The 142,812-nt window shown below is 42.9% G+C and overlaps 4 protein-coding genes, 1 long non-coding RNA gene and 1 pseudogene across 15 annotated transcripts; 4 read left to right on the top strand and 2 right to left on the bottom strand.

The window, feature by feature from the left end:
- The first annotated feature begins 30,794 nt into the window (after positions 1–30,794).
- Positions 30,795–30,916, top strand: LOC121829895 (small nucleolar RNA SNORA70; annotated as a pseudogene).
- Positions 30,917–36,681: 5,765 nt separating this feature from the next.
- Commd3 (COMM domain containing 3) lies at positions 36,682–40,457 on the top strand. 2 transcript variants are annotated; one of them, XM_015997433.3, is made up of 8 exons: positions 36,682–36,872; positions 38,175–38,286; positions 38,397–38,460; positions 38,557–38,591; positions 38,920–38,980; positions 39,065–39,121; positions 39,210–39,269; positions 40,058–40,457. In XM_015997433.3, exons 1-8 carry the CDS (start codon positions 36,734–36,736, stop codon positions 40,106–40,108), a joined length of 579 nt encoding a protein of 192 aa, XP_015852919.1. In that variant the 5' UTR covers positions 36,682–36,733; the 3' UTR covers positions 40,109–40,457. The 2 variants fall into 2 exon arrangements, with proteins under 2 accessions (XP_015852919.1, XP_006978786.1); XM_006978724.4 differs by having other exon boundaries at positions 36,686–36,872; positions 40,125–40,457.
- Positions 40,458–41,606: 1,149 nt separating this feature from the next.
- Bmi1 (BMI1 proto-oncogene, polycomb ring finger) lies at positions 41,607–51,154 on the top strand. Of its 5 annotated transcripts, none has more exons than XM_076572625.1 (11): positions 41,607–41,748; positions 46,160–46,290; positions 46,603–46,699; positions 47,270–47,325; positions 47,414–47,464; positions 47,611–47,719; positions 47,800–47,839; positions 48,128–48,226; positions 48,455–48,535; positions 48,623–48,761; positions 48,844–51,154. In XM_076572625.1, exons 2-11 carry the CDS (start codon positions 46,179–46,181, stop codon positions 48,849–48,851), a joined length of 792 nt encoding a protein of 263 aa, XP_076428740.1. In that variant the 5' UTR covers positions 41,607–41,748; positions 46,160–46,178; the 3' UTR covers positions 48,852–51,154. The 5 variants fall into 5 exon arrangements, with proteins under 5 accessions (XP_076428740.1, XP_076428739.1, XP_076428741.1 ...); XM_076572626.1 differs by lacking the exon at positions 41,607–41,748 and adding an exon at positions 41,925–42,113; XM_076572624.1 differs by having other exon boundaries at positions 48,623–51,154.
- A 12,420-nt stretch (positions 51,155–63,574) lies between these two features.
- On the top strand, positions 63,575–120,641 carry Spag6 (sperm associated antigen 6). 3 transcript variants are annotated; one of them, XM_042278046.2, is made up of 11 exons: positions 63,575–63,732; positions 63,807–63,902; positions 82,148–82,314; positions 86,442–86,625; positions 100,149–100,354; positions 101,202–101,375; positions 102,515–102,667; positions 105,057–105,248; positions 111,031–111,147; positions 114,604–114,749; positions 120,170–120,641. In XM_042278046.2, the coding sequence occupies exons 1-11, from the start codon at positions 63,708–63,710 to the stop codon at positions 120,237–120,239; spliced, it is 1,530 nt and encodes a 509-aa protein (XP_042133980.1). In that variant the 5' UTR covers positions 63,575–63,707; the 3' UTR covers positions 120,240–120,641. The 3 variants fall into 3 exon arrangements, with proteins under 3 accessions (XP_042133980.1, XP_076428735.1, XP_042133981.1); XM_042278047.2 differs by lacking the exon at positions 63,575–63,732 and having other exon boundaries at positions 63,892–64,395; XM_076572620.1 differs by lacking the exons at positions 82,148–82,314; positions 86,442–86,625.
- Positions 91,755–101,316, bottom strand: LOC121829505 (uncharacterized). Its single transcript, XR_006072405.2, has 3 exons — positions 101,183–101,316; positions 100,124–100,337; positions 91,755–99,336 (listed from the first exon to the last, which is right to left on the bottom strand). It is a non-coding gene; the product is annotated as an uncharacterized LOC121829505 (long non-coding RNA).
- A 1,440-nt stretch (positions 120,642–122,081) lies between the features above and the next one.
- LOC102918263 (uncharacterized) lies at positions 122,082–142,415 on the bottom strand. 4 transcript variants are annotated; one of them, XM_076572621.1, is made up of 4 exons: positions 141,079–142,415; positions 132,983–133,214; positions 131,842–131,905; positions 122,082–131,218 (listed from the first exon to the last, which is right to left on the bottom strand). In XM_076572621.1, exon 1 carries the CDS (start codon positions 141,998–142,000, stop codon positions 141,500–141,502), a length of 501 nt encoding a protein of 166 aa, XP_076428736.1. In that variant the 5' UTR covers positions 142,001–142,415; the 3' UTR covers positions 122,082–131,218; positions 131,842–131,905; positions 132,983–133,214; positions 141,079–141,499. The 4 variants fall into 4 exon arrangements, with proteins under 4 accessions (XP_076428736.1, XP_076428737.1, XP_042133979.2 ...); XM_076572622.1 differs by lacking the exon at positions 132,983–133,214 and adding an exon at positions 132,790–132,909; XM_042278045.2 differs by lacking the exon at positions 132,983–133,214.
- Positions 142,416–142,812: the final 397 nt, after the last annotated feature.

The following is a 142,812-nucleotide window of genomic DNA, read 5'->3' as shown; positions in this document are numbered from 1 at the left end:
ATCAGCCCGCCCCTCACTGAAACTGACCAAGTGCACTTTCTCCTCAAGCTTATTTACTTAACAAAACATCAATATCTAATTAATCAGGCCGAGACTTTAATTTGCATACTCGAAAGCAACATTTTTTTTTTGATCATTAAAAGACAAAACACTTGACATCTACAATGGGCTACAAAGACATCCCCCAAAGGTCAATTAGTTCTGCAACTGGTTATCTAAATATTTAATAGCACCAAGACATGGTATTGAGTGGGCTCTAGCTTGTAAAAAGACTACCTCTTTACATACCATGGCAAGCTTGTGAAAAACAAACACAATGTTGCCTCAGGAGAGTGATTGTTTAAAACAAGATCTTTGCTGTAGTCAGAAGCTGTAATGTCACGATGGTTCATTGTCTCAATGCTTGGTCCCCTGACGGTGGCCCTGTTTTAGGAAGTTGTAGAGGCTTAGGAGGTTGGACTGAGCTGAAGGAAGTAGGTCACTAGGATCAGGTTTGTGGAGTTATAATAACGTTGGCTACTTCCTGTCTTGTTCTCTGCTTCCTGGTTAGCAAGCAACTGGCCTTGTCACACACTTCCACTGCATCATGCTGTCTCCCCAAGACCATGAATTACACCCTCTGAGACGGTGAGACAAGCTACACCTTTTCTCCCTTAACTGTCTCTGTTGGGCTATTTCTCACATCATGGAGAACGTAACTAAGACTTTCCATGACTCTCCCAAGAAGAACGGTGGTGTTCCAGTGTTTTTCCCTCCTACGCTTTTCTTGGCCTCCCTTTATTGCTGAACTCTACTGTTGATGGGCCCCAGAGCTTAGCCTTGGTGTCTGCTTCTTACCTATATTGTTCTCATAAAATCTCTGTGCTTTAAGAAATGTCTTTACGCTGACAAGTCCTAACTTCCTATCTTTAACTCACCCTTGAACTACAGCCTCACGTGCCCTCTTTCCTGCCCTGGACATTCCCCCATGAACACCTAATAGGTATCAAACTTAATGTGTCTTGAGCAGAACTTCTGACTGTGACTCCCACAGCCTTCTACATCTCAACAACTGGCAATTCTATCCTTCTAAAAAGCCCTGGTTAAAAAAAACATCGATGTAACCCATGGCTTTCTCTTTTCCCTCCCAGACCGCTAACTAAACTGGAGGAATCTTACTTGTGTGGCTTTCAAATCCTCAATCACTTCTGTCATGGTGCATGTGGCTCTCCCCAGGTTCCTACATCTCCTGGCTGGTTTCCTTTCATTCCCAACCCACTCATCTCATGTCTATTTGGAATATAACAGCCAGGATGTGCCTTTACAAAAAATCTCCTCAGCTCAGCCTCCCTCAGAATATTCTCATTTTGCAGAGTCAAAGTCTTTCATATTTCAGCGCTTGTCCTGATCATTCTCGGCTCGACACTTCCTTTGCTCCAGCCACCTGACTAGTTTTCCATATTTCCAACCACCGTACTCCCAAACCAGCAAAAGCACCTCAAGATCTTTACCTCTCTCAGTTCTACCAAGAATACTTTCTCAGATGGGCACGGTGGTGCATGCACTCAGGAGGCAGTGGCAGGTGGATCTCCAAATTCAAGGCCAGCTTGGACTACAAAGCAAGTTCCAGGACAGCCAAGGCTACACAGAGAAACCCTGTCTTGACAAAAACCAAAACCAAAAACAACAACAAAAAGAATACTTTCTCTAGACATGCTCATAGATAGCATCAAGTCCTAGGTTTAAAGTCACTTGTCACCTTGTCAGTCAATCTTCATGTGCGTGCGTACATGTGTGCGTGAGTGAGTGCATTCGTGCATGCATGCATGTGTGAGTACCTGCATGAGTGCATGCATGCCTGCGGGCACATGCATGCATGTGGAGGATAGAGGACATCTTTCATGGGTTGGTCCTTGCTTTCCACTTTGTTGAGGCACATCTTTTGTTATTGCTGTTGCACTGAATTCTCTTAGCTATCTGGCCTATCTTGCCTTTCCCTGTAGGGATTACAGATACTCTGCATCACATGTGCAGAGCCTTCCATGTGAACCAGGGATCGAACTCAGGCTTTCAGACTCCAGGAGTATCTTGGTGAGGGTTTCTGTTGCTGTGATGAACCATGACCAACTTGGGAAGGAAAGGGCTTATTTCAGCTTATACTTCCATCATTGAGGAAAGTCAGGCCAGGAACTCAAACAGGACTTCACCCCAGCATCCCACATAGTACCTGCACCTTGGCATTCAGAAAATACTTCCTGAATTTAGTTGACTTTCCTTAGAGAGTGTAGGCTAAACCATCAGTTCAAACCCTGGCTGTTCTGCTTTCTAGTTGTGAAACTAAGGGAAGGTGTTTATTATCTCTGTGCCTAGCGTCTTCCTAAGATAGGACTATTACATAATAGAGTTTTATATTGGGGTCCTGTGGTGGTTGCTCTCCCTTTTAAAAATTATTTATTCATTTATCTTTTTACGTATGTATGCATAAGTGTGTGCAAGCATGAGTACATGTGTGTACCTGTACCTACGGAGGCCAGAAGACAACCTCAGGCGTGATCCTCAGGAATGTCATCCAATTTCTTTGAGGTAGGATCTTTTATTGCTCTGGAGCTCATCTGTTAGGCTGACCAGTGAGCCCCACGGTCCAGCAGGGATGACAAACACAGGCCCGTACTCATATGCACACCCCCCCACACAGATAAAAACACATACACATTATTAAGGTAGATATGTCTTTTTAAAAAGAAAGAAAGCTTGCCTAGCATGTAGGAGGCCCTTGGTTCCATCCCCAGACTGAAGGAAAAAAATGTTAACAAGAAGTTATTTTTCCCAGACATTATATAACACTCTAGAAATGTTATATAATGGTGTTTTTTCCCTTCTAGAGGTATAAAAATGCTTCCTTTTTTTAAAAAAAATACTGTATAATTCACAAGGAGCTTTTTTGTTGTCAACTTGTTTACAATATTGACCACATTAAAGACACTAGGACAAACATGGCCACTTCATTGAGAAGAGAAGTAAGATTCAAAGAGATTAATGATTTATTTGAGAATTCTCTGTGTCTGTTCTATTCTTTTTCAAGAAGGATTAAAATTACGTTTATTTATTTGTTTGTCTGTTTGTGTGTACAAGTGTGGGGATAGCACATGTGTGGCGATCAGAAAACAGCATAAGGGAGTCTGTTCACTCCCTCTACTGTTAGGGTCTGCAGATCACTGCACAAAGACCACCACTCATATATGCAATTAACAAGAGCATTTATTTCTTGAGACAAAATTCCCCCATGCAGGGTTCAGCCATTAAGGAAAAATGACGATGACCTTGAGAGGAACGTACAAACTCCTTTTAAGCACAGCTAGGGGAATTCTGGGGGGCGCGTGTCGTGTCAGTGGGTTCAAACCTAGTGGCAATGAGTCGACGGGATTGATTGGGAGTCTGGGGGGCTTTCCAGCTTCGGGGGTGACTGTCTTTGGTCACCATGAGGTAGCAGGTCATGCTTATCCATGGGAGGGCCAGCCTAGCCCAGGAAACTGAAACTGAGGTCTGGTTTTTTGGCCAGGCTACTTGGGCCCTACTATGAGGTCAGCCCTGCTATAAGAGGGGACAGCCGCTTCACTACCATGTGGGTTACAGGATTGAACTCAGGTCATTATGCTTGGTGGCAAGCACCTTTACCTGCTAAGCCATATTGCCTGCCTGCCTTCTTCTTCCCTCCTTCACTCACTCCTTCCCCGCTCCCCACACTTTCTCAGTGCTGGCAATTGCTTCCAGAGCCTCACACATGCTGAATACTGTAGTCCCTGCCTCTCATACAACCCAGCTCCTGTCTGAGGTCCCATAACTAGCTATTGGTAACTCTAAGGCCAGAAAATGTATTTTTCTAATAACTAAGTCATGAAGGCATTTACTACAGACTTCTATTGATACCCACCACATTTAATGAATGGGTTTAAATTCCTTATAGTGTTTAACAGATATGACTTGTGCTGAGCACATGTTTTCTATTTGCTTAAGGTAAACAATAAGTTTTATTCTTTTGTTCTAACTTATCAAATTAGTCACATGAGTAAAGATGATTCATATCATTTGGCAGACAATAAACCAACGTTGTGGCTGAGGATGTAGCTCAGATAGAGTTCTTGCCTAGCACGTTGTGAGCTCCATCCTCTGCACCGTATAAGCAGGGCATGGTGGTGCACCCCTGGAGTCCCAGCACTTGGGAGGTAAAGGCAGAAAGATCAGAAGTTCAAAGTCATCCTCAGCTAAATAGTTCAAGTCCAGCCTGAGATGTGTGAGACTCTGGAAGAAGAAAGGGGGTGGGGGTGAAGAGAGGGAGGAGGAGGGGGGAGGGAGAGGGGGATGAGAAAAGGGGGAGGGGAAGAAGAAATCTAATCTTTAGATCTTGTTAGCCATAGCTATTTAAGTACTTTTTAAAGATACACAAGTTAATGTAATGGGTCTGTGGTTTCCACTGACGCTTGTATTTATCCTTTGTCCTTCTAAAAGAAAGACACCTTATCCATCTCCCGGGAGTTCTGCAAGATTAATGAATAAAGAGCTTCATAACTTATTTTCTTCTGAACCAGAGAATAAATCATCAGACTATAAGATCTCGTTCTTCCTTCTGTATGTGAGATTCCAGTCTTTCTCCTCCTGCATTTCAAGCATCGGAGAAATTTGACCTTACACTGTCTTTTCCAGAAGTTTGAAACCTTATACTTGAGCTGCATGTGAAACCGGTCTGTGGTCCCAGATACCTGGGAGTTGGAATGATTGCCCGAGTCCAGGAATTTAGGGACAGCCTGAGCAATATATTGAGGCTCTGTCTCAAAACAGAAACCCATGTGCCTCAGTGCTCAATTACTCTCTTCTAACATTTTGTAGATTTAATGAAATACAAGAAGTAGATAATCTCTACATTCAAGGATCTTATTTTTGCGATTGAGCTAGCAAAAAATTCAGCGGTTTCCAAAGAATTGACTTTTTTCTTATTTATTCAGTCACTCTAAGATCACTCGTAGTTTCTCTGAATCCCAGAAAACCTGTTTTCCTAAGACTTGAGGAAGTGTCAGATTTGGGGGCTCTGGCTACATGCACATAGTTCACTTGCCTAGAGTACACAATGCTCTGGATTTGACCCCCTGTAGCCCTCTCCGTCCTCACCCCAAAAATTTTTCCTGGAAAAAAAAAAGATTCATCCCTTTGACTCTTGGGGTCATTTAAGGGAGGGAGTTGCAGCCTTCCTGGCTCAGTCATCTGGGAAGGTGGAAATGACCTTGCAGTCAGGGTTCCTGACAATGCTTTTCTTCACAGCTGCCCAAAGGAAATCATTCTACTTCCGTCCAGGGATCTCCCATCTTCTCTCCACCCTCCACTACTGCTTTCTCTATTTTCTCTGTCAAGCGCATACGGTGAAAACTGTGCAGCTATGACGGCGCCCAGTGCCCAGATCCAGTGAGTATGTGTCTGCACAGCGGGGCCAAGAACACCCCGCCATGACTGCCCGGGCTGCTGGAGGAAATTGTTACTTTTCTGGCACTGACACACTAAGGCAGGAGTCCAAACTTGTGGATGGGCAGCCAGCCACGCTGAGCAGATGGGCACAGGGAAGGTGGCCAAGGAACCGTGTATGCCCATCCAGCATAGGTGTTCAGGACAGGAGTTCCAGCTGAGCCTGAGAGCCAGACTCCAGCTCAGGCTAATGGCTTGTCAGCCTCTGCCTTGTCTCCTGCCGACGGATTGGGCTTCCAGGGAATGGGCAGATTTCGATAGAATCTTAAATTTACCTTTTTTTTTTGTAACAAACAAACAAAACATGAGGATTATGTAAAGTAGACGTTTGGCAGCAAGTGCTTTGGTGGTGTTGTCTGAGTAGAAACCTATTTCAGCGGCTCTCTGTGACTGTTAAAGCTTCACTTAAAGAGATAGGTGGGGTCCTTTCACAACTTAGCCCTGTCTTGCTTCTCACTAAAACCCTTAGGTGCACTCAACTCTGTGCTTTAGTCATTTCCATTTTTTTCTTTTCTTTCTTTACTTTCCTGTTTTTTTTGTTGTTGTTGTTCATTTTGTGTGTGTGGGTGTGTGTTTAAGACAGAGTCTCGTTATGTAGCCTTGGCTGTCCTGGATCTCACTCTGTAGATCAGGCTTGCCTCGAACCCAGAGATCCACCTGCCTCTGCCTCCCAAGTGCTGGGAGTAAAGGTATATGCCATCACATCCCATCTTCCACTTTTATTCTTAAGAAACAGGTCGATTAAAGTAAAATTCCTAACTTTAACAATCTGTTCAATCTAGAAAATGCCTCATCTGCTTTACATTTTTTTTTTTCGTTTATAACAGATAATCCAGAAAGGTACTCAATGGGTGCCTTGAAGTTTTCCTTCAAAACTTCCTGCAGATCAGTGTCCAGGCTAAAAGCTGCTGTGCAAGCCCATAGACCTGAGTTCAGTCCACAGGGCAGACTTTAAAAAGCTCACATCTGTAACCCCAGCACTCCTACAAGATGGGAGGCAGAGGCAGGGAAATCCCCCAGACTGAGGGTCAGCTCTCCTTGAGTATGCAGAAAGCAAGTGAGACCTTCCCTCTGCAGACACAAGAAGAAAACTTACATGCAAGCATTTCTGTAGTGTGCTGAATAGAGTCCTTTGAGCATAGACCCAGGAGAGCTCCACCTGGGTCACAGGGTCGTTCTGTTTTTAGTTTTCTTGAGGAACCACCACACTGATTTCCATGGGCCAAACAAGTTTCTATTCCCACCAGCAGGGTAGAAGGGCTCCTCTTTCCCTAATATCTGACCAACATTTGTTGTTTTTCTTGATGGTAGTCATTCTGACTGAGGCGAGATGGAGTCTCAAAATTGTTTTAATTTACATCTCTCTGATGACTAAGGATCTTGAGCACCTTTCAAACATGTATTGATTTGTGCTTCTTCTTTTGAGAACTTCTTTTGAGTTCATGAGTCCGATTATTAATGGGATTTGTGTGCTTAATTTCTAGTTTTCTATATATGTAGTCTATGTCTTAGTCAGGGTTACTATTGCTGTGATGAGACACCATGACCAAAAGCAGCTTGGGGAGGAAAGGGTCTATTTGACTTACATATCCTGAGTTACCATCCATTGAGGGAAACCATGGTAGGAACTCAAACAGGGCAGAATCCTTGAGGCAGGAGATGATGCGGAGGCCGTGAAGGAACATTTGTTCTTCATGGCTTGCTCAGTCTGCTTTCTTATGGAATCCAGAACTACCAGCCCAGGGATAGTACCACCCACAAGAGGCTGGGCTCTCCCCTATCAATTATTAATTAAGAGAATGCTCTATAGGCTTGCATGCAGCCTGATCTTATGGAAGCATTTTCTCAGTTGAGGTTCCCTCCCCTCAAATGACTCCAGCCTGCGTCAAGTGGTCATCAAACAAGCCATCACAGACTACATATTAATTCCTTATCAGATATGTAGTTGGTAAATATTTTTTGCCCATTCTGTGGTTGTCTCTTTATTGTGGCTAATTGTTTCTTTTGCTGTGCGAAAGCAATTTTAGTTTTACATGATCCCATTTGTCAATTCTTGGAATTGTTTCTTGTGCTATTAGAGTCCTTTTCAGAAAGTCCCTGCCTATGTCTGCATTGAAGTGTTTCCCCTGTGTGTTCCTCTAGCAGTTTCAAGGTGTCAGGTCTTACTGTTAAGGTCTTTGGTACATTTTGGGTTGACTTTTATGAAGGGTGAGAGGTAGACTAGAGAGACAGGCCTCTGAGCATGCCTGTGGGAAAGTATCTTGATTACGTTCATTAAGTGGGAAGACCTAAGCCAGATGTAGTGGCTCATGCCTTCCATTCCAGCACTCAGGAGGCAGAGGCAGGATGATCTCTGTAAGTTCAAGTCCAGCCTGGTCTTCAGATTGAGTTCCAGGATAGCCAAGACTATGCAGAGAAACCCTGTCTCAAAAAAACTGAAAGGGAAAAAAAATATTCAGAGCTAAGGTGCACAAATAAGAGAAAACGTGTGGCATTGTCTTTCTGAGTCTGAGTTATCTCACTTCATCCCATCCACTTATCTCCAAATTTCATTACTTCATTTTTCTTTATGGCTGAATAGTATCCCATTGTATATAGGTACTAAATTTTCGTTATTCATTCATCTCTTGAAGACAAGTAAGTTTCTGTTTCCTAGCTGTTGTGAATAGAGTGGCTGGGCAAGTGTCTGTAGAGGAGGATGTGGACTACTTTCGGCACATGACAAGGAGTGGTATAGCTGGGTCCTGGGGTGGATTTATTTTTAGCTTTTTGAGAATTTTCCACACTTACTTCCAGAGTGGCTGCACCAATTTGCCATCCCACAAATGTAATTTCTAACTGCACTATAAATACTTACCTTTTTATCCACAGATAAATGTTGCTCTCTCCCCTCGTCAAAGCCGCTTATTTTTGCAGCAGACAGAGACCATTACAGAATGCCACATCTGGCCAAAATGAAGAGAACAACAGACTGTGGGCTGTCCAGTTCCCGTGATACATCTACAACACAATCCCTATACCTAAAACCCCGAGAACATTGCAGAAGAGGAAGGTGGAAAGACTCTAAAAGCCGGAGGACCAGAATGTCTGCTGTGAGGTTCTTACACATGTGAAAGGGAAGGTGTAGTCATGAAATCTCAACAATATGGCTCCCTACGCAAGACCTGAACCATGACCACACCAGTTGACATGGCAGTGTGAAGGGGAGAGATCTCATGGGCCCCACTCCTATATTAAGAGCTACAGATAATTAATGACTGCCAAGAGAGAGAATCAGTCTTTCCAGGGGTGAGCCCCAATTGGTTAGCCAATATCAAGTAGTCCACACTAAAAACATGCGTATGAGAAACATTAAATGTACCCATCAGACTGTATTTATTTATTCCTATATGTAACAGTAATAATTAAAGAAACAAAGAGGTCAGGGTGTTGTTCGGAAGGAGGAACAAGACAGGGTATTTTTTTTGCCTCTATATGAATTCTAGGATTTTTTTCCTAGTCATGTAGAGATTATATCTGGGATTTTTGTTATTGTTGTTGTTGCTGTTGTTTGAGACAGGGCTTCTTTGTGTAGGCCTGGCTGTCCTCCTAATACTCACTCTGTAGACCAGGCTGGCCCCAAATTCACACAGATCTGCCTGCTTCTGCCTCCCGAGGACTGGGATCAAAAGGTGTATGCCACCACACTCAGCATATATCTGGGACTTTTATGGGGATTGCATTGAATCTGTAGATTTTCTCTTGGTAAGATACAAATTTTATATTAATTCTTCCAGCCCATCAGTGTATGAAGTCTTTTAATTTTTAGTATCTTCTTCACAGGATTCTAGAGATTTTTAAATGTCTTCCCTGGTTTCTTCAATGACCCAGTGGTCCTTCTGGAGTGTCGTGTTCGGTCTCCAAGTATAGTTTCTCTTGCACTCATTTCTAGTTTTATTCCACGATAATCTGGCTAGACAAAAGAAATTGGTTTTTTTTTTTTTTGGTTTTTTGAGACAGGGTTTCTCAGTGTAGCTTTGCGCCTTCCCTGGAAATCACTTGGTAGCCCAGGCTGGCCTCGAACTCACAGAGATCCGCCTGGCTCTGCCTCCCGAGAGCTGGGATTAAAGGCGTGCGCCACCACTGCCCGGCAGAAGAAATTGTTTTAATTATTGTATTTTTTATTTGCTAAGACTTGCTTTGTAACCCAGGCTGTAGTCTGTTTTAGAGAAAGCTCCAAAAAAATGTGTATTCTGTTTCCCCTGGATGGAATATTCTGCAGGTACGTGGTAGCTCCGTATGGATTTCTATGGTGCCTTTGTACCTCGGCTGGTGTGGGTACCTCCTTCAGTTTTATTTGGTGATCCTCTTATTGAGCAGTCTTCTCCCAGGTGCAGGCTCTCCTGCTCCACTCAGTGAGGAAAACAGTCTTAGCCAGTGTTCTATGGCTGTGAAGAGACACCACGACCACAGCGACTGTTATAAAAGAAAGCATTTAACTGGTGGCAGCTTACAGGTCCATTGCCATCACGGCAGGGAGCATGGCGGCGTGCAGCCAGACACGGTTCTGGAGAAGGAGCTGAGAGTCCTACATCCAGATCGGCAGGCAGCAGGAAGTGAGGCCCTGGGCCTGGCCTGGGCTTTTGAAACCCCAAAGCCCGCCCCCAGTGACACACTTCCTCTAACAAGGCCACATCTCCTCAGTCCTTCTCAAGTAGCACCACTTCCTGATGACCAAGCATCCAAATCTATGAACCTATGGGGGCCATTCTTGTTCAAACCACCACACAAGTCATTATAATAGAAACACCCACTTGAACAAAACAGAATTACACTTAAAATTAGTGAAGGCTCATGAATCCATCACTAATGACTATAACCCAGTTAAGGGAAATGTGCTATGAGTTAAAATTCTTCAGAATAAATGTGGAAATAATAAATGAATCAGATAAAAGGAGGCAGGAAAAGGAGAAAATAGAGGAGAGGCAAGATTAAATACATTAAAGAAATGGAGGAGTGGAGGAGAATGCTATAGACGAGAAAGAGAAGAGAGAGTGTTTGTTTGTTTGTTTGTTTGTTTTGTTTTTTTGAGACAGGGTTTCTCTGTGTAGTTTTGGTGCTTGTCCTGGATCTCACTCTGTAGACCAGGCTGGCCTTGAACTCACAGAGATCCACCTGGCCCTGTCCCCCCACCCCCACCCCCAGTGCTGGGATTAAAGGCATGTGCCACCATCGCCTGTTGAAAGAGTATTTTTTTAAGGAAAAAATAAAAAAGTTTTTCTGACAATAAGAAAGTCTGAATACAAACAGATAAAAATAGAAAGAAGATTTAAAAACAGGAGTGTTTTTAAAACAACAACAAAATACTACTAAAAGTATAGTAAGGATATTTTTAAAAAGAGAAATAAAGGGGATGCAAATGAAGAATAATAAAATAGTAATTTGAAGATATAAATAAAGTTAGATGTATGCATATAGGTGAATAAAATGAAAATATATTTAAAGACACTAACTATTAAGTCAAAATACTGACAGTAGCAAGAGAAGGAAGGAGGAAGGAGGGAGGGAGGAGGGAGGGAGGAGGGAGGGAGGAGGGAGGAAGGAAGGGAACAGAAGGGTGTGTCTTTCCTATGGCGTCTCTTTGGGGCTCCTGTGGTGTGTCTTTCCTAGGCTCACACTGGTTTGGAGCCTGTATTGGAGTGTCTGATGTGTCTGATGTCTGCCGAGGCTGTCTCCACTTCAGTAGCTTCCCTGCCTTGAGTACCAGGAGCTCTGCTGGCCATGCTTAGCTTTACAGATCCTCTCACCCCACCCCCACCCCCACCTCCCCTTCTCTCACCCCCCAGAGCTCTCTCTCACCCCCCAGAGCTCTCTCTCACCCCCCAGAGCTCTCTCTCACCCCCGAGAGCTCTCTCTCACCCCCCAGAGTTCTCTCACCTCCCCAGAGCTCTATCACCCCCCAGAGCTCTATCACCCCCCCAGAGCTCTCTCACCCCCCAGAGCTCTCTCACCTCCCCAGAGCTCTCTCACCTCCCCAGAGCTCTCTCACCTCCCCAGAGCTCTATCACCCCCCAGAGCTCTATCACCCCCCAGAGCTCTATCACCCCCCAGAGCTCTATCACCCCCCAGAGCTCTATCACCCCCCAGAGCTCTATCACCCCCCCAGCTCTCTCATTTTCCCATAGTTCTCTCTCTCTCTCCTCCCCAGATCTTGTTCCTTAGGGAGGCTGATGTTTTTACTGTAGACATCTCCCAAGCGCTTCTCTGTTTTAGAATAACCACAGCACCAGTATCTCTGGGCAAAGGACTGTCTTTTTGTCCTTTCAAGGCCCCTCAGCTATGGATGATATTGTGGAGGGGTCCACCGTGGTGGAGAGGTAGTCTCTTCCCACTGAGTGCAGGCGTCCACCGTCCACTCCAAGGTTATTCTTGGTTGATGAGGCCTGGTCCCAGCCCCGGAAGCGTGTGCTTCCGTTCCTTAATTAGTACTTTCTAACCTGTATCAAACGTCCCCTCACCTGCGTTTTCAGTCTTTCAGCGTTAGGCCTTCCAGGTACTGCCTGCCAAAGCTGTTCCTTACCTTAGGGCCATGGCAGATTAAATCTGGGCCATTCTCTGGCCCCAGAGTAACTCGGTTTTGAACAGGTTCTCGCCCAAGATTGCCGAAGGCCTCTGCCCTGTGAGTCACACAGAGTGACAAGCAGGACTCCTCTCCACTGCTGGCCTGTCCTCTGGAGGACTTCATCCCCTCACCCAAACCCACAACTAGTTCCGAGGCTTGTCAGGGCTGTGGGCTGGTTCTGAAGGCAGGATTCCCTATCTCTAGTCACTAGGGCTGTTTGGGTTACCTTCTGGAAGCTTCTTCGGATTCCCCTCTATGCTGGGGGGTGCAGCTGCTGGAGTTGTGTTTAGGTTTCTTCTCTCCTGTGTGTACCTGGCCTTGACGTATTCACAGAAATCCCACCTGTGGAATTCTCCCTCTCTCTCTCTCTGGAATACAGTCTATGTCTTCTTTTTCTGGCCCATTTCACCGTGTCACATGGAGACAACTTCTTGTCTCCCAACTTTTTACACAGAAGTTTGGAATTATTTTCTTAATTTCTTTATTGGTCTGTTCATTGTTGGTTTATGGAAAATCAGCTTCAACGAGGTGTGGTAGCCTGCACTTGGAATCCTAGCCAGTCACGAGGCCGAGGCAGAGGATGGCTTGAGCTCAGGAGCTCAGGACAAGCTTGGGCAACATAGCAGGACCCCATTTAAAAAAAAAAAAAACAAAAAACACAAAACTGTTTTTGTTGAGTGTTAACCTTTGACTTTGCAGCTTTGGGAATTCGCTTGTTGTCTTTAGTGCTTGTTTTTGCGACCTGAGAACATCTCTGCCTCTGATGTCTTCTGTCATTATAAATGCTTTTGCTTTTTTCTTTTCCAAATTAGATACCCTTGTTGCCTTTTCCTGCCTAATTGCTCTATCGAGAGCCTGAAGCACATTGTTGACTAACAGAGGTTGTAATGAATACCCTTATCTCATTATTAATCTGGGGGACATTTTTCCATCTCTCACCATTGGGTACAATGTTAGTTGTAAGTCTGTCACAAACAAGTTTCTCCTCCTTTGCACTGCTGGTGATTGACCCTAGGGCCTTGTGCACGCCAGGCAGATGGTCTACCGAGGACGCCCTGTAAGTGTGCCCTTCAGCACAGTGAGGAGGTTCCCTCCATGACTACATTTTTGTTGTTTCAATTCTCTGGGTAGCCCTGGCTGTCCTGAAACTCTCTCTGTAGACCAGGCTGGTTTCGAACTCAGAGATCCACCTGCCTCTACCTCTGCCTCCTGAGTGCTGGGATTAAAGGCGTGCGCCACTGCTGCCCGGCTAGTCCTACTTTTCTAACTTGACAGACTTCCTTCCTTTTTCTTTTTCTGTTTTATAAAAGGATTCTGTCAAATGTCTTTTCTCTCTCTTTCTCTTTCTTTCTTCCTTCTTTCCTTTCTTTTTTCTTTTCTCTTCTTTCTTTCCTCCTTCCTTCCTTCCTTCCTTCCTTCCTTCCTTCCTTCCTTCCTTCCTTCCTTCCTTCCTTCCTTCCTTCCTTTCTTTCTTTCTTTCTTTCTTTCTTTCTTTCTTTCTTTCTTTCTTTCTTTCTTTCAATTAACCCAATTGAAACACTTGTGTGTTTTTGTTTTCCTTCATCCTGTGGTATAGTATGCTGATTATCTTGGGTTTCAACCACTTTTGCATCCCCAGTTAAACCTACATGCCAGGTATGGTGGCACATTCTTGGAATTCCAGCACTCAGGAGCCTGAGATGGTAGGATTGAGAGTCTGATGCGTGCTCTAGCTAACTGGTGAGACCCTAACCAAAAACAAAGAGAAAATAATCCACTCGGTCAGTGTATAATTCTCCTACCATGATGTTCGGTTTGGATGGATATTAATTGGCCAAGGGTTTTTGTTTGAACAGCCATAAGGAATATTGTCTGTAGACTCTTCCCTTGCGGTCTGCCTGTCTTTAGCAGCAGAGTACCGGCCACACAGAGTGACTTAGGGTTTCCTTCTCTTCTGTTCTCTGCCAGAGCCTAAAGCGGGTTGGTGCTAATTCTTTAAGTGTTTGGTAAAAGTAATATGGTTCAGTTTGAGTTTTCTATTGTTCAGCTGAGTTAGGCATCTTTTCACAGGCTTGTCGGACAATTTACATTGCCTTTGAGAAAGTCTGTTCCAATGCCAATTGTCATTGTTTCTTTCCTTGACTTACAGAAGTTTTTATGTGTTCTGGAGGCTGCCTTTGTCAGGGACAGTATGTCAGCTCTTCCTCCTCCTGTAGATTCTCTCTCTCTCTCTCAAGCCCTGACCATCGCCACCGCTTTTTTCTCCAGGGTTTTGTTTATGTATGCCAAGCTGGCCTGAATTCCTGATTCTCCTGCATCAGCCTCTTAAGCACTGAGGTTATAAGTAGGTACCCCTATTACATAACTCCTTTTAATTCTCTTAAGGGCTCCTTTTTTATTTATTTATTTATTTTTATTTTTTATGTGCATTGGTGTTTTGCCATGGATGTCAGATCCCCCGGAACTGGAGTTATAGACAGTTGTTGTTGTACCTGTTTCTTGAAACCCCCAGAGACCACCAAGGAGCCGGTTTCTGATGCAAGCACATAAGGGTCCTTTCATTCAGGTTCAACCTGGGCCACCGCACAGCAGATGGCAAGATGTGGCCGCGGCCACGAGCCCAGGTGTAGAGGGTTTTTATAGTGAAAAACCACAAGCGGGAATTGGCAACTTGGGATTGGGTAGAAGGGGCAAGGTGATTTTTTGAAATTATTGGTCTAGATTTTGGGTGCAAAACCACATTTGAAACCATTGGGTTAGACTTTTGGCGGGGAACCACAACCTGCTGAACAGGATTATCTGGACTGCTCAGCAAGATTATTTAGATATCTTCAAGGGCCTAAACTGCAGACAGGATGTCTGCAGGAGGATACTACTCTGTATCCGTTCCAGTTGTCATGGCAAATTCCTGAGGTCCTTCCTGGAACTGAGTACAGCAGGTAGTCTGAGATGGTGGTCCTTTCCCTATGGTAGAGCCTGTAAAGTCAAGTCTAGTCCTTCACATTGTGAGCTGCCATGTGGTTGCTGGGAATTGAACCCAGGTTCTCTGGAAGAGCAGCCCGTGCTCTTAACCACTGAGCCATCTCTCTAGCCCTTAAGAGCTTCTTTTGATGAACAGACTTTTTAATTTAATATAGCCCTGGCACACCCTCTCTTTGTGGTCTTGTGTGGTTGCCTGTTTGTACGGTGAGCCAATCATCTTTGCTCATGGTAATGTCAAAAAGATTTCCTCTGTGTTTTTCCTTAGCAAGCACTATTGTTTTACATGCAGGCTATCTGGAACTTATTTTGTATAAGGGATGAGGTACAGTTTTTTTCCTCTGGCAATATCTAATTGATCCAGCACCAATATTTTCCTCATTGCCCTCCACTGTCACCCATAGTGTAAATCAGATAACCATGCCCACAGTCCCACTGTTGTGTTTCTCTTCTGTCTGCACAGAAGGTCGCCTACCTGCACACAGGAATTACACTGTCCCCACCACCCCAGCAGCCCTAGCGCCTGGCAGTGAATGTCCTCCAACTGTATTCTTCAAAGTTGTCTTAAATCTTTCTTATTTATTTTACTTCATGCGTATGAATGTTTTGCCTACACATATATGCGTGCACCATATGCATGCTTGGTACTCATGGTGGTCAGAAAATGGCATCGGATCCTCTGGAACCGGAGCTACAGATGGTTATGAGCTATTGCGTGGGTGCTGGGAATCAAACCTGGGTCGTCTGCAAGAGCAACAAGAGTTCTTCTCTGTCCCTCCAAGGTTTTGTAACGCATCCTCCATCCTTTGCAAGTCTGCCTTTTTGGAATCGGCTTTCTGTGTCTACAGAGAAGAAAAAGAAACTTGCTGGAATGTTTAACTGGGAGTATCTTATTCCAATGGGCTCTAGAAGTTGAAGGTTAAAAAAAAAAAGTACCTCTAGAACTTAGAGACATGATCAGAAGAAAGAATATTTATCCAGGGGACACTTCATCAGTGCCTAGTGTTTGCCACATTTTCTGCTAGGATGCTGTAACTTGGAAGGGGGCACAGTGGTAAACAAGACGTGCTTGGCACTGAAGGAGCTGGGTGCACCGTTCACCTGGGAGGCTGATGCAGGAGGGCTGGACATTCAAAACCACACAGCCAGGCCCTAGCAAAGAAAAGGGACCAGAACCCAAGAGGCAGCTTCACTGTTCTCTGAATTTGACACTGAGAATTTCTAGAGTTGAGGCAGTGTCCATGGGCTCCGCTTAACAGTGACAGTTTTTCAGTGGGTGATATTAGGCACCCCCTGAGGTACTGTATGGCCCTTTGTCCATGTCCTGCTGATGACACCAGGTACTTTTAAAGCTCTTAGTAGATTTTGCTTAGGAAATAGAAGATACAAGACTACTGGGTTCTCAGCCTGTGCCATTGAGCACTTTAAAGATTACTGTATTTAATTGACATAATAACCCTACCCAACAAGGAAATACATATTATGCCCATTATTTTTTACAAATTAGGAAATTGAGGCTTAATGAGGTTAAGTAATCTGGCTTAAGATCTTATAATTATTTAGCATTGTTAAACACTGAAAGTCAACAGTATAAATAAAAAAAAAAAAAGATTCAGAGCTGTAATTTAACATCAGCAGTTTAAGAAAGTTATCTCACTGTCCTCTGACATGAATATTATTGGCTACTAGAGGAAAATAAGTTTACTACCAAATAAAAGTTAAGGAAAAATTCTCTTTGAAAAAAAATATTTACAATTTATGTGGATGTGTTAGTATGTGCACGTGAGTCTAGTTGCCCAAGGAAGCCAGAAGAGGGCACTGGATCTTCTGGCCCTGGAGTTACAGATGGTGGTAAGATACCACATGAGGCCTGGCAACTGAACTAGAGTCCTCTGCCAGGGCAGTGCGTGCTCGGAATCACTGAGCTGCCTCTCCAGCCCCTAAGAAAAAATTAAGAAAACCTCAATCATCTCTCACCACTACCTTAGCCGCTGTGAGGATTCCAGAAGCTCCATGTAGGCAGGACCTTTAAGGACTCACGTGCCATGGGAATGGTGGATGGAGCTCTTTCTTCGGCTTCTGAATCTCCAAGTGAAGATCTATGAAGGCAAACAACACCAAGCAGAAGAGGAGAGTCAGCACGTCTCCGTTTACCTAGCGCTCCATGACACAACTGAGGACCAATCTGTTTCCCTCCAAAGTCCGGCAAGAGCGTCACATCACTTCCTAATGTTCCTTTTCCCCAGTTCTCATTTCCGCACCATTTGATACAAATTAACCTGGTGACTAATTTTATGTAAGCCCACAGATCCCTGAATATCAGAACGAGGAGGGTTAGAACTGGAAGCACGCCTGCCCTCCCTTGACCTCAGGAAGCCCCTGGGACTCCTCTGCCCTCTCACAGCTTTGCCGTTTCTAGAACATCACACAAACGGAATCATACACTCTGGGTCTGGTTTCTTTCCCCTCACATAACAATGTAGAGATCTGCCATTGCTGATGTGTCAACAATTCCTTCCCTCCCCTTACTACTGATCCACATACAGGATATACCATTTTGTGTCTCATTCACCACGGACTTTTTGACAATTATGAATAAAGCCTGTATAAAGATGTGTGGGCTGACTTTATATAGACATATGGTTTAATTTTGCCAGAATAAATTTGAAGATGTGGAATTGCTGACATAGAATGCAAATAAGGAAATCTCAAGCTGTTAGCCGTAGTAGCCACAACCACAGTGCGCTTCCACCAGGACTGTCTGGGAGGACATTAGAGTCTGTTTCATAAAAACAGGAAACGTGTTGCACACATTACTCCATTTGTAATGAGATAGATATCCTTTCAATAATACATTTAAAAAATCTTGCCGAGCGGTGGTGGCGCACGCCTTTAATCCCAGCACTCGGGAGGCAGAGGCAGGCGGATCTCTTTGAGTTCGAGGCCAGCCTGGGCTACCAAGTGAGTTCCAGGAAAGGCGCAAAGCTACACAAGAGAAACCCTGTCTCGAAAAACCAAAAACCAAAAAAAAAAAAAAAATCTCTGTGAGAAGCCTTAGTTCAAAGGAAGGAATGGTTCTGCCTTTTTTCAGGGGGTAGGGTATATTAGTTACTTTTCTCACCACTGTGATACAATACTTAACAAAAGGAATTTAAGGAAGAGAGGGTTTGCTCTGGCTCACAGTTTGGGGGTGTAGTCCATCATGGTGGGGAAATCACCGTGGAAAGAGTGGGAGGTAGTGTTCCCCAAAGAAGGAATCGGGTCATAGGAAGGAATGACCAGACCAGGGAGAGACGGGAAAACATCAGAGAAAAAACAAATCTTGCATCTACATGTTGAGCATTTGGGAATGGCGATGGAATCATCTGGGCTCCAGAGGGCTTGGGTACCTCCATCCCTTCAGCCCCACTGCCCTTAGCACACGCAGCAGCCTCTTGCTTGAACCAACTCCAATCCATGCACGTAGCTTTTCCTGGGGAATGGCGCTGGCATCTACAACATCGGGGGTCTCCACTGCAGCTCAGGCTTCACCTCCACAGAGTCGCATGGTCCTGCCACACGCTGCCTGTCCTCAGCAGCTCGCTGGAACTGAAATGCAAGATTCCGTGACTCCTTCAGTCTTGCATCTTTCATGTCCCCCAAACTAATACCATGTGGCATGTGGACAAGGCTGCCAGCTTGAGATGGCACCGCCCTGCCTGAGGTCACAAGCACAAGAAACACTTCCCGGGGGGCTTGCTTTCCAGGAGTGTTTCCTTCAGCACTCCCAATTCACGCTCTGTCCTTTGAAACGAATTTTCATTTTCACAGGTTGGACTCTTTGGTGGGTAGGGTATTGTCTTCCAGGTGCTTTCCTATTGTCCCAGTGCAGAACAGGTTTCTCTTTAATGACCAGAGAGCAGGGTTGTTTGTTTGTTTGTTTTTTGCACATTCTCCAGCCAGAATACTGTTTCCTCAAGTAACAGATGAATACTCTCTTAATCTCAGCTTCTTTTTTTCTTTTTGGCATTATCAAATCATTGATTTTTTTATTAAGTAAATTTAAAATTTTATTTAATTAATTTATTTTACATCGCAACTGTAGTTTCCTTTCCCCACTTCCCCTCCTTGCCCCCCCCCCATCTACTCCTCTGTTTCTGTTCAGAAAGGTATCAACAAAACATGGTGTATCAAGTTGCCTTAGGACTAAGCACCGTCCCTTGTATTAAGACTGGGCAAGACCAATGTGAGGAATAGGCTCCCGAGAGCCAGCCAAAGTGTTAGGGACAGCCTCTGCTCCCACTGTTAGCAGTCCCACAAATAGATCAAGCTATACAACTGTTACATAGATGTATAGTGTTGGTTTAAATATTAAGGCAACTCCACGAAGTTAAAAGGGAGGTTTATTTTGTGGGGTAACTTACAAGTGAAGGGTAGGTAACAGGGTCTGAGAAGGGTGAAGCTCAGTCCAGCGGTGTTCTCTGGAGAACTCTGCTCGGTCTAGGTCTAGCGTCCAGGATCCAGGAACCAAGAGAGCTCCCCGCTCCGGATCTCAGGTCTTCAGGGGGTCCTCTCCCGGCTCCGCCTTGTAGGCGTGACCATCATGGAAGCCTCAAAGGGGGTGGTATTTCCAGGTCAAAGCTGGACCACCTACCCACTACAGTAGAGAGAGGGCTTAGGTCAGTCCATGCATGTTCCCTGGTTGTAGTTCAGACTCAGTGAGCTCCTATGAGCCAGATTAGTTTGATTCTGTGGGTTTTCTAGTGATGTCCTTGACCACTCTGGCTCCTACAATCCTCTCTTCAGCAGGTCAATCTCAGTTTCTTATTTGTGAAAAAGAAGTAAGTCAGCCTGAAAGAATTGCTGTGAGGATGCATGCCTCAAACATCAAGCACATGGTGCCCAGTAGATACAGCCCCTCCTAGTCATCTCATGACGCAAGCTTATTTAAAGTCCTAGAGTCAGTTATATGGCATTTCTCTTTGTTTTTCAGGTTATCTGATTTTGTTAAGATTATTATAGCCAGATGTGGCGGTGCAGGCCTTAATCCTAGCACTCGGGAGGCAGAGGCAAATATATCTCTGTGAGTTTGAGGCCAGCCTCTACATAGTGAGTTTCAGGACAACGAGAACTGCATCATGACACCCTATCTCAACACTGCCCCACCGAAGGATTACTATGGCTTGCTATTCTCCCTCCTCAGGTTTTCTCACACGTAATACAAACCAGCAAGGGCTAGATTGAGTATATATGGATACTTTTTTCTTTGAGACTGGTTGGTCTAAAACTCAGTATGTAAACCTAGACTGGTCTTGAACTCATGGTAATTCCCTCCTTCAGTTTCCTAAGGATTGGGATTGTAATACCCTCTAATGTTATTTATTAGAGTAAGCCAATCTCCTTACTTTATAAAAATAAAACATTTAGAACCAAACACAATATGGTTAGTATTTATATTTATGACCCTACACTTGAAAATGGGCATATGATTGAAGCAACATGAACAAGTATGTCCACTTTTGCTATTCCTACTCAACATTCATACTGAAGATCCTTGCAAGCGTATTGACGCACGAGCAGTAGATAAAAGACTTAGAGGTTGGAAAGAAAGGAATAAAACTACCTCTTTATAAAAGACAGAATTATCTACACAGAAAAATCTTAGGGGCTATAAAAACTACTGGAAGTAGTGAATGAGTTCTCAGGAAGTTATAAGTTCATACAAAGCCAGATAGTGAGGTTTATAGCTATAATCACATGAATCAGGAGACTCAGGCATGCTGCAAGTTCAAAACCAACCTGGGCTATGTATTGAGCTCCAGTCTAGCCTAGGCTATGAGATTCAGTTTTAAAACAAACCTATATGTAAGACAGAAATCTCTGTAGGCTTTTGTTGTTGTTTATAAATTAACAAGGCTACTCTACATTAGTGTGGAAAAATCAAATAAAAGAAGTTATCAAAACAACTTAAAAAAGGTTTAGATGATTCACACTCCCTATTTTAAGACTTAATAAATTTATAATAACCAATACTAAATAATATTAGCAAAAGGCTAGGTATATAAATCAACAAAATAGAAGATCCAAAAGTAGGCCCAATAGGTCAACTGACTTTTGAAAAAAGTATAATAATAATTTAGTGTAGATCAGTCTTAAAAGGTGACAAAATTGGGGCCAGAAAAAAATGGCTCAGTGGTTGTCTTAGTCAGCATTTTATTGCTGTGAAGGGACACCATGACCATAGCAACTCTTATAAAAAAGTATTTAACTGGGGCTTGCTTACAGTTTCAGAGGCTAAGTCTACTATTGTAGTGGTAGGGAGCATGGCAGCGTGTAGACAGACAAGGTGCTGGAGAAGGAGATAGAGCTCTACATCTGGATCTGCAGACAGAGAGAAAAACACTGGGCCTGGATTCGACCTCAAAGCCCATCTCCAGTGACACACTTCCTCCATCAAGGTTACCTCTCTTAATAGTGCTATTCCCTGGGGACCAAGCATTCAAACCGATGAGGCTAAGGGGACCATTCCTATTCAAACCACCACATTCGTTAGAAAAGCACTGGCTGCTTTTGCAGAGGATGCAGGTTTAGCTTCCACATGGCAGCTCACAACCATCTATAACTCTAGTTCCCAGGGAGCTGGCATCTTCTACTGGCCTCAAGGGGCACCAGACATGAGCGTGATGCACATACATGCAGGCAAAATACTCACATGTATAAAAAAATATAAATAAATCTTTTTAAAAAGATGAATAACTGAATATCCATATGGAACAAATAATAATAACAAAACACAACTTAATTCATCTTCTGCCATATATAAAAGTTGACTTAAAATTAATCACAAAGGTGAATATAAAATAAAGAAAAGGTAGATAACTTCAAGAATAAAACAAAGGAGAAATTCTTCATGACTTGGTTAGAAGATACTTTTTAGATGCAATTTCAAAAGTGCAAGCCATCATGATAACTGGGCTTACACAATTAAAATGTATTTTATTTGGAAGACACAATAGAGGAATGTGAAAATGCATGCCATGAGATGTCCACAATAAGATTTGCAAAACCTCTAATGAAGGCTGTGTCTGCCGAATCTATAAAGAGCACCCAGACCTCAGTGACACAAACAACCTGATGGGAAGACCAAAGGTCTGAATACACGTTCGCTAATAAAGACTGCATTACAAACAACACAGAAAAGGAGCTCACTATTAGTCACTGGGGAAATGCACATTAAAAGCCTGGTATTAGGACATGGCTATTAAAACAGACAACATCGCATGGTTCTGTCTAGAAGAGAAGGGAAGAGGCAAGAAGTCTTAAAATCACACATGGAAGGGTGTGTGAAGCAGCTGAACTTCCATTTACTACACCACACAATATTGGGGGGGGGGGAATGCTGTGTGGCCTGGCTACTTATGGGAAATAGTCTGACAATTCTTTATAAAGTTAGGTGTGCCCATATTATATACACCAGCAATCACACACCTCAGAATTTATTCCAAAACAATAAAAATATGCTTCCCCACAAAACAAAAACATGCCTCCCAACAAACTAAAAATATCAAATAACAACAAATTCAGCCCACACATCGTTATATAGTTTTTATTCATACTTTTCAGAAAATCGGAAGCAATCCATGTGTTCATCAGTGGCAAATGGAAACTCGAGGTGGTATATCCTGTATATGGGACAGCAGCGAGGGGAAGCAGGGAACCGTCCATGCGCCAGTAGTGGTAAATCCTCAAGTTGCTATGCGAGGGTCAGTCATGACGCATGCAAAAGGGGGCTTGGAAATGTGTTCGAGTGTGGTGTGGCGACACGGCTGCTCTCGTTGGCCAGTGCTCGGGGGAACCGTTCACACTGTGGAGTCGTGCATGGAGCTTGAGCCCAGTGCTCGGGGGAACGGTTCACACTGTGGAGTCATGGAGCTTGAGCCCAGTGCTCGGGGGAACCGTTCACACTGTGGGGTCATAGGGCTTGAGCCCAGTGCTCGGTGAACTGTTCACACTGTGGGGTCATAGGGCTTGAGCCCAGTGCTCGGTGAACTGTTCACACTATGGAGTCATGGAGCTTGAGCCCAGTGCTCTGTGAACCGTTCACACTGTGGAGTCATGGAGCTTGAGCCCAGTGCTTGGGGGAACCGTTCACACCGTGGAGTCATGGAGCTTGAGCCCAGTGCTGGGTGAACAGTTCACACTGTGGAGTCATGGAGCTTGAGCCCAGTGCTCGGTGAACGGTTCACACTGTGGGGTCATGGAGCTTGAGCCCAGTGCTCTGTGAACCGTTCACACTGTGGAGTCATGGAGCTTGAGCCCAGTGCTCTGTGAACCGTTCACACTGTGGAGTCATGGAGCTTGAGCCCCTACATTCCAAATGCTGTGTCCTTCAGTCCACAGTGAATGAGAGATCTCACTGCTGTTAGACATGGTTTCTTTTCTCAGTGCCTTATGGAACGTGTGGCTCTTTGTTGAAGATATTTCAAACAGATTAGAAAGGATCACAAATTACAGATCATTCATTCACTCTCTGAAATAAGACAAGAGACCATCCTAAGGAGAATATGTATGTGTCTTGATTTTGCTTCCCCAGACTTAAAAAAAAAAAAAAGCACATTTATTTATGTCTTGCGTGTGCACGTGCACTCGCTTGCACACTCGCTTGCACATGTGCAGGTTAGTCAACTTGTTCTTCCAATCATGTCGGTTCCAGGAACGGAACTCGAGCTGCCAGGCTTGGCAACAAACACCTTTACCCTCTGATTCCTCTCACCTGCTCTCCCCGAGACTTTCTCGGGGAACACTAACCAAAGCAATTGTTTCAAGAAACCTAGAAGGGATAGAGAGATGGTTCTGTGGTTAAAAGCACATACTGCTCTTGCAGAGGACCCAAGTTCCGTTCTCAGGATCTATCATGGGACAGCTCATAACTACCTGTAACTTCAGGGAGATCCAATGCCTCTGGCCTTCACACACAGGTGGATCTCTGTGAGTTCGGGGCCAGTCTGGTCTACAGAGTGAGTTCTGGGACAGCCAGAGCTGTTACACAGAGAAACTCTGTCTTGAAAAACCAAACAAAATCAAACCAAAACAAAACTCTAAAAGATTCACTTTTGAGTCCCTGAATCCAGTGCCAGGCAGCCCCTAAGATTTTTATTTTAGTTTCTAAGTAGGCACTTGGGGTCCACAAATGGTTAATCACATGTGCAACAGCCATAAACTTAACTGAGAAGCAATCTGTGTCAGTAAAATCAAAATTCCCGATTACAGAACTCTTGCATTTGGTTGAAACGGCATGTATAAAACACACGCATTTTCTCTGAATGCTTTTCAACGGCCTCTGGAAATGATGTCTTTGTCATCGCCACGGTACACTTGAGAAAATGAGACTTAGAGAGAATATCTGTAGCCCAAGGTCATAAAAGAGGAAGCAGGTGGGAAGGGGGCTTGACCCCGATTTCCTCCATTCCTCATTCTCTCCCACCTCCATTCAGTTAGCAAATTCTTACTGGCTATCTATTATATTCCAGGCACTTCCCTAATAAAAGGGCTCTTTATAAGAACAGCAAAGTGAAAAGTATCCACCTATGCCTTTTTTTATAATCCATTTTATAAATCCCCAGAACTTCAGTGGATGCTGAGAAGGCTCTATAGCTTATCTGTGTAACTTTTTGGTGATCTTCACTATTATAAAGATAAAAATTAACTTTTAAAGAAAAGTTAGGGAAATCTTCTGTTAAAAAATGTGATTATACCTTTGGATGAATGCTGTCTAAAAAGGTTCTAAATATTCCTTTTCAATCAATCTTGCTATAACTGATTATGCTATTAGAAAACAATGAGGTTTTAATTAGAACTGAAAATAAACTCTAATAACTAAAAGTTGCCACTTTATATTTCCCTTAATAATAAATCATATAATTATTTGAGCATCTTTAACAAAAATGAGGTAACTTTTCACTCAGAGAATGGTGAGCTATTATAATGCATACAGTTGTATTGGCTACCGTGACGGCTGTTCCTGGTGGTCAGCTTGACGATATTTGGCATGAACTACAGTCCAGAAATGGAGGGCACATCTGTGAGAGTTTCTGCTTCGTTTGAAGTGGGTGGATCCACTTCTAGTCTGGACCTTTGAGGTGGGATGACACGGGCTTTCGACCTGGATCTGGGGGCAGATGACGCACCTTTAATCTGGGCTACACTTTCTGCTCGAAGTCTGTATCAGGATGTGGAAGGAGGGTTTTGCTCTTTGCCTGCTTGTTCTCACCTCGTTAGCACCTCCATTCCTTCACTGAGGTAAGAGCCCACTTCTTCAGGATTCCAACATGGACAGAAGACCAGATGAGACATCCAGCCTTGTGGGACTGAACAACTACTAGATTCTTGGACTTTCTTTTTCTTTCTTTCTTTCTTTCTTTCTTTCTTTCTTTCTTTCTTTCTTTCTTTCTTTCTTTCTTTCTTTCTTTCTTTCTTTCTTTCTTTCTTTCTTTCTTTTTTTGGTTTTTCGAGACAGGGTTTCTCTGTGTAGCTTTGCGCCTTTCCTGAACTCCCTCTGTAGTCCAGGCTGGCCTCGAACTCACAGAGATCCGCCTGCCTCTGCCTCCCCAGTGCCAGGATTAAAGATGTGTGCCACCACTGCCCGGCTGATTCTTGAACTTTCTGTTCACAGCCTGCCATTGTTGGATTAATTGGCCTGCAGTCTATAAGTCATTCCAATAAATTCTATATATAGAATATATAGATTCTATATATAGACTTATATAGGTTATATATCCTATGTAGAGAGACTTTATATAGGATATATAGTCTATATATAGAACATATGTTATTTATATATATATATATATATATATATATATATATATATAGAGAGAGAGAGAGAGAGAGAGAGAGAGAGAGAGAGATTGAGAGAGGGAGAGGGAGAGGGAGAGAGGGAGATTCATCTAAGTTCTGTGATGCTCAAGAATCCTAACACAGCTATTCTCTTGTTACCATGTTTTATATAGGTAGAATGAAGATTTAAAGATTTTTGCATATCTCAATCCCCAGGACCCATTTGGCAGAAGCAGAGAACCCACACCAGTGAGTTGTATCTCCACATGACATGCTGGGCCCACATACAAATAAATAAAAAAGCAAATGTGATTTAATAATGATGGCAGACATGGAGGCTCAGCAATACAACCTTACAGCCTGACTTCCAGGACCAGAACCAGACGAAAGTGGAGTGAGAGAACCACCTTTACCAAGCTGTTCCCAGACCTCCACATTGGCACTGAGCACACCAATGCCCACACAGAGATCATCTACGCTCTTATGCACTAAAAATAAATAAATATTTAATTAAAAATTGTCATAAGCAAAACTGTATGAAATTCTGATGCCAGTTCTACAGAACAGCTTTCTTTCTTTCTTTCTTTCTTTCTTTCTTTCTTTCTTTCTTTCTTTCTTTCTTTCTTTCTTTCTTTCTTTCTTCCTTCCTTCCTTCCTTCCTTCCTTCCTTCCTTTCTTTCTTTCTTTTTCTCTCTCTTTCCTTTCTTTTCTTCTTTCTCTCTCTTTCTTATGAATTTTCTTTCTTTTATTGTTTCCTTTCATTAGAAATATATATTTTTCCTCGCCTGATTACAGTGTCCCCTACCTCTACTCTTCCCAGTTCCTCCCCACCTCCCCTCCCTTCTAGATCTATTCCTTTTCTGTCTCTCGTTAGAAAACACACAGGCTTCAAAGGGATAATAATAAAATAAAATACAGTCAGATAAAACAAAAACTAGCACATTGGAATCGAACAAAACAAATAAACAGAAGGAAGAGAGGTCAAGAGAAGGCACAAGAAACAAGAGACCTGCATGTTCGCACTCGGGAATTTCATAAAAACACTGAACTGGAAGCCATTCGTACACGCAGGGACTCGGTGCAGACCCGGGCAGGCAATGTGCATGCTGCCGCCGTCTGTGAGTTCATGTGAGCTTTGATCACGTTGATTTAGGAGGCTTGTCTTCTTGGTGTCCTCCATCCCTTCTGGTTCTTACACTCTTTCTGCCTCCTCTTCCGCAGGGTTCCCTGATCCCTGAGAGGAAGGATTTGATGGAGACACCCTTTTAGGGCTGAGTTGGAACAGCTTTCTTAAATTAAAAAAAAAATAATTAATAAATAAAATTATTTTTTGAGACAGGGTTTCTCTGCATAGCCCTGGCTGACCTAGAACTCGATCTGTAGATCAGGCTGGACTTGAACTCAGAGATCCACATGTCTCTGCCTCCCTGGAGTGCTGGGATTAAATGCCTGTTACCACCACCCCCGGCTTAAAATTTTTATTTATTTAGATGGATCTCATGTAGCCCAGGCTAACTTCAAATTCTCTACGTAGTTGAGAATGACCCTGAGCACCTGGCCTTCCTGCGTCCATCTCCGCATGCTGAGCTTACAGGAGTGGATCACCGTATCTGCTTTGGGAGATGCTGGAGATGAAACCTGGAGCTTTGCACACGCATAGCAAACACTCAGCCAACTGCGCTACATACTTGGCTTTCTTTGCCGGTGCAGAGACTCCGCTCAGGGGGTTGTTATGCAAAGCACACACTCCACTGAGCTGTACTCATAGCCCTGGTGGATTTTTGTTTTTTCTTTCTTTTTAAAGATTTATTTATTTTTACTTTTTTTTTTTTTAATGTGTATGGATGTCTTGTGTGCTCCATGTGCATGCACTGCCCACATAGGCCAGAAGAGGGTGTGGGATCCCCTGCAACTGGGGTTCAGAAGGTTGTGAGCCACCATGTTGGGGCTGGGAATCAAACCGTTGGTCCTTTGAGAGAGGCCGCGGGTGCTCTTAAAACTGCTGTGCCTTCTTTCCCACCCACGGAGACGTTTACTAAAAACTGCCTTAGGAATCATATTGATACTGTATGTTTAAATCTGACCAAGACTGAATACTATTTTCTAGAATTCTAATAAAGGGAACTAAGAAAAGGCTTGAGCAAATACAATTAACTTGTCTTTAAAGCATTTACGTCAACGGACAGACACTTGCTGGCTGAGGTAAATATTTGAGTCTGTTACTTATGAGACATGCTGCCCCCCTCCATGTGACAGGATGTTTGCTTTCGAAATGACTACTTTCCTATAGTTGCTCTTGATTTTAATTTAACAGACTATTATTATGACTCAGCTTAAACATTAAATGCCACTGTCTCTATAAACAGACAAATATTGATCATAGCAACTTAGAAATAAAAAAATAAAAAATGAATTGCAAATTAATTAAAAAGTATCAGTTTGAAGATTCTCTTTAATCATTGGTTAAAATATCTCACAAAAGATGTATCCTTATATTTTTATTTACATCCATTTTGTTACCAAAACCATCTAAGGTAATTTTCAAAAACTATAACAATGTATGTAGAATATATTTTTCATATCATTATTACTAATAAATAAAAAATCAATATTTCCCAATATTTCTAGTGCATATTGCTAAAAGAAAGACTTAATTAAATTTTTTCTTAGATTCATCTATTTTATGTTATATTTGAGTATTCTGCCTGTATGTGTATATGTGTACCCCATGCATGCCTGATGCCTAAGGTAGTCAGAAGAGGGCATTGGATCTTCTGGAATCCGAGTTATGGGTGGTTGGGATCCACCGTGTGAGTGCTGGAAATTGAACAGATATTAACTGCTGAGCCATCCCTCCAGCCCAAGAAGGACAGGTCTGCAAAGGAGAATGTATATTGTCTAAAGTAATTTATGGAACAAAACCTGTCACTTTCCTTGGTGCCTGTGGTCTTAGGAAACTGTTCTTCATTTTTATCCACAAATACATGTATGACACTATTATTGTTTTAGAAAAATAACAATTTTCTTCTACTATTTAAGAAATACGCCGGGCGGTGGTGGCGCACGCCTTTAATCCCAGCACTCGGGAGGCAGAGGCAGGCGGATCTCTGTGAGTTCGAGGCCAGCCTGGTCTACCAAGCGAGTTCCAGGAGAGGCGCAAAGCTACACAAGAGAAACCCTGTCTCGAAAAACCAAAAAAAAAAAAAAAAAAAAAAAAAAAAAAAAAAAAAAAAAGAAATACATATTTATATATTATACTTGGGCCTATATATGTCATATATTATATAGCATTGGTATATATTTACCTATTATACTCGGGCTTCATTTAAAATTCTCTGTCTTGAGTTAAGGAAAGTTTATGAGGGCCAGGCATGATGGCGCACGCCTTTAATCCCAGTACTTGAGAGGCAGAGGCAGGCGGATCTCTGAGTTTGAGGCTAGCCTGGTCTACAGAGTGAATTCCAGCACAGCTGGGGCTACCCAGAGAAATTCTGTCTCATAAATAAAAATAAATGAAAATAAAAAATTAAGAACATTTCACTGTTTTTTTTTTAAAAAGCAAAGAAAAGCTTATTTCATTTTCTGGCTGTTGAGAAAGCAAGTACCACAAAAACAGATACATCTTTCCTACTGTTTCTTCCCGTGCATTCAGTTTTTTCTCTTTGTTTCATTAGTTTATTAAGGTTTAGAATAGTATGTTGTAATTTCTTCAAATGTTACATTCTAAATTAGAATTGTTTTCTTTGTGCTTCTGGGGATTTATCCAGAGCCGTGTGTTTGCTAAGCAAGCATAGTCCCAAGCCCAGGCTAGAGCACAGGCCTCTGTGCAAGTATTCTCTGTACAAGCATTTTCTGTGCAAGCATTTTCTGTGCAAGTATTTTCTGTGCAAGTATTTTCAGTGCAATTCAGAGTGTCTGGGATCTCTCCTCCCCCCCATACATTTCCACCCATCTGTATTATTATTATTCTCTGAATTTTTTATTTCTTGACCTGGATTTTATAGAGAACTATAAATAAGATTTAAATTATTATTTTATGATGATTTTAAGGTACTCCAAATGATAAAGACCTATTTCTACACACACACACACACACACACACACACACACACACACACACACACACACACAAGCCTGTGGAGTTGAGTAATTACGTAAATACTGCTAATAGAGGTCCAGGTTTCTCATTTCACGGACTAAATTGACTATATAATACAATTCCCCGTTTCACCCTGTTAACAGTTAACAATATTTTCTTGGTATTTTATTACATTAAAAAGATTTTATGGGCCCGGGGATGTAGCCCAGTGGCAGAGAACTTAGCCTGCAGTTCCTCAGTTTGAACCCCAGCTCCAGGCAGGAGAAGAAAAAAGAAAAGGAAAAAATTTTGTAAAATTTGCCTCAACCCAATCCCTTTCCTTAAAATGTGGGTGAGAATGCTTGCAGAGAGCCTTCTAGCCTGGGCTTGGGACTATGCTTGCTTAGCAAACACACGGCCTGGATAAATCCCCAGAAGCACAAAGAAAACAATTCTCATTTAGAATGTAACATTTGAAGAAATTACAACATACTATTCTAAACCTTAATAAACTAATGAAACAAAGAGAAAAAACTGAATGCACGGGAAGAAACAGTAGGAAAGATGTATCTGTTTTTGTGGTACTTGCTTTCTCAACAGTAAAAAAAAATTTTTTTTTTGAAGTTAGTATAATCAGCAAAGGTTGTTCAGAAAAATTCTTTCTATGCAAGAAATTTGAGAAAGTGGAACTACTAAGGTTTCCTACAAATTACTTTTTTGGCTGAACTGCTTACAAAATTGTTTCAAGTCTATGTTTTATTTTGGAAGGAGAAATAGAATATGGATTTTGTTGAAAATAACATATTCATTAATAATCATAATTAAAATATTAAGTTCTAAGCCAGTATTATTTTAAATTGTACATGTATTTCAAAACATTCCAAAACTTTTATTGACTGTTAACAGCAGTCTTGTTGGTAATGTATATAACCTGTTGCTTCTACAGGTTGCTCTAAAGCACCCTGGAAACCTTGGTGAGGTCATGAGGTCATCAAGTCCATCTTCATCAAGCTGCAGAGTACGGACTTGTGATGGAGGTTCTTTGTAGAGCCAAGTTCAAGTTCCCTGGTCACCAGAAGATCCCCATCTTGAAGAAGTGGGGCTTCAGCAAGCTTAGTGTGGATGAATTTGAAGATATGGTCGCCAAACTCATCTCTGATGGCTGTGGGGATCAAACACATCCCGGTTGTGGTTCCCTGAAAAGGCATGCCTGAGGGCGTCCCAAAGTATGCTCATTAATAAATCTCACATCTATTCTGAAAACAAACCTTTTTTTTCTAGACCTTTCTTTGCTAAGCTCTTTAAAAGTCATTTGCATGTTTGTGGGTTTGTTTTTTTATCTGTGTTAGGGATTGAATCCAGGGCCTTGCATGAGCTAAGCAAGTGTTCTGTTGCTGAGCTACACTCCCAGTCTCTTTTAAAATTTAATTTTCTTTTAAATGCTTATTTTAAGTGAGTTCAAAGTACGTTTAACATAGTTTTTTTAGTGTTTATAATGCATTTATTCAAGACATCCTTTCTACATGTAATTTTCCTGCCAGAATGTATCATTTGATAAGTGAGTATAAGTCAACTCTCGCAGTTTATAAACAAGGACAGAGTCTGGACATCTGCATTTTAATCCATAAAACATTCCTTTCCCTTTTCTCGTTTTGTTTGAATTTACCTTTGAAAGTTAAATTCTCTTGATTAAAATAAATGAGGTATTTACACTTTAAATTTTAATATGTGAAAAGCATGCTCTCAAAATACAAACTTTAAAAATTATTGCTATAGGCAACCATATTACCTGGCATAGGCCTGTTTGTTTGTGGTTTTGCTGGAATTCATGGATCTGACTAAAATTCCAATTTCTGAGGCCTGAGAATATTTCTAGAAGCAAAGAGGGAAAATACTGTCAGACAGTCCCTGCTGTGGTTGAGATATGGAACACCTGGGAACCAAAATGTTTCTGAACACCGTAGATGATGACCCACCCAGTTCACCTTGAATGTTACCACGATGCTCTGTGGGAACCAGTGAGCTAAGGAAGTCTTGGTCGACCGTAAACCTCTGATCTCTCTCCTTCCTGCTTACACCCGCTTCCTTACTTTTAATTTCTCTTTTCCTTTCTCTCTTCTTAAAAATCTCCTAACAATGTAATGAACAGGCTGTACTCACAAGGAATTTGATATATTCATCAGCATGAACTTGTCTCCACAAGTCTGTGCTTCATTTTTTACCTCCTTTTAGCTTAACCATGGGTCATTCACAAATGACCGAATCAAAACCCTGCTATAGAGGGCCTTTTTTTTTTTTTTTTTGTCTAAGTGTTTTATTTCATCTATTTTATAGAAATTACTAGATGACTGACCAACTCCTGATTGTCACAGCTGTTCCCTGGTGATGGAAATAAAAACAATGTTGTTTCTGGAGTAAACTTGCTTCTTTTTTTTTTTTTTTTTAAGGAAATAGCAGTCACTTAGGCCACTTGATGAGTTTAAAGACAAATTAGTGTTTCCTATTTGTACAGAAAATTCTGCCCATTCTTTTCTCCTTGGATGGTTCATGAATACTCTTTTTCTCATTTCTTCCTAGTTTCTTCACCTTGTAATTAAAATTTGCCTTCATCGTTTGACAAACGGCATTCGTTCATCCACTTCCTTCTCATGAAACATTTCCTCATTTCTCTTTCACAGCGTTGGCGTCTGTGGCTCATGGATTCCCATGTAACTGAGCTGCTTTGCTTGCTTCAAAGTAAGGACTTGGGCATCATTATTGTTATGTTACCATGTCCCTAAAGGGAAGAAATTATTTACTAATATTTAGAAAGTCTGTCTGAAAGGTCTTTCTTATTTTCTACACTGATTAGTTACAAAGACCTGATACTAAAAATATGTAACTTAATGTTCATGCATGCCCCTTTAATTTTACAGTCGTCTTATTCTTCCTTTAGTAGCTAACAAAACTGTTCATAGCACCATGACAGCAGTCCCCACATGTCGCTTCAGAGGTGCAAAAGATTTCCTGTCACTATCTTGACTATAGAATTCTCTATTTCCAAAGTTTTAACAAAATTAGCATCCTTCTTTCAGGAAAGGCCTTAAGATGTTGCCTTAAAAAAAAAAAATTCTTATCAGCATAATGCTTTGGCCTTTTTGAATCTTAGATTTAATCTATTTAATTTTCCTTGTTCAATTTTGAAGCTATTATACTTTACATGTATTCATTTAATAATAAGAAAATAGTACAAAATGGTGAAAAATCTTATCAAAATGTAAATGAAGCTACTTAGTACTTAATTTCAATGTCTTAAATTAAAATTTCAAGGAGAAAACCCAAAATACTTGTGCAAAATCATAATCCTGGCTTTTTCTGAGTGTTTTAAGAGAAAGTTTTATCATGGATTTCTACTTCTGTGGTTCCATTTTTTTTAAAGTTACCTCACATCTCACTTTTCCTCCCATTTTGACTCGGACCCCATTGAAGTGAACTTGCATTTTGTTCTTAAATCCACATATACAGACTAAGCTAGACCACCTTGAGGAAAACTGTTATATGCTTCTAAATTAATTACTGTAGCAATGGCCATTTTAAAAATTATTTGAGATTTCATTTTATATATTAACTCAAAAACAAAAGCTTTAGTATCTCCTCTTAATACTCAGGTTACTTGAACTCTATGATTCTGAATGTGCACAAACCTGACCATTCAAATCTCTAGGCCCAACTGTGCCTGACCAAGTTAAGATACTTAATAAAATAAATGTGTGTGGATAGTCTTATAAACTGTACTGAAATGCTTTTGATCTAAACTCTTCAAAGGTCATGTATATTAGTTAAATGTTTCTTTCAACTGTCCGGTTGTGGTAAGGTTAGCAGAAAAAAACCAAAAACAATAAATTCCATTTTTATTAGTGAATGTTTCAAGAGTTTATTATAATTAACCATCAAAGACAACGGATTGGGAATAATAAGCAAAATGGTTTCTTTTGTATGGGTAGCCTTTACATGCTCATTGCCTTCTTTCTTCATAGAAAAGGAGCAGGTTGTTTGATGGACCGGAATCAACAGACCTTCTTTCCCATAGTCTGGCAAACTTTTGGATATCTTGTAGGTCTTCCTGAATGTTAGTTTTGACTTCCTGCCCGCAGCTGTCCAATGGCCTCTTTAATCTACAAGAATACTTTCTCTCAGCTTGCTTTGCACAAAAGCAAAAGTATTGGCTCACCTAAAAATTGTTTGTTTGTTTTTTTTTTAATTCATAAAACTAACAAACATACAGCAATAAGGCCTTTGGGGAAGAGATCATAATAAAGCCCTGGTTACTTGCCACTGTAAGGGTAGTGCAGTGGCCAACATTCAGCTGTTAAAACAACAGCCTGTCAAAAGGATACACTGTGCTCTGAGACTCTGAAACATTGTTTCAAATGATGTTCTTTAGTTCTTGAAATAACTTCTAGGTTCCTAAATAGCAAAACAAATTTATCAGTACCTGGTACTTCGATATTTGTAACAATAGAGCAAGCCACATTGTTGATATGAAGATATTTAAATACTGTTATAACTCCCTAAAACTACTCTTTTAAAACGCCCTTTGAGGTCAGATACAGTCTTTGAGTGAGTCTGCAAAAATTTGTCAAGTTTAATGGAAGTTTCAAAGCTGTTTTCAGGCACGGAAGCAAAAAATTTAAGTTCGTATTTGCTCACTTTCAGAATGTTATTCAGTTTTTCTAACAATATAAAATGCATTGGTTTTATGACTGTGGCCGAGGAAGTCTACAGCATGAATTTAATGATCATGGGTCTATACATTGCCACAGTTTATCAAAGGCACACATGTTCATTAAATGAAATATTTAATCCTGCACCTTCACCAAAGAAAATAAAAAGAAATTGACCTATAGTAAGAAAATCCAAATTTTAGCATGAGAAAACATTATGGTTTAACTTTTTTTGTGAGAGCTGGAAATGTTCCCATTTGGGGGGCCTAACACATGAATATATTTAGACAGAAGAGACATATACTCCAACTACTGACACATGGGCAAGAGAGTAATGTGAGGGAAAAACAACCACTGTGAATTTCTCAGCTTTTATGAAGATAAACTCACTACCACTTACTTACTATTCTTTTTTAAAACTGCATTTCAAAAGTCCATGTTCACACATTAATCTTTCCATTTTTGATACTAAAGTTTGATCAGAGTTATCAATTCAAATTCTATTTGAGTGGTAACACTCAGTGGTCACAAAATATATAATAAACACAGTGTTTGGGTGTTGTTAAAATTAACATATAGATGGTTCTGCCCTGTAAAATAAGTATCTTGAAATTTTTCAACTGTCATTTTATGGGGGTTCAGAGTTTAAAAAGAAATAGAGAAATGGGAAGAAAAAAGAGCATAATTAATGGGCATTTGTTTCCTAAAGCCCTAAGGAGACCTCTAAGCCTTTCCTGCTGCTGTGTTCTCACCTAGAGAAGGACTGCACGTGCTTTTCAAAGCTCGCTGAGCCTCGCTATTCAACTTGTTGGAGGTGAAAACATTCCCTTCGCATCCTGTTACTGTGAAGAGCCTTACTGTGCACACGTCGGTGTACCGTGGCACATTGACTTTATTCATTAATAACAACCTTCCCCCCACAAACAGGCACCTAAATTAGGGCAAACAAGAGTATTTCGTGTTGAATCTGGCGTTACGTATTATCGCTCCGGAAGAGTAAAACACATTTCTTGTTCCATGGCCCTTCCCTCATCCTTCAAGAATTGGAAATTTCTTCTTCTTCTTCTTTTTTTTTAGTTTTCAAACTCTCTTGATTAAAAAAAAAAAGTGTCTAATGTATCTTACTTCGCGGTTTTCTTTACAAAGAGCTATTCTTGTTCTCCTAAACCACCTTCGGAGTAAAAAAAAAGGGGGGGGGGGAGTTAAACTTTACACAGGATTTCTCTTTGAAGTTATGGGTACCTGAAAAAGTAATTCATTTCTACTAAAGATCCTGCCGTTCCTAACCGAACTTTACTAAGATAACTATCTCATCATATATATTTATGAAGACTCTGTTGATTGAGTAATTAGAGCCGCGGACGTAATGAGTTTGGGAGCACAGAATGTATATCACTGAGTGCTTTTGAAAGGTATTTATTTGCAGCAGCATATAAAAATTTTAATAATCCTGTCAAATACGTTCATGAATAATTTATTAACCTCCCAATTGTTAAGGACGGCGCGCGCACCCCCCGCTCTTTATGCCGGTGTCTCGGTGCACACAACGCAGGGATCTACTGCCTTATTCCTGGCGTGACAAAGACAAGGGAAAATTGGTAAATTTCGCTGTCCACGGCTTCACAAAAGGGCAGCGCTGCGGGTTAGGCTGGCACGCACTCAGCCCCCCGCCGTCCCGAAGCCCAGCTTCTCGCCGCCGCACTGGCGGGCGGAGGGATCCCCGCGCCTTTCGGCACCGGGCCCGGTGGGGACCGAGCGGGTACGGTCCCAGGTGAGCGCCAAGCGCATCCTATGGGCGACTGCGGCCGCCGAGGCCGAGGCCAGCGGCACCCAGAGAGTAGGAAAGGCCGGGGCGCTCGGCGCAAGGCCCGCAGGGCGGCCGAGGCCGAGAGGCCCAGCCGCCGCCCGAGCTTTGCCCGAACCCTCCCGAACCTCCCCGAGCCGCGGCCCGAACCTCCCCGAACCGTCCCGAGCCGTCGCCGAACCTCCCCGAGCCGCCCGGCCGCGGGCGCGCGCCCGCCACCGATCAGCTGGGCGCGCGTCGGGGAGTCACGTGGTGCGCATGTCGAAGGTCACGGCGCGCTCACAATGGAGCTCTCGGAGTATGTGCAGAGAGGCGTCCAGACGCTGGCGGATCCCGGCTCCTTTGACTCCAACGCCTTCGCGCTTCTCCTCCGGGCGGCTTTCCAGAGCCTGCTGGACGCCCGGGCGGACGAGGCCGCGCTAGGTAAGCGGCTCGCTCGCCGCCGTGGCCTGGGCGGAGGGGCGCCCGGCAGAGCCGCCAGCCCGGCGCCGTGGGCAACAGCCCCGGCCCGGGCAAGTCCCCGGGCTTCGCCCAGCGCTCGGCCCGAGTGTGGGGCCCCGAGCGGGCCCCGAGCGCCGTTCCCGCCCCTGCAGGGCACCTGCAGGCGGCCAGCTCCACGCTCCTGGCCTGGTTTCCCTGCCAGGCTCTTTGTTCCTTTGTAAAGCCGCGTTCAAGTCTTGTTTGTGGCCTAAATGTGTGGGGTTTTCAGCCTTCTCGGAGGCTGCGGCTGTTTTGACACTTGGACTTCAACTGGGGAGGTCCTGTGATTCATGCTCCCTCGGCGGGGCTAGAGGGGGGTGAAAAGGGTCTGTTGCAGCTGGGTCAAATAGCATTGACATTTTTCCACCCTCGAGAACACCTCCGGATCCTGTGACCACTCCAGCACCGTAGTTCAGTGTGTTAAATCCAGGTTCTTCTCCCAGAACCTTCGAGGAGGGCGCATAATGTTTTGTTCTGCAGCCGTTACCAGGAAGAGAGACAGTTTTAAATGTCTGGTCGCAGAATGCGGTTGGCATTATGGATTAAGAGCGTACTTCAAGACAGATCACGTCTAGGTTATGTCCTTAAATGTGTCAACACAATTCAGATCTCTTTGGTTGTGTGCGTCCCCCGCCCCCAACCCCTCACCCCCGGTTTCATACTAGACACTGGGACAAAAAGTATGAAAGTGGAAGCTGGTCTTAAAGCAAAAAATAGTAACCACCACCTGGGTTAATCTCGGAGCGGGCTGTGTGTGTGTGTGTGTGTGTGTGTGTGTGTGTGTGTGTGTATGTGTAAACTAGTGCGATTTTGAAACTTCTGTTGTATATTCTAGTGTATGCCCTCCCGTCAAGCTTCCTTGGTGTATTTATGTCCACGGAACCAATTACTCTAAAATGTCATTTTTTTCAAAGTTGTTCATTTTGAAATTTACACTGTGTAAGCCATCTTCAGTTTCTCCCTTGCTTCCAGTCGGTCCAGCAACCACTGTCCCCTTTTCTCTGAGGCCTGGTATTTTTAAAAAATACTAAGACAAAATAAAAAGGTAATTGAAGAGAGATTGACAGCAGATTATTGATGTATTATTCTCTTTATTGTTTTGCAGTTGACCTTGTTCATCTCATTCATTGACACTTGAATTTTTGTTATCTTTTTTTGAAAGGAAGTTTTACCCAAACCAAAATATTCCTCTTCGGAACAGGGGGTCTAAAGAATCTGTAATCATTAGCAATTAATTTATTGTAGATCACCCAGGCTTGAAACATATCGACCCAGTGGTCTTAAAGCATTGTCATGCGGCAGCTGCAACTTGCATTCTGGAGGCAGGGAAGCACGGACTTGACAAAGCTACTCTAAGGTACTGGCTCTAACTAAACGCCCCTGGGTTGTTAAGTGGTATCTTTGTGATTGTAATTTCAGTCCCTAAAGACAGAGACTAAACCTCGGTTTGTTTTCCCACCCCTCCAGCACTTACCTTGAAGACTGTAAATTTGACCAAGATCGAATAGAAATATTTTGTACGGAGTATCAGGTTACTTACTTTAAACTTTTAAATTAAAAATTAGTCCCCTTTCCCCGTTCTGTTTGCAAAAATGTGTTTTCTTCTTCTTTTTTCCCCCCTCCCCAGAATAATAAGAATTCTCTTGAAATCCTACTGGGAAGGTAGGTACTGTGTTGGGTGTCAGGCTGGGGCACTTCTCACTTGTGGGTAATGAATGGAGTGTGTTGGTGTGAAACAAACCCGGCCCAAAATCCTGGGATCCTGGCCCAAAATAAAGGGGCCAAAGGGCATGGGGAACAATTGAAGTTAAGCTAATGTTTTTAAAGGTGGAGCCCGACTTAATCTTAGATGCTTTTACTCTTTTGAAGATGAAGTTCAACAGCACCTTAAGTTCAGAGTGGGATGAAGTGGATGGGGGAGAGGAGGACATCATTTAGCAGATACTGAAAATTTTTCTGTAGATATTACAAAATTATCCTTGTCTTGCAGTATAGGCAGGTCTCTCCCTCATATAACTGATGTTTCTTGGCGCTTGGAATATCAGATAAAGGTAAAGTTTAACAAACTCTCTATAGAGGGGTTTAGGGAACTTTTTTAAAATTAGGTTAAAGACTGGTGTTTTGTGTTGTTTTAGACCAATCAACTTCATAAGATGTACCGACCTGGATATTTGGTGACCTTAAATGTAGAGGTAGGTATAGATCCTTGTCTAAAAATGAAATGTGTAACAAAAACTTTCCTTTCCTTGATTTAAATAAACAGCACTTTTTCTTCCACAGAACAGTGATTCCAGGTCCTCCCCAGAGATTAGTTTTAGCTGCAGTATGGAAGAGCTACAGGTACAGTATGAGGCTCTTTGAGTATGCTCCTTTCTGTTCAGAGCTGCTGTCTATCTGCCTGTCATCAGATAATGAATGATGCTTCAGGACTCAATGGCAAAGGAGAATGGCAGAAATGTAACATAGACTTCACTTTTCAAAGTTAGATAGGTATATTTCCAGTAGCCTGTATTTGCTCTTCTCATTAAAACTTACTTCTAAAATGTGTGTTCACTACACTTTCCTTCCGTTTGTCATGCATCTGATTCAGTAAAACTGGGCAAAAGTAAGAGCAGAGATTTAAAAATGCCTTTCACAAATTAAACTTCTGAAGTTGTAATTTTAAGCAGTAGTTTTTAAATTACTCTATAAAGGGAAAGTCACATAAGTTCTTTAAACTGTTTATATTGTCAATGTAAAGCTGAAGAATTGAAATTTTCGTTGTTTGATGGATATGACAACGAATTTATTTCTTACCAATTAAATAAAATGAAGATCATCCCTGAAAATTTGGATGAAATTGAATGTTCCAGAGACATCTGCAGTCATTCCAGTTTAAATAATAATGACACTTAAAGTTAGAAAATGTATGTATATAATAACCTTCCTTAGAGGAGTTGTGGACATAATTTAGATATTCTCCGCCTGCAAAAATTCTGTGAGAAATTCTCTTTTAATTAGAACTTGAATAGTTGGTTCGAAGACAAGATCCTGTAAGGGAAGCGCTTCTTTTGATAGTGATTTGCCAACGGTTAAAACCACCTTTAATTTTAGACTCGTTAGGTGTTCTTCCGACTTTTTTCTTGCAGCTGCCTCCAAGTTGGGTGCTTCCTTACTTGTATCCCAAAATTGTGACATGAGCTGTACATCTTTTAGGATTTGGTGGGGAAACTTAAGGATGCTTCAAAAAGCCTGGAAAGAGCAACTCAGTTGTAACTTGGGACCCCAGGAGCCCAGAGGAAAACCAGACGCGCCTTGCCTCCTGCAGGACCCTGCGAGCTGGATGTCATTTTCAGGAGAAAAAGAGCGTCCTTTTGAACTTACGCCACACATCTATTTTTGACACTTTTTTTACACATGTGAAATGGCTAAGAGGGAAACTCTCAGCATTTGAATTTTCAGTATTAAGCATGCATCCCCTCTTTTTGAGCGATCTCAAGCCCTATCACAGTCTCGTACCCTGAATAAATAAGTGGTGTTCCCAAAGAAGGGCGGTCTTCTGTGTGGAGTTTGTGTGTGAATGACGACTGTGTGTGCGAGGCAGAGCCCCTGGCGCTGGCTCGGGGCGCCTGCGGTGCCCGGGGGGGTTAGGCGCCGCGGGAAAGGTGTGCGGGGAGCCGCGCTGGCAGCCGGGCCGGCCCGTTACCTGCGCCCGCCCGCCCGCCCCTGTGCACGGAGCCAGCCCGGCTGCTGCCCGCGCGCGCCTCTTCCCGGCCACCAGCGGGCGGGGCGGCCGCTGTTGTTTCCGCGGGGCCTGACTCGGCGCAGGTTCCGCGGGGCCGAGCGGGGGGCAGCGGCGGCCGGGCGCCCCCGGCGGCGGGCCCCGCGCGGACGTGTGCGCCGCGAGCGGGAGACATGGTGGGGGGCGGGGCGGCGTGCGGGGCCGAAGCGGGCCGCGCCGAGCGGGCGGCGTGTGGCGCTGTGGAGAAATGCCGCCGCCGCCACCACCACTGCCGCCGCCGCGGCCGCGGCGCGCAGCGAGGGGAGGGGGCTGGGCGCGCGGCGCGCAGGGGAGGGGGCGGCCACGGGCCCGACTACACCGACACTAATTCCCAGGCCGCCCTTAAGGAATGAGGGGAGCACGTGACCCGGCGGGGGGCGGGGGGAGGGGGCGGGCGGACTCCGAGCCATTTTGGAGCCGGTGTCAGTTTCCACTCTGCCTTCAGCGGTGCATTTTTTTTCCACCCTCCCCTCCCCCTCCTCATCCTTCCTCCCCTCCCCCGCCCGCCTCCCCGCCCGCCCGCACGCACACTCGGCGCCCCCCGCCCGCCCGCTCGCCCGCCCGCCCGCCTCCCCCACGCGAGTCTGAAATAATAATCGTACTATTAAAGGCAGAGACCGGGCGAGACAATGGGGAGGTTGGCGAGGGAGCCCCGCGCCGGCTTAGCAACACCTCCCAGCCCCGCAGAATAATACGGCTCGGCCCCTCCGCGCGCCCTCCCCCGAGCGCGGCCGGGAGGCGGCGGCTGCGCCGAGGAGGAGGAGGAGGAGAGGCCCCGAGGAGGCGGCGGCGGAGGCCGCGCGGAGGAGGCGGAGGAGGCCGCGCGGGAGGAGGAGGAGGAGGCCGCAGCGCGCGAGCAGGAGGCCGGCGGGGGAGCGGCATGAGCCGAGCGCGGCGGCCGCGGCTGCTCTCGGCCGCGCTCGGTGCCCATTGACAGCGGCGGCGGCGGCTCGCTCCAAGATGGCCGCTTGGCTCGCATTCATTTTCTGCTGAACGACTTTTAACTTTCATTGTCTTTTCCGCCCGCTCCGATCGCCTCGCGCCGGCCGCTCTTTCCGGGTACGTAGGAGGCGAGGCGCCGGCGGGCCGTGGCCGGGGACGGGTGGGGGTCGGGGCGGTGTGGGTGGGAGGGGGGGGCGGCGGAGCTGACAGCGTGGGCAAGCGGCCCGCGCCCCGCGCCCGCGCCCGCCCGCCCGCCACCTCCCGCGGCGCCGGACGCCCCGCAGCCCGTACCAGCGCCGCCCGGCCGCGCTCCAGCCGCTCCAGCCGCCGCCCGCGCCCGCTCGCGCCGCGCCGCCCCACGTTTTAGTTCCCCGCTCCCCCGAGCGCCCCCCGGCACCCTCGCGCCGCACATGGTCCCCGAGAGCGGCACTTGTGTCTTCAGCCTGCGCGGCTCCCGCGGCCGCTGCGCCCTTTGTTGAGAGGTAGACTTTGCTGAAATGGGGACGGGATCCCGAGATCGGGCGCTGCCTGGGTCCAGTGGCTTCCCTCCTCTCCCGAAGAAAGGGCTCTGGAGGTCTTTGAACCTCCAGGGAACGCCCCCATTTTATAGGGACGGGTACTGTGGGGGGCAGCGATCCCGACGAGGTGGGTGTTAGGCTGGGGGGAGCCCGGACAAAAATGTTATTAACTTAAGTTGGAGGGACACTTGTGTGAAATTGGATGGCTGGTAAGATGGCGGTTCCCAGTTGTTTCCAAGGTCTTGTGCATTTGTGTTGGAAAGGGTAAAGTTTTCAAGGTGGTATTTGTTGGGAGTCTTGGGTGGGGGTTCCATGCGTACTGGGGGCGAGCTCTCCAGGAGGTGGGCATTTCAAATTTAGAGCTTTGTTTTGTCGTGAAGACGGTGGTGACTGGTCGTTAGCCTTGCTGAAGGCTCCCTTTCTCTGTCCACTTCTTTCCCCCCCCTTTTTCTTCTTTTCCTTCGAAGACACTACAACTTTCCCCCATTCTGTGGGATGCGCAGAGACTCGTGACTTAGGTCCACTATGTTTTATAGATTTCGCTAAATGTCAGCATAGGTCATGTAGTAAGGGGATGCTTTGGGGAAGGAGTACTAACGCATTGATTACTTATGTTTACGTAGTCATTTGGACTTGACAGCGCTGGAGCATGATCTTTTCCCCAGAGCTTTACAGTTAATAATTGGAAATAAACAAGGAGAGAGACTTTGATCATTCCCAATTGCAATAAAAGGATTTAGTGGGCTTAGTGGTCACGGTTCAATATCTGAAAGAGAATTGAGTGTTAACCCCTTCCCTTAAAGTAGGCAAAAATTCCGGGCATGTTTACCCAAATGCAGATGTATGATGTTAGCTCAACCTATTTTTATAGGAGCCCCCCACCCACCCTTTGGAAACACGTTGTAAAACGTAGTAAAGCCTTGATACTAAAGGATGTAAATGGTTGACGGTATGTGTGTAACCAAGTTGTGAGACTATGCAGTAACATTTGGGTTTTAAATAGAATAGTGACAGATTAAGGAGGATTTTTCAGAGGTTGATTCTTTTTCTTAAGTAAAATTACGTATATATTTTTACCCAGTTCATTTCCATATATCTCCTACAAAAGTGCAGTATTTGAAATAACCTACCAGGGCAAATTATACTCTTGTAATAATATCTTTAAAGCTATGTAAAAGATTGTGTATGCATGTGTAGACACTCAAATACAGTCACATACACACTTTTGTAAGGCAAGCAAGCATTTAGATGTATTTGATAAGTCCATTAATACTCTATCACTGAGCTCTTGGATGTATGTTAAGTGTCCAAATAGGCAAAGTTCTCCCCATGAGTCAAGTCACCCCCAACTTTACCCATACTCGCATTTGAGCAGTGAGCCCCCAAAGGGATTATGGAGTTCATTTGCATTTCTTAGGTTGCAGTCGTCAAGCTGATTGTTAACATAAGAGCTTGCTTCTGTTTTCTGTCATTTGGACCTTACTGGTGTTAGGCCTCCAACTAAAAACTGACAGCTTCAACTGAGTAAGCTATAAAGGCATGTTTTAACTATTGAGTATTTTCAACGTTATATGCTTGTGTTTTCACTAGCTTACTACAGGCAGTTTCTGTGGTGCAAGAGATTGTTTAAGTTTTACTAAGCATTCCAGAAAGTCTTTATTAGGTTGCCAGTACTATCCAATAGGACAAAATGATGAAGAATCAATGTTTGTATTAATAACAAAGTGATAATTGATTAGCATTATGAATGGTTATAGGAAAAGAGGCCAAATTATTTTCAACTGAGGCAGGAGAGTTGCATGAATTCCAATTTAAGGTGAATTTGAAAGGTTTAGTCAAGTTCATGCAACTGAAGTGTTCAAAGATAACTAGCAATCACCTTCTGTTGAGGCTTGACTGTTGTTTTGAGTTAGTATTTAAACTTATGGAATAGAATGCGCCTTCTGTAACACAGAGGGAGAAGGCAGGGCCCTTTGGTGAACTTTAGGATGGGTGGTGTGAGTAGGCTATGGCTTCTCTCATAGGCAGAGCATCAGCTTCACTGACCATCTTTCTAGGAAGGAGCCTGAGCTCTCACCAGAAGAGCTCCTTTAAGCAGCAGGCAGGGTGGTCTGTAATCACTAAGTAGAGTTGAATTTGGATCTTGCCCTTTGGAGACATGATTCCATCCACACCTCCTCCAGCACTCTACTCAGGTTGATGCTATTTGTTGACAGTATTCTAAACAAGTCATTAAAGATGCTCTGATTGAAGTCACTGGCTGCCACTGAGCCACATCCACAGAGAAGCTTGTTTTGTGTTTGGGCCATCTTTTAGTACTCATTGCTGTAATTTCCAGCCACTTGGGGTATGCTAGTTGTTATTTCCCTCGTCTGTATGAAAATTTCCTTAAAATTAAAGCCCCCGGTGCATTTTATTACAAATTATGCAAGTTCCTAGACTTCCATTGCAGACAGCTTTGAGGATGAATTTCAGTCAGGTGTAGAGGGTCAGCCGCCCGAAGTCTGCAGTGAAAGGGTAGTAATTGAAGCTACGTCCCACAGCAGCACACTAGGAATTGGCTTCCCTGATGACTTTCTGGTATGGTATTGCTGACAGTTCTCAACTGTGAGTTTTCTAAAATGTGTCTGTTGGGATTGTCATTTCATCTTGTGAGTATTGTATGGAAGTTAGATGAGAAAATGACATTTGTTTCTCCGTGACCAAGCTTTACTCTGCCTTGAGCTTTGGGAATGGGCTGGTCACATGGCTTTTTTACAGGTTGTCACGATCCTGCCCACTAGAGTAGTTTTTCTTGCTTCCAGGGTAGTCTATTCAAATGGAAGTTTGCCCCTCCTTCTGCCCTTGTAAAACAGATTTCAGTATTTAGCCCTTCCAAAAACTTTGCATGGCTCATCTGATCTACTGGAGGACTTATTAGAGAAGGGAGCCTTAGAGGTTCAGTTCAATAAACGTCTCTGCAACTCGAGCCTTGCCGGGTTGGGGCTAAGTGCACAGTTGGCAATTCTCAAAAGATCTCTAAGTGAAATTTCTGACGAAGCGATTGCTAACAGGACAGACAGAAAAAGGGCAAGATAAGAAAGTAGCTCTTCCCTCCCAATGGATGTGGAAGAGACCCGGAGAGTGTTTGGAATGGCCGGTGCACGCTCTTTGGGGCTGGGACTGCGGTGGCGGTCACCCGAAGATCCGCACCCTACGACCCCGCCCCGCCCCTCCCCCGCGCCCGCCACCCCGCACGCCCGCAGAGGCTCGGCTTGGCCAGCTCCTCGCAGAGTTGCAGCGGTGGCCGGATGCCAAGTGTAAGTGTAAGTTGCTATGGAAACCCCAACAGAGGCGAGTTCCGAATCCGGAGCAAGACCTAGCCTGGGGCACCTCGGGATCCGCCCCTCACATCCCGCCGGTGTCCTAGGCGCCCAGGCCTCAGCGGAGGCCCACGAGGTGCTTCTGTCCTGTGCACCCAGTCCGGAAATGCCAGGGATGCAGGAGGCAGCACGGAGCGCTTTCTCTTTGTGGGGCCTGAGCCCAGCCAGGTTCTAGTTGCTTGAGCTGTCTAAAATATCCCGAAGTTTTTGACTGGAGGACCTGCAGGAAATTCCACAGTAAATTCGGAGAGTTAGATATCAAGCCCTAGTGGCTGGTAAATATCTGCGGGGGCTGCATGGTGCCTGAAGAGTTGCGTGGTGTCTGAGGAGTTGGAGGACAGATGGAAGAAAGAGACCTGAATCCACTCAGCTCCCAGCCCCCACCCCAGACCTTTTCATCTCGCTCCTGAAATGACCTGAAAGGCCAGGAGTAAATTTAGTTGGATCCTTTTACACCATTTCAGTGGAGGTTGTTCTGATCTCATTAGTAAATTCCTTCTGTGGAAACGTTTGGAGAGTCCAGCTGTACAGTGTTAAACGAGTTTTATGAACTACCCAGTGTTTCAGGGTATACGGTTACTTAAGAGTTGTGGAGATAATCTTGATTCTCTTTCTTTGAATTACAACCAATATTTTTGTGTCTTGCAGGATCTTTTATCAGGCAGAAATGCATCGAACAACCAGAATCAAGATCACTGAGCTGAATCCCCACCTAATGTGTGTACTCTGTGGAGGGTACTTCATTGATGCCACTACCATAATAGAATGTCTACATTCCTGTAAGTACACCATAGTCTTCTTGTGCCTGTGTAGTTCACAGCTCATCCTGGTTGTTAAAACTAGCGACATTCCCACATTCCTTAGATGTTAGTACACAGTCGTGGGATTTACTTTCTTTTACATATAGTGATTTGATACTGATTTTGTTACAATTAGGCAGTATGTAGTGTTCAGGGTGTTGATTGGTTTCACTTTTTACTTTGAGAAATACCCTTGTCATTTCCCATCCTTGAATTTTAAGTTCTGATACTGTTAATACTTGAACCTCTACTTTGTAAACTTACAAAACCTTTTTATATTCCTCTTTCTAGTCTGTAAAACATGTATTGTGCGTTACTTGGAGACCAGCAAGTATTGTCCTATCTGTGATGTCCAAGTTCACAAAACGAGACCACTACTGAATATAAGGTAGGGAAATGCTGGCATTTCTTGGTGGTAGTTGTTATTGGAATTGCATAATTCACAAGTGGTGAAGGCATCCCTGTTTTTGCTTTGAAGGATATTTATTCTTGAGTCCTAGTCTGACATGTGTGATTTATAGGGGAGGGGATAGAACTTTAATTTCTTGCCATCTTAATGATGACTGTGTTTAGACAAAGCTCAACAGTATCATCCAGTGTTATAAGGTGTCTTTTCTGTCCTTTAAAACTGAATTAGTTGCCCTTTTTTGTGCATTGCTTTATTGACGTAATGACAGACAAAAATAATTTCTCAATGCTTCTCTATTCTTTTCTGTATCTTATTAGTGAAGTTAGTTACATGAAAGACCCAGTTCCCTTGACTCAATAAATGTGAAGAACTAATTATTAAATATAAAGGACCAGCTGATTTGAAGAACTACTACAGAGACCTCACTGATTTTCTTATCAGTGTACTTTTACACTGTATCACAATAGTAAAAGAACCAAAACACCAAAAATACCCAAAACTTAAGAACATTTCTAGTTTTGCCATATTAATTGATTCTTCCATTTTCAGGTCAGATAAAACTCTTCAAGATATTGTATACAAACTAGTTCCAGGGCTTTTCAAAAGTGAGTAACTTAATTAAATGGATTTTAAAAAATGGTTGGTGTTACCTGTTGGACCAAATTTCTGTATTCCCCTTCTCATACCTTTCAGATGAAATGAAGAGAAGGAGGGATTTTTATGCAGCGCATCCTTCAGCTGATGGTAAACTTTTGTGGGACAAAAGATATTTTATTTGGGGAAGAAAATCTATTTAGTAATTTATTGTGTCTACTCAAAATCACTCCTTCTATCTCTTTATATGCAAAATATTCAGTTTTTTAAAATCAAATTTCAAAATGTCTTTATAGCTGCCAATGGCTCTAATGAAGACAGAGGAGAAGTTGCAGATGAAGATAAGCGAATTATAACTGATGATGAGATAATAAGCTTATCTATTGAATTCTTTGATCAGAGCAGGTAAGTTCTCCAGGAAATGTGTTTGATGGTAAAGTGGTTATTAGCTGCTTGGTCTCACCAGTCACTGTCTTGTCTCTTAGATCTGATCGGAAGGTCAACAAAGAGAAGTCTAAGGAGGAGGTATGCCCACATTACAGAACCCAAGGGGATTTGGGGTCCTTCATTTTATGTTGTCCTTTCCAGTACTTGGGGGCTCATACGATGCTGTTAAATGGCCAAGTTGTGTTGGGAATTTGTTGATTTAGTATTTTCAATAGTAAATTCAAAATATAACTAGTTGAGTGTTTTGTTGCATTTTGGTGTGGATATTAGTACTTTTTTAAAAAATCATATTTAGGCAATTCAAACTTTCTTTTTACCTGAAGGTTAGGAATTAGGAGAAAATGGTGTTTGTAACTGTGCTTCTAGGTGAATGATAAAAGATACTTACGCTGCCCAGCAGCGATGACCGTGATGCACTTGAGGAAGTTTCTCAGGAGTAAGATGGACATACCGAATACTTTCCAGGTACCTACCTCGTGCATTTATGTAGATGTTTACATGTTTCCAGTTCTGATCCTGGACCTTAAAAAGCAATGCAAAGAAACCTTACATTTGGTGGCAAAGTTTAAGCTCTCTCTTAAAATAGCTGGTGAAGATGCTTTTGAAAACATTTTGGATTATGTTTAGATGACAAAAACATAAGAGTTTATCTTTGTCTTTTTATCACTGAATACCTGTAATATATTTCAATAGATTGATGTCATGTATGAAGAGGAACCTCTAAAGGATTACTATACACTGATGGACATTGCCTACATTTATACCTGGAGAAGAGTAAGTGGCTCTCTACCCTTAACCTCTGTTGGCCAGATTCATGTAAAGAATTGAGAGTGATATTTCTTTTTCCTTTAAACTTTGTAGAATGGCCCACTTCCTTTGAAATACAGAGTTCGACCAACTTGTAAAAGAATGAAGATCAGTCACCAGAGAGATGGACTGCCAAACACTGGAGAACTGGAAAGTGACTCTGGGAGTGACAAGGCCAGCAGCCCAGCAGGAGGTATTCCCTCCACCTCTTCTTGTTTGCCCAGCCCCAGTACTCCAGTGCAGTCTCCTCACCCACAGTTCCCTCACATTTCCAGTACTATGAATGGAACCAGCAACAGCCCCAGTGGGAACCACCAATCTTCCTTTGCCAGTAGACCTCGAAAATCATCAATAAATGGGTCATCAGCAACTTCATCTGGTTGAATCCTGAGACTGTTAAGGAAAAGATTTTTCAACCCTGATTTAGATACCTTCAAATCCATTACAGCTTTATAGATGCTAATACATGTGACTATCGTCCAGTTTGCTTTCTTTTGTAGTGACATTAAATTTGGCCATAAAAGGTGGACTATATGTGATGATACAGCATATGGATGTTAATTGAAAAGAAAGATTCTTTCTGTAAAGAATTGGATTCTGAGAAGGCGGGCAAGATTGTTTCTGTGTTAGGAAAGATGTGAAATGGCTTCTGTGACCATTGTTTGGATTTGGAAATGTTCTGCAGTGGGTAGAAACATTGGGCCATAGTTTGTTAATCTCAACTAACATTGTCGACATTACATTCTCTTTGATTGTTCCTGTTCTTATGCTGTTCTGTGGACCTGTAGAAAACAAGTGCTTTTTACCTTGAACTTCAACAAATGGAAAGAATACGCATAGAATAATGCATTCTATGTAGCCATGTCACTGTGAATAACAATTTCTTGCATATTTAGCCATTTTAATTCCTGTTTGATTTTTACTTCTCTGTTGCTCCGCAAAATGATCAAAGGAAACTTCAGTTTTACAATCTGTATGCCTAAAAAGCGGGTACGACCGTTTATTGTACTGACTTGTTTAAATGATTCGCTTTTGTAAGAATCAGATGGCATTATGCTTGTTGTACAATGCCATATTGGTATATGACATAACAGGAAACAGTATTGTATGATATATTTATAAATACTATAAAAATATTGTGTTTCATGCATTCAAAAACAGTTGTTAAAATTCTCCAAACTGGTTCGACCTTTGCAGATACCCATAGTGCACCCCATGTTGAGGCTTACTTACCACCAGCACAGAATTTGTTTTCATGTTGATGACTAGTTTCAAATTCTTTACCACTTAGAACCAAATGGCAGATCATCATAGTTCTGGCTTTTCTCCAATAATACTTTCAAAATTAATGTTTCAGTAAAGAAAAATTTTAACCAAGGCAAATGGAAATAGTGTTTTAATTTTCCTTTGGTTAAAATAGAATTAATGTGTTTTTAAATACTGTTTATCACTGGAATTCTAAAGTAGATTTTTAAAGTCAACCAGCTGATTGCTGAAGGAAAGCATTTTATTTACAACTTTTTTAGTGTATGTGGCATAATAATAATTTCAAATTTAAGAGTTGTTTTCATAGTTAAAGGAATCTGCCTTTTCTGTAATGTCTGGAAATAGAAGCAATTTATTATGAGTTTCTACAGGTATTTTGAAATAGAGTAAACATGTTGAATTTAAAATATGAACGATCCCACCATTCTGTTTTGCTTTGGTCGAACTTAGTGTGTGTTCATCATCTATCGGTTGTTTGTGAGGATGTTTATTCTATATGAATATTGTTTCATGTTTGTATGGGAAATTGTAGCTAAGCATTTCATTGTCTCCAGTCTGCAAAAGAAGCACAATTCTATTGCTTTGTCTTGCTTATAGCCATTAAATCATTACTTTTACATATATTGCTATTACTTCTGCTTTCTTTAAAGATTCAGTAAATGATGTTTTATGAAGCCACAAATACATATATTTTTATTTTGACCTAAATTTGTACAGTCCTATTGTGTGTGTTGTTTCTAATTATAGATGTAAAATTAAATTTCATTTTTAATTGGAAAAATTCAATAAAAGGATATTCATTTAGAAAATAGCTATGATCTTTAATTAAAAATTTGCTATGAAAAGCACAATGTGCATAAGTTTTGGGAACCCTGTAGTGGATTACAAGAGCTAAAACCTAAGGAGAATACATTGTTGTCTTCAAATGATGTTGCTAAGTAAATGCTTTGTTGTATATTGCTTGAAAGCCCAATGAAAGATGTATCTGTTTATTTACAATCTTTGAAGCAAAAGTTACCACTGTTTGCCAATTTTTGGTGAATTTAACTCATTTTTCTAGGTTTTTCCTCAAGGTTTTCATGATGTTATCTAGGACAGAAGACATCTCACCCTCTATGATGGACTTACTTCTGAAAGTGCTTGTTAAAACATCAGAGGCACTTAAAGGCTTATTCGGCAGTGTGTCATCATACTTGAAAACATTTCCATTTATTGGATCTGGGAAGAGGCTTTTTACCCTTACTCAATTTGAAAATTGCTTAAGCTTAAAAGATATTTCAGTCAAAAAACTGTCTTTTAATAAAACAAGAGAAAGATGAATCTTGGTTTGCTTCTTAAATGACTAGTCATTACTGCTCTTAACACTGAGATTTAAAACCTTTCCAAGTCACCACTTGAAAAACCTTCACCTTAAGAAAGTGAAATCTATCAAGTCTCCTAAATTTGTAATTTACCAAATCAGGGTACATGAAAAACTGACTTTAAAGTTTGACTTTTACTCCTAAATGTATTCTAGAATCCTAGAATACAAAGCTAAACCAAGTAGTCTACAGAAAATGCCTAAATTGATCCCACAGATACTTAGCTTAAAGGTAGAAAGAGAAATGGGGCCCTGCTGCTGTTGTGTCAATAGTGATCTGTCTTGCTTTACACATGCATAACACTTTCCAAGTGCTTTTTACCTCCTAAATTGCCGGCCGTTAATTGCACTGAGTAGAAAAGGGTTGCCCTTCAGTTGACTTAACTAGTTAAGCACATTGCTTCATTTCCATATGCGAATGTTCAGATGGTAGGTTCTCAGGAAGTAAAATACAACGTGAGCAAACTGGTGGGACCATTCTTTCTTTTCCTGGTTCTCCAAGGGTTGAAATTAAACTAGTGATGTCTTTCATTACACTGTAATGTTTGTGTGGGCCTATCAAAAAGTTTTTGTTTTTTTTTCCCTGAAGCCTTTAACAGGAACTTAAATACCCACATGAAATAGTACTTGTACCGATCAGCAAGAAATGAAGATGCATGATTTTATTTATTTATTTATTTTTTACGTAGTTTATAGCTTTAGACGGAATAAGATTCAGAAGTACGCTGCACCAGGAACTCAGCATCCTGGGGTGAAGGAAGTTGTTTTGCTTTTTCTCCTGTATTCTAAAGGTTTGATAGACACCTTTGCTCCTACTGCACCAGGAATGACAGAAGTTCTGATGGTGCTTTCACCAGAGATTGAAGCAAACAAAAAGCTCTTAATCAAACTGCGTTTAAAATACCTTGGCTTTCCATCATTTAGATCTGTGCATCTTCTAACACCACACAAAACCCTTCTCAAAAATTGCATATCCCTTTAAGACACCTAATGGAATGGAACACGGACCGCCCGGCTCTAATTAAAAGCTCTTGAGTTAGATACACATGTACCTCTTAAGGAAGTCTCTTCCCATATAAAATGAACAGTACAACAGGTGGTTATTTCCAAAACTAGCTTAAAAAAAAAATCCGACTCCTGAACCAATAACAGCCCTCTTCCGAAAAATATCCCCTGAACTCAAATGGGACCACAGGATCAGGTTCTGTGTAAGGAAGAGAAACAAGTTATCACACATTCCAGCCTCCAGTAAACATGACTTGAGAAACAGTCCCGCGAAGTCCTTGAACCAGAGAATCGCTCTGCAAATCTCAAGATCACCCAGCTTTGATTATGAAAGTCTCAGAAAAATGTTTGCACAGTCTAGTGTTTCCTGTTTCCGCAGTTAATTTTTAAAACGTTTTTTTTCTTTTGGTTCCTGAAACGGATTTCCTTTATTTGCATCAGTTTCTTTTTCTTAGTGTGTAATTTCTGGAGGTCTTTGTCACACGAAGAACTTTACTATAACCGCCTTCACCAGGACGACGACATCAGAAGTCATTTATCATTCCAGGGATCTTACAGGTTTTCTGAAAACGTTCAAGTGGAAAACTCATCCTGAAATCTCATTTAGTCCTCTGAATAAATAGTAAAGCACTCAATAAAAACTTGAATTAAATTACCTTTTCTCTGACCCTCGCCATAAAAATACTACTTCCAGAGATTATCAGAAGAACTTAAAAAAAAAAATAAAGCTGGTGTTCTCTTGGTCCTACACGTCAATAAAAATATCCCTTCTTGGCATTAATTTGGGGCTGTCATAAAACCCTAACTTCCAAATGGTCGTGATTTCGAGGTCCAGGCAGGTTGGAAGATCTCCAAGTCTGCCCCAAATCAGCTAGAACCCAAGCTGATAGGAGCAATGTGACTTAGAAAGCTATGGACCAGGATAAGAAGGAAACGCGTCGAAAATCGGGGGGCAAGCAACGTTAAAGAGAGCTGCAGATGATTGAGAGTCTTCCCGTCCAAACGCCCCGGAAACCAAGGAAGGTAGTCCAACCAAGGCAAAGAGTTGCAGACAATAAAGCCGGGGACCAGGGTGATTGTCTGGATTGTCGCACCTGTCCCCCCCCCCCAAAAAAAAAAGTTTCCAGCGCGGGGTGGGAAGGAGCGGGACGCCTGAGTTAATAACCACGCGTGGACGGACGGCCGGGCTGCCTTCCCCATCAGGAGCAGGCTGGAGAGGAAGCGTCCCTCCGCCCCTGCTCTGGGTTCGATCTTCGAGCTGCACCCCGGGCTCCCCCAGGTCCCAGCCGCGCCGCGCGCTCCGCCGCTCCCCCCACCCCGCGGGCGCGGGCGAGCACAGGCCGCGCGGGCGGGGAGGGGGGGAACCGGGAGGCCATCTTGCGCGTGCGCCGCTCGCCTCGCGCCGCCCTCTGCCCCGCGGACGCCGCTCCCGCCAAATTTGAAAGTGAGCCGGTCAGGCCCCCACCGGGCTCGGGCGGCCGCTGGACCCCGCGGGCCGGCGGGCTGGCAGCACCGGAGCCCCGGGGCCGAGAGGCGGCCGCTGCCGGGCTGCGGCCTCGGGACGGGGCTCCTTCTCAGGCGCCGTCCACTCCCCAGGGCCGCGCTCCCGCGGGCGCGCGCGTGGCCACCGAGGCTCGAGGCGCCGGCGTCCGGCGTCCCGCGTGGGCCGGGGGCTTCCACCCGGGGGGTGGTGGTGGCGTGACAACCGCCTCTTCGTCCCCTTCCCCTCGGCTCGCCTCAGTTGCACAGCAGCTCTTTTCTCCCTCGACGACGACGACGATGGCGACGCGGTGTCCCTGGAGCTTGGAGTCTGGGGGTTTTGTGGGATGCGAAGCCCCCCGAGGTCCCCGCGGGTGGCGGGGAGGCCGCTGTCTGTGAGCGTGCCGCTCTCCCGGATGGGCGCCGGGATGGACGGAGGGCAGCGAAGGGGAAGGGAGGCGAGGCCCGAGGCAGCGCAGGCTCCGGACAAAGGGTCCCCGAGGGCGATTGCGCTCCCCGCAATGGGTCGTGGGGCCGGGGACGCGGGGACGGGACGGCGCCAGCGCTTGCCCGGACCGCAGAGAAGTGAAAGTGGCCTGCCACGGGCCACGCGGGCGGGCCAGCCCCCTCTCCGGGGCAGCGGGCTGCAGGGACCGCCATTTGGTGACGGCGGCACTCGGGGTTTCTGCAGCACGCTGCATGCAACGTCCCGACTGGCCAGCGCACGTGGCTCTGGTCCTACAAATGCAATGCACACCCCGCTCCGGTGTAGCGAATGCAAATTCCGCGCCCCCATTCCTGCTTTTCCTCCTCTAGGGCCAATGCACCGCCCTGCCTGGCCTGGGGGACCTTGCCTCGGCCCTCTGTACCCAGGGGCTGGTGTGGCAGCCAGGGGAGCCCAGCTGTCCTCTGCCCCGTCCGGAAGATCGTATTTCTTCTCCGTCCCTGCCGTTCCCCCTCCCCGGTGCTCCCGCCTCACACCTCCGAGGTGTGAGAAGGGGAAACGGGAACCCAGGCCTGCGGGGACAGAGGCGACCCAACGAGTGTCCGAGTGTCCGCCCGGGGTGGGGAGAATGACGCGATCGGGGTCACAGCCCTACGTGCAGCAGCCGATCCCCCTCACCCCACCCCCGTGGCGGCGTCTCGGGGTCTCCATGCAGACCCCCACCCACCCACCCCCAGCGAGAGTCGGCCACCGAGTGGAGAACAAAGGGCGACTGGCGCGCCACCCGGGGCCTGGCGGGGCGCGGGCGCGGGCGGCCACCCACTGAAGGCGCGGCCACCCGGGGCGGGCGCTCGGCCGAGCCCGCCATCCGCTGTCCTTCAGAGGCAGCCGGGCTTCGAGGCTGGGCTGCCATGTTGCTTTCCCGGAGGGCGCCAGGATTTTGACGCCCGCACGCAAGCAGGGCAGCGCCGCGGCCGAGCGCGGAGGCCTCCGGCTGCTCGCGGAGCCCAGCTGCAGTCCGGGGGTGCGGAGGGCCTGGGGGGAGGTGGGGGACTGGCGGGGAGTGACCGTCCCGTGGGCGGCCAGGGCCGAGCACCCGGCGCGCCATAGCCGCTTCCCTTTGCCACCTTCCTCCCGCGGCTGCGGGCTGCGCGCTCGGCGGAGACTCGGTTGCCAGTAGCAACCACACGACGGCGATTCGCAGCCGGGACCGTCGCCGCAGCCGCGGGGACCGCCGCCTCCTCGGACGCCTCGGGGCTGAGCATTTGAATCTGGGGGTGGCCTTCGGTGACAGCACTCTCCCCCACCCGCCACCTCATCCCGCAGGATCCTCGGCTGGGCTCCAAAGCCAGCGTGCGGGGCTTCGCCCTGCCCCCACGGCAGACAATAGGGACAGCTGCCAGCGCACACTGCTGCGCAGGGCGGAACCCACACCTTGGAGATGCCCGCGGTTTCCTTAGCACAAGCCGTAGGTGCCCTCTTCTCTGACTTAAGTCAAAATCCCTCTTCAAGGGCCAGTTAATTGGAACAAGGATGGTGTCAAAGAAAGCGACACCAAGATGGTCACTACCTTTCTAGCCACACGGACACAAAGCCGTGCTCACTGTGTTTGCTCTTGGTGAGGGGTGGCTTTCCCACACGCATAAACACACCTCTGGGTTTCCTTCTTTGTGCACCACGAATATTTAATCACTTGCCACGTTGCCTCCAACACTGCAGGCAGGGGCTTGGTTCCTGTTATTTGTTAAGTCCATAGAGCCCCTCACCTCCACCGGATTTCATTTGATGAGCCACAGCAGCTTTAGTCAGTGTAGACCGAGGAGTTGCATAAAGTGATTGATAAGAAGTGTCGCGCCCCACCACCACCACCGTGTGTGTGTGTGTGTGTGTGTGTGTGTGTGTGTGTGTGTGTGTGTGTGTGTGGTGTGTGTGTGGTGTGTGTGTGTGTACGTGCGGGGTGGGTGTGAGTCGGGGCTATGTTTTTAGGACGCTAACTTTGGAAAACAGAATCTTAAGTGTTTCACACAGGTATTACTGAGGAAAGGTCTTGAAAGTATCTTGCTAAGTGTTTTACTTAACTACTATTATATAATCTACATTGCCAAATTTCTTTGGATCTTAATACTTGTTCTGGCCTTAAGTATCTATTATATTTAGCTGAGTGGTTTTTATGGGTTGAAATTTTACCTAAGTCGCAAATGAGCTGGCATTTCTAAGTTCAGAGTTCCTCAGGGACAAGCACCTGTCTTATTTACCTTTGTATGCTCTGGAATTCTTCTTACAACTCAACAGACATTTGTCGGATTTGCAGAGGAAATCCACTACCCTTAGTAGAAAACAAAAACTTAGTATTAGAACACAATCTTAACTATGTTTAATGGACTCAATGAAAAGTTCAGCATCTTTCCCAGCTAGTGGTATTAACCAGACACCCTCATCTACACATATTTTAACTTAATTATAGTTCAAATGTGGTGGGTTTGTTTTGAAACATCTGACAGATATTTCTGGATTCTAAGATACCCTGTACATAAGAATTTGTAAAATTTTTCCTTTCTCATCCAAAATGTCTGAAATTTTGCTTAAGTGGCCATGGACAGAATTTTAAAATTGCTTTTTATACTTTCAACTAACGTAGATAGGACACTCACCAAACTGTCTACAGTTTATGAGAAAGCTCAAAGGACTAGGAGGGATATTGTAGATCTGCTAAGACAGAGCACTTTGAAATGCCTATGCAATAAACGTTAAATTACACTAATAAATGCTTACAATGTCTTTATCATCTACGATGGTAAAATATATTAAAATGACTCATGGAAATGTTATTAAAAGTAGTTCACATTCAAGCCTTACAAAATGTCAAGTTCATTAAGATAGTTTACTTCAAAAAAGAAACATAGCCCTCCTTGGTTCCTAGAGGCAAACTAAACCTGTATTTTTACCAACCACTCCCAACTCCCACCATCCCCTTAAAAACAGGAAGGCAAGGCTGTAGTGAAAAGTTCTTTTCTACCTTCTTTCCAAAAAGGAAAGTGCCAACAACTTGCTTGGGGCCAACTTCAAGAGATTATCTCCCTTTTTCATTACAACTGGGTCTTGTGAACTGAAGGGGAAGACCAAAGAGCATTCATATTCCTGTGAATTCTCGCTTTTGACTTGAATAATGATGGATTTTATTGTTATTTATACTGAAACCTGGAACACTGTTGCTCTGGAGGCTACACCCTTAAGGCTGAAGAACTTGTATGAAGACTCAAAACCAAGCAATGACTTTTGACAAACCATACACGTACAAACGATTCTCAAAGAAACTGGAGCAGTTACATTTCTATAGACTCTTGCCATTCAAATTTTGACTTCTTTCCAGCTTTTTAAAAACAAAACTCCTGTGTTCAGCAAGTACACTTCCCAAATGTCCAGGGATGGATCACAAAGAGAAGGTACAGAGGTACACTTTTAACTGTTCAGGAATCAGACAGATTAGTGTTATCAGTAATTAGCTCATGGGAGTGACTTTTGCTTTGAACGATTCATTCCAGTTTGTTCCCCAGTGAAACTGAAGACCTCATTTGGGGCAAGCCTGAGAAAATGTGTTTACCAGCTGTTTCTATATACGCCTCATGACAATTTTCTTAAAGTATTTTCACTTGGGTTTTCTTCAAACTCATCATTTTTTTTTTTTTCCTGAGGAGAAAGAGTCTACCAGATTCAATGAAACTTGCTTAGATTTATCAAATGATCATTCTGATCAAAGAGTTCATTTATTAACATGCCTCCATCCCTTTGGAGAACACATTTTTTTAGGAAACCCATTACAACAAAGTAACCTTACACTGGGTAATTTGAACAACCTTTAATTTAGGCTTTGGAAAATGCATTTTCATGAACTTTAACATAGTACATGTAGTCTTTTGAACTTAAAGGTGGATACTAGAGCAACCCAGTTTTACTGTTATCTTGGTCTGCAGTGGGTTCTGGGGACATCCTTTCCCAGAAAGATAACATGGTGCCAGTCACTTGGCACTCTTCTGGAGCTTCTGCCTAAATGTGCAACATTTTACCAGAGGAGCGCCACATTTAAAAAACAACAACAAAACCAAAACCCAATGCTTTCTATCCTGTTGTGCTACAAGAAGTCTCTCCACTTTGGGCTCACACATCTTGGTATTGCCAAGATTTCATCAGCTGTTTCTCTTTGGGATATGTCCATTAAAATGCTGAAATTATTTGGAAACTTTCAAGAACTTTATCCCTGCTTTGTAAAAACAAAAACAAAAACAAAACAACAACAAAAGATAAGCAATTCCATATTGTTTTACCAGGAGAACAAGGCTCCCAGAACAGAAAGCATTCCTTCGCAGTTAAGACGACATTTTTCTCATCAATGGGAAAGGTAATCATATTTCTTTCATGTGAACTATCTTTTGTGTTATTTGTATAAGAACGTTGCTCATCGGTATAAAATTAAATATGGGTTAATAGTGAGAAGTAAATTTAAATAATTCATTTTAGAATATTCACGTTACTTCTGAAACAATAACTAATAATAGCGCAAGCATGTCCTCTGTAGGAATGATATGCAGTGTTATGGGTTCCTTGAATTCACTCGACATTTCAGCGGGGATCACTGACCTCTCTGACCATTTCTCTCAGAGGAACGGGGACCTGCAGAGTTGATAAACAAGTGACGCTATTTTTACTGCAAAGGTTTCAGAAACCTCGCAACCCTTTTCTGTACTTTTGCAGTGACTTTCAGGAGTCAGCGCACACGGCCAACGAGTTTCCGAAATAATCTCGGCACAAGACATTTTGGCTTGGCACTATTCAGAACCGCAAAAGTTAAAAAAAAAAAAAAAAAAAAAAATTTTTTTTTGGAACCTCGCACATGCGCAGTGAGGTGCAGCTGCTCCGCCACCCCACTCCTCCGCCTTCCCCTTAAATAAGCTACTGTGTGGCGTCCCCGCCCGCCGCTGGGTCCCGGTGTGCGCCTGGGGTCTGAGGGAGCTGGCTGCGGGGGGACCTCGCCGGGTCCTCACACAGCCCTGGCCCGGGTTCCGGAGCCCTTCCCCACTTTCCCCGCGGCTCGGGAGCGTCCGGGGAGGAGACGGGCCGGGCCGGGCCAGCCTAGCCGCCGCGGGCCGTCTCTTGGCTGCGGCCTGGCCGCTGGGTTCCGGGCCGGGCCGGGTCGGCGGAGGCCTGCCCCGCGCGTCCGTGGCCGCGCTCCCCGCGGGCGCGCGGCGGGGCGTTGGAGCGGTGACTCCCGCCGAGACCCCTCGCGGCCTGCGTGGGAGGCCGGGCCGCGGAAGGCCAGCGAGGCCTGGCTTAGCTCAGCCCCGCCGGCTCCGAGGCCTGAGCGCGGCCGGCCGGAGGGCAGAGTGGGGAGCCGGGAGCGGAGGCCGCAGGGCGAGGCCGGCTCCGCGGCCAGGCGCTTCCGCACTCCGCTGGCGCGCGCCCTCCCCTCCCGGGGCCCCGCGCGCTCTCCGCCCTGCCGCCCGCGCGTCCCCGTGGCCTCAGGCTCGCCTCACCATTTTGCCCCTGCTCCCCGCCCCGCTGCTCTCCCCTGGGCCTGAGGTCCTGAGGATGCTCCTGGGAGCTGGAGAACTTGGGGCGAGTGATAAAGTAAAAGGAGGCCGGGGCCTTGCCCTCGACCCAGCGTCGCACGCAGTGGCCAGTCGCGGGCAGGCCCCTCGCTCTGGGGACCCGGTGGCATAGGGTAATCCACCGGTCGTCCCCCCTACGCCCCATCCCCGGGTCTGTACCTTGGGGACCAGCATTTGAGCGGTGCTTGTGCTCGGTCCTTGATGCCGGGGTCGTCTCCGGTGAAGCACCTTCCAGCATTGTCTCTTGTGTTTTGTACAGTAATAATAATAATAATAGGAATTTTTAAGCACGGGAGAGCAAAACCCCACATGATTCCTAAGAAAAGTAAAAATTAAACAGCAATAAAATGTGTGAGACACAGGGTTTCTTGAGATGGCGGTGGATAATCTCAAACGCAGAGTGCTCACTTTTCTCTGTAGTCATGCTGGCTTTGGAGCAACTTTTAATTAAGAAAGCTTGTGTAAGTAAGATGCATACATGCGTACACGACGCAGCAATAATTTGATTTTGCTCTGCATGTTACAGCATGAGACATATTACACTGTTTGACTTCTACTTTTAAAACGTAGATTTTTTTTTTTTAAGTAATCATCACTGTGCTCCTTGGTGTTTTGGGGGTGGGGTGGGGGGAAATGAAGTCATCACTCTGATCATAGCTTTCTTTGGGAGTGGACCAGATGCCTTGAAGCTCTGCATCCACTGAGACACTTCCAGGGAAGCCATGTCTAGCTGCATCTAGGTCTTTCGGACTAGTTAGTCACTGTCACCTTGATGTTGTACTGGCCTGAAAAGCACTAGACCCTTAAGACTTATGAGGCCGACTGTAAAAGACTTGAGAAGCAAAGGCAAATTTGACACAATAAGACACAACCACAACACTTGCATAGAAATGTCAGTCTTCCGATTCATAGGGAAGTGTCCACATCTCTTTTTTTGCTCTGCTGGCAAATTTGCTGGCACAACTGACTGGTCAGCTCAGACCTAAACACAAGATCGCGATGCTTATCCTTCAATCAGGGTCGTATCGTAATTCAGATAGTCTACGTTTGCTTTCTTCATGATAGATAACATTTGAGTCCACCAATTTGGCTCTGGCACACACAGTACTTCTATCTTTAATTGAAGCGTGGAAATGTGAAGCTACTTCAATGATTTTTTACACTTGATGTTGGCAAAAAGGATTATTGAGGTCTCACAAGTTGACAAATGCCATTCAATTACCAATTGAATACCTTTGAAAACTGCTAATGTGTTTGAATTAAAGAGATTTCATGTCTCTATAAAACAGACAATCCTCTGTTAACAATAAGAAGTTTTTCCTTATTTACGTTTCAGATAGTTTACCGTTCCCTACTTTACCCAAACTCTCTCTGTCTTTGCTCTTAAGACACAGTATCTGGAGTGATTTTAGACCTGAAGTCAGTGTTAGGCGTACACGTGCTGAATTAATAGAGGTTGTATCATATGAAGAAAGAATTAATTTCTCTTACTAGACTTGATACTCTGGAAGACAGGCACATTCTCTCAAGAGCAGAGTGTTGGACACACAGTGATGCTGTTGTGTGCCAGGCTCAATAGAGGAACAGCTGTACACTTCAGAGACCTCAACAGGTTCCTAAAAATGTGGACGTCAGTCTATGGTTAGTATATAGAGAACTTTACCTTTAAAATTCAGCTAGGAACTGGAAAGCAGACCTGTGTTGAAATTAGCAAAGCTTTTAGGCGTGAGTAGCATACAGCTCCACAATAGTGGGATTTGTATGGATTCTCAGAGGAGATTTGTAAAGAGAAACGGAACAAGGTTTAAAAACTGGTTTTATACTTTGGGGTTTTCAGTCTCATTTTCATAAATAAGTGGAGAATGATTTTGAAATTGTATAATTAGCCTTTTTCCAAAAGGAGGCAAAAACTTCTGCACTTAATTGAAACAGTTTTTCAAGTTAATATTTCATTCCAGTCAAATGCATAGTTTTATTTAGTAAGTATATGATATACCTGTAAATGCAGCTGGTGCTTTAAGAACAATAATCTTAGTTTGATAACATTTTGAGTAGTTCTTCACTTAACCAATAGTCTAGAGACTTATATGTGATCTTGGAACATTCATTTAACTATGTGATTAGAGAAGCATTTTGTTTTAAAGTTAATAAATTGAAAATGGGTCAGAAAATATAGAGTAGCTTTCTTTTTAATTACAGTTATCTCTTTACTATATTTTATATTTAAATTATCAACAATTCCCACTTATGGGAATAATATGATCATTAGGTTACATTTCTTCATTGAACTTTAATGACTTTTGGAAAAAGATACTAGATAAAAAGATGTAACTTATTTTTAATACATATAACTTCAGATATGAAATTGGCATCCTATAATGTGTTTCATTAGGGCAATACATTCTATTCATGGGCATTGTTCATGACATACACAGACTTTCTAGTTTAAAATACTCTTTCTACTTAACTTTTCAAACCGTGTAGCATCCCATAAGCAGATTATTGAGCTCTTAACAATTTTAAAGTAGGAAGTACATAGTAAAGCACCTACTAAAAATGGAAGATGTAGCAATTTAGGAGTTTGACTTGTTTAAAGACTGAAACTAAGCAATGGGACCCTTTAGATTTAAGAGTTTTTGTTCTTCAAGATGCAACAGGGAACTGAAAAAAATAAAATTAGGACACTTCATTAGCAGTTTGAATTATTCACTCAGGGTTTTCCTCTACATCTCTACATGGGAACAGACACTTCTACTTTGAAGGCCCTGTTGGGAAGAATGTAAAAGACCACTGGGAAACTTTTACTTAACTCAAAGAATTGTGTGGCTGGCTTCTGAGCTGCAAGCAGCAAAAGGCTTGTACCTGGCCTGATGTGTGAAGCAGAGAACTCCACACACTTCTCCCTTTCTTGGATAGGTAGTCCTTTTCCCAACTTTCTGGGGATTGCACAGACTACCAAGACTCCTTCAGACAAGATTTTTTCAAGTGACTGCAGAAGATTCCAAATGTGAAAGCTAGTGATGTGTGTGCTTCCTCCTGGGGAGGAAGAGAGACATCAAGGATTTCCGGTCTGCCACTATTAGGCAGCAGCTGTGGCTAGCTGCCCACTTGACACCTGGTGAAATGGTAGTTTCAGAGAGAGAAATATTTAAAGTTGACACTTGTCACTGAAACATTTGGTGCAGAATTTTCAAAGAGTAGCTAGAACTGATGGTGAGCTACAGTGCTTAAATCTGGTGAAAAAGAAACGCTGAGGAGCCCAACTTAGGTAAAATAGTCTTTCCAGGTAAAGGTTCTTCTTTTGGAAATGTCACTCAGCAACAAAATGACTCCCGAATTTAAAAGAAATTCTTTTTAAAAAAAATCTTATTGAAATAAGGAGACAGCAAACTTGGTAGTAATTAGGAAAACCTGCAAGATTGGATATTTATCGTATCTTTTTCCTTCTCTGCTTTCACATGCACTCTAAGTGTCCTTAATTGCTGTTAATATATTGTAATTTAGTGTGTGAACACAGTTGCTGTGACCCTCCAGGAATTCGGAAGTCAGAAATGTCAGGTAGGTCAGAGAGCCATTAAGAGGAACACAGAGTAACTTGAGGTTGTGCTGCCAGAGTTGTATTGATCCGATGTATCTATCGGAACTGACATCGGGTCCCCCAGCGTCCTTTTCTCAGCGCCCAGCCCGCGGCAGTCGGGGGACCCTGCCGCTCTGGGTGCGTGGGTGCCGACCGAGTCCTCCCGGTGGACGCCTGCGCCCCGTTCCCGGTCAGCAGGGAAGTGACACCAGACAGGGCGCGACGTGAGTCCCCGGTTCCCTCGGCCGCTCCTTCTATCATGGTTGTGACGTCACGCCCGGGACCTACCGTTGCCACGAGACGGCTGCGTTCCGGTTCCGGTCGGTTGCCCCGGAGCCTGGGTACACACAGCAGTCCCGTCGGAGGCCGAGGGGTCGCGGAGAGCGGACTCCACGCGCGAAGCCATGAGCCAGCGGCAGGTGCTGCAAGGTAAGGAGCTGTGGGCGGGCGCCCCGACGGGATGGCGCGGCGGGCCGGCTGCTCCACCTTGCCTCTCTCCCCAGTGTTCGAGTTGTACCAGAATGCCCGGACCCGATTCGTGCAGATGGTGGCGGAGCAGGCGACCAGACCTCAGAACATCGAGACACTGCAGAATGCGGGTGAGCCTGCACCACGCATGGCGTCTTGGCCCCACACCTCATCCCGCATCCATCCTCGGTCCTCCTTACCACCCAGCGCGGGCCTCACCAGGTCCCGGGTCCCCCTTCTCGCCCCAGCTGTCAGCCTCCTCGCCCCCTTACCGGCTCAACTTTTGGGAGCTTTGGGAATGGGCTTAAGTGCTTCCAACTTCCTCCGGACCCTCTCCTCTCCGCGGGAACTTGTGGGTGAAGCGGAGAAGATGGAGGAGGCCTGGTACCGTTGTTTCCATCTTCGTTGCAAATCGGCCAGCCAGATGAACTGCCTGGAAGTCATTTTCCTGGATGGGAATCAACCCTAAACCAGACCCGTTTATCCCGATGCCCTTTCTCGACACTCTTTGATCACGTTCGCTTCCTAGAAGCGGAGAAATTTCAGGCTATTTTCGCAGTTCTCCTCTTGACGTTAATGGAAGAGGAGTGGTAGTGGGCTTGGATCTTTTCCGAGAGATTCGAAGTAAGTAAGGACCTGGCTTAGTGAATTCCACGAGGCATCCATCCTCTTTTCGCCCCTTAGTCTGAAAGGGAGGGTGGGAGAGAGGGGAGTTCACTTTTGGCGATATCAGCCCTTATTTTATCTTCCTGGAGGGAGGAAGGGAGAGAGGGAGAGAGGGAGGAAGGAGAGAGAGAGAGAGAGAGAGAGAGAGAGAGAGAGAGAGAGAGAGAGAGAGAGAGAGAGAGAGAGAATATGAATGAGAATGAATGAATGAATGAATGTTGGGAGAGTGCCTACTGGTAACCACAGCCGCTGAGAGTTCAAGAGGGCACCAGCCTTGCTCAGAGGACAGCTTTCCACAAGAGGCAGTGACTGAACTGTAAGCTAGATACGACTCATTAGGTCTTAAGAAATCCTTAGTTTATAGGATGCGATCTTTAAGACTAGTTTAAAGAAACACATCATTAAAAATAAATGAAGAACAGATTGTCATGGCCACAGTATTTTAGACAGTGTTTACTCTGGGTTTCTTTGTGGAAACACCCTTCTACTTATCAGATACTTTCTTTCCTCACTGGGTTTGTGAGCTGTTTGTGGTTGTGATAGGGAGCCATTTACAATGAAGAAAGTGTTTTTTTAAAAAGTCTTTAAATATCTGAGAGACAATTATAGGTGTATGTGTAGTTGCAGGGGATAATCCAGTCCTTTTATTTAGCTTCCTCCTGAGACATCTTTCAAAAGTTTTGGATGCGGTTACAGTGAGGATGCTGATGCAGATATTCCTTGATCCTAATTCACATCTTTCTAGTTTCTCTTGTTTCATCCTATAAACTTTTGTCTCGAGGACCTCTGTCATAGTCAAGAGACTTTGATTATTGCCAAAATCGTTTGTGTTTTCCTTTTAAATTCTAGAGGAATTAGTGTGTTTGTACATGCCATGGTGCATTGGTAGAATTCAGAGGATGGGTTAGGAGGTCAGCTCTCTCCTTCGTCTCCTGGGTCCTGGGTATTGAACCAGGTTGTCAGGCTTATCACTAAGTACCTTCACCCACGGAGTCATCATGCCAGCCCTTATATTGTCCTTTTCCAATCACGACTACTCCCTGCTGTCACTAATCCCTGGGCAACCACTGAACTAGTATCTATTTCAAAAATGTTGTCATTGTAGAACTCATTTTGTTCTGTAATCGTGTCATGTAGATTTATTTTCTTTGTTCTGTGTGCAAACATTACATTTATTAGGGCATTTTACATTTTAAAAACAGTTACTTTATTTTTTCTCAGTCCTACTCAATGTACTCTGTGAATGGATGCTTGCTGTTTACAAGGATTTACTGCTTGGACACTATGTACACAGGGAAATGAATACTTTTTAAATGAGAAAATACTTAGAAAAATTCTGAAATATTGAAATGTATATAACACTGAAGATATAGAGTGTCTTTGGGGATTTTAATGGCAAATTCCCTCTTCTCATAAGAGTACGAGGTAGAATACATTGTATTTTATTTGTTTTGTTTTGTTTTTCTTTCTAAGACAAGGTTTCAGCTTTGGTGCTGAGGTTGGCCTTGAACTCCCTGTCTCAAATGATCCTCCTGCTTCCTTCTACCAAGTAGCCAGGGTTATGCTCCAAGTATATGAGGAATTTAATTTAAATTAGCTGACTAAGTGATCACCAAGCTACAGAGGCATGTGACTCAGACTTGACATTCTGCACTTAGGTTTGGCTTGTGAAGAAATGAATACAAAAGAGAAATGTTAGTCTTTTAAAATTATCTACTTTTTTAAATTATTATCTTTTTTTTTCTTTTTTGGTTTTTCGAGACAGGGTTTCTCTGCGTAGCTTTGCGCCTTTCCTGGAGCTCACTTGGTAGCCCAGGCTGGCCTCGAACTCACAGAGATCCGCCTGGCTCTGCCTCCCAAGTGCTGGGATTAAAGGCGTGCGCCACCAACGCCCGGCTTAAATGGCATGTTATGAGTTTTTTTCTGGGGGAACATTTTAAACATTATTACATTTATTAGATCTGAAAATCCTTTTAGTAATTTAAAATCATGAATATCCCTGTATATATATTACTTTAGTTAAAAATAACCTACAAATTTTATTATGAAACCTTTTTTTCCCTTACTATTGATTTAAACATGCTTTGGAGTGTGTGCATTTTATATTACAGGCAGGCTTTCATCAGACAAGTGCCTTCCCTTTGATATTGTAAGGTATGGATGCATTTTACCTTTGACTTTGACACATGGCCTATGTATCTGGCAAGATTTTGTTTTTCTCTTCCAACCCCAACATACTCTGTAATTAGACATGCAGCATGGATCCAGGATAATAGGGAAAACATTTTCCATATAGGCATAATGAGAAAGACATTCCCTTGCTAAAAATTTTAAATCATTGTATGTGAAAGCAATATTAAAGGTAAAAATTATTAATGAACTTTGATGTTAACTGTTTAAAGAAGTTCTCTGTTTATGTATTTAGGTACTAGTGGTTATAAAACAATAGTGAAGCTTGTCAGCCTTTGAGATCTCCTTGGGAACCACTATGGGAATGTGAATGAGCCAGCCTTGACAAACTTTAACAGATAAATCCCTGGAGGTGTGAGGGAGTGGGGCTGATAGTGAAAAGAAGCTGGTCTCTTAGGGAGCTTTAGGCTCTCTGTCCTAAACAGTCTTATCAAACCAGAAGCTCTTTAAAAGTATACAGAGAAAAGTCTAGGATCCCCTAGGCACTGAGAACCAAGATAGCAGTTCAAAGAACTGGACTGATAATCTGCCTGGATCCAGGCAGGTTCACAGAGCATTGTTTCAAGCTCTGGGCAGTCAAGTGATCTATGATTTACTGACTGTGAGAAGTAGAAGGGAACAAGAGGTGAATTTGCTATTTATTGGTTGACTTTAAGTCTATGATGAACACTTTATTCTTTGTTTTTTGGCTTAGATCATACTTTGTATGAAGTTCTTTTCAGTGGAGCAAACACTGGGATTTCTGCTGAACAGTTACGCCGATCCTAGGAGAACCCAAGGCTCTATTCTGGAAAGAATACTGGCCTTGCCTAAGAGCTAATGGGATGGCCTGCAAGGATACAAGCTAGGGTACCCTACTTTTCAAAGAGGGTGTTGGATTTGCCATTTGCCTATGCTTCTTGCCAAGATGCTCATTCAGTATGACTTTTTGAAGATTTATTTAATTTTGTGTGTATGAGTGTTTTGCCTGCACTTATGTATGTATGCACACCGTGTTTAAGGCTGGTACCCATGGAGATCAAAAGAGAATCCCCTGGAACTGGAGTCATGGGCGGTTGGATGGTTGTAAGCAAGACCTCTTCATCTCTCCAGCCCCTCAATGTTAAATCCCTGGCTTGTTTGAGTTCTTTCAAAAGTCCGGCTGAAAAATAAGTGATATTTGTACATGTGTACATCTCTAGGGAGGATAATCACTGCCTACTTTTCTAGACATTCTGAGTTTTATGCCTGTCAAGTCAGTCATTGTCAATGTATGTGTGGACTATATTGTTTTTCCATAGAAATGTTTCTATAGCAACATACATCTTGTTAAAGTCATCCAGGCTGGCCTTGAACTCACTGTGTATCTTAGGTTTCTCTGGAACTCACAATCCTTCTGCCTCAGCTCCCCGGGTGCTGGCATTGCAGGTGTGCACCACCACACAATGCATAGAACATGTGTTTTTTAGAAAACCGAAGTCTAACTTTAAAATGAAATAGATACCTGTCAAAGAAGACATTGGCCACCTTGTCAAAAGAATTTATCAAAAGATACAGTTATTTATCCCAGAGTTACTTGTTAGTTAATTATTTATTATATGTCAAGTTAGCTACTCTATATATGGTATTTCTGGTAAAAAAAAAATTGTTCCTCTTTATTTTGTAAAATATTCCCCCTCTTACTGCCAGGAAACTTGTGTTCAGTCCCCAATGTCAACAATAACCTTACTCTATATCTCACATACAGTTATCAATCCCCTCCCCTGATACATAGCTATTAATTGTTGCCATTTTAAACACACCATTTTTGTGGGTGCTGTGGATTGAACCCAGGGCTGCTAACATGCTGAGCATAGAGTGTGCCATGTATGCACATCTTTTAAAGTAGAGCAAACTGTCTAAACAGTTGAGAAAAAGTATGTGAATAAGGAATTAACTCCACGTGCAGACTGTGGCTGTGTGTGTGTTTTGCTGCATGTTAAACCCCAGTCTCATGTACGCTAGCCAGGTGCTCTCCCGTTGAATTATGTCTACCCTAAGCTTCAGACAGATTTTTAAAAAATTATTTACTTTATTTTAGCGTGCACTGGCGTTTTACCTGAGTGTTTGTCTGGTCTTGGATTTCAGACTGCTGTGAGCTGCCATGTGGGTGCTGGGAATTGAACCCGGGTCCTCTGAAAGAGCAGTTAGTGCTCTTCATTGCTGAGCCATCTCTCCAGTCCCTCAAACAGGTTTTTCTAATGAACTGCCTTACAAATATTTTCTTTGCAGATATTACCCAAGAAATAAGTAGCAGCAGCTAAGTCCCTTGGGTACAGCTCTTTTTATTTAGCATTTTGCCTTCTCCCTAGATATTTTAATCATCTGAAGTTAATCATATATATCGAGTAAGGAACAATACATGGTAAAAGAAGACAAGATAAAATCAGTTTTTTAATTCATTTTACATACCAACCATAGGTCTCCCTCTCATCCTTCCTCCCACTGTCCCCCAGCCTTCCCCCACCCCGTCCCTCCTCCAAAAGGGTCCCCTCCTCCAAAAGCGAAGGGGTTCCCATGGGGAGTCAGCAAAGCCTGGTACATTCAGTTGAGGCAGGACCAAGCCCCTCCCCTTTCATCAAGGCTGAGCAAGGCGTCCCACCACAATTAATGGACTCCAGAAAGGTGTGGTGTAATTTTTAAGGGAGGGGACAGTTTAAATGGCCAGTGAGAGTTCCCTAAAGTTTTATGAATATATAATTGCATGATTGCTATACTTGACATTGTATGCCTAACCTGAAAATACCTATTAGCAAAGAGAGAAAGTAGCACACTAGTTTGCACAGTTGGCTCATTTGCCATTAGTGAATATTTATTGCATGCACAGGTGCCAGATGGACACTGAATATATGTGCAGATGATGTAAACATTAAAAGGAACAGTTCTTGCTCTTCTGTGGCTTATTTGCTAATGGATATAGGTTATATATGTAATATATATAATAGTTATGTAACTATATATTACTATTGTTTTATATCTATACATTACTATTTATTTGAAGGACACCTAAATTAAGGATGCATCTTGGTATAGGTATTACCTCGGGTGAATTTCTAGAAGTTAGCCAGATTGAATCCAGGGCCCTGCACATGCCGTCACTGAGCTATGCACTCTGCCCTGAAATAACATGTAGGCTCTCTCTTGAAATCTCATGGACAGATGGTAGTGGTGTTGATCAAGTCAAAAGTGAGGTAGATACACTAGGAAAATTAGGGGAGCTTTCATTTAATTAGTGACCACAGAAGATAATTATAGTAATGCTAATGGCAGAGTAATATCAATTAAAGAGATTGAACCCTTCAGTGTCCTCTGTAAAGTTAGCACATGAGCCACTTTTCATTGGCCAGTAGACTACGCGATGGACAGTAGCAGAAACAGACCACATAGGCTGGTGCTATAAGTGGTCTCTACCTCAAGGTTTAAAATGAGGATTTAGTGGGTTGGTATCTGCTTGTTTCTTAGAGATGTGCCTGACACATGACAAGACTGTGTTTGTTAAACAAGAAACACATTTGTAATAACTTCTGCCTTCTCAGAAGAGTCACTAGCTGGTCAGCAAGTGTCTGTGGCCTCTCTCCCACTTTCCCAAGTCTCCTCCTTCAGCAGTGACACCAGGTGTGGCAGTCCCCCACTCAATGCTAATTAACTGTGAGCATCAAGCAGATCTCAGCAGGTCTTACAGCTAATGAGAATAAATAGAAAAGATAAAAATGAGCAAGTTTTGCTCCTGACTGTTTCTTGAACCATTTGCCATTACAAATACTCTTTGTAAAAACAATATACTTTTTGGAACTTGTTTTGACTTTTTAAGTAAATGACAAGACTTTCTGTGCTGGAAGGGCCATATAACATCTTAAATCGTAATAACTATGACAATGAAACTAGTACTAAGTTATGTATAATAGTACTAAAACTATGACAAATATACTAAAATTTATGAGTAATCAAGTGCAGTTTAGTGGTCAGAGACAATAATCATAAAGTTCAGAAGAAACTGTATGAAGGCCACAATTTTTAAAATGCAAGAAAGACTTAAAACAAAAATAAGCAGTGTGCGGCCTTTGCTGCCACTGAAGGCTATGTGGTGGCATGAGGCCATGTTGATGTCCGTGGCCTCTGTTACCACCGAAGGCCATGTGGATGTCTGTGGTCCATGCTGGCCCATGCTTCAGCCAAGGGCTATGTTGGTGTCCTGGTCTGCCCTGCTGCTGGAGGCCATATTGAGATCTGTGGTCCATGTGGCAGCCGGATGCAGTGTGGATGTCCATGGTCTGCTCCTGCAGGAGGCCATGTTGATGTCTGTCATCTGTGTTACCGCCAAAGGTCATGTTGATGTCTGTGTTCTGTACTGCAACTGGAGACCATGCTGAGGTCTGTGGTCTGTGCTGATCCTGGAGGCCATGTGGATGGGTGTCCGTGGTCCATGCTGTCACCAGAAACCAAGGAGAAGTCCATGATCCATGTTGCCACTGACTGTAAAGGGCAAGGACACTTTTGCAATGGTCTCGATGACTGCAGACTCACAGTTAAGAATGAGAGACAGAAGACTTCTGTGTTGTGGGGTATTTGTACACTGTGTGAAGCTTGGGAATGTGGGCATCGTGTTCTCTGTACTGCTTCCTGCTATCTGGGGGGCAATGGCATCTCTAGGGGACTCTGAGAAAATTGGGATAATGGTCAAGTCCTGGGAGAGCTAGCAATATTATTTTTTGTTTAGTCTCTGTGTAATGGGAAAATGCAGGGCTTATCTGAAGTCTTGGCTGGAGTAGTGTGTGAGACTGGACCATTTCAGCTAGCAGCTTTGAAGTTGTTCTAGATGCAGAATTTTGAGGAAACTGCAACAGAGGCATTCTGAGAAACTGGATCACCTGGGCTACTTGTCTTCATTGGTATTTGGTCCTTTTTTTTTTTTCTTTCTGAAAGCACAAACTTGTAAGGGTAACATGTATATCAGCATTGACACAAGTATGGACTGTGCAGTGTGCACAAGTCAGTAAAGATTTTTTTTTTATTTTGGTTCTATGTTTGAGCAGGTAAAAGGTATCTGTCAACATTATAAGTCTGTTTGGACTGTATAACCAAACTGTAATTAAATCTTTATCCATGTTATATGAAAGGATGGCATCATCATCATCATCAATCATGAGGGCTTTGTAGCCAACAAGATTTATCATATCTCATCCAGTTGCAGAGCTGTTCCCATGTTAAGGGATCAGCATACATGTCACCTGTCCTGTAGTCTTTCTTGGCTTTCCCCCTCATATCTGCAGACAAGATCCTCAGGAGTTCTCCCCCAATCAAAGCCGATCTTTATTAATTTTAAAGAGAACCATAACTTTTTGTTTTCTGTGGAAACAAAGGCATAACCTCTCCCCCAATGCAACACATTTTCTGACTTCCATTTTGCAGTTAAGATGTTCTTAAAATATATAGGTTGGTTTAATTTAGCCGTTTCCATTATCCAATGTCTCTCAGCAGCTATTTGTTTTTTTGTACATTAGCATTTGAAAAGTTCAAAGTCAACAAAGCACCATACAGGATCCAGGCACCCTATTATTTCCCATCTTTATGTGGCTTATTTTTTTTATATTACTTTACTGTCTCTTTAAAGACTTTATTATTTTTTAACTATTTACTTTTTCTATTGACTGTCTATACCCATTTTTTTTCTTTATTCAGCATCTAAACATATTTGCAAACATACTGTACCTTTTTAGAGGTTTTCTGTGTCTGGAGCTGGCTTGCAGCATTCTTTGGCCACGTGAGACAAATCTTAAACTGACTTGTCATCTGCCATGAGGCTCAGCCTAGCACATGGCTCTGGTGCATGGTACTGGTGGCTGGCTCCAGCCCTCATGCAGAGGCCAGGAGCAGCATCTGTCTCTGTATGCCACCGAGCACTGGGCTGCCTGAGAGACTGCAGGACTAGGAATCCACATCTGGCTTCTTGTCCAGAACTTTTCTTAGCTTTCTCAGGCCCCGTGTTTGGATATTTGAGCCTCCATGTTGTATGCCATATGTAGTCAGATTTTTTTCTTTGGGCTACCAGCTCACAAATAATAACAGGGGAATTTTTTTGGTTTTTTGAGACAGGATTTCTCAGTGTAGTTTTGGTGCCTGTCCTGGATATCTCTCTGTAGACCATGCTGGCCTCAAACTCACAGAGATCCGCCTGGCTCTGCCTCCTGAGTGTTGGGATTAAAGGTGTGTGCCACCACTGCCTGGCCATTTCCCCTTTTTTGTCTAAATAAAAAGGAAAGGTTTTAACTCTCACATAGTAAAACTATATACAATAAGAACAATCATCAGCTAAGAATTACATTTATAATGTTTAGTCCGTTTTGAGACTAGTGGTTGTTCAAAAGTGGACTCAACAATCCACCCTTTTATCCCATCATTTCTATACTATATCCCCCCCTGCTCCCTTCAGAAAGAGATCCCCAAATCTAATCTCTTTGTTCAGATCTTTTTTCTGACCATGACCAATAACAACTTGTAACCAACCCCCTAAATGATCACAAACATCCATAACCCACCAAACAACCAAAATCCACCCTATAGGCTATATGCCAAGCTTTCATAGTTAATAAGAAGACTCCATGTCATTATTTGGGAGCTGGCTGCGGGGGACAGAAAAAGACTCATTCCACTTCTGTGACAACCTCCCCCCAGCCTTAAAGAAGAAAAGAAACAGTCTAGACAAGAAGCCATTGAAGAGAACACTTAGAAATGACCATGGGGATGCTGAAGTGCGGCTCTCCTCAGCTGACGGCTTCTGGCAGAGGCCGGGGTTTGCTTTAAGGGGCCGGCCACTGGGAGCTTGACCAAGCCCCAGTGAGGATATGGGCAACATCAATTGGATTTGTTTTTGTTTTCCTCTTCTTCTCTTATTGGGGGGTCATCACAATGGTGGTAGTGGGGTCACTGGGAAGTGAGTGTGATCGGGTACATTACGAGAAATTCCCAAATAATCAATAAAAACATATAGAAAGAACAAACAAGCAAGCATCGAAACAGGCAAATTATTATAATGAAAAAAAAACAGTGAAGGAAATGAGAGCATGTTGTGCATTAATCAGTGTTGTGAAACTAGTTTCAGTAAAATATAGCCACTTAAATATACGAGCTTAGAGGAATCCAAATTACCAAACTACTAGAGGGCTGGAAAGGTGGCTCAGCAGGCCAGAGCACTCGCTTTCCTGGTTGAAGACCCGGGTTAGGTTCTCATTACCTGCATGGTGACTCACAACCACCTGCAGCTCCAGTTCCAGGGAATCTGATGCGCTCTTCTGGCCTCTTTAGGCTCTTACATGTACATGGTACACATACGTCCACCTAGGCACACATGCACATAGAGTAAACTTGGAAAAATTAGAATAAGGTTTACTAACCAGTTATCCTAGAACATGCTTACAATAGAAAAAAGTGGATGGGTGTTTTGGGGCCAGCGTCAAGGGTTTGAGTGAGCTGCATACTCGGAACTCTGCTAGGTAACTTGAAGAATGGAACATACCTCACATAAACAAGGGACCGCAGAACATGCTCAGCCGTGTGTCAGAGGCGGCTGCTGCTTTTCTACGCAGTCAAGCCCCGTCGTCCAGTGGTGCAGCAGGATTTAAGGAAGTGGCGTCCCCAGCAGCACACGACCTGAATAGCCATCCCCAGTGCATCTGGGCATTGGTACAAATCATTGACTTATGTACTTCCCAGAGTAAGTGGTGCAAATGTGAAATGACTTCCCACCACACTTCCAGTAAAATCAACTGGAAGCTGGATTTGGCCTACAGCTCAATTTGATCTAGCACCAACCAACCTTTCTAGCTTTATCCCTTGCCTTATGGCCCTTCTCCACTCTTGTATTTCAGGGCGATAGGAATTTGTCAGGACTCAGCAACCACAGATCCATCGCTCCTCCTAGCCAGAGACACAGCACTGTTGCTCATCCCTCCTGCTTCCTCAATTGTCTCCTTAGTTTTTTGTTTCCCTGCTGGGTACCTTCAGTTCCTCACATAGCTTCCTACTTGTCCTTCCAACCTCCCGTGTGGTCCTCTGCCACCCTTTCCCCTCACTGTCACCAGAGAGGTTTAACATTTGATCCTGTTGCCGCTTTCCTGCTGGGATAAAGTTCAAAATACTCCAGTCAGTGGGAAGCTTGAAGACTTCGTCTGTTCTCTCAGCCCTTTTCTCCCGCCTCTGTCTTCCCGGGCTGTAGTCACCATGCATTCTTAGCTGTCCATTGACTTCGACAAGTACACATTGTGGCATATGTGTGTCCATATGTGCAGCACACCTACACACACACACACACACACACACACACACACACACACTAAAAATTAAAACAGTTAACACTTATTTCATATTTTTCTCAGTCAAAAGTAGATTTAAGATATTTAAAGAAAGCTGGTGACAGAGAACCTGAGCAACAATGGACACCCCCTTTGCTCTTTCTTCTCTCCGTTCCTTTTAAAAGTTTTGAGAGAGAGAGAGAGAGAGAGAGAGAGAGAGAGAGAGAGAGAGAGAGAGGAGAGAGGAGAGAGGAGAGAGGAGAGAGTGTAGTGTAGTGCACGTGTGAGGTCAGAAGACAACTTTCAGGAGTCACTTTTCTCTTTCCACCATGTGGGACCTGTAGATTCTGTTAAATCCCGAGGCAGGCACTTTTACCCACCCATCTTTTTCTTTTTATTTTTTTCTTTCTTTTAGAGACAGGGACTTGCTATGTAGTCCAGCTTAGCTCCATTACAACTGGGGACCAAGTTTCCAAACATTTTGAGCCTGTGGTGGCTCTTTCAAACCCCAATGCTTCCACTTAGAGGCAGAAGTAGTACTACTAATCTGAGTATGAGCTGCCATGCCACACTTTTATTTATTTTTAAAAGCCATGATCTCACTGTGTTGCTCAAGTTGGCTCCAAGCTCTATGCTCACAGGAGACAATTCTTAGCCTCTTGAGTAGCTGGTTCTGTTTGTGGGCCCCACCTCACCTGGCTGAAAGACTTTACTATGACATAAGTAGACCAAAGGCCTATTAGCAGACCTTTTAAGAATAATATTAACTTTTTATTACAGTGATACTTTTAAATATTATTATGATATAGCTTCACAACTAGAAGAAAAAAATTGGCAATACTTAAAAAAAAAAAAGTAAGTACACACCTTTAATTCCAGCACTCAGGAAGCCTCTGTGAGTTGGATCTCTGTGAGTTCAAGGCTAGCCTGGTCTACATATCAAGTTCTAGGACAACCAGGCTACCTAGAGAGACCCTGTCTCAAAAAAGAAATGAAAATAAATAGCAGATAGAGGTAGTATTTCTATATATATATTATATTATATGTATTATCTGTGTGTAAAATGAAAATAATTTTGTCATTGGAAATAGTTATTGTTTCCTAATGATTTCTATGCAGCATTGACATATAGAGTTCAAGTAATTTGTCCTACATTGCAGTATAAGGGGTTGACCGACAGCGTTGTGATTATTAGAGGCTGTGACCCTCCCTTGACTATTCGGGTGTGATCGCATTCTTTATCATGACAGGATGCCTGGCGGAGTGACTTAGAGGAGAAGAGGCGGGTTGTGGCTCACAGTCTCAGAGGTCTCCATCCTCTGTGCTGGCGTGGTGACAGGAGCAGCTCTGTCCTTGCCAGTGTCCTTGTGTCAGGGTCTTGCCGGTTTGGAGAACAGGGCGTTAGAGCTAGACTAGAAGCAAAGGTGGTTATAACCGTCAAACACCTGCTCTTAGTGTCCTTCATCTGACAGCTAGGCTCCATGTTAAAGGTTCCATAACCTCTCAGAACACCACCACAGCTGGGGACCAAGTTTTCAAATATTTGAGCTTGCAGATATATCAGACCCCAAATCAGAACAATCAGTTTATTTAAAACTTAGTTTACAATTAATTTTTATAGTCAGCTTGACAGAACCCAGAGTCACCTGGGAAGAGGGATTCTCAACTGAGGGACTGCCCGGATTAGACTGGCCTGTAGCCAAGTCTATGAGAGATCGTCTTGATTGATGATCAGTGTAGGAGGCCTCAGTCCACTGTGGGAGGTGCCATCCCTAGGCAGGTGGGTCTGGACTGTATAAAAAAGCTAGCTGAGCATAAGCCAGTGAACAAGGAAGTAAGTACACTCCTCTGTGGCTTCTGCTTCAAGTCCTGCTTACGCTCCTGCCCTGACATCCCTCAATGATGGATTGGGACCTTGGAGAGTAAGCCAGATAAACCCTGCTCTCTCCTAGGCTGCTTTTGGTTAGTGTTTCATTACAGCAACAGAAAGCAAAGTGGAGCATTTGGTCAGAGAAGCATCTATTAGCAGTGGGCAGCAGCTAACGCAGACTCATAACTGATCAAAATGCTGAGAATAAGGGACTGCCCAGTGCTCGGTCCTAAACAGGACATCTATGTCATATGTTACACCCACCAAGGTTTAGGGACAACGTGGCAGAAGGGGGCAGAAAGGACATGAGAGCCAGATGATGAGGAAAGAGTGTTGTAAAGCAAAACAAAACAACAAACAAACAAAAAGAACCTTCTGGACATGACTTGGCCATTGTTATACTCATGGGCTAACAGAAGCTGTAGTTACTGGTAAAAGACTGCACAATACTGAGCCCCATGGACATTTCATCATGAATAGGGAGGGGCTTATGAGGCCCCACCCCTTTCTGAGGGACTATTGGCGATTGGTTTTGCTGGAGGGATAGCATCATCTTACTTCAGTGATGTAGCCATTGATATGATACCATGCGCCAATAAATAATGCCCAACCTTGCTCATGCAAATAGTCCTAATTTAACCTAGTGGGTCACACACACAAGACATCAAAACAGGGCAGAGACGTTCTGAGATGAAAGGGGGACTTTAGTGGGAGAGGGAGGACCATGGGAAAAGGTAATGGGGCGGGGTGGGATGAAATGACCAAAATTCATTTTGTATGTGTATTAATTATCGAAGAATAAAAACTAACTTTTAGAACTGTTCACAGGAAATGCTGGTAATAGCGTTAGAGCCCCTCATTAGAGGCTTGAGACCAGAGGCTGTGACCCCCCAATGGGCTCTTACTTCCATGCACTCATTGTGACCCTGGGGTCCTCAGGGACAGTCGGGTAAGAAGCAAGCTGCTGTTTTTTTTCTTTCCCTACTTCCTTCCTCACTGTCTCTGTCACTTCCCTTCTTCCTTTAGTGAGTGCTTGTTTTTATATCATTCCTCCCATATCTGTATATTTGGGGAACACACCCACCTACCTACCTATCCCCCCTTCTCTGTCCTCTGTCATATGGTTCTGTGGATTAAACCCGGGGTCGTAGACACATTAGGCAAGTGTCTTAGGGTTCCTATTGCTGCCATGAAACACCGTGACCAAAAAGCAAGCTGGGGAGGAAAAGGTCTGTTTGGCTTACACTTCTCCATTGTAGTCCGTCACTGAAGGAAGCCAGGGGTGGATCTCAAACAGGGCAGGAACTTGGAGGCAGGAGCTAATAGTGAGGCCATGGAGGGGTGCTGCCTACTGGCTTGCTCCCTGTGGTCTGCCCAGCTTGCCCTCTTACAGAATCCAGGACCACCAGCCAAGGAACAGCACACCCACAACGGGCTGGGCCCTCCCCATCAATCACTGATTAAGAAAATGCCCTGCAGCCAGCTCTCTGGAGGCGTTGTCTCAGCTGAGGCCCCCTCCTCTGAGGTAGCTCTAGACTGTGTCACAGAAGACCAGGCAGCCCAGTGAGTGCGCTACCACTGAGGTACATGTTCCACCTCAAACTTAGAATAACGGAGTCTCCATGCCGGTGGGAAGTTCAGAACACATCCAGGTAAAGAGACGTGCCTGAAGCTATAATTTAGGAGGTAGACATTTGGGGCAATATTTGAAATTTTATTTTCTTCTCTAATAAAAAGTTACCTTTCTCAAGGTCACTTATTGAAAAAAGTTATTCAAGTCAAAGTATTTCAAACTGACTGTCCTATTTTCTGTAATTTTGGAGGTTTAAAAAATTTGCATTGTGCTTCTGTTTAAAATAAGGAATTTAGAAATATTATGATATGGCAGATAAACTGACATAGAAAGTGAACTCTGATTTGGCACAAAGGAACAGAAGAAAAAGAACTACCAACCATTTATTGGCTTTGCATTTTAAAAAAGATGTGTGTGTGTGTGTGTGTGTGTATGTGTGTGTTGGTATGTGTGTGTGTATGTGTGTGTTGGTATGTGCACTTATGTGCAGAGTCCCCTGGAGATGCAGTTACACGTGTTGTAAGTTGTCTGATGTCACTGGGAACTAAATTTAGGTTCTTTGGAAGAACAGCAAATGCACTTAACCTTTGAGCTGTCTCTCCAGCCCTGGCTTAATATTTTATGAGCCAGATGTATTTGAAAAAACGAGGAAAACATAAAAGGAAGAAAATTCCTTTGACCATGAGGACTGATGAAATAAAAACTGAAAACTCCCAAAGTTGGGAGATTTGTAGTTGGTTAGTTGTAACTAACAAACCGTTAATAATAAAGACTTATAATTGAATATTATAACCCTAGATAACAATTCACTGTAAGCTTTTTAATTTTTATTTATTTATTAATTTTAAAGACAGGGAAGGGTCTCACCGTGTTGCTCTGGCTGGATTGCAGCGTGCTACGGAAACTAAGCTGGTTTCAAACTCACAGATTCTCCTGCCTCTGCCTCTGTAGTGCTGAGATTAAAGATGTGCACTACCATGCCTGGCTATTTTTCATATCCCTAACAATTCAGAGTTCTTGTGGTTTAATTTAAAATGCAATCCAATATGAATAACACAGTATTGACTGTTTTCTCAATTACATATTTCAAAAGATGACAAGCTGTTGCCTTCACATACATATGTCAAAAAGAGAAAAAAAAAAAAGAAAGAAATGCCAGATTCATCTGGAAAAAGAAAAAAACCCCATAAAACCATGTTGTGGTTCTTAAAAAACTATTTTAAGCAACTTTCTGGTTGTGGACTCAAAGGTGCACTCATTGTGATACTTTACTGTTTATGCTGTTGGCCTCTTTAATAAAACTGTCACATATTTATTATAAATATGTCAAATGATATTTGACAAGTCAACCCAATGAAGAGATGGGCCAAACACTTAAATAGACATTTTTCTAGGAATGACGTATATGTGACCAGTAAGCACGTGAGGAGATGCTCATCAATCTTAGCTGGGGGAATGCAGACCAGCCACGGTGAAGTACCGATGCACCCCCAATAGGATGGCCACCATTTTGAAAAATGGAGACTAACTGATGGAGAGGGTGCAGAGATGCTGAGCCCTTTGTGGTGTAGCTGCTATGGGAGACAGGTAGTTCTTAGCTGGTGATGGTTAAATAGCACTGTAATCAGACAACACACTCATCACATACTTAAAAACAATGAGAATGGTAAGTTTGCCATTTGTATTTTATCATAGCAAAACAGAACAAATACTGAAGTATTAAAAAGAAATATATATATTTTTAATATCCAGAATCTTTCCAGAAATAACCCATGTCAGCATTTGGTAACTATTTTAATCCTTTATTCTATGCTTTAAACTTTTGTCGTGAGACTTCTGATGCTCTCTGTATTAGAAGGTCTAGAAAAAAGAATAAACAGCATTCATGAACGTCGGGGCCTGGTTAACACAGATCCCGAAGCACATGTGAGCAGGCAGCCTCTCCCATACAGGCAGCTGTGGTCTTACAGAGCATGGTCCAACCCAGCCAATTAAAACACAGAAATAATAACCAAATGAAAGTGGAAAACTAGGAAGACTCACAGGCTGTGTAATCAAATCCATCTTGACGAGCACAGTTGTTTCCAGCTCGTGCTGTGGCAGTGCTGTTTTTGGTCTGATTTTGTGTTACTGTAAACGCTATTTTTTTCTCTTTCAAATATTTCTAAATATAAAATGATACAAGACTATTTGGCAATATTCGAGTTTGTCTATCACAAGAATATATATAACACATATGTAAATACATATATATCTTTATAAAAACTATTATATTTTTATTTACTAATTTTGTGTAATGTGTATGTGGGCGTCTACGTACCACAGGGTACATGTGGAGGTCAGAGGACAACTTGAAGTAGTTGGTTCTCTCCATGTGGGTCCTGGGGATGGAACTTAGGGAGTTAGGCTTGGTGGCAGGCGCCTTTACCTGCCGAGCTGCTGGCCCCCACCAGGATGTATTTTTAAAGAATAAATGTAGTGATATGAAATTTAATAAATGTGTATGGTAAATAACATTTAGGAAGTCAAGGGGCACTTTGCTCCAGTTTGAATGCTGTCATTATCCCTTGTAACTTTAGACTTAAGTAGTGACATTAAGGCAGAAGTAGCACATGGCACTTGGCTGGCTTTAGACAGTAAGATAAAGTCAGTAGGAAGAGTTGAAATGTCCTGTAAGGTAACCATAAAGCATTTGTTATTGGGTTCCCTTCCCCAGCCTCCTCAGTTCCCAGGACACCTTTGTTCACTAATTATCAATAGAGAAGGTCTGAATTCCAGATTCATTCCACTAGTTCCTAATTGTGGACGATATACTTAGTCATGCCCAGCTTCAGTTCTCCACTGGTGAAATGGACATAAAGAGAGGGCCAAGTTCTTAGGTGTGTCGTGAGAGTTAGGTGAGTTGATATAGAGGAAGGCTCCCAGAGCATGCTTTGCATGAAGCGCCCAGTCCATATAAATGACTCACTGTGGTGAGGATGGCCACGTGGCCATTGTGTAGTCAACCCTGGCACAAATATTATGGGAGAGCTAGTGACACATTATGCTTCCTTAGCACAAGGATTTGCTTAAAGATCCACTTCTGCTTTTGTGAGTGTGAGTACTGGCCAGGCACAATGACTCTCCTGACTCTCAGGTCTGAGATAGAGCCTGAAAACATTTTCTGTAATAAAATGTAGTTCAGCCAGAAAAAAAGACCAAATGGAACAAAGGACTTGGAATGATCCTTGAGAGAGGGGACTGGCAAAGGTGGTGGATGGGGGGCGGGGCTCTGCCCAAGATGCTCTAACCTTTGTCCACAGTCCTCCTGATGACATCATCGGTGTTTACCTCTGAGTCAGAAATGTGAATTCTCATCCAGCTCCAGAGCCTGTATTTCCCACTGTGTTAGTAATTTTGGTGGCTAGCATGATTTTGTGTCTTGACCAGTTAGATACCTCTGTAAGTATCCAATTAGTTTTCACTGAATACTTGTGTGTGTATGTGTATGTGTGTGTGTGTGAGAGAGAGAGAGAGAGAGAGACAGAGACAGAGACAGAGAGACACAGAGAGAGAGAGCTTTGAACTCATGATTCCTCTGCCTCAGCCTTTTGAAAGCAGGGCATTACATACAGGTGTGTACTACTATGCCTACCTCACTTTTGTTTGTTTATTTACTGATTTTTGTTTTGTTTTTAAACCTTCATTTCCTCACTGCATATGTGTTGAATCACATGTTTTGCTTTTTAAATTAAAATTTTGCTGAGTTCTGGTTTTCATACTTTAACTCAGGTATAATGTCGTTGCTGAGGCCTCTTCTTCTGGACGTGGTCCCAACGATTCAACAGACTGCTGCCTTGGCTCTGGGGAGGCTGGCCAATTATAACGATGACTTAGCAGAAGCAGTCGTGAAGGGTGACATTCTTCCACAGCTTGTCTATTCATTGGCAGAGCAGAATGTAAGACTTTTTAAAAAACTTTTTTTTTTCCTCTTGGATTTAAAAAATTGATAACCTTGGCACAGTTGTAAACTTGAAGGCATTAGAATTACTAGGCTGTTAATACAACCTTGGATTCCTATGTGTGCATGAGAACATCTTTAGGGAATTTTGCTTTGGGACTGATATGAGGGTTTGTTTTTTTTTCCATTACTTTTAATTTAAGAGGACTATGCAAAAAGTTCAGGCGATTAGACATATGCAGCGTTTCTCTTCACTTCAGAGCTCAAGGATCCACCTCAGGGAAGAGGCTAGCACCCTGGGAAAGAACATGGCTGCTTTCAGCAACCCTTGCATGCAGGTGAAAGAGTGAGAGACAGCCCTGAGGGAGAGACTGCGTCACATGGAAAGTTTGAGAAAGTATTTTTCCGAGTAAACAAGCATTCTAACTCTTTTTAGAACACTCTCTGGGGGCTGGAGAGATAGTTCAGTCCATAAACTGCTTGCCCCATTAACACCAGTACCCATGTTTAGTCTCCAGAATCCATGTACAAATGGCAGACATAGTGTCACATGCTTCTAATCTCAGCACTGGGGATGAAAGGCAGGAACATTAGGATCTCTGGGGTTCACTGGCCAGCCAGTCTAGCACAATTGATGAGCTGGGCCAAAGAGGGACACTATCTCAAAGGAGCAGAAGACTTTCCTAAGGATGACCCTGGAAGTTGACCTCTGGTCTACACACACACACACACACACACACACACACACACACACACACACACACACTCATACACTCATACATGCATGCACGCACATGCATGCACAGAGCACTTTGGTGTTATTCTATGTTTCTCTGACTATTTGGTATCTGTAAGTAGAGTTTTAGACTACTCATTTCACTCTTAGTTTATCATAATGCAGTATGCACCTTCTTTTGATGACGTTAAGACTAGATTCCTACTTATCTAACAAAAAGATAAAAAGAACTGAAGAATGGGCAGAGAACTTGAATAGATACTTGCCCAAAAGAACATCTCCAAATGGTGAACAAACAAAGAGAAACTTGGCAGCATTGGTAAGAGGTACAAGTTAAAGGCATGGTGTGGTTTCACTTATCATGGTGTGGCCCACTTATCAGGATGAGCATGACAAATATTTTCAAGGAAAATTAGCAGTGTGGTGATGATGTGGAGAAATGAACCCTCGGCTGTTGCCGGAAGGAATATGGAATGGCATGATTGCTATGGGAAGTAATTCTGCAGGTGTGCAGTGAGTCCAGGGTTTATGATGTGGACGAGCAATTCTTCTAGCTATGCATCAGAAAGAACTAACTGCAATGCTCACAAAAGTCATGTACAAGTGTTCAGAGCAGCATGGCTCTCCGGGTCTGGAGGGAGAGCAGCGCAGGTCCATCAACAGATCAGTGAGAAAACAGAATGCCATCCACCCTATCCCCACACAGTGACTGCTGCTCTGTCAGAAAAAGGAACTGGGACTGATAAGTATCACACCATGGATGACTCTTAAATCATTATTCCAAGTGAAAGATACCACACGCAAAAGACTGCATAGTAGAATTTATATGAATATACAGAATATGCAAATCCATAAGGCAGACACGGACTCCTGGGTGCCAAAGGCCGAGGGAGGGGAAGCTAAGGAGCAACTTACTTTTTTTTTTTTTTTTTTTTTTGGTTTTTCGAGACAGGGTTTCTCTGTGTAGCTTTGCGCCTTTCCTGGAACTCACTTGGTAGCCCAGGCTGGCCTCGAACTCACAGAGATCCTCCTGGCTCTGCCTCCCGAGTGCTGGGACTAAAGGCGTGCGCCACCACCGCCCAGCAAGATTTTACTTTTTGTTTTTTATTCTTTTGGTTATAGGAATAAGAACATGAAATGTGAAACATTAATAATGTACAGGAGAAAGTGATCAGAAAGTGTAATTAGGCACTGGTAGTTAGCAGATAGCTATTGATAACTTTACATTATAAATTGGTAATTCTACAGAATAAAAGTCAAATTAGTTTAAGATAATAACAAGGAATGTTCCAACATTATTTTTATGATTATAATAAAGTAGTCTTAAGAAAGTTATTTTAAAAGTCTACCTTACTTTTGAATAAATTGGTAGAGACTGGGTTTTTTTTTTTTTTTTTTTTTTTTTGGTTTTTCGAGACAGGGTTTCTCTGTGTAGCTTTGCGCCTTTTCCTGGAGCTCACTTGGTAGCCCAGGCTGGCCTCGAACTCACGGAGATCCGCCTGGCTCTGCCTCCCGAGTGCTGGGATTAAAGGCGTGCGCCACCACCGCCCGGCGAGACTGGGTTTTTGACATAATTTTAGAAACAAAAGGAAATATGCTGCATTAAAACATCAGTACTAGCATAGTAATTTTTTACATTAACATGTGCCACTGTTTAAGATATAACTTGTTAAAATGCACTTGGTATGTTTTCTTTTCCTACTATTTTTATTGTTTATGTTTTTAGCCTAAGTGACTAGAAATCTTTCAGAGAAGGTAGTTGGCTGTTCCTTCTTTAGTAGTGTGGTGGTTTGAACGGCAATGGCCATCTTAGGCTCATATCTAAATGCTTGTTTCCCCAGTTGGTGGAACTGTTTGGGAAAGATTAGGAGTGTGGCCTTGTCGGAGGAGGTGTGTCACTGGGGGTGGGCTTTGAGGTTTCAAAAGCCAGTGCTAGCCATTTCCAGTTAGTTTTCTGTCTGCCTCCTGGCTGTGGATCAGAAGTGAGCTCTCAGCTGCTGCTCCGGAGTCATGCCTGCCTGGCTGCTGCCCTGCTGATTCTGACCCTGATGATCATGAACTATAACCTTTGAGAATCATGAACCCTTGATGAAATTCTTTCTTCCATAAGTAAACTTGGTCATTGTGTCTTCACAGCAATAGAAAAGTAACCAAGACAATAGTTAGTATAAAGAACTCAAAACTGGCAATGTCAAGTGGGACATTAATTGGGTTTTATATTAATAAGGATAGTGAGATCAGCTGAACATGGTAGCACACACCTTTAATGTCAGCACTCAGGAGGTAGAGGCAGGCAGATCTCTATGAGTTCAAGACCAGTGTCAGCTATGTGGTACATTCCGGGTCAGCCCAGTGCACACAGTGAGACCGTATCTTAAAAAACAAATAAGCAGGCTGGAGAGATGGCTCAGAGGTTAAGATCACTGCTTGCTCTTCCAAAGGTCCTGAGTTCAATTCCCAGCAACCACATGGTGGCTCACAACCATCTGTAATGAGATCTGGTGTCCTCTTCTGCCCTGTGGAAATATGTGCAGACAGAACACTGTATACATAATAAATAAATAATATTTAAAACAAAAACAAATAAGCGATGAAACCAACAGAGAATTATGAGATCATCTCTATATTATTTTAGTCACATAACAACTGTGTGGTAGCCACCTATTTCCTGCATGTGTAACCTTTTAGCAAATGGAGAGAAACATGTTACTTCTATGCTTCACTTTCAGTTTTTTATTCCCTGGCCAAATGAAATTTATATACAGGGCGTACTAGACATATGAAGCAGCATTCACAAGTCACACAATGGCTGGCTTGTTTTTTATCTTTAAAAAAAAAAGCCTTTCTAGGATAGAAAAATAAGATATTCTATTGTTTATCTTCTTTTTATTTTTATTTTTTAAGCAGGAGAAGTTTTAGAAGTGTGAATGTTTTATCTTAATGCCTGTGATTGCTAGGTGTATCTTGGAGCATAGCTGTTATTCAGGATGATTTGCTGAGGTCAGGAGAGCTTGCTGTGCTTGGAGGTTGAGAGGAAGTAAAGGAAAAGAGGTGGTCAGTGGACGGAAATATTCTAGAGTTCCCAGGAGCCAAGCAGAACCTTTCAGTATCAAGCAGATACAGAAATCCCATTATTTTATGAATTTGCAGAAAGTGCCATGTTTGTATTTGATTTTATGCAATTTCCAAATGCATGCTTCAGAGTAAAACATTTGTAGCATAATTTAAACCTTGCCTCTCCTCCAGGTTAGTTACTCAACAGAAGCAATATCAAAGAATCAGCTGTTCGCATTGTTTGCGTTCAGAGGCACTGTGCTTTACGTTAATGCCATGTTCTGTGTTGCTTCCAGGCTATTTTAGATTCTGGGTTTGTTCTCTTCTCCCTGTAGTGTGTCTACAAGAAAGCAGCTGCCTTTGTGCTGCGAGCAGTTGGTAAACACTCTCCTCAGCTGGCACAGGCCACAGTTGACTGTGGCGCCCTGGACTCTCTGGTGATATGCTTGGAAGATTTTGACCCTGGAGTCAAGGAAGCTGCAGCCTGGGCACTTGCATATATTGCAAGGCATAATGCAGGTACTGGGGTGTGTTTGAAAATTGGGTGACTCAAGTTTAGATTTATTAGATAAAAAGCAGCTTTGTTTAGTAAATCGATGGAGTTTTAAAGGTGTTGCTGGATATCATGAAAGAGCAGTCTCAAAGGCTAGCCATACTGTTTGGATCACATATTTACAAAACACTTCCACATTTGAGTCCCAACAGAAGGGAAATTTGAAGTAGATGGGTGGTAGGGCAGAGCGGGATTGACAATGGTACATGCTTGTAATCCCAGCATTCAAGAAACAGAGGCAGGAAGATCCAAAGTAAGTTCAACAAACCTGGGTTACACAGCAAGACACTGTCTCGAAACCAAACCAAACCAAGCCAGATAAAACAAACAAAACAAAAAAGTTCAGCCAACCAACTAGATAAATATATTCTTGGTAACTGGTCAAATAATGATGTTTTTGTGGCTTGTCATCACCTGAGCTCATTGTCACTCATGACAGGACATTCCAAGCCAATCAAAGAGCCAAATCACATGAATGAATGATGTGAAAAAATGATATAAAGTTACAGAAAACGTTTTGTTCCCTTATGTCAGCAGGAAGGAGGAGGAAGTAAGTAAGGCAACGTTCTTCTATAAACTGACATCTTGGTGCAATCAACAAGATGGGATGGGGTCTCCTGGGAGGAGGATGTGCAGACACATGATGGGTAAATGATGTGTGGGGCTCACCCCATCTCTCTGTAGAAGTTGCTAAAGAACAAATGACGAATGGCATCTGAGAACGATGAGCTTTGCTGGGAATCAGCAAACCGCACATTCAAACGGGATAGCCGCCATCTGCTGATGGGGAGGAGGCACAGGGCAGGACAGCCCTGGGGTAGGGTCTGCATTCCAGTCTAGTACACTTCGCTGCTGTGTGACCTCAGCCGCAGCTTGGGAACTTCTGAACTTGAACACCCTCATCTGAACAGAGGGAAGCTAACAGTTATTTTCGAGGTTTGTAATGAGGGCGGTGAAATTAGAAGCCAAGAGCTCCAGTCAGTGCGTGGCATGTACCTGGTGAACACAAGATGCTGATGTCAGTGTGAAATACTGGAAAGGACATTATAACACTGGTGGTTTTTAGTCAGGTGTGGAGGATGGAAGAATGAAAGTCTGAGGCCACCCTATGCGACATAGTAAAGCTTGAATCTTAAAAAAGTAAAGTAAAACAGAATGACATTTATGAGGTTGGAGGAGGAGGTTCAAATTGTACAAACTAATGGAGAGTAGTTTGTCAAAATTAGTGGAAGTCAGGGGAGAACTCAGGCTCACCCCAAACACCTGCTTTGGAAATGAGTCCTGAAGGAAGGCTGTCACAGAAGGGAAAAGCTGCATTTGTGGAAATGTTATTATAACACTATTTATAGTACCAAATGCCTCAAATATTTGACAGAACTTGAATGGTTAAATTATAGTAATCCAGTTAATGAAATCTCATGCAACAAAGTAAAAGGTAATTAGAGTCCTTACATGTTAACGAGGAAAAGTAATCAAATACTAAAAAGGAGAAAGTCATATATTATGGTTACAGTACTGTAAAATGAGCTTTCCTATGGATGTAGATTATAAAATGCGAGTTGCATGACCAAGCTGGTAGATTAAAGATGCCTCTTTTCGCGTCTAGATTTTCCAGTGTGTAGAGAAGGGCCGCTGCTGGGTGGGGAGCCGTCCTGCCGAGGCTGCCTCTGCCCTGCAGTTCTGCTCCATTATCTCGTGTTGCTTGCAGCTGCCCTGAGGTGCTTCTCTCTCTGTCTGCTGAGAAAAGTGTGGCTTACAGAAGAGGCCTGGGATGATGTGAACGGTGGCATCAGAGTCGGGTTCTAAATCTGTCTATTCCAAGTCCGTGTTAGCCGCTGCACGTAGAGCTGGGCTGACCACTTCCTGGCAGTACTGGAGGAAACCCGCAGAAGCAGGCCGAGGCTCCCTCAGGTTGAATTTGGGTCTTAAAATTGGGACAGCACTAGCAACAGAATAGAAATAGGGCGGCGGGAAACTTCAGTTAGAAAAGAACACTCTTGTCGTGTTTAGAAAGATCCATATTCAAGTTCATTTCCATCCCATAGTGTCTGGAGTTGATAAGTTGTCGGCCTGTCATATACCGTGTTGAGAGAACTCGGTGTTTTCAGTCAGAAGTCAAAAGCTTCCCAGTTGGATCTGGTGGGTTCTGATAAGTCAGAGGACTGGTCCACAGTGTGGTGAGCCAGTCTGACGAGCACACATAAGCTCTGAGCCGGAACAGGCACACACTGGTGGGCATGTGCCATGGATGTCCTGCCTGCCTTCCTTTTTTGCCCCATCTGGGAGATATTACTGTAGTTCACAAGCAGGATCCCACTTAGGGATCACATTCCACTTTCTTTCCATGTCCTAGATCCCGTGTAGAACTCCCACTCTAAGTTAATATTTCAGAGAAGTTAGGGGCCTAGGGCCCAGATACTCCTCAAAGAGATTACTGTGTCAATTTCTCAGAAGGAAAAGGAACTACTGTCCAGTTCCACAGAAGTCACCAGGAACAGCCAAATCAAAGACAGTGAATATTTACCCCCAAATAACTGGTTTATTTCCCAATGTCCCTAAAAGTGGAACTTATCAGATTACTTGAAAATATCCATTCATTGTCCTTTTCTTACTATCCACGCTAAGGCACTCGATGGTTTAAAATGTTTTAGACCTTAAGTGAAATGCCAAAGGAGGTATACTTAAGGGCAAGAGGAGGAGGAGATTGGAGGTCGGAGGTTAGCCCTTTTTTTTAGAATAGTCTTTTTTCCTTCCTTCCTAATTTTTCCCACTTTGCAAACAGGTCAGTTACTTAACAAGTCTGCCTTGATTTTCAGGGCCTGGTCTTGCTTTTGGAGATAAGTGTCTGACCAGAAGCATGAGGGATGAGGTAAAAAGGACTGTGGGATTGTAGCCCCTGGGCAATGGGCAGCGGGCACAGAGAGGAGCCCTGTCCCCAGCCTCCCAAGCTGAACCTCTCAGTGCCATGGGAAGCCTAAATAAAAGCTCAAACTGAAGGAAAGGCGAGAAACAGCTTGGGGTTTTGAGGGAACCTCTCTATGCCTGGGCTCAAAAACAAGTGTCAGGTGTCGAGAGCTTTAGTTAAAAGCCAGGCTGTCTTTTGGTAGTAAGCTGTGGTTGGACTCAAGGTCAGTGAGGAGAACATTTGACCAGACAGTGTACAACTTAAGCCTGATTCTGTGCCAGGGTCAAGCCGAGGAAGGTGCCTCTGTCAGCAGCAGCTTCCGATGGGACTCGGACAACCAGCAGCTTCTCAGCCCCTCCTCTGTGTGAGGAAAGACTGTCCTTTCAGGTCGAGCTCCTCATGACGTCAGACTCCTCTGCCTCTGATTGCCAGGGCCTGGCTTCCACATGTGCGCTCTTCCTCTTCAGGCCTGATTTATGTGCAGCTCAGCCCTGAGATGGAGCTTCTGCAGCCTGGGGCCTTCCTCTCAGGCCTGGCCACTGTGGACACCACACAAACATTTGCTACATTACAGCTGCTCTTTAGAGTAGCATGTAGAAGAAATCTTAATTATGTAGAATAATGAAATGAGAAAGGAGAAGGCTTTAAAATTTAGAATTTTTATAAATATTCATCTCCCTTAATGTGCAAATATCAGTGGCACAAAGAGGGTAAAATGGCCTAGGAGGCGACAATCAATTTTAAAACCACATACTTATTTATGAAGAAACTGCCTAAATCTACTTAACAATTTTTGAAGTAATTAACTTTTAAAAGTGAAAATTTTAACGATCAGTATTGGAGACAAGTATTAGTGATGTTGTACTAATAACGTAAGAGTAGATAAGCAGCCACTTATACTGTCTCAGGAACTGGGGAGGTGGGGGGTCATCCGGTGAGTTTGAGAACAGCCCAAGCAACAGAGTGAACACCCCCATCTCAACAACAAAAACAAAGCCCCATAGACTGGTGACTGCAGACAATAATGCCGATTTCTGTAACATTTTTGCTTTCTATTTTAATATATAAATTTATTTAATCTTGGAGTGCTTGTAGTACACCAAGAAAAGTGAGTCTTAGAGGGTCATGAGATTTTATATATATTTTACCAAATATATGACACTTATTTCCCCAGATTCCTTTCTGATGACCCAGGTGTTAGGGAAAGTGGAAAACAAACCTCTCTTGTGTGTTTTGCGGGAGCAGAGGCCAAGTGTGTTAAAATGTCGTTCTAGTTAGACCCGTGTTCCACTGGGCAGTTACTTTGCTAGTCATTAGTGCGCATGCCGGTAACTGTGATTTTCTTGTATGTCTAAATTCTTGTAATTTTTGTTCTTTGTTTTTTATTTTTATTTTGTTGTTGTTATTAAGAACTCGGGCCTTTCATCCTAGCACTTGGGAGGCAGGCAGATCTCTGAGTTCTAAGCCAGCTTGGTCTACTGAGTGAGTTCCAAGACAGCCAGGGCTACACAGAGAGTTTTTTTTTTTTTTTTTTTTACTTTAAGTATCAAATATATCTTAGCTCTTATCTACCACTTCAAACAAAAAATCTGTGATGGAATCAGAACTAGAAAAACGGTTAGCTTTATATCCCTTTTCATAACCCACGTTCTGTCCTTCCTCACCATTCACATTTAGCCTTTCTTCTCTCCTTTTCTATATGTTATATCGTGCCTACATGTACATTTATTTACATATGTACATATATTATTGCCTAGGTTCCACACCATTTCTCAGATTGTATGACCTCACTTAATATTATAAAAGCCCATTATTCCTGCATTTTTTAAAATTAATTTTTCCTTAGAGCCAAGTACTATTATACTGGCTGAGGAAATAATGGCAATGTTTACCCAATGTGATTTCAAAAACATTAAAGATGCTAGGCAAGGAGCTGGAGAGATGGCTCAGTGGTTAAGAGCACATCCTGCTCTTGCAGAGGACCTGAGTTCAGCTCCTAATGCCACTGTCAGGTGGCTCAGACCCGCTGTAACCCCAGCTCCAGGGATGACACCGCTGTAACCCCAGCTCCAGGGATGACACCGCTGTAACCCCAGCTCCAGGGATGATACCGCTGTAATCCCAGCTCCAGGGATGACACCCGCTGTAACCCCAGCTCCAGGGATGACACCACTGTAACTCCATGGGCACCTGCACTTACCTGCACTTGTGGGAATTTGCTTCGCCAAAAACGTTGATAGAGGTGTGGTTTTTTTCTGGGTAGATGACTGCTTAAAACTGAGGAGGGGGTGGTGTCTCTCTCTCTCTCTCTCTCTCTCTCTCTCTCTCTCTCTCTCTCTCTCTCTCTCTCTTTCTCTCTCAGGGCGGTCGGAGACTGGATGGCTAGTTCCATTCACCCCCTGGGCAGAACAGAGGAGAGCTATGGTTGTTTACTTTGTCTGTATCCGAGAGTGTATTTCTCCCCATTTTATATCTCAATATACCCTTGATACCCTTTGACAGACTTTCGTGGATTCACGTAACACTTACCCACACAGATACCTGCACACACACTTAAGAAGATAAGTCTTTTAAAAAATGTTAGGTTAGATCCACTTCCAGAATTAAAAATAGACGGTGAAGCCCAGGGGACTTCCAGGAGTCACTCAGGGGAGGGAGGCACAGCAGAAACTCGTGAACAGAGACCTTTTCTAAGAGCCTGGTGTGACTTTGTTGTTGTTTGTTCTAAGATAGGGTCTCTCTGTGTAGTCTTGGCACTAATTGCAGACTAGTCAGACCTTGAACACACGAAGATCCCCCTGCCTCTGCCTCCTGCACGCTGAGATCAAAGGTGTGCGCCATCACACCTGGCATCTGGTGTGACCTTTTAATCTCCAGGGTCTTATTTTTGTTTGCCTTTCAGGGGCCTCCCTCCTTGGCCTGTTTCCATAGAGAATTCCATCAGAACTTTGTGACCTTGGGCTGGACAGCCTTCTCCATCCTACTGAGTTTCTAGAAGGCAGGGACCTTACCTAGCACTGGGCTGAAGCAAAAGGGATACCAGTAAAGTCTGAGTAACAAACGGTGGCTTTCCCGGCAGGAGGATTCTTGTTTTTAACATTGTAGGCTAAGTGAAATCCCAACTATGGGTGCAAAGCACTACCAAGCAAGTGGAAGACATAACAAGGCTTCTAGATAGGAAACGCATAGTTTGTAAAGCTCTGGGTCCACTTACTTCACTCGGTTGGTTTCTTTTTTGCTGAGGCACTGTAGACCTGCTCAGTAGCTTGGCTTTGCTGGGTCTCAGCTGTGGAGAGTCAGAGGCTAAGGTGGGAGCTGGGGTGGGCTCAGGATGCTCTCAAGGCTAAGGTGGGAGCTGGGGTGGGCTCAGGATGCTTCCAAGCTCCTCCTACCCATTGTCACTCAGGCCAGAGCCAGGTTTCATTGTCTTTGCTTTCTGTTCCTTGGTCTCCATTTCTTGACTTTCCCACATCTTTGAGCCTCTTTTCATAGAAGCCTGTGGAAGCGCTGCCTGCTCTGTCCAACCAGCTGACTGTAATTTCTAACTAAAGCCCCATTATCTGCAGATCAGTGGCCTGTTTGACTCACTTGAGTTTTTAAAGGCGCCAGAATCATTTTGCCTTGGAAACAAATGTATGTTTATGTTACCCCCTAAATCTACCATTCAATTCATATGTTAGGGCTAGACCAAGGACTATGAGCATCTAGTAGAGGGATGTGAAATAGGGATGAGGGAAAGACAATGACACTTGTATGTGGGAGGAGAAAGAAAAAAATCACATGAAGCATTTTCATAATACACGGAAATTTCCTCTCCATGCTTTTCTCATTTCTATCTGCAAATTGAAATGTCAAGCAATCAGCTCAAAATTATAGCCAAATCGAGGGATTTTTGGCTAAGGATGTTGCATCTTTCAGCTGTGTTGGTGAAGAACAGGGTGCTGTGGGAGCCAGCCCAGTGATGTCTGCTTCCTACTGTGCACATCCTGTGTGGTCCCTTCCCCGAACAGAAGCGATGTCTTGTAACTTCCAAGTTTGGTTCTGACAGACTGCAGGGTTTGTGCTGGATCGTGTGTTCTGGATCACTCATTAGACACCCTCCTGGGCCTATCGGGAAGTCCACATACTGGAAAGGGCAGGTTTCTCCCAAGACTCACGAGAACACTTGAAGTGCATTTCAGATGACTAGAACAGCCACCCAGCCCAGACTGACCCCTTGATTGTAGCCTGGTGAAAGACCCAAGGCCCTTGGCTAAGCCATTTCCTCATTTCTGTCTAACAGAGACCACTAGGAAGTAACTGCTTTAGGTTTCTAAGTTTGGTGTGATTTTATTACACAGTAGTAGATAACCAAACCAATGGTAAGCAGCTGGGCTAGACCAAAACTAAATGAATTTTGCTTTGGAAGAGCTGTTGTTAAATCCATACTGAAGCTTTGGTACTGAAGCTTGTTTGTTTGTTTTTTAATTGTAGTTTCACCTAATTATGAGCAACTGGTTGAATGGGATGTCAGATTATTATTAATGTAAGATGATGTTCTCAATGTGTTTCTATATCTTTTTTAAAGTTTTAATTGGGCTGGGGATGTAGTTCAGTTAGCAGAATGCTTGCCTAGCACATGCAGAGTGTGGACCTCCAGCTCTGTGTAAAGTGATATGCAATCCTGACACTCCCCAGACCCAAGCAGGAGAATCAGAAATTGAAGGTCACCCTCAACAACATAATGAGATTGAGGCCACTAGCCTGACTCAGAATAAACAAACAAATAAAGGAAAGTTTAGAAGTGATACAGTGGTGTAGTTTATTTTTATGACTAAAGCAAAAACCAGCCAGCCAATTTTTAAACCGAAATAGGGCATAAGGAACTGGATTATGACTTCTTGTATTTTTATAAGGAAACAGGTTGAAATATAACTTTGCAGGGCTTAGAAATAAAATAAAAATAAGTAAAGTTAAAGAAATTAGGTTTCCAGAGGAATTGCTGAATTTGTATGCTAGAACACACACACACATATACTTTTCCTTCTATTTTTTTCATTTTGGAAGGCCTCTTCATTTGGTGTACCGTGTATGAGTCCCCAGAGTCACTTCCTCTTGCTCACATTCTCCTCTATGGTTATAAGCAGAAGCAGCAGCCACATCTGTGTTATGGGAGCCCCGCCCCTTCGGCGTGTTGCCCATTTCCCCTTCCGCCGGCACTGTAGAGGGCCTTCCTCTAGGAGAGCCCTGACCATGCCTGTAAGAACGCAAGGGAGAAAGAGCAGCGCGTTTCCATATCAAGAGAGCCCCTGCGTGGGTCCTTTAAGAGGGCTTTAGAGTTCAGCCCGAGGCTGTACACCGGTGGTTGGGTCGGAAGCCGGCTCCCAGGTGGACGTGTTTGATTTGGCCCGCACTGCGTTGTCTCACACAGAGTTCTTTTCAAAAAGAAAGTTGCCAGCCCTTAAAGGCCGGGGAGCTTCACGTTTGCGAGGCTCTAACAACAGCATGCCTGTACTCCAGCACGGCCACGCAGGGCTCCGGCTGGGAACTGCTGTCTGTTGTAGATAGAGGCCTTCCCCTTCTCCGCTGCTCCGAAGGGTCCTGTTCGCCTTACTTCTTCAGGCTTTATTTAGTTTCTTTCCTGGGCCCTGCAGGCTTGACTTCACTCACTTTGATCTTAACAGACAACTTCTTAATGCACAATTAAGAAGTAAGATTGAGGGTTTAGGGCAAAGCCCAGTGGTTCACAGATGGGTAAGTCAGACCTCTGATGCCCTTTCCCCGACAGCTGCCTTCAGAGAGAGCATCTTCTGGTTCATGAAGGCTGGCAGGGAAGAACAGCCTCTTTCTAAGTTAAACACACACCATTAAAGATTCGAAATGAGGGTCCTGGGCTGACTGCTGTTACGTCACCTTGACACAACTAGAGCCATCTGAAAGGAGGGACCCTCACCTGAGAAAATGCCTTCATAAGATTCAGCTACAGGGCATTTTCTTAATTAGTGATTGATGGGGGAGGGCCCAGCCCATTGTGGGCGGTGCTATCCCTGGGCTGGTGGTCCTGGGTTCTATAAGAAAGCGGGCTGAGCAAGCCATTAAGTACAAAACTCCTCCATGGCCTCTGCATCAGCTCCTGCCTTCAGGCTCCTGCCCTGTTTGGGTTCTGTCCTGACTTCCTTCAGTGATGGACAGTGAGCTCTGAGGACCTGCAGGTGAAAGTGAGTACTGCTTTGAACCGGTCTTTGAATAGTCTTTACAATATGTGGTTTAAATATTTTGATTTTTCTGATGGACTGTGTTGCTTTTTCTGAGTCAGGAACTACAAATCTGTCAGAAGATTGGGTAATTTATCTTTGAAAACTGGTTACCCTTGTTCCCACAGTTAGTGATATATTTTCAAGGAAATTTTGCACAGATAAAAACTTGGTTGTAAAGTGAGTGTCAGGTTTTTGCATTCTGTATTGCTATTGTTTTTTGAGACAAAGTCCTACTATGTAGCCCTGATTGACCTGGAACTCACTGTGTAGACCAGGCTAGCATGGACTTCACAGAACTTGCCTACATCTGCCTCCTGAGTGCTGGGGTTAAAGGCATGCACCACCACACCTGACCTACTCTATTTATTTCTGAAACAGCTTTCAGTGAGTATCTGTGTACGTACCAATCACTGCTTTCATAAGCATGCTAATTGAACATCCAAAAGCTGGCTTCTAAACAGTTTTAAAATGAGCTCCCTGTGGAAAGATGGCTCAGTGGTTAAGGGCACTGACTGCTCTTCCAGAGGACTTGGGTTTGAGTCCTAGCAACCGCATGGTGGCTCACAACCATTGGTGACTCCAGTCTCAAGGGATCTGACACCCTCTTCTGGCCTCTGTGATCACAGGGCATGGTTACCGTGCACTGACCTAAGTGCAAGCAAAACACACACACACACACACACACACACACACACACACACACACACACACACACACCAAAATAGCCAGCTCCCCGAGATTTTTCTTTGGAGAAGTTTAGATGTGCAGAATTTTCTGGATGTTCGGTTTCTGTCGCCCTTTGTGTAGAGTAGAAATGCAAAGGGTAGGGGGAGAAGGCAGCAGATGGGAAGCACTTCCTGGAATGAAGCCCCTGCACACATTTCCTGGAATGCACCACAGACCAAGGCCTGGTTCTGCTCTGTGCGTGTGGGGTCTGTTCCTGCAGTCACCTGGATCCAGTTCTAGTCTAGAACACGCTTTTACTCTGTTTACTTCCTCCAAGTCTAGCCAAGTTTCCAGCCAGCAGGAAGCACACTCTGAATCCTTAGCAAGTGAAGGAAGATGTGGACATATGGACATACAGCAAGCACAGGACAGAAAAGAATTGTATCTGCGTGTTTCTAGCTGTAGGTTACAGAATATCGACCATAGTGACTTAAGCAATAAGAACTTTAAAAAAAAAATTATGTCAGGTGACATAAAGTTCAGAGTCATGGCAGTTCCAAGCTGAACAGTGTCATGGAGGACCCAGATGTTTTTCATTTTTGTACTCAACCATCTTCAAAATATTGATGATGTCTTCCACAAGATGGGGGTAAGCTTGCCAGATGTCATTTGCAGACATGCCCGTACCCGGTGAAAAAATAGCGCTGTTGCTATTGTGAATCTTAGTCTATTGCAGAAAAGCTCTTTATAAAGACTCAAGTAGACTTCAGCTTAGGTCCTTTTGGTCAAGATGGACTCCCAAGCCCATGCCCTCACTGACAAGTATGCTGGGTGTGCACCAGTGGTCACTAGCTTGACATGCTAGGAAGCAGTAATTGAGAAAAGAAGGGAGAGACACCATTGAAAAGAGAGTAGGGTTGAAGGCAGGATATGTACCACATTCCCAGGCTAATGTGTCCTCACCTGGGGAAGAACAGCTAATAGAGACTGCAGGTGGGAAGGTCATAGGTCATATTATTTTCAAGGAACACCATGTGGCATTCAAGGGCAGATCCCAGCATCGTTGGACCATATACATTGACTGATGTAAAGGATGGGAGGATCTAAGCACAGAGTCGCTGGGCCTAGTGCAGGTCCTTGGAAATTTCATCACCGTATTGCAAATCTTTTTCCAGGGACGCTCCCAGCCTCCTGACACCTAACAACACTGCTCTGTTGCAGAGCAGCATAAAGTGGAGCGAGGCAGCATTTCAGGACGTGTGTTTTATTATTAATGGTTCAGCACTTGGGTGGGGGAGCATTTGTTACTCCAACAACCGGTCCATGAGAAAATGTATGCACATTATAAAATAGGTGTCTTAGAGAAAGAACCTTAAATTTTTGTTATTAATGACTTATTTATTTAGCTGGAGATGGTTTAATATTTCCTTTAAAGAGTTGAAGTTCATTGTGTGCTCTTTACTCCTGGAAACTGTATGAGAGTGAAAGCCCTGAAGTGAATTCATCTTTCTACTTTCTGTAGATAAATGTTTGGCCAATTGTCTCAGTTTCTTTCCTGCAGCTGTGAAAAATGCTGTGAGGGAGATAGGGTTTGTCACAATTCCAGGTTTCAGCCCGTCAGGGCAGGGACATCCCAGTGGGAGGGACTTGAAAGAACTGGTCACGTTGCATCCATAGTCAAGAGCAGAGAGGAATGAATGAAGTCATCCATGGTAGTGCTCAGTTTGCAGTCTCAGTCTTACAGAGCCCGGGGTCCCGGCTCAGAGAATGGTATTGTCCACAATAGGTCTCCCCACATCAATGAACTTATTAGACAATCCTTCTCAGACACTCTTAGAGGCTAACCTTAATCTACACAGTCAGTCCCTCACAAGTGTGCCTGGAGGTCTGCCTCCTGGGTGTCAAGTTGGCAGTATTTACCATCTTGTCCTTTACATTCCAATGGGCACATATAAAACTGATATTACCATATAACACCTGTATGATTTGGGTTGGTTTGAATCTCTCAGGAGCCTGTTAATTAACAGGAATATTGAGCGTTGAATTTAGAAACGGCACACACTGAACTTTGTATCTCTTCTCTTTCCCTTGAAAGAGTGTGTGTGTGTGTGTGTGTGTGTGAGAGAGAGAGAGAGAGAGAAACAGGGATTGCCTTCTGCGCCTGCTGTCCTGGCCATCTTCCGGTGGATGGCGCAGCAGATACTTCTGAGGGACCTGCTACATTGTTGTGTGGTACCCAAGTCTTTCTGATATTACGTTTGTAAAAAAACAAAACAAAATAAAAAACAAAAATCCCTCTTATTTCCCCAGGTTTTTGAGATGGCATCTAAACTTCACTTTTATATATTACACACCAGATTTTTTTTTAATTCAAACATTTGCTAATGAATGTAGTGTTAATTTGTCACAGGCTCCAGAACTTAATGACCCTGGTACATGATAACCTTCCATTAATACTTGTTTAATGAAAGAATTAATAAAATGTTTATATATTATTGAGACTTCAATTATGATAATTTGAGGAAAACAAATTATAGACACTAACCTGTATTTGCTAACAATAGAAAATGTAGTATTACCAATCTTTTGAAAAATTAAGTATTTTCTTCAAATTAAAGACTAAAGTGACATGGTAAATAGCTATTTTAGCTCGACAATTAAGACACTTATTTATATCTAAGGCAACAGAAATATGGGGAAATACAGATGTAATTTGGGAGGGAGGAAGAAGTTGGAGAAATGGTGTGTGTGACTCCATGAGGCCACACATGCATCAGGAGTAGAATGTGGTACTGGACAGAGCTTCCTGCTTCTCAAATGCCATTTACTGCATGTGTATTATAAGGGTCTGCTTCAATGTCTTTCATTCTCTGAAATGTAAAATTATTATTTTATAGCTGCTATTTTTGGACATACAAGTAAATCAATATGCATATTCAAAAGATATTTGTTTGCCCTCTGTATAACATGGTAATATAAATTTATTTCCTTATCTAAATTATCTATATTATCTATATAGATATAGATATATCTAAATTATCTATATTAATACTTATATATAAAAGTATGTTGATAAGTTTTAAACCTCATTTTTAAAGTGTTTTAGCATACAATGAAAAGACAGTCTTTTACTTTGTATAAAATTTTTTTGTATAAAATATTTTAAAAAATCTTTTTGAAGTATTAGAAAATGAAAGGAATTTAAAAATCGACATTATGGGTCCATGATTCATGCTAATGTTTACTCATGTAAATAGAACAAAATACTGCCTAATTAGTGTGGTTGGTAAATTTTTGGTACTTTAATTTTCTCTGTTATTGTAAACCATGCATAAAACGTTTGCCTATTGAGAAGTGCAGAATTGCCAGAGCTTAAACAGCTGACATCTGCTTACTCTCTTAAAAAAAAAAAAAAAAAAAAAAAAAAGTATAACAAGCCATTTCAGCCTAATCTACCTCAAATGTGTTCATGTAAATGGAGGTCCATCTATTGACCTGTGTTCTTTTCAGCTCGGGATTGGTCCACATGGTTTATGAAACCAGAAAGGCTGATTTGAAATGCAGATGTCGGGGAGTGGAGTGCACCCTCCCTCTTTTCTTTGCTCTGTCTGTCAGGGTGAAAGATAGCTTGCACAAGGGTCAGTCACCCATACTCACTTAATTACTTTTCTTGGACCCACAGAACTGTCACAAGCTGTGGTGGATGCGGGAGCCGTTCCTCTTTTAGTGCTCTGTATCCAGGAGCCAGAAATTGCTTTGAAAAGGATTGCTGCCTCAGCCCTCAGTGACATTTCAAAGCATTCTCCAGAGTTAGCACAGACGGTGGTGGATGTCGGAGCTATTGCTCACTTAGCCCAGATGATCCTCAACCCTGATGAAAAATTGAAGGTATTTAAAACGGAGGTCAAGAGACAACAGACAGCCAGGGTTCTTACAATCCAAGAACATGAAGATGTGTACAGACGAATGTTACAGAGGAAAACAATTAGCAAATACCGTTGGAAGCAGATACAAATATATCGTGTCTTGGGTCTTTTAAGCAATGGAAATAATGCTTTGAGTGTCACATTTAAGAGGTTATTTGGAAATCTATGTGCAATACTGAAGACTCCACGTAGCATTAGTATTAACATTAACAACTAAAATAAGGCATTGGCCTGACCAAAATAACTAATTAGGAGAGCCTTTGACTAGTATAAGGACCTAAAGATTTTCTAGCCCACCACTAGAATATTTGAATTTCTTATGAAATTTTCACATTTATTAGTCCTCTGTTAGCTTTTTAAATTAACCAATTATACAACTAACATTAATTGTTAATATTAGCTAAGTGATGGGAATTTCTTTGAGATGGTATCAATATCATGTGATAAAGACATTAATTCGGCTTGTTATTGTATTACACACCACACATATCATAAATTATGTATACTGTGTAATTAAGAAGTGATTTTTTTTTTTTACCTAAAGGTCCCACATTTTAATTACCTGTAAAAGGTCTTAAAGTACTCAATAGAGAATTACTGGGGAAATCTAAAAATTTGAGTTTGTGACTAATATGTGAAAGTCTCAATGCTCAGAAATCTTAGATTGCGCTCAATATCTATGCAGCTCTTTTTTTCTCATGAAGAAATTCGAATATTATAAAGCTGTTTACGCTACATCTGAACACCGAGGTGGACGAGTAGACTCCAAATAGTGCTTTGTTTTACTCACCTGTTTTTCTGCTTATCAGCACCAGGTCCTTTCAGCTCTCAGCCACATCGCAAAGCACTCTGTGGACCTGGCAGAGATGGTCGTTGAAGCGGAGATTTTCCCGGTGGTCCTTACCTGTCTGAAGGACAAAGATGAATATGTCAAGAAAAACGCGTGCACTTTAATTAGAGAGATCGCAAAGCACACACCCGAGGTAAAGACAAACAAACAAAGCAATCTGGGGGGGCGGGGGCAGTTACACTTAGTTCCAGTTTTTTAAATAAAACGCCAATTTGTTGATGAGGTCTGAGGCTTGCTCCAGGCTTGCCCTCTAACTAGGCCATTGCTCCACACCCTCAGCCCCGCAGATATTTTGGATGATGTGTCTGTCTGCACATGGTAGAGTGTGTGTTCACCAGGGTTCCTGGGCTCTGCCCACTTGATGGCGTCACTGCCCCTCCCCCACAAATCGTGGCAATAAAACCGACTCCACACATTGTCAGACGTTCTCTAGGGTACAAAATCACCTCCATTTGAGAACCACTGAATTGTATTAATGACATTCGAGTTTGAAATCCAGTTTCTAATCATTGCTAGCTTTCCATTTCTAGATTGTGGGGACTATGAACCCCTGTCGTCCTTATCATTTTATGGCAGCTGGCAGCACTGGGAATGATATTGCATCTGTAGGCTGGGACAGGCCACAGAGGCTCCTGGCCTACTGTGACACTCTGATAGCTAGCTGCTGTAATATGATTTTCTGCTCTGAGTTTTTAGATGTAAAAGAAAGAGAGGCAAAGCACGCCTGTGTCGATTTTGAGGTTGAGACGACTTTTCCTGTGTGTATTTTGACTAATCTGTTTTCATTTCATTACATGTTAAAATCTTCGCTCTTATTTTACCCAACATCTATATGTAGTTGAGACTTGTCAAGAATGGAAGAACCCAGCTAGTAATCACCGTTAGTGTGTGGGGTAATTAGTCAGACGTTAAGTCTGATGTCTTTGGACATTGATTCATCTTTATACTAAGACGTTGGGATTGGGCACTTCTGTAGTTAGCCAGGTGTGAATTAGCCCTCAGCTTAGAGTCTATGTGAGGAATTTTGAAATTCTTTACAAGAGGGATAAAAGTTGTGTAATTTTTTAAACCACAGAACAAACTTTTCTACTATAAATAGTTGAGCTTTTGAAATAACGGGATTATTATACTTGAACATTTCCTTAATAAATGCAAGTAATCTCTTTGGATGGTATTTCAATTTTACCAGGTATTTTGAAGTCCTATATAAAGTGGCCAAATCATATTTAAAGACCATTTTGTGCTATCTGGGGCCTTTTCCGTTTCTTTCAGCTTTCACAGCTGATTGTCAATGCAGGAGGTGTGGCTGCCGTGATCGACTGCATGGAAACCTGCAGAGGGAACATACGGCTGCCTGGCATCATGATGCTCGGTTACGTGGCTGCCCATTCCGAGAACCTGGCCATGGCAGTGATCATTTCCAAGGTCGGTGCTTGCCTCGTTCCTCCTAGATACTGTGGTAGGATATTCCAAGACAACCACAGACTGGCACCAAATAGAAAACATAGCTGCACACAGTGAAAGAATTGTCTAAATGCATTCGCTTGTTTTACTGCTAATGTCAGTGTTGATTGGTTTGTTTTCCAGGGGGATCCCCGACAAAAGGTGTGAGTTACGGAAAAAGTACAGCTTTCCACATCTAATATCAACTCCTTTTGAACATTACTGTCTTTAAATATTATATATATATATATATATATATATATATTATATCTTGAAGGATTAATTGTGCATCCATGCAAAAGCACACTATAGTTAAAAACATCATTTAAATGACTTGCCCATTTATCACTTCATGCACCTCAGAGGTCTATGTACTCCCCCCCCACCCCCCCACCCCCGTTCCTGTCATTTGGATGAGGAGGAAATGGTGCTGGCCATTTCTCTTTCAGATGTGGTCCATCAGGCAATCAGAGGGCACAGCAGACGGCAGGGTTTTTTTGTTTTTTTTTTTTTCTTCATGTTGTGGGGATTTAGCCTTTTCTCAATTACAGCATTCTATGAATCCACCCTATAGTTAGCCTTGGTCCATAGTAGGTGCTCACAAAATAGGTTGGTATATAGATATGGATTTCCTAGAGACCATGTGCTCACACTGTGTGTGGCAGCCCTCTAGGGGGTAGGGCTCTTATCAGCATAGAAAACCTGCTGCTGTTTGTTAAACAAAAATGGGGATCTTTTTTCCCTTGCTAATCCTCAGAACACAAAGGAGATCTTGAATTTCTACCTAGCCTGCAGTGATGCTCTGCGGTCCTGAGCTCCCTCATCCGGCCTTTCTTTTGTTCTCGGTCACTGCAGACGCAGCAATGACTGGAGCAGGACTGTGTGTCTGGAGGGGTCGTTAGGGATGTGTCTGGGTTTTGATCCTTGCTCCCTTTGTCAGGAAGATAGCTCCTCGGAGGATGAAGAGAGCCGGGCAGTTGCTTGTGCATCCTACACATCCTTTTGAATCTGGCCAGGGCACTCTCCGCTTCTTTGGTGGAGGGCTGCTGCCAGTCTGTCTGAAGCAAACCACACAGCAGCAAACCACACAGCAGTGAGGCATTTTCTCCTTGTCCTCTGAGGGGCGTCAGGAACCGGGAGACAATGCCCACCATTTACGGCACTCTCTTACCTCTGAAGCACATGTTGCTCCTGGTCTCATCTGAGTGTTCACAGTTGGGGCCAGTAATGTGGAGCCTGGGCCGAGGTGCAAGAGCCATCTGCTCTTCCTCTCTCTCGTCATCCCCTCCTCCTCGATCTTATGTCCTACAAACATGGGTTACAAGTTTACTCCACCTCAGCAGGTCTGATCTTTTCTATTGTGGACAGACCACGTCAGTGCTTGGAAAAGGACAGATATGAAAACATGGTAAGTTTCACGAAACTGATTCAAGGTGTGGGTGAAAGGAAAAAGAAGAGAAAAAGCAGACTAAAAGGCCAGGGGGAAGGCACATGTGAGGGTCTTGACTTCTGCCACAGCAGCATCAGCATGTGATACTGGTTCTTACAGTACTGAATTTGAAATAATTACTATCGTCTCAAACTAGTCACAAAATTATGCCTACACAAAAGCTGGAATTAAAAATTCCTATGTTTATTTGATTCTTCCTTAGGTCTATAAACTGATTTTTGAGGCCCTTTGATGATGTTTTTTTTCTTATTTAAATAAAATTAGAGTCTAAAATGCAAAATGTCCACATGCTACCTGTATAACAAAAGCAAGCTGGCTGGATTCAGCCTGTGGCCATAGCAGAACTGTCAGTATAAAGCTGACCAAAAGTACTGGGAAAGCATGTGGTATTTCAGGGAAGATGTTAGTGGAGTATATTCCATGTAAAAGGCTCTTAGAGTGGCGGATTCTTGCTCGTATTCATTTGATTTTTAGTTTGTTGTAGTTGTTTTATTTTCGGATTACTGTACTTGGGGTGGGTATGTCGCTGAGGACTGAACTGAGGGAGGTCCTCAGTCTTTACTTCTTAAACAAAGGAAAATAAATTTGGAGATCCTAAACATTTCAGTTTGTCACCATGAAATCTGTTTCTGCCTGGTCTGAGGCATCTCTGTTGTTTGCGTAAATGTCCCTCTATTTGGGGGGCAGAAGCTAGTAGAGACATTCTTATTTAAGTTGGATTGTTACAGGTAATTAAGGCAATTTAGTCCTAGTCACTTTATTGACTTAAGAAATGACCGCCCTTGTGATGTGCACACTTATTGAACCATTTAGGAAAAGACGAGAGCAAAGCTGAAATGATTTCTAACGCCCGAAAGACACCGTGGACTCTTTAATCCCGCTCCAGATTTAGAACACTTGCTCTTTTGATCCCCACTCCAGGGTGTGCCCCAATTGTCGGCCTGCCTGTCAGAGGAACCGGAAGATCATATTAAAGCCGCAGCTGCCTGGGCTCTAGGACAGGTTGGGAGACACACTCCGGAGCACGCACGGGCTGTGGCTATCACAGACGTCTTGCCAGTACTGCTGGCTCTGTACTTGTCCCCAGAGAGCTCCGAGGACCTGCAGGTGAAAGTGAGTACTGCTTTGAACCGGCTTGGGGAGACTGGGCGGACACTGACTTAGTCTTTAAAATATGTGGTTTCAATATTTTGATTTTTCTGATGGACTGTGTTGCTTTTCTGAGTCAGGAACTACAAAATCTGTCAGAAGATTGGGTAATTTATCTTTGAAAACTGGTTACCCTTGTTCCCACAGTTAGTGATATATTTTCAAGGAAATTTTACACAGATAAAAACTTGGTTGTAAAGTGAATGTCAGGTTTTTGCATTCTGTATTGCTATTGACATTTTCTATGAAATTGGAATGGAAGAATAATAGAATTGTTGAATGTGGAGTTGCTAGAGAGTACACTGTCCCTTTTTACTTTAAAAAACAGAGTCCCAAAGAATTTAAGTTGCTTTTCAAAGATATAACTAGTAAGAGAATATTCCTGAAGTAAATATCATTTACTTCTCCTAACTTCAAGGATGTCTGATCTTTTAATTCTTTGTCTTATTTCTTTTTAAAGTGTGTATAAGATTCACTAACATTTTTGAATCATGCATTTTTAAAAGGCAAGTTTTATGAGAAAATTATTACTGGCTGTCAAGGTGATTCATGAAACATGCACAGAAGTAGTATGGACTATTTAATAATTCTACAATTAAAAAAAAGAAATATTTTATAGCATACATATTAGGAAAATATGGAGGTCTTTGAACTGAGGGGGATGTTTACCACAGACAGTAATTCCAAATACACTGAACATGGCCAGCCGGATGGCTTAGTGAGTCCAGGTGGTCACTGACAACCCTCATGACCCGAGTTCAATCCCCAGGACGCACATGGGAGAAGAGAATCTGACCTAGGCCACGTCACCCACTGAGCCCCACGTACTTGCTGTAGGCACACACAAAATATATAAATAAATGTAATTAAAACCCAAAATAAAATTAATAGTAAAGGGCATAAACATTTAACTAGATGGTTAAATTAGTGAATAGTAAACATATTTACTGAATGTAACCTTGGATGACAAGGCAGAAAGCTCCCAAGTTTCATGAAAGGGAGTTTCTTTATCTGGTTATGTTTACATGATAAGTTTCTACAAACTGATTTCCAAGAGTAAGACTTTTCTTAGTAGTTGTAAGGTTTTCCAGATCAAAACAGTGGCTTACAGCTGGGATTAGTGGCGCATGCCTGTTATCCCAGCACTCAGGAGGCAGAGGCAGGTGGATCTCTGTGAGTTCAAGGCCAGCCAGATCTACATAGTAAGTTCCAGGACAGTCAGGGCTACATAGAGAAACTGCCTTGAAAAACAAAAAAACAAACAAACAGAAAACAAAAACCAAACCAAACCAAACCCTGTATTAGTTAGGGTTTCTATTGCTGTGAAGAGACACCATGACCATGGCAACTCTTAGGAAGGAAAACATTTAATGGAGTGGCTTGCAGGACAGGGTGTCGTACAGGCAGACATGGTGCTGGAGAGGAAGTTAAGAGTTCTACATCTTGATCTGAAGGCAACAGGAAGTGAGCCGAGATACTGGGCATGACTTGAGCAAGGGACACGTCAAAGCCCACCCCAGCAGTGACACATTTCATCCAATAAGACCACACCAACTCCAATAAAGCCATACCTCCTAACAGTGACACTCCCTATGAGCTTTTGGGGGCACACCCCAAACCCAAACCAAACCAAAAAAAAAAAAAAAAAAAAAAAAGAAAAAAAAAAAAAAAAAGAAAAAGCAACATCTTACATAGATTTAGGGCTCCCCTCATAAGACCATGGCATGGAGGTAATGTAACAAGTTAGCACTAACTGGCTAACAGAAAGAGATGGACAGTGGGCCTTCCCAGGTCTTTTCCAGTTAAAGGGGTGTCTGATTCTTTGACTTTCTAGTCAGAAATCCCAGCTCCATTTGCGGTCTTGATCTGTCCAGCTATGGCTGATTAATGTAATCAACAGTAATTATAGCTTGAGAAACCCTGGCAATGTAGTTCTTGGGAGCCTTGGATACTTTTTATTTTCTTCTAGGTGGTACTGGAGATTAACTCCAGAGCTTGGACATGTCAGGCATGTAAGCACTCAGTCACTAAGCTATCTCTCCTGCCCATATAATTTTTTAAAATGAACTACTGTAACATTATATTGTATAAATATCCATGGAGTAAAACCATTACTTTTTAAAATAAGATAACCTTTATTCTGATTTAATTCATCAAAGATGGTTTTGTTAAGTTAACTAATAGAAATGAAGTTTCTTTTGATACAGTATTTACTTTCAGGAAATATACTGGGCATTATATGTAAAAGGCAAACCTTTAGTAATTTCCCTGGCAACAAAACCTTCCCCAAATTTGAAGTTCATCTGAATAGCTTCTTACTGCGGGATGTCATCTCTTTTGCTCTTCTGTAGGGGCTCTTGGAGCATATAGCTGCTGCTTCAATAGAGCCAAGTCCGTCAAGTCTGTTGGATTTAACGCTAGCTCTTTGAGAAAATGTGTATCCAAAGCATTAGAAACTGTCTAGTGGCCTTTCTCATTTGTTACTCTGTGGCAGCTTTCAAAGAATAAAGCTACCTCAAGGTTCTTTCTGTCTCAAAGGCAGGCCCGCCTCTGTGAGCACTGGCTCATTGGTTCTAATCTGGAGAGCCAGGGAGCAGCCTCTTGGAGTTTCTCCCGTGTGCTCACTGTTGCCTGCGTTATTCTAGCATCTTCTAGCATATTCTAGCATTCCATTAATAAAGAATGGAAACTCTATTAGCTGATGAGATCATCTGTTACGCTGAAATGCTTTAGCTCATGGTGGCATTTGAACCCTTATGAAACTGTCTAGGTTGCTTATTTCACACAGCTTTCAGGTTCCGTGGCCATAGTTCTCATTGCATTTTTAAGTAGCTTTATTGAGATATTATGTATACAATTCACTCATTTAAAGTATAAGATTCAATAGTTTTTGTGTATTTACAGAATTGTGAAATCATCACCACAAACTGATTTTAAAGTTGTTTTTTCTCCTCTGTCAGACATCACTCCACATCTCTGTCTAAATCCGACAACTGTCAATTTTCTTTCCATCTCTGTGGACTTGCAGCTTCTGGGCATTTCATTTAAAAGGGATCGTGTAACAGATGTGTCCTTTTGTGCCTGGTGTCTTTATTACCTAGTCTGAGGGTGTTTTGTTTGTTTTTTAATGCGTACAGATATTTTGCCTGCTTGTGTATCTGTGGACCGTGTGTATCTTGTGCCTGTGGAGGCCAGAAGAGGGCATCAGCTTCCCTAGCACTGGAATTACCAGTCACCGTGAGCTACCATGTGGGTGCTGAGACTCAAGCCTGGGTCCTCTGGAAGAGCAGCACTATTAACCAGTGAGCTGTCTCTCCAGCCCCTAACCTGAGTTTTGAGATTATTCATGTAATATGTATCAGTCCCTTGTTCTCTTTATGCTCGATAATTTTCCATTGGTTATCCATTCACCAGTTGATGGGCATTGGGGTATTTAAACTCTTTAGCTATTTGCATATGTTTTCATGTGGATGTTTTTTTTTAATTTTTAAAAATTTATCATTAGTGTGTGTATACATGTATGTGTATGCATGTATGTATGTACATGATGTGCATGCGTGGACACGTGTGCCGTGGCTGAATGTGGAGGTCAGAAGCCAGCTCTTTGGAGTTGATTTTCTCCTTCCATCTAGGGTCAAATTCAGGCTGCTGGGCCGGGTTTGAGCAGCAGGCACCTTTACGTGCTGAGGCATGTCTCCAAGCTGGATGCATGCCTGCATTTCTTTTGGGTATATTTCCATAAGTAAAATTGCTGGGTCACTGGAAATTCTTTAAGATTTTGAGGAACTACTGGACTGTTTTCTAACACAACTGTGCTGCTTTACATCCACCAGCAGTATAGGAGGTTCCAATTTTTGCATTCTTGTGAATGAATTTTATTCATTCATTCTATTTTTTACTGCAGCTATCCTAATGTGTACTTTTGATTTGCCTAACGGCCAGTAGCGCTGAAATTATTTTCATATATGTCTTGGCTGTGTATGTGTATTCTTTGACCTTTTATCCCTTTTATTATTTAAACAATTTTTTGTAGTGGTGGCCATTGGTCTCAGGGCCTTGCACATGTTAGGCAAGCCTTTTGCCCCTGAGCGATATCTCCAGCCCTGTTCGTTTCTAAACGGAGTCATTTGTCTGTCAACTATTACAGCTCAGAGGTAGGCAGGTAAGCAGACTCTTAACTAACTAATGTTTCTTTCACACTAGACAGTCAGTGCTATTACAGCTATTTGGCCTTGTTAGCAATGGCAGTTAAGTTAAATTTCTTGGTCTGCTAAGGTCATCGTGGTCTTAAGATGGTTTATAAAGGTACAGTATAATCAGATGTGTTGAAAGCTGGGGGTTTATTTTCAACCTACACTACTTGTGGGCTACAGTTCTGCATTCCTTATTTAACCTATGCAGCAATGGTTTTGGTCAAATGTGTCTGGCGATGAGGATGTGTAAGACTTCATAGTCTGGGTCTCTAAAGAAAACCTAAAATTCAAGAGATAATTTGCTGATGGCACAAATATGATAAAAGTTTTGCTGAATACAATGACCATGTATAAAGTCCATGATGTAAAAATCAAAATGGGCCGGGCGGTGGTGGCGCACGCCTTTAATCCCAGCACTCGGGAGGCAGAGCCAGGCGGATCTCTGTGAGTTCGAGGCCAGCCTGGACTACCAAGTGAGTCCCAGGAAAGGCGCAAAGCTATACAGAGAAACCCTGTCTTGAAAAACCAAAAAAAAAAAAAAAAAAAAAAATCAAAATGGTCCTTCATTTCAAGAGCATTGCCAGACAGACAGTAATAAAACCAGAAGACCATATTGGCTGTGGCTTCGGAGGAAGAAAAGAGCAAAGTCCCTGAGGCAGCTCAGATGCACACCACATACAGGACAAACACAATAGTTGTAAAGCTTCCAATGTGAAGGGGGCGTCATGTCATACAAAGAGACAGAGTCACAGCCAGCTGTAGCTGCAGCGTGTCCCGAAGTCACATTTACAGGAGGGGCAGTAAGGTGACTTTAATTGAAAAGATGGAAGAGTGCTGGCGGGAAGGGGGGTGGGAAAGGTTCCTGTGGTGCCTGTGTTTCGGAGAGTGATTCTCAGTTGACAGTTGATTCAACAGTTTAGATTCTGTTTTGATTCCACTTGAGAATGGGTCAATTTCTACCCATGAGCTATAGCAGTGTCTACAAATGCACACTGAATAAGTCATACGCTAGCAGTTTATCAATGCATCTATATGAGCACGAAATCTTTTAGACAGTATAGGATACCTATGCCATATAGGTAATATAGAATACGCTATCATAACTATTATCTCATAGTTGTTGATTAAAACAAATAGGAAGCTTTGGTTATCTGTTTCATAGTTACACATGGATATTTATCCACATATTTATACTTAAACATGTTCATTTACAGTGCATAAGTACACTTTATAATTTTAATGACCTGATATGTATTTAAGAGCTCAGCAACTCACTGCATAAGTTTTGAGTTTAACGGAATCCAGCAGAATCCTACTGATAATAACAGCAGTCAAAACAGTTCTTCAGCTGTTGAGGACTTGTGAAACTGTACCCTGCATTTCTGACTTAAAGCCCAGGGTCTGCAGGGCTGCAGAGATAGCTCAGCTGCTGAATTCCTCAGAAAACTGTTTAAAAATGAAACAACTGCAAGAAGCTGACTTCATTTTCAAAGTCTGGGAGTATGAGACGTGACCTGCCAATCTTTGTGTGCCCCTGCTTTGTGTCTCAATAGAGTAAAAAGGCCATAAAGAACATCATCCAGAGATGCACCTACCTCCCGGCTCTCGAACCCTTTCTCTACGATGCGCCTCCCAATATCCTGAAGTATGTGGCTGGGCAGTTCAGTAAGGTAAGAAATGCTACCGTAGTCTGGAAAAGGGGAAGAAAGGGAAAATGATTTGTGGACTTGTTTTTCTGCTTTCTCCTGTAAAATTTGGTCTGGGCTTTACTATTTAAGTCTTAACCAGTCTCAAATGATACAGGTAGCATAGGTTAGTAAAACTCTCAGATAAGAGAAACACTTCATTCTTCTTCATACAGTTTTCATAGCTCTGTACTATCTTCTTAAACAGCATAAAACGGAAGGAATATGACAACACATAAAAATTTATAATATAGATAATTTATGCTGAAACTTACCTTTTAGTAATTTCCCGTGTCCTTTAGTCTAAGAACATAGCAAACATTTTTAGGAAAATGTCTTTGAGCCACTGAAATATTTTTTCAGAAACTCTAAACTTGCTGGAGGTGATCTCAGTCCTTTGGTACACAGTGACTTCTTCGGAACAATTTGAACAAACGTAACTGCCGTATTTCATCGATCATCGCAGATTGACAGTAGTGTAGAGGTCGAGCTGCCCAGGGGCATGGCCAACAGCACAGGTTCAGACAGTAACGGGAGCTGGGGGTCCAGGCCCTCGACAGTCCCCGCCCAGGGTCCGGGAGGAATCCACAGCAAAGAAGTGAATCTTTGTACACGAAACTCCTTAGTCCATACGCTTTATTCTTCTGAGTCAGTTCTCTCTACAAGCTTCTATTCTGCTCTCATGCCTAGCTCCTTTCTTGCCTGATTTCTCCCTACATTAATCTGCTGTCCCCTCTAAGTTCTATCTTAATTCTCTTGTCTTAGTTCTGCCTCATCTAGGTCTTTTTATTTTGTTCTTACCCAGCTCGTACTTCCCCATCTGACTCTTCCTCATCTTTCATCTCGTCCACACGTTCTCTCTGGTCAAAATCCTCCTTATCCCTCTCTGTTCTTAGTCTCTCGGTTCTCCACGTTCCTCCTAAGTCTCCCAGGAATCCAGTATAAACCCAAGCAATAGCAATCCCCTGGTTGAGCAAGGTCACCAGGCTTGAATTTTACAGAGTCATAAAGGCAGGTAAGAATTTTCCTCAGGCAGTGACCACCAGGCTTTCTTTTACAACCCAAAAGGGAGAGGTAAAAGAGGAGGTCACCTGAGTGCTAATGACCGGTTAGTATATCAAAAAGGGGGATATATGTGTTCAGTCTACATTCCTAGGAGTGCTTAGGTAAGAAGTTAGGGGTCTGTTAGTAAGGTTGTATAAGAAAGAAGGGTCTCACCCTAAGTTGCACAAGAAATAAAGCTATTTGCCTGACCTAGGAGACAGGTGCAGTTTTGTTTGGCCTTGGATGTCTGATAGGCATTTTAAATAAATACACTGTTAGGAGTTCTTTGGAAGCAAGAAAATCATTTTAGGAACCAGCTAGTGTATATACAAAAGCTAAAATATTACCAAGACTCCTTAAGCCATGGCTTGACCTTTGGAGAAGTCCTTGACTTTTCCAAGTAGTAGCGTTTGTGATAGTAGCTGAATTCCATGACGTTTTTCTGTGGCTCGCAGCAAGACAGCAAGAGCTGAAGGTGAATGACTGTCATCGTCACTGACGTCAGGGGACTGGGAAACTGTGCTTTGCACATCTGAGTTAAAATGCACAGTCTACAGGGGCTAGGGATGGCTCAGCTGTTAAGAATACTGCCCGTTCCTCCAGGGGACTTGGCTTCGATTCCCAGTACCCACAGCAACCCCTGAGTGTCCCTAACTCCATTCCCAGGAGATCCATGGCTGCTTCTGGTCTCCATGGTCACTAGGCATGCACATGGTACACAGAACTAAGTACAGACCAAACACCATACACATTTTAAAAAATAAATTATTACCATGTAGGTTGAGGCAGAGGCAGGTGGTTGTCTGGGAATTAGAGGCCAGTCTGATCAATATAGAGATTTCCAGGCCAGCCAGAGCTTTAAAGTGAGACCTATCTCAAAAAAAAAAAAAAAAAAAAAAAAGCAACAAGCAAACAAAACAAACAAAAAGCAAAAGAGAAAATGGGGTCTGTATGAGTCATGTGCCAGAGCGTTTATGGTTTAGGCTCGGTTCTGTTTCCCTACATGTTTGGTTTTGATTTTGGTGCTGAGGATGGCACTTGAGGCCACACCCATGATAACTGCTCTACCATGGAATCATATTCCAAGTTATAGCTCTAACTCTTCAGAAAGTTTGACCGCTCTAACCCTTAGTTTTACTACACAGAAGACAGGAATAAACGTACTTACTCCATATATTGTTGTAGAGGTTAAATGAGATGGCATATGGTAAGAGTTTAATTCAAGCTACGGTACATAAAAATATCAAAAATGAAAACAAAAACAAACAAATTTTTTTTTTTTTAAAAACAAGACATTTGGGCCCAGTGACAGGCCTCATCAGGTAAAGGTGCTTCACCGCACCTGACAATCTGAGTGCAAGCTGGAGCCCACCACCTCTTCCAAGTGGTCTTCTGACTTCCACGCATGTGCACCCCCACCACACAAATCAATAAACGTTAAAACCACACCGCACATTGGGGCTGGTGAGCTGTCTCGGCAAGTACAGGCATTTGCCAGCCAGGCTTGACCTGAGTTCAATCCCTGCAGCCTGTGGACAGGTGGGAAGAGAGAACTGACTTTATGGAGTTGCTCTCTGATGTCCACATGCATGTTGTGGCCCACCCACAATAATAAGTAAACAAACAAACATTCACGTCTTTAAAGCCAACTAAATTCTCTTTAGTTCATGGAAGAAGACAAACTCGGTTGAATAGACAGTTTTAATGCTATTATAAACAAGGTCATTTCCTCCACCTCCTCCCAACCCCTTCCCTCCATTTTATCTCCCATTTCTATCTTGAGTGCTGGGATCTTGTACATGCTTGCCAAATGTTCTTATCATTGAACTACTTAGTTTTTTAAAAACAGGGTATCATTGTATAGCCTAGGTTGGCCCCCAGTTCATAATCTGCCTAGCTCATGACCCTCTGGCCTTTGCCTGCTGAGATACAGATGTATGCCACCATAACCAACCTGTATTTTCTTAAAGGAGGGACTATGGGAGCTGAGTATCGAACAACAAGAAAGAGTTAACTAGGCAAGGGGACATTTCCTCAGTGGGAAATGCAACTGATGACATGGCATGCCTGCTCTGGTGTTCTGGGGACAAGCTTAGGGTGGGGACTTGAGAGTATTTAGATGACAGGAGAGGCCATTCCTGCTGTGGTAAGGAGCTTCTGGGGGAGACCTCAGACTCACGCTTCAGGTGGGAGTGGACCATCAGCTCAGCTCACTGAATTGCTTCCTTCTACCTCTATAGCGTAAGGGTTAATGTAATTTGAGGAGAATGCACTTCACTTCCAGTCCTCAGCTCTTTATTTTATAGGTGATGAATTGAACACAAATTCTCTTCTACATTATTGCTGATACAATACTGGGAAAGCGAAGGTGAAGTTTGATCCGTTTCTCTTTTCAAGGTGCTGCCTCATGACAGCAAAGCTCGCCGACTTTTTGTTACGAGTGGTGGACTTAAAAAGATCCAAGAGATAAAAGCAGAACCCGGTTCTCTCCTCCAAGAATACATCAACAACATTAACAGCTGTTACCCAGAGGAAATAGTAAGGTGGGGGAAATGGACGTTAAAATGCTCCATATTACAAAACACTTTCTTTAAAAAAAAAATTCAAATTTAGCTTTTCTATCAATGCCCAAATGTAGATATGGGGGGCTGGGGAGATGGCTCGATGATAGGGGTGCTTGCCGTGCAAGCAAGGGCCTGAGTTAGGATCCTACACCTGTGTGGAACCTGGGCTGCACGCGTCCTAGGACCGGGGGCAGACACAGGCGGAAGCTGGGCTGGGGCAGACACAGGCGGAAGCTGGAACTCGCAGGCTAGACAGCTAAGTTGTCGTCAGTGAGATTTAGGTTCACTGAGAGATGTTGTCCCCGGAACAAGGTGGTAAGTGATGCACTCACATCCACATACATGTGCATACATGCCACCCCACACACAAGAAGAGGACTAGGAGGAGGAGGACGCAACTGTTTGTTGTTTGAGATGATCTTGCTGTATAGATTGGACTTTGCCCTGAAGTCATTGTCTTTCCCACTTTGCCTCCCAAGTGACGGGAGTCCAGGAACACTCCAGGCCAGGCTCAACTCAGCCTACTCTCAGGCCCGTGCCACTCACTGAGCTACACCCAGATTAAGATTTCTCAAAACGAAGTCCATTATATACCCAATTATACAGATATAATTGTATTTTCTCCACAAATAAAAGAAAATGCAAACTCCCCCCATAACAACTCACAGGCTGTAACATATAAATTACACCTTTCACCTACTCTTCCCACTTAAAATTTAATGTTTTGTTTTTTCGAGACAGGGTTTCTCTGTGTAGCCCTGGCTGTCTTGGAAATTTGCTTTGTAGATCAGGCTAGCCTCAAACTCAAGATCCGCCTGCCTCTGCCTCCCGAGTATTGAGATTAAAGGTGTGCACCACCAGGCCCAGCTATACTAATAGTTTTAAAAACATAGTAACATTGAGTTTAAAAGCACAAGATAATTTTAAGATTAAATTGTTCTTTTACTCACAACTATATGTGCTCTCCTTTCTTTTTCTTTTCTTTTCATTTTGTTTTTGTTTGTTTGAGACAGAGTCTTACTATTTAGCCCTGGCTGGCCTGAAACTCTCACAGATCTTGCCTTCCTCTGCCTCCCAAGTGCTAGAATTACAAGCATGTGCTACCATGTCTAGCTTGAACTCTTTTAAAAAACTTAACAATTACATTTCTGTGTGTGTGTACTTCAGGGAAGGTGCCCCTAGATGGATCCCGTGGGGCACCTGAGATGGTGCTGGGAACAAAACTCAGGTTCCCACTTGGGTCCTCTGCAAGAGCAGTATGTGCTCTTAACCACCGAGACGTCTCTCCAGTCCAAGTTATGCACTCTAGAGGCTGAAGACAACTTGAAACAATTCCAATAAGCCAGCTTTGAAAATATTTGTTTTAGCTTTGAAAATATTAATATACTAGTATATGATATCAAAAGAGTAGTATGCCAGAGCATATATAAAATACATGAATAAATAATAAAAAGCTATATAACAAAATACTTGTAAAACCATAAAATGAAGGAATTATGAAAATATTTTATTAATAAAACTTGTTTTTGTACATGGAAGAATATTGTGTATTTTAATAGAATATTTTATGTAAGCTTAAGATAACTTGCATTTCAGTGTTTTAAGAAACAAAATAAAGTAAAAATGGAGAAGACAATGGCAAACTCAAGGTCCCCAGAATGGAGACGATCTATTGATCAACCAATGATAAGGTGCTTTTTTGAATGAATTCATTTCTTTTTTTCCTTTTCTAGGCTTAAGAACCAGTGGAAATTTTAAAACAAAAACTATCATATTAGGATTTAATTTGGTACTTTGTCAAAATACTACTATAAAAATTGAAATCCGCCGGGCGGTGGTGGTGCTCGCCTTTAATCCCAGCACTCGGGAGGCAGAGGCAGGCGGATCTCTGTGAGTTCGAGGCCAGCCTGGTCTCCAAAGCGAGTTCCAGGAATGGCGCAAAGGTACACAGAGAAACCCTGTCTCAAAAAACCAAAAAAAAAATAAATAAATAAAAATAAAAAATAAAAAAAATAAAAATAAATAAAACAAAACAACAAAAAACAAAAAAACACTGTGAAAATAGACAAATATAATTTCAAAATGGTTTTATTTTTATTATCTATTTCTCAAAAACAAGTTGGTGACATCTGCTTTAGGACTAATTATTTTTTATAAGACAGCATCAGCTTGATAGTCATCTCATATTTCCTTCTGATCTTCATTGTATGCCATCATGCCTGCACAGGTGGGTGTTATAAGAGGGAAGGGGTCTGGACTAGGCTTTCCACAGACCTGTGCTCTAGGTCTGGCTCACTCCCCAGCCACAAGGTGTGTTCTGAACTTGCCTTCTAGATCTCTGCCCACTGTCAGGAGGAAAGGAGCCTTTGGGACAGACACATCTGTGTGGGGACGGTGCGTGTATACAGCCTGCTACACAGCACAGTGCTAGTCACTTAACAGTGTAGCCCACTAGATCCAAGCCCAAAGGCCAAGGCAAGAAAACCCAAATTCCTCACAGTCTGAGGTAAGGTTAATTTGCTTACCCTCTGATTAGAGGCCATTTGAGCTAGGTTAGAGGAGCAGGGATTGGTAGCTAGGGGGAAGGAAGGAATTTCTCACTTCTCTTTATGACCCTTTGATGAAAGCCTAGGTCATGTGTCCAGACAGACAGACAGACCTAGGTCACTATCTCAGTTCTAATCATTTCCTGTGTGACCTTACAGGCAATTATTTAAATTCTTTAAGATAGTATTTGTAAATATTATTACCTATCTCATAACATTAGGATTAAATGACATAATAGTCAAGGGGCTTGTATTAGTAAGAATTCAATTCAGCCAGTCAGTATTTCTTATTGTCCCTTTTGGAGTGTCTCTAGTCTCATTTTTTTCTCTTGAGGTTAAATAGCATTATTAGGAAAATAAAATTTAATTTTATAATCCTATTACTGTATAGTAATATTAGGTTCCTGATTTTTTTGCTATTTGTCTTGATGATAAATGCATAGCCAACAAATATAAAATAAAATTATTCTGGTGCATTTCAAATACCTTTCATTGCTGAGCTGGAATTACATGGTTTTTCCTAATAGGAAATTACTTTTGAATTCTTAGCACCACAGTTGTTGGAATGAGGCTTTCTCACAGGAAAGGAGTAACTTGGTATGTTTATTTGGGTTTATATTTTGAGATCCAGGTGAGGTTAGAATGCAGTTATAAGAAGCTGGGCAATGGTGAGTACCTGCTCTGCTGATGAAGATGTGTGGATATATTTGAGCACGGTTTCTTGACAGGGAGTCCTAGAGACTGTGAAGTCTCTGGGGTCTTTGGGAAGGGAATATGGCAGTGGCAATAAGCTTGGAAATGAATCTAGGAAAGCCTCGAGAATTATCGGCACATCCTAATTGATAGAGTGGGACTCTTAAAATAACAATGTCCAGTAAAAATATAACATGAGCCACATGTATAATTTCTAGTTTTCTGGTAGTCACATTTAAGAAAGTAAAATGAAATGGTAAATAGATTTTAATGATTTTCTAAACAATCCAAATATCCAAACCATATAATTTCAACTTGTAATCAATATAAAATTTGTGAGTTATTTTACATTTGTATATTTTGTTACTTTTAACATATCTTAATTCAAGTGGTAAATCTCATTGGAAATACTTGGGTTAAATTTAGACCACATAAAACTTACATTGGAAAAGGAAGACTCACCAATGATTCCAAACATGTCTTTGTGGTTTTCTGTGTTGATGTGTCAGTTTGGAAGTTAAAACGTTGAAGTTGAGTTTCTTAAGCACAGTGGCTATATTTCTAGCTCTTTAGCCCCATGTGACTAGTGGATACCACTTTAAATAGCACATGTGAAAAGATTTTTAAAACCCTGCCTCCTCACATTTTTATAAAAACTACCTGTCTTGTGCCTGACATATTTATGAGGCACCAGTGAAAGCAAGACCAGATTTAACTAAAAACCCCATTTTTGAAATATATACTTTTTACATTAGGTGGCCTTTTTGGCCTTCTAATGAAAACTTTTTTTGAGACAGGGTCAGGATCTCACTATGTAGCCTTGGCTGATCTGGAACTTGCTAGGGAGATGAGGCTGGTCTCAAACTCAGAGACCCACCTGTATCTACCTCCTGAGAGGTAGGAGTAAAAGTGTGTGCTACCACACTCAGCTAAAATTCTGTCTTCTTTTTAGTTTTTAATTCTGTGTATATGTTTGTGTCTGTGTACATGAGTGCGTGGGGGAAGAACACTCTTTAAAAGAATGTCTTAGGTAGTGTGTGTTCTGTTTAATTATAAACAAAGACACTACTAAAGAAAATATATCTCTGTTTTGCCCACCCTAACTTGTACATTGCAGAAGAAATGATGACTTTTAAAAGGATTTTTTAATGTTTATTTTATGTGTATTGGTGTTTTGCCCGTATGTGTGACTGTGTACCATTTGTGTGCCTGGTGCACTCAGAAGCCTGGAACAGGAGCTATAACTGGGCATTGAACCCAGGTAGTCTGGAAAAGCATCAAGTGTCTTAAACCACTGAGCCATCTCTCCAGCTCTGAAATTATGACTTTCTAAGTAGACATAAAGACAACTAACAAGGGACAAGGCCCCAACACTAACTTTTTTTTTTTTAATAGAAAACATTTTCTGAGGCTTAATCACTTTTAGTAAATGTTTTGGAAATTTTTAAATAATTTCCTAGGTTTTTAAATCCATTTCTACATTAGAATAACTACTGGATTTTATTTGGCTTTTTATGTAAATGAAAAGTCTTTCCATAGTATATCACTGTTCATATATTTAATACTTTATACTAAATATTGTATAAGATGCTCGATTTAGAAGTCTAGAAGTGTAAATGTATGGTACTATATCTGCCCAGGAACCAATGAAGATGGTTAATTTTCTATTTTATATAAAATGAGTATTTACAAACCATTTTTCAACTATTTTCAACATAAATTATGACTGGTTCTGACCAAGCTATTTTTAAGACATGATTTCTAAGGCAACTGGAATTCAGAAATTGATTACAATAATAGGTTGTATGGTGTAAATACAGAAGACATTTATCAGCAATGTTCCTATGTGGAGTTCCACCCATGACTATCTATATTAAGACATTTTACATATGTTTATGTGTGCACACACATGTGTACATACATATGTGCACACACATTTATGTATGTGCACATGTACCACAGCATGCGTGTGGAGGTCAGATCTGATGGTCTGGTTCTCACTTCTGCTATGTGGGCTCCAGGGATGAACTCAGCAAGCGCTCGTACTGCGTGAGCTGTCTCACCAGCCCCATAAGTTGTCTCGGTAAGCTCTGTATACAGACTTGCGCGCCTACTGTATGAAACATGTCCATCTATCTGATAGCAGGCTTTCTTTTCCAGGTACTATTCCCCTGGATACTCAGATATGCTTCTGCAGAGAGTGGACAGCTATCAGCCGCCTACAAACTGAACAAAGTCTATTTTTATACTCGGAGTCACAGGAGAGTGTGCACAGCAGTTGCTAAAGTGCTTTCTAAAACGTTTGAACTAAGTACATCTCTGTTTTTGTTCAATGTGAAATATCTTAATGTTTTCTATATTTATGTAATTCTTTATAAATTATTAGCTGCAGTGTATGAAAGACTAGTCATAATAATTTGCATGCATAGAGATATGCATAAAGGAAGATTTAAGAGGCAATAAAGGGTTTTAAGGTACTTATTTTTCTACAAAACACATAAACACAACACAGCACACACATCCTTATGACTAGATATAAATGAGACATGCTGTTTGAAAACCCTTAATCTGTGGTTGATATGTAAAACGAATAGAAAATCTCTTAATAAAAAAAGAAGAAATAAATAAAAAATATATGATGCATTATTTGGATTAAAAAAAGAAAGAAAGAAAACACTTAATTATTTCCTTGTGGGGGTGGGTAAGGAAAACTGACCTGTCAGTTATACAGAATATAGGGAGGGAGTATGGAAAGAGGAAAATGTGGCAGAAATGTAGGACCCTTAAAACCATATGGCTATTTAAGTGCATTGAATTAACACAAGAGATCTACAGACAGCCTGTCTGGTTTCCTAAGGATTTAGGAAAGCCCTCTTTTATTACAAGTTTTAAAACTCTTTTCTTCTCACCCTACGTGAAGTGTTCCTTACCTTCCATGTACTCTGACGCTCAAACTCTCCATTCTCACTGAGAGGTCTTATCATGATTCCCATTCAAGGTTGCAGGCATGGAAAACGGGTCTTCAGGATTCCCTTGTCCCAGGTTCACCTTCCCAACATAATTTCAGAATTCACATACTCAGGGATTTAAGGTATAATTTGAGCAGAATAGCAGCAGACTCAGGCTTAATGCATTTCACTTAAGCTGTAATGGGATCAAAGCAGATTCCAACAAAACATTAAAAATAGCACTGCAATTTTTTAAAAATTTTTTTCTACTTAGCCAATGCACTTCTGGCCTTAGGAACTTGTGGTTGGATTCAGGAATCTTGGTTGTTATGCCTATGTCTTTGGGTCTAATGGGATATTTCTCTTTTTAATTAATTTTATTTCTGTGTATGAGTGTTTTGTTTACATCTATATCTGTGTACCATGTGCATGTCTGGTGCCCACAGAGGCCAGAACAAGGCTTCAGATCTCCTGGGACTGGAGTTACAGATAACTGTAAGCCATCATGTGGGTACGAGGAATTGAACTAGGGTCCTCTGGAAGAGCAAGCAGCCAGGGCTCTTAACCACTAAGCCATCTCTCTGTAGCTCCTAAAGATATATTTCTTGAGCGGCCTTTCCTGGAGACCTGAAGAACAGAGAGGCACAGGATAGCTCAGAAAATTCCCAGGCTACAATGGGCCCCATCCTGAAAATCTGGTTTCAAGTTTCCTTCCTAGACCCCTACCTGTTTACATGGAGCACTCTTCTGGGTTTACCTCTGTCTTCCTTACCTTCTCCCAGCAAACGGCTTTGTCCTTTGTCGCAGCTTTAAAAGCATCTTCATAACCAGCACCAGACTCCATCTCTTTTCCTTGTGTCAAACTAAAGTATCTAGTGGTTTCCTTCTTGTGAGCATGCTGAGGACTGAACTCATGGTCGTGTGTGTACAATGCATTCCTGATTTCCTTTCTTAACACTTTCATAGCCCATTTTATCTCCTTACAGCAATTTCTTAGACTCATTGCACAGGGAAATATCGCTTTTATTCCCAATTTTTTAGTTTCCCTTTCTCTTTCCTGTCTATCCAGTTTGTCTTATGAGTCATTTAATGATATGAGGAGATAAAAGTAGCTTTCATCATTCTTTGTGTGTGTGTGTGTGTGTGTGTGTGTGTGTGTGTGTGTGTGTGTGTGTGTGTTTGGTTGGTTTTTGGTTCTTCAAGATAGGGTTTCTCTGTGTAGCCCTGAGCTGTCCTGGAACTCACTCTGTAGACCAGGCTGGCCTTGAACTCACAGAGATCTGCCAGTCTCTGCCTCCTGAGTGCTGGGATTGAAGGCATGTGCCACTACCGCCTGGCTTCATCATTAATTAGACTTTTTCAATCATGTGTGATAGCTCAGCACTGGGGAAGCTATGGTGTCAGGAGTTCAAGTCCAAGACTAGTCTGTGTGACAGAATAAGCCCCCGTCTGAAACAAAAACAACCAACAAAACCACGACAGCAGTTTTTCTTAGATGACCACGATGGTGGTAACAAAAATCAATTTACCTTGGTTAAAATAGCTTTAGATTTTAGAATGGTGAATCCCCTCTTGCTTCTTCCTGTTACCATTACACTTTGTAGTTGACATTGTTCACTTTCTATGTCGTTTTATCTTTATCAAAGACTATTACGCTAAGAATAAAATAATACCGTTCTGCTAGATGTTTCTAATTTGATCAGATGGGATTAGGAAATTTTAAGTTATGTTTCTTTTTTTGTTTGTTTTGTTTGAGACAGGGTCTATCTTTCATGTACCACTGGCTGTCCTGGAACTCACAATGTAGACCAGGCTGGCCTCCAACTCTGAGAGGTCTGCTCGCCTCTGCCTTTGAAATACTGGCTTTAAGGGGCATGCCACCACATCCACCTGTACAAAATGTTTCTTTATAAGACACTTTAAGCAACATTTAACTTTTTTAAATATGGCATTAAAAATCCTTTGATGTGTTAAAGCAAACATAATGTCTGTCATTGACGATATTCTCTGGTCTCTTCACTCCCAGTTTGAGTTTTGTTGGTGCCAATTGTCTCTGCAGACTAACCTCTCTCCCAGTCCCCTGCAGGTTATTCAGATTTTAACTTTTTATGTGGATTCCTCACGTATGAGGGATAACTGCTGTTAGGGCTTTGGGAATAGAGTTGGCCAGACCTTCTTTTTTTGTAGATGAAGCTACTTCACCTGTGTGGGAAGAGATAAAATGAGCAGGACCTTTCTGAAAGGGATCGTGACGCCTGGGCTCTGGTCACTAGCCTCGTGGGGAGGAAGGGCAATGATACACATTGAGCTTTCTAGAAGATGCTCGTGGAAACAGCCTACATGACGCAGGTGACAGTGCCGTAACACCTCCATTCTACATAAACTTGATGTGATCTGTGGGAGATCTGATGGACAAAGTTAGACGTGCTGGCCAGCAGTTACACAGTGTCTCCCAGTCCTCATTCTTAAGTAAGTGGGGGTCAAGCCCAATGATTTGTAATAAAGCAAAGCTACACTTCCTGCCCTCATGGAGTTTTCTAGCACACACACACACACACACAGACACACACACACACACACACACACACACACACACACACACACACACACACACACACACACACGCTCTCCCAGATGGAGCAAAACAGCCACGAGCCGCTGAGCACGGAGCAGTCATATTTAATTCAGCATGCGAAACCAAATGACAACTTCATATTCATAGGACATCGGCCTGTTTTTCTAACCTTTCTTCTCAACGAAAACCCCTTCTCTTAAAGAATGAAAGCTTTACTTGCTGCTAGAAATAAAACCCTGCCCAACAGTCAGCCTGGCCTTAAATCCCTAAGGCCATCCCCAAGAAGTCAGGTTTAGAAACTGACCCTGAAAGGACGAGGAAATTTCTGTAACCATCCCTTTAAGATAGGTGCTAGCAAACGTTGGGGCTTATTTGGCCATCAAATTTGACATTTAGAAAACTTAATTTGTAGTTACTTTTTAGAGATTGACGGGATCAAGTGACAAGTCTGTATCTATAACTGTTGTATTTACCAATTGCTTCAAAGCCTTTTTCCCATGAGTTTTAAAATTAGATTTTGGTAAAATATGAACATCATTTTGTTTTTCATAAGTCCTGGAGGCTCTACAGTCAGATCCTAATCGGAGGAACTGCTTTAAAGAACGCAGAGCTTTGCCTGTAAATGTCAGTTATAGTGTGAAATGGGGGAGGGAAGCAAAAACATTCCACATCGCAGAACCCAGGAAAGACGCCATTAAGAAGTTAGCCCAACTTCAGAGGGCTTCCTAAGCCTTGTACAGTTAGGAAAATAATTGAGGAAAATGTATCCATGTTATTCAAGAATTTTAAAATAAAATTCCCAGAGACACAGCAGTTTGTTTTACAGAGCAGAGTTTTCACTATTTACCTAAAATGGGTTTAGGGGAAAGTATTTCCTCAGTAATTAATTTAGTGATCAGTACAAAAATATGTATTTCTGAGGTCCTTTCATTCATGATTGATATTTTTTCTATAGTAATTTTAACTGAATGCTGGACCAAGAATATTAATATATCACAATCACAAGATGGTCTGGTATAGATATTTACACATTAACCAAAGCCTGTCAGTTTGTCCATGCATAGAATTGATTGGCAACACATTCTTAGTAAAAATTTATACTAAAATATAAAATGTATACATTACGGATGGTATATGTTCAAAGTATGCTGGATATAAAGATGTTCAGCTGCGTGGGAATGATTTCAACCTACATTGAGTTCTCCATTTTACATATTTCTGTGGCACATACAGTTGTAAACCATCCAAGCATTGGTGCTCCCAGTATCTCCAGCACCGGAGTAAGCCTGCAGTGGGTCGAAGGAACACAGGCTGGGCTGAGCCAGGGCTGCTGGCCCCTGGCTGATTTAGGCTCTCTCACTACGGTCAGTTAGGTCTCTTCAAGTTCTGAGGTTTTAGTTTTCGGAAATAGTGTCGTGTAGAAGGGACTACAGAGTTTTAAGGAGACCAGGATCCACAAGAATCTCCAAACTACTATGAGCTGAGTGAGGCCATGGGCTGGTTACCAACAGCACTCCCCGGATACAATTCTGAGGGTTAAACAAGGCTGAAAACGCATAGGACTCGGCAGGACAGTAGCAGTGCCACCGTTGGTCTACACATCTTTGTGTGCGTGGAAAAGGGTGGCCCATTCTCAAGACATTTGATTTCCATTGGCAGAAATTGGTGGCATAATCTTATTTTGTTAAAATAGACACTTGACTGCCATCTGCTGGAAAATTCTCTTTGTAAATACGCAAATCTATGATGTCCAATGCGCAGACCATGACACCCAGAAGTACCGGCGCTGCTGTACAGAACATGCTCTGCACCGTTGTGCATGCAAGCACTCCATGACTGTCTGTTTGCTACTCTTCCAACTTCTGGGAAATGCTGTTTAGAAAAGCACTCCAGGTAACACTGCTGTATAAATCAATTAATTTGAAACATTCGAAGTTAATCTCTGGATTCGAAGTTCAGAGCACTAAAAACCCTACACCATGGAGCCAGCAGCAAAGTTAATCTCGTAAAAGGAATCAGCATTTTCCTCTTACAAAGCCTAGAAACATTTGTGCTTACTACTCCCACCATTTCCCACTTCTTTACCAAAAAGAAGATTCCACAGTAAAACCTAGAGTTAGAGTTAGCAGAAATACTGAGGGCTGGGCGAGGAGGCAGCAGTCGAAGAGTGTGCTTGTAACTTCTGCAGAGGACCAGAGTTCGGTTCCCAGCACCCACTTCTGGGACTCAAAACCACCTGTAACTCCAGACCCAGGAGATCTGACACCAAATTCTGGCCTCCATAGGTACCCACGTGCACACTCTTGCATGCACACGTGCATACACACACAAATAATAATAATAATTCTTTAAAAACTAATTGAGCCATTAATCTTACATTTATAAACATTGGATATAAGATTAAATTAAGAGATTTTTTTGTATGTATTGAAAGCAAAGCACATTGTAAAAGATCATTTTTATTTTAAAATGCACTTTTGTTTTTAAAATTGGATGAAAAATAATATACTGATAATATATCCTTATTACTAAATGGCAGATCTCTCCCAGGAAGTCAAGTGTGCTGTGCTCCATTTAGCCAGGAACCTGGGCTGGGATATAAGAGGCCTCTGTTCTAGCAGGAAATGCTTATTGTGGTGACTACACTTTCCTTTTGCATATGGAAGGAAAACTTTGGCTCATTTTCACACCTAACACTGCAGTCACAGAGAATACTGGCTAGCATTACGTAAGGGGAGTTTATCCAGAGTGGGAGCTCTGTCGGGGTAAGGGATCTATCATCCTGGCAGGGGACACAGGTGCTAGGGTGGCTCATAGAAACTTGGAGAAAACAACAGCCTATCATCGTAAAGATGTGAAATGTTACAACTGTCACAGCAGAGTGATGAAAGGTACCAACAGTTCCAAGTGTCGTAGTATGTAAGGATGGAACTGACCAGCCAGAGCCCACAGGACAGACCATGTGATAAAGCACAGTAACAGGGTAATGATTACTAAGGACGTCAGTGGAGGCTGTCTTCTGCATGGAGGGCTGACCAAAGAGACGCAGTTATAGAGAGTGGGGCTCTTTGACAGAAACAAGGAAAGGACCCCAGAATAACAGAAGCCAGATAGCACCAGAAGCAAAATGTGCAATTATTGCAACAAAAGGACAAGGTGATGTGTCATCCAGTGGTCCTATCCAAGTATCTTTGAAGACAGTGAATAGAACTTAATGTTCCAGAGGCAAGATGAGGGTGGTCTACGAGGGTAACAGCTTAAAACAGCGATAAACCAGGAATGGATGGGTTAGGAGACTTCAGTAGCTGCCTGTGCTGGGGAATCTCAATTAAGAAATGGCCTCCAGCTGGGTGTGGTGGTGCATGCCTGCAATCCTAGCACTTAGGAGGCAGAGGCAGGTGGATTCAGGTGAGTTGAAGGCCAGCCTGGTCTACAGAGCAAGTTCTGGTAACACAGAGAAATCCTGTCACCAAACCCTCCCCCCCCCAAAAAAAAAGAAGAAAAGAAAAAAGAGTCTCCATCAGGTTGGCCTGTGGGCATGTCTGTGGGAGCATTTTCTTAATTACTGATTAAGAAGTAGCCCGCCCACTGTGGGTGGTGCCATCCCTAAGCAGGTGGGTCTGGGCTATCGAAGAAAAGGATTTTAACAAGCTGGAGGAAGCAAACCAGTAGGTCTGTGGCTTCTGCTGCAATTCCTGAATCTGGGTCCTGCCTTGGGTTTCCTCGATGATGGACTGTAACCTGTGAGTCAAATCAACCATTTCCTCCCCAAGGTGCTTTTGCTCGGTGTTCTATCACAGAAATGGAAACCACACTAGATACTGCTGCAATCACTAGCTCAGTTTCCAGAGAGGCATGACTCTCAGACCTCAATCCCACAGTCTCAGGAGAGAGTCAGAAACGCACTTAGTGGTGTTTTCTCATCACCAGAACGTTGTTCTATCCCTTTACCAGGTAAAAGAGCTTTACAGCAGGAAGCTCTGACATGCCACTCAGAACACCCTATGGTATTGATGGGATTTGTTGGGGAAAGGAGGCCAGGAAGTTACTAGGAATCATTAAAGGAGAATCACAGCATAGACTTCTAGGGTGCTGGAGCAAGATTCACACCACCCATAGACACAACATTCCAAAAGTTCTTGTAGACTACTATGGCCTGACTTAGATGGATCATCTGACCATGGGACATCATGCAGCTGTGTAGCCAGAGGTCTGGTTATACACAAGTCATAAACCAGGGTGGGCGTAGAAGTAATCAGTCATTAAAAGGAAGTAGCAGAAATGGGGTTAGGCATGAGCATGGAGGGAAGACACCAGTTCAGGGACTACACCCAAATGTCATCCACCGCCATTGTACTGATCTTCACAACTATGGCTGCATGGGGTTGCCCTTTGAGCAGACTGATGGGTGAGGGGACAGCGACCTATTTTTTCACAGACGGCTTAGTCAAGAGTGCAAGCTAAGGGTGGGTGCTGTTGTGCCATGTGTCATTGAGATGACCTTGAAAGGGGTGATGAAGGGAAATCCTTATAATGGGAAAAGTTCCTGATGATCCCCTGGATACCCACTTTGCATGGGAAGAAGCATGGCTCAGGGTAAGATGCATGGTGGTAGTTTATTCAGGGACACAGGAGAAACCCTAGTATGAATATGAAGGTTGAACTTCCCCATTTCATGTCAACTATCCTCAAAGCAGCTGCTACCAAAATGACACTGAAAGAGACATTCACCACTGAGCTGTGCATGTAAGTCAGCTCAGGGCAATGTAGTGCTGGCACAAGGGTCCAGGGATAGGTCAAGTGTGCGGGGACAATGGTTAGGTCGAGATTCAGTCGTGTGGTCTTTCAGTCACCAAGGCTCTTCCAGCTACTGCTACCATCTGATGCCCATGTAACAGTGCCTTGGATCACAGTCCATTAGTTCTATTCAGTTTGGAGATTCCAGCCTAGAGATGACACTTCATAGACTGAGATGTCCCCCTAAACCAATGAACATTTTATGGGTGCTATATCCAAAATATATGGAAACATAGGCCTGAGGGAAGTAGGCATGGCCCTGCTTCATGTCATTCTCAGTGGTACATTTGGGCAATTGTGCTTCCGGTCACCCAAACCTTACATTCTATGGGTCAGGAAACCTTGTTTCCCAGAGGGTTGATATGTCATTAAAGGATCCAGGATCTGATTATACTTTATAGTGCAGCTGCCGCTCAGTGCAGTACTCAATACTGTAGCAGTAGTGATTGTTGAACCTGGTCTCCGGAGGAGGTGAGGCTGCATTACAGAAGGCGGGAAGGGAAGAATATTTGACACATGATAGTTGCATACACTAGGTTATGCACCAGCACTGGATGGACTAGGGTGTGGAGAAGGGAGAGGAACTTACTCCACACTGGAGATCCACTGCGGCCTCAGCCGCTGTACTTTCCCCACAAATACGCCCAGCTTCCTCAGGAGTAAAGGCCAGCAATGATCCTGCACTTGCTCGTCTCAAGTGGAGAATCTAAGAGTCATGCTTTTTTATTTTAATTTTCCTTTTCCATTTTTCTGAGATAGGGTCTTGCTTGAAGCCTAAACTGGCTTTGAACTTGAGATCCTCCTGCCTCAGCCTCCATAGTGTTGTGATTACAGATGTGTGCTACTACATATGGCTAGTCATGTTTTATGTCCTAACCCCAGAAATCAACTGAGTTAAATCTACTCACAGCCAGAATGAATCTTAATAGTTTGTCAAATTTTAAGATTAACACCTTCATTTGACTAAAAGTAATTTAAGAGCATTGAGGCAACTGGGTCACATTGGAATCCAGCCAGATCAAATTAATCCAAGTTCTTCGGATTTCCTGAGAATTTTAGAATTTACATGGTGAGCACAGAGGCGATCCGTGTGTCTCTGGAGTAGGCTTTGGAATTGTGAGTGGCAGAAAGTATTTTTTTTTATACGAAGTCTTGTGTGTCAAGGGCACGTGTGGGCTTACATGCCATAGCAGGGGTATAAAGGCCAGAAGACAGCTTTGTGGAGCCAGCTCTCTCCTAACAACTTTACATGGGTTCTGGGATCACACCTGTGGGGCTTACACCCAGCAAACACTTTTTTTCCCTGCTGAGCTATCTCACTGGCCGGCCCACCATCAACTTCTCAAAAAACAACTCCATAATCAAACCATATCCTCTGAATTATAGCATGGAAAGAAATAACACCAGGCCAGGCTTCCTCGTGGAGTCAGCTCAGTTCTCATTCCCTGAATAGTTGACATCTTACCTTCCGTACCAATGACTGCCTCACACCAGGCAAAATCCTCAGGTTTCTCGTACAAGGGAAGAGGTTTTGGAACCCAGTGCTCATATGCAGTTATTCTGAGGCAGCCTTAGATTGTTGCTTATTCTAGACCCACATCTAGGTTTACTCACAAGGGCAAGCAAGGAGCCATACTTGGTCGTCTTTGTGTCCAGCCTGGTGCTAGGAAGTGATCAAGAAGAGATTATGGAATGAATGAGCCTGCCGAGTCCCATGGACCATCCTGGCCGTTGGTGATCCTTAAAAGAACTCCACTCTGGCTGTGTCTTCTTTTTTTCAGGGCTGTTGATGAAACCGAGTCTACAGCATGATAGTCAAATGTCTTGTCCCTGAACTACATCCCTGGCCCAGGTGAGGACGCTATGAAAGGACAGCTTGCCCAAGCAGGAACAGGCTCTTTTCAAGTTCTGCTACGGCAAGACTGCTGCACTAGCTAGCTGTGTACGTCCCACGGAATCCGTTGAGATTAGCAGTGCCTGAAGCAATTCTTAGGATTTTAAAATAGCAAAAACAAACAAACAACAAAAACCACTACGTAGAAGGAATGACCCCCCCCACACACACACCACACACACACACTGTAAGGAGACCTTCAGCATGAATCCCACAGCTGCTGCTTGAATATTTACTGTGTGAATTTACCAATCAGAGTCTCCGGGGAATTTTAGAAGTGACTCCTGAAACAGTGATAACTGAGTCTTTCAGAGTGGCTCTGAGGCACTAGGAACTAAGCACACAGTACTTGTTTTATAGGACAGTAGCTTGGTTGTTCCCTGCTAGTAGGAACTAAGCACACAGTACTTGTTTTATAGGGCAGTGGCTTGGTTGCTCCGTGCTGGTATCACATTTGTAAATGTGTAGTTTCACTCAGGTTCTCTCCTGCTGGATTCTGCTGTCCACAAACACTGCTGTTTGCAGTCGTAGATGAATCCGGGTTGGGCTGTGGAAGAATTTTGGTGTTGCCCAGGGAAGTAGTTGAGGAAGGGGAAGGAGCCCAGAGTCCTGAGCTAGTCCTGAGACAATGAAAGACTCAGAAGAGGGCTCTAAGTGGCCATACCCATTTCTAAAGCAACCATGTACTCTCTTCTTGGTCTCTTCCATGCTTAGGGAAGTTTCCTACAGTTCTTGCTCTGACCACTTGAACTTCTAAGTTTTGTGTCTTTTGCCAGTTAAGGATCCGTAACAGTGTCACAGGGGTTTTGTTTCAAGTTATCCCTGTGGATTTATTAGCTTTTGTACCGAGCCCAAGGAAGGAAGTCAAATGGCGGCTCAATCCTTGCATCTTTTTTTTCTTCTTCCCTTTTTCAAATTACTCCTTTGCAACAATGTCCATGCTACATTCTACTTCTCTGGTTTAATCCATCTGTACCAACGAGTTCACTGGAGGCCTTTGGGAAGAAAAGACTAAGTTAGGCAAAAGAAGGAAAATTATGACAGACCTATGCAGGGGGGGCGGGGAGAAGGAGGCATTTGGATCATTTATATGCTGCATGTTTTACTGACAGTTAAATACAGTGTTTTGTTCTGTTTTCCGCCACTCGAGGCTTATTTAATTAAATTCATGGCCGAGGATGCTAACCAGCCCCACATCTAAAATAATTGCTTCTCTGTTGGTGAGATGGAAGGCCAGGATTGATTTTCCCCTGGCTGATAGCTCTCCTTTCTGACTCATGAATGTCATCTCCACTCTCCTCCCCACGTCATTTGATCTCTGTATTTGATCCCTATTTAGTAGGACACTTCGCTAAACAGATGTCCGAGTAATTAAAATCCCACATGGGCACACTAGTCAGTGAGTTACATCTATGTAATAGTCATCTTAGAAACTTCTCACCCTGGGCTCCCCCCGCGCCCCCATCCTGGTGTTTGTTGTGTGTCACTGGCCTTGATCGGGCTTAAACATTAGAGCTCAAGCCAGCTGTGTAGGTTTTCCTGCATGTGTTCATTTTCCTTTTCTCCCCACCCCCGACACTATTTTCCCCACAAGTTCCAGGCCTTTCTTTCAACTCACCTGGATTTCCACCAGCATCCAAATTCTCACTGAATGAATCATCTTGTATTCATTCATGTCAGCTCTAGCAATTAAAAGAAAATCATAAAAAGGTTGTTATAACCATGGATTAAAAGTATCTTTTATTTTTTCCCCCTGAGGCATAGCCAAAATATTTCAGACTAAAAAAAGCTTTTAAAAACAAAAAAACAAAAAGCCTATTCGTTCAAACACTGGAAACCTGTTTGGTTGCTCTAAGTCACCGAGGGACTTGGATGACAGAGATTAGAGAGGAAAGAGAGTATGTGGAGAGGTGCGGGGGAGGCTGGGAAGGGATGTGGAATTTGATACTTTGGTAGAGGATTTAGAATTTACAGTTATTTATGTGTTAACACTAAAGAGACAATATTTGTAATGGTAACTCTGATAGGGACATACCTTTATGCAAAACTGGACAACATTAAAACATAAAGGAGGTAAACGAATTCCCCTTGCAGCTGGCAGATAAGCATCAATTTTAAATTAAAGAAAAAAAAAACTAAACACTTTTAACAATTCATCAGTTTTGGTATCTACCAAATTAGCCAGACAAAAATCAGATAAGTGACAATCTTAATGGAAAAGAATCACATTTAGCAAATCATTTTATAAAAGTTTTTTGTCATATGTGTGTTGCTTGTGAGGCTACTTATAGAACATTTCAGAATTAAAAAAAAAAAAGTGTGATTAAGCCGGATGGTGGTGGTACACACCTTTAATCCCAGCACTGGGGAGGCAGAGCCAGGCGTTCATGGCCAGCCTGGTCTACAGAGCAAGATCCAGGACAGGCACCAAAACAATACAGAGAAACCCTGTCTTGAAAAACAAAACAACAACAACAAAAAAAAAAAAGTGTGATTAAAAAAGTCAAGCAGCAAGTTCAGAGGCTAACAGATACTGTTTTAGTTCTAAAACTCTAAAAATAGTTACCTAAACTTCACTGCCATGCTTATATTCAGAAAGTAAGCAAAAATCCTTCTGCTTAATCGAAACTTCATTTTGGTGGTTTACATTCAGCTTACACTCTTGTTATCTAAACTAACAAAAGCTCTGTAAATAAGCAGAGATCTAAATTAACAAGCGTCTTAGATAAACAGTTGCACACAATGAATGAGAGTCTTACATAAACAGTGATACCAAACGGGAGCTAGTATTTCAGGAAGGTAGATTCCAAAGCCACAGGAGGGAGCAGCGTGGGTGTGATTTCTGTTCCTGTCTACTACCCAGACTGCTGTGGATCGCCACAGTTCTAAGGCTGGCATGTCTGCATTCTCTCTGTGCTCAGGACGGCCACCACACTACCACCGCGTGCTTCTTCTCAAGTCCTCTTCCCCTTTGTGGAGCTCATGTTTCATCTAAAAAAGTTCAGGACACTTTTTTTTTAAAGCCGTTTTCCCTCCATTCCTTATCACATACCTATCCCTGCTCAGCTGTTTCTTTCTGATCATTGAACAAGAATGTATTAGTTCCAGTAACCCATTTCCGCTTCCCACTGCCTTAGTATAAACTAGGAAGGATATTTCTTGATCTCCTCACAAGGTTGTGAGGATCCTAAGAGCCTCCCACAAAGAGCTCAAACCACAGCCTCACCACTTTCCTTTTGAATGGATGATAGCAAGGTACTTTACTTTTTTGTACTTCAGTTCCATAATGTAGAAAATAGAGAAAATGAAACTACCGATATTCTAGGGTTGTTCGGTAATGGTTACATGAGGTAATTCCTGCAGATCACAAGGTCAGAACATGCTTACTTACAACAATCTCTGTTCCCTGTAAATGCCAACACAAATGCAGGTAGCTGCAGGGTTTCCCACTGAAGTCAGGGCGCTTCCTCTAAGTCTCCCATCGCCTCTGGGATGTGTTCTTATTTTGGGACTGCCACAGTTAAGCTATAGCCCCTGAGTGTGGCCTGTGGCAGTTAAGGATGGAAGCAGCAAGATGTGAGGATGCTGGTTGAGAAGCATCCTCTGAGGAGTTGAAGGTACCTTTGCCTCTCACCAAACCCAGCTCAGTCCCATGGCTTCATTAATACATTTACTTCAAATGGTTTGTTTGTGTTGATTTTTCACTTTGATATCAATGTGCTTAAAAGGGGTGTGTGTGTGTGTGTGTGTGTGTGTGTGTGTGTGTGTGTGTGTACAGGCAGATACACAAAGAAACCATCCTCTCTAGTCTGGAAAACGAGGGTTGTAAAGAGGTCAGTTGGTTCTCTAGGTACTTTATTTCTCTGTTTTTGTAGGCCAAAGTATTGTGTAAATAAATACAAAAGCATCCTTTCCACTGTCGTGCAAGTCTCCCTGTCATTTACATTATTGTTGTTTTATAGATCTCAGCATAATTTTAAATCCTCCTCTTCCGGAGAATATAGGAAAGTGCCATGTTTCAGGCACACTTTTGAAAAAGAAACTGGAGAAAAAAGCATTTACAACCTAAATGTTACCCCGTAGAAGAGAAATGCAGTGAGAACTGTGGGAGCCCGTTCTGGGGTTCCTCGTGGCTTTACCCAGCAGGTCCAAATAGAGGATGATCAGGACCACGGGCCTGAGTGCAGGTGTCTGAGATGGTCTGCACTTGGCTGTGCTGGGGGAGGAGGTCTTTTGCTCCACCCCTTGGCGTCTCTATAAAAACCCTGGACCAGAGACAGTCCGGGCCCGTTGGAATAGGTTCCAGGCCCTCTCGAGGCTATCCTTTATTTTCTATCTGTTTATCTCCACAAGATTCTCCGCTATAAATCCTTCTATCTAATATTTCCTGCTGCTCGCACTCAAGAAAACTCTGGGAAGCTGTGGGGGTGGTGGGTAAACGCCCCACAGAGAACACACAAAATATACAAACAACAAAACCTGAGCATTCCAAAAGGAATGGGATGAGTCTTTCAAAGAGCTCTCTTCTGAGGTTTTCTCGCACTGACATGCACGTATATTGATGCAGCTGTACAAAGTCCCAGAACACCGTGAAGGACCGATGCTGGCATGCAAATGCCAACTCTTCTACGTGATAGCCACCACAAACAGCTATGCTCCGACTTATTATTTATAACTTTTGTCTTGCACTGCACTTTCAGTTTCCCACTGCTCCCTTTACCCTCTTCACGCCTCCCTCTTTAACCGGGGATGGATTTCAGCATGTATGAAGCATATGTTCAGTCAGATGTCTCCGCAGCCACTGGTCAGGATTCCTAATATTGCTTGTTGATAATCCATGTCCTCCCCATTAGTGATGCTTCATTTACTGACAGATTGAATTCAGAGCTATCTATTCGAAACTATTAATCTATTTGTCAATCTTTTTTTTTGGTAATTCAATATCACTGTAATTATTAAGTCTTTCTAATATGTATTATCATCTGGTGGAGTGACCATCTCTGCTCTTACTCTTCATCTTAGATCTATGCTGGTTACTCTGTTTTTTCCTCCAGACAGAAATTGTTTCAAATCAAACCTGTCCCATTGGAGATTTTTTTTTTAGTTAAAATTACAGATATTTACCTAGTAGCAGATATATCTTGATTCAATCTTTGCCCCCCTTTTCCTTTGGGATATAGATCTCACTCAGTTCTTGCCCACATTATGTGTGTAGGATCATTTAGTTACTTTGAATAGGGTCTTTTCAATAGCTTTATTACCCAACAGGTAATTGGTAGATCACTGAAAAACCTTTTTACATATAACATTCATGTATGTACATATATATGTATACAGTGTATATTTGCATTATATGTGGGTATGCATGTGTCAAGATGCACACACCTGTGTATATACCTACAGAGGCTAGAGGAGGACATCAGGTGTCCCATTCTCTCTACCTTATTTCCTTCCATGGAGTCTTTCACTGGCTGACTAAAATGCTCCCAGGATCTGCCTGTCTCTGCCTCCAGTGCTGGACACGGACACACACACACACACACACACACACACACACACACACACACACACACACACACTGGTTTTTCAAGACAAAGTTTCTCTGTGTAGCCCTGGTTGTCCTGGAACTCACTAGGTCATCCAGGCTGGCCTCGAACTCACAGAGATCTGCCTGCCTTTGCCTCCTGAGTGCTGGGATTAAAGACATGAGCCACCATGGCCTGGCCAGGTTCCCATATTTACACAGCAAACACTTTTACCCATTGAACCATCTCCCAAGCCCTGATTTTCAATATTTTACAGTAGCTTTTCAATTAGGTCTCTAAAGTTTTGTAGGTAAAAAGTACTACCTGCAAATAAAAGCATTTTTCCCCCTTTTTACAATAGTCTCCCTATTATTTACATTTTGTCTTTTTGGGTACTTCAATATAATTTTAAATAACAACAGTGATAACAAGCAGCTTTGTATTTTATTTTAATGAGAATGGTTCTATGGTTATATGATTAAGTATAGAAATTTTAAAATATGGACAAAAGTAGAGTGAATAATAACATGACATTTGCCTATCACTTACCTTCAACAACCTTCAACATTTTTGCATATACTCTCAAAGGGATACAAACTCCCCCCTTCTGGATACAGGCTTAGAAACACCTATTCATGTCTGCAGCCATACCACCCCGAACACTCCTGATTTGTCTGATCTCGGAAGCTAAGCAGGGACAGACCTGTTCAGTACTTGAATGGGAGGAATACCTATTCATACAGTGCTCTTCATTTCCATTATGAGGTATTAGTCCTAACTAACAGTCAAAGAAATTCAATGATGGTTTTTCCTAACTAATAAGACATTCCACTGCTATGTGATTGCAGAAAACTAGATAGCAATCTCAGTGGTTCCCAATTAGTGAGTGAAAATTGTGATTCATTCATGTAATTATACTCGACAATTATAAAAAATGCTGACACGAAAAGACAGTCAAGTTTATGAAATTAAAACACAAGCACAAGACAATATACAGGTGTGATTTTATTTTTTAAATTTTTCATGGGCTGGGAGATGGCTCAGTTGGTAAAGGGCCATCAGTGTAAGAACAAGAACCTGACTTAGTTTCCAGCACTCACATGAAAGCCAGGGGCGTGCATCTATAACTCCAGCCTGGGGTGGGGTGGGAATGGGGGCTCATTCTTCAGCCAGCCTCACTAACTGGTGAGCTCCAGGTTCAGTAACAGATTGTTGTCTCAAAAAGGGGGGCAGAGAGCTGCTGAAGAATACACACACGCACACGCACACGCACACGCACGCGCACGCGCACGCACATGCACACACACACACCACACCACACACACAATTTGTTCCAAGGAGAAAAGAACACATGTATGAAAGTTTCTGGAAGGGTTTGCAATAAACTATCAATAGAAGTTATTTCTGGGCAGGAAGAATGAGGTGTGGTGATAGAAGAATCAGCTTCCTTATAAATTATTTTATAAACCATTATTGAAAGATAACATTGGTTAATGATTTTCTTTTTGCTGAATTTTTAAAAATTATCTGTGGGTGGGAGAGAGAGCTCAGTGATTAAAAGTACTTGTTGCTCTTGCACAAGACCCAGGTTCAGTTCCCAGCACTCAGATGGCATGTAACAACCATGTAAGTCCAGTTCTGGAGGAGTCAACACACTCTTCTGGCTTCTGTGGGCACTGCACGTACATGGTACCCATACATAGAAGATAAAAACAAATATGTTTTTGAAGTAGTTGTTTTAGTCAAGAATAGATATTAGAGTTTTATCACTTATTAAGACTTTTTCTTTTATGGCCTAATTGTATTAGGTATATTTTTACAATGTTAAAATATCTTATTTCACGGGGCAGTGGTGGCTCACACCTTTTATCCCAGGTGTGAGCCTGGGTAGGTGGATCTCTGAGTTCTGAGTTTGAGGCTAGCCTGGTCTACAGAGCGAGGTTCATGACAGTCAGGGCTACACAGAGAAACCCTGTCTTGAAAAACCCAATAGCTGAGGAGCCCCCATGGAACTGGAGTAGGCCCTCTGGATAAGTAAGACAGCTGTTTGGCCTAAACTGTTTAGGAGGTCCCCAGGCAGTGGGACCGGGACCTGTCCTTGGTGAATGAACCAGCTTTTTGGAACCTAGGGCCTATGCTGAGACACTTTGCTCAGCCTTGGTGCAGGGAGGAGGGGACTGGGCCTGCCTCACCTGAATGTACCAGGCTGGGCTGACTGCCCAGGGGAGACCTTACCTTGGAGGAGGTGGGAATGGGGGGTGGATTGAGGGGAAAGACTGGGGGGGGGGGTGGGAAGAGGGAGGACAGGGGAATCCGTGGCTGATATATAAAATGACTAGAAAATCTCTTATATAAAATAAATAAAACAAAAAGAAAAACCAAAATAATAAATAAATAAATAAATAAATAAATCTTATTTCTAGAAAAAAGTACCATGCTAAAAGTGATTTACTGTATTTCAGTTTAATTTGCTGACATTGGGTTTGTTGTGTGAAGTTAGATTTAAAAATTTTTTGTAACATTTTAGAAAAGTTTTATGATACATTTCAATTCATAAAATATTTACATATGCCGGGCGGTGGTGGCGCACGCCTTTAATCCCAGCACTCGGGAGGCAGAGCCAGGTGGATCTCTGTGAGTTCGAGGCCAGCCTGGACTACCAAGTGAGTCCCAGGAAAGGCGCAAAGCTACACAGAGAAACCCTGTCTCGAAAAACCAAAAAAAAAAAAAAAAAAAAAAAAAAAAAAAAAATTAAAATATTTACATACTCTAACAGGGAATTATATGTCCTGTGAAGTTTGTTGGGATATGCTTATAGCATTTCTAAGCCTAAAGCCTTTAAAAAGCCCTTCCTTGGCTTTGATTCACACTTCACTTTCCTTCTCTTCCTCCTCCTTGTCTAATTTTTAGTGATTTTTGTCTTTCCAGGAAAAATAAAAACAAAAATATAGCCATGGTAGTAGCATGTAATTAAAAACAAACTCCTTATCAGTGCTATCTCCTTTGTCTTTTACAGTTTGATTTATGTTCTGTATAATTCGTTAAATAGATTTTTCAGGGATTTCTCCGGAGATTTTTCTTGATCTCTTTCCTTTTGAATGAATCCGTTTTATCAGTCTCCAATTCATCCATTTCTCTTGCAGTAGTCATTCTTCAATCCTCCTTCCTTGAACGATGATGATGATGATGATGATTAGGTTATTATGCTTTTGTTTTAAGTGCTGCTCATTTTACCTAGTTTTGTTATTCTTTCTTATTAAAATTTCACCTGTCTAACAATACTGGTAAGCTAGCTGAGGTTGCAAGTGACTTTCAGATATTTCTAACAGTTTGATCGGCTCTAAGTGGGCAAAGATTTGCTAACACTGACTATGCCATTTAAAATGTGACTCAGACACTAGTGGCATAAAGAATTATAAAATGCTTGAGTTATAGCACACAACCACAGCAAGCTTATGACCTGCTCAAGAGGCCAGGACCTATTTGTAAGCACAAACCTGCATGGTTGCTGAAAATTGTCTGTCCTCAGAAATTTGGGGGAGAACTAGCAGCCAGGATTTAAGGAGATGTTCTCCTGTTCCTTTAAGATTCTTTCTGCTATTTCATAGACATAAATAACCTAAGATATTCCTAAATGCCTTTTACTTTCTTTGAAAATATACACATTATCTACACAGCCTTGCTTCATTTTTTTTTTTTTGGTCATAATTAAATTCAGATGAAATGTTTTTCAAGTGCAAATGTTAAAAACTGTAAACACAGTAAGAGAAAAAAATTTCACTGTAAAAACCAATTCACTAACTACAGATGTAGATGAAAGCAGAATACATTTTTTTTTTTTTTTTTTTTTTTTTTTTTTTTTTTTTTGGTTTTTCGAGACAGGGTTTCTCTGTGTAGCTTTGCGCCTTTTCCTGGAACTCACTTGGTAGCCCAGGCTGGCCTCGAACTCACAGAGATCCGCCTGGCTCTGCCTCCCGAGTGCTGGGATTAAAGGCGTGCGCCACCACCGCCCGGCTAGAATACATTTTTAAAATGATTTTCGAGGTTAGAATTTTAAGCAGTTAAGTTGCTAGTAGAGAACTCCGTGGCAACAGAAAAGCACATTTGCAAGTGTCTGGTCCTCACCAAGGTCCGCTGCAGAAATCATTAGATTCATGTGTTTGCAGATTATGTAACAGTTTTTAAGTGGCCAGGAAAGGGAGGATTTTGTGGTCAGAAAAGTGGAAATGTTCTATTTAACATATGACCCTGGCCAGGCCCATCTCAAATTACTGTTGATCAAGTTACAGGTGATTGGCAAGTCAGGTGGGAGCCAGCATGTGCCTGATGAATCTTCAATAAACATTTTGCCACAAATCAGTGGCTATTACCATTAAAACCATGACCTTAACTCTCTGATATTTAAAATAACGCAAAGAAAAATTGCAAAGCATTGTGAGCTAGACGTTGCTTTAAAAGGCTTGTAATTTACCCTCTCCTGGTGATCTTAGAACAAGCAAAACATAGCTTTGTGAAAATGACCTAAAAACATATTATTAGAACTCCAGATCAACAGCTTTATAATCATAATTGAACGTGTTTTCTGTTTTACACAAAAACCATGCATCTCAACTTTCCAAATTTCCAGATGTTTAAAACATGTAAGAGCCGATCTAGGACTTAATTCTTGTGAGGAAACACCAGCAGAAAACAAATAAACAGAAGCCCAGACTTTTATCTCTCTCCCAACCCCAAATAGTGGTATTTGGCATTGATCTCAACCGATTGCTGCTCAAGTGGCACATTAATGAGACAGTAATCCAGAGCCAAAACAGGGAGAAAAAAATTGTTTGTTATGATTGTGAAATTTTTTAGGGAAGTATACCCAACACTCAAACACTGCCAAAGAAAAGCTAACCTCGAGGCCAATTTTTAAGTGCTAAGATTTGATGAGAAGGTAGAATCCCGCCTCCGCTCCCCCCCCCCCCCCCGCCAAAAAAATACACCCTACCGCAGCCAACTTTTGAGGAATTTATTTTACTTATAGTCTGAATAGAATACACTTTATCCACTTAGACTGCAGTTCGATGAATTGTGGCAACTGTGATGTAACTACCACTCCTTTCGAGATACATAATCGTTTTTCTGACCTCCAGTGTCCTCTTTTCCTTTCAATTTCTGGCCAGGCAAATGCTTTGTGTATCTAGTTTCCATCTTCTAAAACTCAGGCATGGACTCAAATGGTCTTTTCTGAGATTTCCCCTCAGAGTATGATATTTTCAGATCCGTATTCACACTGAGTCAACGCTGTGCCACCTTTTGGGGCACGATATGTTGTCAGACAACTTTACCTGCATGGTCCTCATTCCAGTTCCTCTTCACCACCCTGATGGACAGCATTTCAGTTTGGTAAGGGAGCACCGAGCAACTCCAGCCAACCTGCTAGCACCTGCTGTGAAGCATGAGGGGACAGATGGGACCAAGCCACGTGGAACAGACGCTGGCAAAACATGCACCCTGGAAGTGGGTGAGTCATGCTTGGAACCCCAGGCCCAGGGCTTCCCCGAGGCTGAAGTCGCCACGCTCTTGGGACACCCCGTGCCCACGCAAGTGCCTCCGGGACCAAGGGCTCCAGCTGGGCGGCCGCAGGACCACTGGAGCACACAGATGATGCACAGACCTTCAAGATCCCAGAAAGGGGAGCCCAACAGGAAACATACGAGAACTTCAGCTTTGCCGGTGGCCCGCAGAAGCAGCGCCCTTATATACGCACTACACCCTGCGTCTCACTCCGCGCCACCGCAGGCGTTCCACTCCGTGCGCGGGCGGCCCTACTTCCCGGCCGGGCGCTGGGCCCCGAGCTGCGGTGTGGCAAGCGGGCGGCCTTCCCGCTCCTGCCTCCGGGCTCCTCGGGAGTGGCGGGCCGCGCGCCGCCGCCGTCCGCTGGACCGACCTGGCTTCGTCCTGCGCGGCGGCGTCCTGGTTGCAGGGCCCCGGGAGACTTCGCTTCTGGACGCGACGGGACCGAGCCGGCGGCGCCTCGGCCTGGCCCCGCTGGGCCCCGGGGCCGACTTTCGTTTTCTGCCGAGCGCGGCGGCCTTGTTCCCAGCGGCCACTCACGGACTCAGGGCGGCTCTGTGTCTGCGGCCTTCCGGGGCTGCAGGAACCGGCCCGCGCCCGAGGAGGGTTTGCCTTTGGCTTGTGCCCAACCTTCTCGTTCGGATTCGAGCTGCCGGCCATCGGCGGCGGCGCTGGGTTTTGATGTTTTCTCATGCTCTAAGATTTTGCAGGGAACCGAGTTTTCTGGCTCCCTGCATCATCACGTTGTGTTAGAAAAAATAAATAAATAAAATAAAAAAATCGAGAAAGCCGGGGCTGGCCGCACTGCACACAGGCTGGGCTGTTCGTTCTGCAGAGGCCTGCCCGTGCGGGGCGAACAACCCTGGGCAGAAGCAAGGGAACCAGCGAGCCTTGGCGCCCAGGGGAGGGAACCGCCCTGGGTTAGAGTTAGGTAAGGGGTCCCATAATATGATTCATGACTGACTACCCAGAGAGAATGTGGGAAGAAACTCGTCCAAGAACCGGCTTTGAGTCATCGGGGAAAGGCATCTGTTTGAGCATACAACCTGTCAGGAATGACAAAACAAAAAAATAGCAAGGCAGACGAGGAAGTCAAGTTTGGCTTTACAGTTTCTTTGTCGCAAATTATCCTCCACAAGCATGGCAATTAACCCCGTGCTAACATTAGATAGTTTTCATATTCATTGGTTTCTCCCTGTAAACCTATGAGAACAGCGAGTTCACTGTTTTCCCTGGAGCATAGTGTGTGTAGTATTTGGCAATGGACTGGGACTTTTTTTTTTTTTTTTTTTTTTTTTTTTTGCAGATATTTGCTGAGTCAGCAAATAAGAAGCAACCACAATTATTTAAAGGTCCTGTGAGTTGAGGATAAAAACCACAAGACACAAGAGAAATTGCTCTCCTAGCTCACTTTTATTTTTTGGCTCAATAATCCATAAGGAGTAGCTAAGAGGTAGCCAGTCTGTCATTTCACTTTCCAAAGGGGAAAAAAAAGGGCGAGCTCT

The sequence above is a fragment of the Peromyscus maniculatus genome, chromosome 5, assembly GCF_049852395.1.
Source record: "Peromyscus maniculatus bairdii isolate BWxNUB_F1_BW_parent chromosome 5, HU_Pman_BW_mat_3.1, whole genome shotgun sequence".
Classification (NCBI taxonomy): Eukaryota; Metazoa; Chordata; class Mammalia; order Rodentia; family Cricetidae; genus Peromyscus; species Peromyscus maniculatus.
Note: the sequence above shows the minus strand (reverse complement) of the source record. Positions and strands in the feature narration are given on the sequence as shown.

What these genes read in the sequence shown, in the direction of transcription:
- Bmi1 (XM_076572624.1), top strand. Translation starts at nt 46,179, where the DNA reads ATGCATCGAACAACCAGAATCAAGATCACTGAGCTGAATCCCCACCTA. An exon ending in AGTTCCAGGGCTTTTCAAAA is followed by an intron (nt 47,326 to 47,413) that starts GTGAGTAACTTA and finishes CATACCTTTCAG; the next exon opens with ATGAAATGAAGAGAAGGAGG. An exon ending in AGCGCATCCTTCAGCTGATG is followed by an intron (nt 47,465 to 47,610) that starts GTAAACTTTTGT and finishes ATGTCTTTATAG; the next exon opens with CTGCCAATGGCTCTAATGAA.
- LOC102918263 (XM_076572621.1), bottom strand. Translation starts at nt 142,000, where the DNA reads ATGAGAAAACATCAAAACCCAGCGCCGCCGCCGATGGCCGGCAGCTCG.
- Spag6 (XM_042278046.2), top strand. Translation starts at nt 63,708, where the DNA reads ATGAGCCAGCGGCAGGTGCTGCAAG. An exon ending in TCGCAAAGCACACACCCGAG is followed by an intron (nt 101,376 to 102,514) that starts GTAAAGACAAAC and finishes CGTTTCTTTCAG; the next exon opens with CTTTCACAGCTGATTGTCAA. An exon ending in CCGAGGACCTGCAGGTGAAA is followed by an intron (nt 105,249 to 111,030) that starts GTGAGTACTGCT and finishes GTGTCTCAATAG; the next exon opens with AGTAAAAAGGCCATAAAGAA.
- Commd3 (XM_006978724.4), top strand. Translation starts at nt 36,734, where the DNA reads ATGGAGCTCTCGGAGTATGTGCAGAGAGGCGTCCAGACGCTGGCGGAT. An exon ending in GGCGGACGAGGCCGCGCTAG is followed by an intron (nt 36,873 to 38,174) that starts GTAAGCGGCTCG and finishes AATTTATTGTAG; the next exon opens with ATCACCCAGGCTTGAAACAT. An exon ending in CTTGACAAAGCTACTCTAAG is followed by an intron (nt 38,287 to 38,396) that starts GTACTGGCTCTA and finishes CCACCCCTCCAG; the next exon opens with CACTTACCTTGAAGACTGTA.